The 144,179-nt window shown below is 42.4% G+C and overlaps 5 protein-coding genes across 11 annotated transcripts; 3 read left to right on the top strand and 2 right to left on the bottom strand.

The window, feature by feature from the left end:
- Nucleotides 1-11,692: 11,692 nt before the first annotated feature.
- Nucleotides 11,693-24,231, top strand: LOC133501219 (melanocortin receptor 5-like). Of its 4 annotated transcripts, none has more exons than XM_061820808.1 (7): nt 11,693-11,831; nt 14,075-14,197; nt 15,848-16,036; nt 16,655-16,761; nt 18,410-18,598; nt 21,367-21,929; nt 24,147-24,231. In XM_061820808.1, the coding sequence occupies exons 3-7, from the start codon at nt 15,899-15,901 to the stop codon at nt 24,185-24,187; spliced, it is 1,038 nt and encodes a 345-aa protein (XP_061676792.1). In that variant the 5' UTR covers nt 11,693-11,831; nt 14,075-14,197; nt 15,848-15,898; the 3' UTR covers nt 24,188-24,231. The 4 variants fall into 4 exon arrangements, with proteins under 4 accessions (XP_061676792.1, XP_061676793.1, XP_061676791.1 ...); XM_061820809.1 differs by having other exon boundaries at nt 14,071-14,197; XM_061820807.1 differs by lacking the exon at nt 14,075-14,197 and having other exon boundaries at nt 24,147-24,230.
- A 22,747-nt stretch (nt 24,232-46,978) lies between these two features.
- On the bottom strand, nt 46,979-54,768 carry mc2r (melanocortin 2 receptor). Its single transcript, XM_061820323.1, has 2 exons — nt 54,419-54,768; nt 46,979-47,516 (listed from the first exon to the last, which is right to left on the bottom strand). The coding sequence occupies exons 1-2, from the start codon at nt 54,766-54,768 to the stop codon at nt 46,979-46,981; spliced, it is 888 nt and encodes a 295-aa protein (XP_061676307.1).
- Nucleotides 54,769-76,683: 21,915 nt separating this feature from the next.
- LOC133501445 (palmitoyltransferase ZDHHC3-like) lies at nt 76,684-121,808 on the top strand. Of its 4 annotated transcripts, none has more exons than XM_061821217.1 (7): nt 76,684-76,958; nt 79,459-79,905; nt 93,353-93,477; nt 93,693-93,789; nt 93,965-94,046; nt 99,248-99,378; nt 116,905-121,808. In XM_061821217.1, exons 2-7 carry the CDS (start codon nt 79,570-79,572, stop codon nt 117,109-117,111), a joined length of 978 nt encoding a protein of 325 aa, XP_061677201.1. In that variant the 5' UTR covers nt 76,684-76,958; nt 79,459-79,569; the 3' UTR covers nt 117,112-121,808. The 4 variants fall into 4 exon arrangements, with proteins under 4 accessions (XP_061677201.1, XP_061677200.1, XP_061677204.1 ...); XM_061821216.1 differs by having other exon boundaries at nt 76,687-76,958; nt 79,497-79,905; nt 116,905-121,807; XM_061821220.1 differs by lacking the exon at nt 116,905-121,808 and adding an exon at nt 99,461-102,220 and having other exon boundaries at nt 76,687-76,958; nt 79,497-79,905.
- A 1-nt stretch (nt 121,809) lies between these two features.
- LOC133501446 (transmembrane protein 42-like) lies at nt 121,810-125,080 on the bottom strand. The gene is given in 3 exon segments (XM_061821221.1): nt 121,810-121,950; nt 122,031-122,177; nt 124,748-125,080. Coding segments are annotated over 3 exon segments (483 nt in total). The 5' UTR covers nt 124,943-125,080.
- A 123-nt stretch (nt 125,081-125,203) lies between these two features.
- On the top strand, nt 125,204-133,217 carry kiaa1143 (KIAA1143 ortholog). The gene is made up of 3 exons (XM_061821222.1): nt 125,204-125,443; nt 126,321-126,471; nt 129,998-133,217. Exons 1-3 carry the CDS (start codon nt 125,330-125,332, stop codon nt 130,207-130,209), a joined length of 477 nt encoding a protein of 158 aa, XP_061677206.1. The 5' UTR covers nt 125,204-125,329; the 3' UTR covers nt 130,210-133,217.
- The last annotated feature ends 10,962 nt before the right edge of the window (nt 133,218-144,179 follow it).

The raw sequence follows: 144,179 nt of genomic DNA, 5'->3' as shown, positions 1-144,179 counted from the left end.
ATCTCACCCGCCCAATATGTGGAGTCAGGTTCAGAGGCCCACATGAGAATCAACTGATGGATGGGAAAGCACACCCACCGAGGGATCCGAGGCAGTCCACTGGCCCCATTGAGGAGTCAAGAACGGTCTGCCACAGGGGCCTAATGCCGCCCAGCCAACCTTCCCCCACCGCCACACATTCTCCACCCCCAACACTGGAGAGTGAGGACCAACCTCTCCAAACCTGCATGGTCCGCCAATGGAGCCAGTCCCCCCATCACCCTGAGCCAGAGGGTGACACAGTGTCCCACACAAAAGGGATTGAAAATCGTACCTTCCTACAGAGATTTCTGTACTAAATACATGTCCTAACCTAACCTAACCTAACCTAACCTAACCTAACTCAAACAAAGATGAGATGAGTATGTGTAATGCATTAAAAAAAAAGGTGCTCGTGTACAGAAGGTCGAACATACGAAAAGATGGCATAGTTCCTTTTTTGTAGAAAAGTTCTGACGTATCAAGAGTGAAATGACCATGAAGATGTGAGGTGCTTCACAACAACTTCATGGCTAGCGTCTGCATGTTTGTGATTCGGCTCTTGGTCATTTGGTGACACATAAAGTTGATGTTGGGGAACTTATAAGAAATAAATCTGCACAACACAGACACATGAACAATAAGCACTGATGAACAATTATTGTGTGACAACATTTGATAAACAGTGTAAAAGAGATCAACCAGTTTATTGAACGAATCACAAATATTTGTGATGACATCTATTAATTCATCAAGGTGATATTTATGCTGCCTATTGCCCTCATAATCTCTTCTATTGACTGCAGCACATGCAATGAAAAAAATATTACATCGTTTGCACATAACTAAAATGTCTTCAAATAATTTTTTTTCGGAGATGAGAAATAAATTTGTCATGAACGGGGCTCGAGGGTGGACCCAAATGCACGACTCCAGAGACAAGCAGACAGTGCAGAGGAAACCTTTATTCGGTCTAAGGTCAGGGATCAGGCAGACAGTCCAAACAAGCAGAAGTAATAGTACGGCAGGCTTACGAGGGTGGTCATTGGACAGGCGTGGGTCGGTACATGGAGAGCAGAAGTCAGGCAAACGGAAGTGCGGGAACGAGGCATCAAGGACGACGATCTGGCAGAGGACAAGTTGTCACCCGGGTCCTATATATACAGGGAGGCATCAGCTGGGACAAGGTGCAGGTGTGCACTGACTAATTGGCTGGCCACGCCCAGCCTGGGCAGGAAGCCAGGAGCATGACAAAATTGTCATACAACACATTGTCATCACACACATCAAATTAAGAAACTCCAAAGGACTCTCTTTATCAGTGTGCACAGGTGAGGACACAGTCAGGCGGGCAGCAGCTGTTATTCAAGTGTAATCAAGTCGGAGATGCCAGGAACGGTGAAGGAATCCTCCACATCTGTGACACCAGAGACTGTGGATGATTCCCTAAAACATGGAGAGTGTGACTGCAACTGTGTGCCCTCTCCGGTGTATGAAAATAATAAATTGAACAATCAAACAGGTGTCAAAGCTCTTGATATTGTTTTTAGTATGCTGACATGCTTCTATTGGAATTCAAACGATGTTTAGTAATACCATATGTACAACCTTTACGCATCAATTTTTATCCCATAGGGCTAAGTGTACGGGACTGAATGAACACATTTGTTGTCTGTTACTAAAATGCATGGGATTTACCTGGGGGTTAATCAGAGTCAGCCCCATGTGCTCCCACCACCACAAAGAGAGCAGTGTCACCCGTAATTGCAGCGAATCTTTCCTTGAACGGGGTGAGGCACTCCAATCCGGTTCGTCCTCCTATTTTGGCCACACTTTGCCAGTGGGCAGCTGTCCCCTCCTTCACATCCACCTAAATGTCTGACCACTTGTTTTTTAGTTCAATGTGTGTAAACTGTGATAACCCCACAGCATGACAGGCGCGCACACAGTCTCATTCACTCTTCTTTTGCTTGTTGTTGATGCTGTGTACAGTTAACCCATTTGAGTCGACAGTTACTGCAATCATTGGTGACACTGTTCTCTCAGGGGTGGTTGGAGCACATGTGGCTGACTCTGATTACCCCCAAGGTAAATACAAATATTTTTATAACTCACAACAAATGTGTTTATACATTCATTTATATCATGTCAGATGAAATAAAAGCAATGTAATAGCGCCATGAATTCTGTGGTGAGTTCACAGTTTGTGTTGTTGTCAGGTTGACCAATTAGACATTCATTAAACTGGACAAAAAGGAAGCAAAGACACCAGTTCAAGTTTTGCGAGGAGAGAGGAGAGGAAATGTCTCATACAATTCACCACTGCATTCTCTAATTATCCTCTCCTCAGTACTTCTGTTTATTTAGTTTCAAAACACCCTTATTTACATGGATGTTACAAAAAGGAGACGGCAAGCAAAGCACAGTTAGAAAGAAAGTGTAGTTGTTTGTTCATGTGTGTGTGCATGTATGTGAAAGATTGATGAGTACGTGTTTGGTCATCGTTTCTTTAACAGGCAACAGGTGTTCAAACAGTTCTGATGATTCGATGTTTTTGTTGTTGCTATCTCCGGCTAGGCAGCTGCCACGTTATCTCGAGCAGAGCAAAGCATTTCTTTAGTGGAAGCAGATGTATGATAATTATATTCAAAATTATTCCTACATTTCCCCCATTTATCCTACATTTCCTACCGCGTTTTCTAGAGCAGAGCAAAGCATTCCTCATTGCAGGCAGAGCAAAGCATTCTTCATTGCAGGCAGGAACAGTTACTGAATAAGAGCAGAGCAAAGTATTTCTTCATTGCAGGAAGAAGCAGTTACTTAATTATATTTACAATTATTTCTACATTATCCCCCTGTTTATCCTACATTTGCTCAAATCCTCACATCATCTAATAGATCACCCTTTTGGCTTTATTCTACAGAGTCATATTTATGAAAACAAACAGTTACACTCAGAGGAAAATATAGCACTAATTACTTTTAATCTTCTGGATTAGAGAACAGGTCTGGAAGAGAAGTCATAACGTCATCATCGTGGTCAACAATATCACTGTCATTGCCCTGTTGTGCCAATAGTGGATATATTTCTGCCAATTTTGAATTTGTCGGGGCAGTAGCAGTGTTTATAAGTCAGTCAAGTGATGCCCTTATACAGGGAATACAACAACATCCATACATACAACAACAATGTTTAGAATAGCTGCAAACATAGCTATCGAAACTAGGACAGCGTTTGATGTTTTCCTCCTCAGTAAATATTGGAAAACGGACACTTTTGTTGATAGCGTCTCAGCTAGGCTAACTTGGGCCGGGCTGCTTCGACATGAATGATACGATTCCAATTTTGGTAGTAAGGGTGCACAGATGGTGGTTTTACACCATTGAAGTCGTCGACAGGAGCGTTGCACGTCAAATATTCACAACATTCGGTCGAAAATCTATAGGATTTATTGAATTACGATCGGGCTGGTCAGAGCCTTCTGTTTAAGCTGCTTCCAGTTTGAAGACCGGAAGCGAGTCCCTAAAGACTGGAAGCAAGTCAAGTGCATTTAATTTTTCTTCAGATAGTTTGTCAGATCAATAATTTTTTTTTGATGAAAAATTTAAAATAATCATGTTCTACTAATATCAGTTGAAATTGGAAATGATCATTCTCGACGGCGACAGGAGCTGGGGAGTTCAGATGGGCTACCCGGAACTGGAAAGGCTTCGGAATGGCTGTGATGGTGATGGTGGCGGTCATGGCGTTGGTCCTTCTCTCCGTTGTCCTCCTCACTCCTGATGTTTCCCAACCGCTTCATGACCTAGGCTTGGCAGTGACTGATCTCCGGCCGCCTCATGATGAAGCCTCGGTGGCGACCGGCCCTGGCCAACTCCCGACTATGCCTCGGCGGCGACCAATACCCGGTCGTTTCGCAACCGTGTCATGGGAGGACTTCGTCTGGAGCAATTGCATGCCTTTGTCTGGTTCCTGCTTTGCCGTTGGGTTCCTCCTCGAAGACGCCCACCCGAATCACCCCGTAGGGACACACCTGCGCCTCATCCTCGTTGATTTACCCCTGTATTTATAGGACCCAGGGGAGGACTGGTATTCGCCAGATCATCGCAACTCATGCCCAGTTCCTGCACTCCTGTATTGTTGATCGTGAACCCTGGTGTACCGACCTCCGCCTGTCCTCTGACCGACCCCATAAGCTTGACGTCTTTGATACTCCTGCCTTCTCTGATCAATCTCCCATGTACCAACCCCTGCCTGCCCACGCACCTGCTCTCTAAGCCCGACGTCCTAACTACCGCTGTTCCACTTGACTGTCTGCCTGATCCCCGACCTTGGAACGAATAAACACTTTTCCCAAACTGCCTCTGCGTCTCCGGAGTCCTGCATTTGGGTCCTCCTCTGTACCAATGGGTCGTGACACTGTGGTCAGATCAGTGTCATCCATCGAAGCTATATGGCTCATTCGGAGATTCAGATTACAGCATTTACATGCCCATCAGAATATTTTTAAGAACAATTTTGTGTTTTTGCATACTAACAATGAAAATGTCAACAACAACAACATAAAAAACTACATTGCTAACCAAACCAAGCCAACTATCCACTATACATTTGAAAGCTCGCTTCCAACTTTGCTTAATTTTTTTTAAATCCACAATATCTCCTCTTTGTTTTTTGGTGTAAAACTGAATTATTGCTTGTGCTTGCAGAATATCTTTAGCAATGCATGTTGAAAGCTGAATGATGCTCCCAAACAGTTTTAAGGTTAAAGTTATGTTGCCTCCTATATTTAAAATACAGAATTAGCTTTTTGTGTACTGTATTGCCTGTGCTTTCTTCCTCGATTTGGCTGTACTTAGGTGGAATTTTAACATTACATACCATCTATCTTGCACTTTCCAGTTTTACCACTTTTTCTTCTATTAATCACATACGCCGATATTCATGGTATCTTAAAGCAACAGCATTTCTTTTTTTACTTTGGCCATTATTATCAAGAGTAAACGTAAGCAGCATTTGTAACTCATCTTTGCTCTACGTTGCCCAGATTGTGTTGCTAACTGAAGCACTAGTGGTGGGCGCTGTCATTATAAACCACATTGATGGGCTGCATAAGTACTGTAACTTTTGTAATTATGAGTGTACCCCTTTAAGAGTGGAGGTGGAAGATGTAAGGTAAACAGTCAGGAAAGAATGTGGCCGACCAGCAGGTCGTTGTTAGAGAAAGTTGCATATGCTGGAAAAGGGAGCCGGGCAAAATAACCTTGTTTTTTTGTGTGCCTCTTTTATTGTAAGCGGTAATGTTATATAAATAAATCATGTAAATTTGTCGTTATTCATGCCTTTCCTGTTCGACTTCAAATGTTCATTCTGTACACTTTTTAATCAGACTAGTCAGTGCCCCCACAGAGCTGTGCCAGGTGCCCTTTGCACTCACACATTGTAAACAAATGACTCTATACGAGTCCACGTTAATAATGATCGAATTTTCAGAGGACACAGCTAGTCTTGGCTTTCAGCATAGAGACATTCACTCAGGTGCATATAACTCTGAAATAAAGGAATTTGTTCAGTGGTGTGACTTAAACTACCTTGTGTGACCATCAATGTGAAGAAAATAGAGGATATTGTCCACCTCTAAGCAGAAGACAATTAGGCCAGTGCTTATTCACCATGAACCCATTACTCAGTTCTGCACTATAAATGTTCGCAGTACACACTGATATTGCACTTACCTGTAGGGTCCATGTGAAGGGTCTCTGCTATAGATTACAATCGAGACTATACATCTTCTTAAGACCGAGGGTCTTTGGTGTTGAGCAGAAGTTTATGTGTTTGAGAGTCTAATTACGTATGGAATTTCAGTCTGGTATGGTATCTGAGCATGGTGGCGCAGCTGTAAAGCTTTGGTCTCACAGTTCTCAGGACCGGGGTTGAAATCCCTGTGTTAGGTTGATCACCTAACTTGCTGGAATAATTGCACAAATAACGGACAAGAAGTCGTCTTTCTTCTGATCAGGAGGACATGAGAGACAGGCCAGTTACATTCCCCAAACACGTTCTGAACCAGCCTCTCATGTACTTTTTTTTTTTTTTATTAGAAAACACAAGGTCAAAAGGAGGGGTGAGCAGATGAAATGAACAAAGGCACATTTTTTGGTGATGATGGAGTTGTCCTTGGCCACTTCTAGGAAGATACTATTGCATCTGTGTGTAGGAGCTCGTCCTGTGAACAAAACTCTTGTTTGTTTGCAAGGATGATAGTTTGGGTTTGTTGCAAGTCCATAATAAATATATTATGGATAATTCTAACTTCCCCTCCTGTTTATTATGTATTTGCACAAATTCTTACATTGTCGAGCAACTTCTTCTAACGAATAAATTTTTATGAAAACAAATACACGCACGCAGAGAATAGAAAATCATCATCGTCGTCACTATGATTCTTCATCATTAAAGGATACATCTCCGCCACCTATTCGTTCGTGGGTGACATAACAGTGTCAATAAGTTTCACAATGAGAGCACGGAGACAAGGAATTCAACAACATCCACAAAAGATCAAAATTGCTGGAAAAACAGCAATCAATACTAAATTTGAGGACAACAGGGCTGTGCATCTTCCAAAGGTATTTCATCCAGGTCTCTCATCAGGTGTCAATACCGGAATGAGCCGTTCAGGATTCGAAGCCCCTCGGTGGCATCACTCCAGAGCTGTGTGTTGGCTTCACTGCGCAGCATTGTTCTCTGAACATAGCACAGATTTCTCCTCTCTCAGCCAACCTGTCAACAGCAACTCCACTTCTGTTAATTCATAAACAGACATCGGATGAACAGACAAATGGTAATAATCAAGTTATTGAAGCACATTAACCTGTTACATTTTTTTTTTCAATTTATCAAAGACTGTTACCTCCGCATCACCATCAGATGTCTGTATGTGACAATGACTTAAATGAATTATTAATCACAAAAAATGGTTTTGCACATCAGGTGCGGTTCCAATAAATCATTAGAAAACAATGTTTTTTGTTTTTCAAAACAAGTTAGTGTATACATAGAATCCCATTTTTTCTTCATTATCAGGTTCCGTTCCTCTCATAAATTAAATTTTCTTCACCGCTTCTCCTCATAAGGGTCGCGGGAGTGCTGGAGCCTATCCCAGCTGTTATCGGGCAGGAGGCAGGGCACACCCTGAACTGTCCTCCAGCCAATCGCAGGGCACATCGAGACAGACGACAGTTGCACTCACAATTACACCTAGGGACACTCCAGAGTGTCCAATCAATGTTGCACGCTGCTGGGATGCGGGAGGGAACCGGAGCGCTTGAAGGAAAACTACACAGGCATTGGGGGAACATGCAATTCCACACAGGAGGAGCAGGGATTAAACCCGAGTCCTCAAAACTGTGAGGCTGCGTCACTGTCACACCTCTCCTCTGACATGAGAACTCAATTATTATTTTGAAACGCCTGTTGCAATTTGAAACCAATTTTCCTCATCCAATTTAGTGTTTAAATAAGCAGTCACTCCCTTTCAACCTCGAAACTCTCACAAAGGCAGGTTATGGTATTTTGGGACCTGCACAAATTAAGGAATTAAGGATTGTTTGGAAGACACATAAACCCTAGTTCAATTCGCAAGTACACATTTTGTAACACTTGCAACTCTCATGGCATGATTATTGTCACAAGAATGTGGTTTTACATTTACAGATCTACCATCTTATTTTAATTAAGTCAAATTCCTTTTTTCCTTTTTGGATGCAGTTATCTAATTTGTTTTCTGGGACCTTGGGTGATTCCCACAGGTACCACTTGAGCAGAAAAAATAAAATCCAACATCCAACAGCAAAATTGAACTGTTTAGTTGCCATTATAATAGCTGAGTCACTCCCCTAAATGCCTTGGTCGGGGTGTTTTCTTCACCGGATTGAGGCGGAAGGGTTCTAAATACCACTACCCCCTGTGTAAGCGGACTACAGCGACCTTGGCAGTGGGAATGAGAACAGCTATCTGACAAATAGCCAATAAAACACATTAGTATTAACAATGGTTTCAAAATCAATAACCTTCTTACTTCTTCTTCTTTTCCTTTCGGCTTGTCCCGTTAGGGGTCGCCACAGCGTGTCATCTTTTTCCATCTTAGCCTATCTTCTGCATCTTCCTCTCTAACTCCAACTGCCCTCATGTCATCCCTCACCACATCCATAAACCTTCTCTTTGGTCTTCCTCTCGCTCTTCCACCAATATACTCACTCTCTCGCCTCTGAACACGTCCAAACCATCGAAGTCTGCTCTCTCGAATCTTATCTCCAAAACATCCAACTTTGGCTGTTCCTCTAATGAGCTCATTTCTAATCGAGAACGAGAACCTCAACATCTTCATTTCTGCTACCTCCAGTTCTGCTTCCTGTTGTTTCTTCAGTGCCACCGTCTCTAATCCGAACATCATGGCCAGCCTCACCACTGTTTTATAAACTTTGCCCTTTGTCCTAGCAGAGACTCTTCTGTCACATAACACACCAGACACCTTCCGCCAACCTGCTTGGACCGTTTCTTCACTTCCTTAACACACTCACCATTGCTCTGGATTGTTGACCCTAAATATTTGAAGTCCTGCACCGTCGCTATCTCTTCTCCCTGTAGCCTCACTCTTCCCCCTCCACCTCTCTCATTCACGCACATATATTCTGTTTTACTTCGGCTAATCTACATTCCTCTCCTTTCCAGTGCATGTCTCCATCTTTCTAATTGTTCCTCTGCATGCTCCCTGCTTTCACTGCATATCACAATATCATCTGCGAACATCATGGTCCAACGGGATTCCAGTCTAACTTCATCTGTCAGCCTATCCATTACCACTGCAAACAGGAAAGGGCTCAGAGCTGATCCCTGATGCAGTGCCACCTCCACCTTAAATTCTTCTGTCACACCTAAGGCACACCTCACCATTGTTCTGCTGCCATCATACATGTCCTGTACTATTTTAACATACTTCTCTGCCACACCAGACTTCCGCATGCAGTACCACAGTTCCTCTCTTGGTACTCTGTCATAGGCTTTCTCTAGATCCACAAAGACACAATGTAGCTCCTTCTGACCTTCTCTGTACTTTCCACTAGCATCCTCAAGGCAAATAATGCATCTGTGGTACTCTTTCTAGGCATGAAACCATACTGTTGCTCGCAGATACTTACTTCTATCCTGAGTCTAGCCTCCACTACTCTTTCCCATAACTTCATCGTGTGGCTCAACTTTATTCCTCTATAATTCTCACAGCTCTGAACATCACCTTTGTTCTTGAAAATGGGAACTAGAACACTTTTCCTCCATTCTTCAGGCATCTTTTCGCCCGCTAGTATTCTGTTGAATAAATTAATCCAGTCGGATTCGTTTGTCACTGATTTAATTCATAACTTCTATGGACAGAATTTCTCTGTGCAGGAAAGACATAGGGGGTGGCCCAAGGATTCCATCTCTTCTTTTTGTAGATGATCTCATTCTGTTGGCTTTATCAGTCCGTGATGTTCAACTCTCAATCGAGCGGTTCGGAGCTGAGTGTGAAAGAGCTGGGATTATATTAGCATCTCGAAATCTGATCCCAACGACCTCAGTCGAAAAAGAGTGGAGTGCGTTCGCTAGGTTGGGGATGTCCCAAATGGAGGAATGGAGGAATTCAAGTATCCTAGGGTCATGTACAAACATGAGGGAAGAATGGAATCCGAGATCGACAATGACGCAGACTTTGTATCGGTCCGTTTTGGTAAAAAAAAGAGCTAAAATGGAACACAAAGCTCTCAATTACTGGTCAATCACCCATGGTCACAAGCTGTGTGTCCTGACCAAAACAAATGGCTGAAATCAATTTACCCCGCAGGATATCCACGCTCTCCCTTAGAGATGGGATGACAAGTATGTTCATCCGGGTAGAGCTCAGATCAGAGCTACTGCTCCTCACCATTGAGAGGAGCCAGATGAGGTGGCTGGAGCATCTGATTAATATGCCTCCAGGACACCTTCCTGGTGAGGTGTTCAGGCCACATCACACCAGAAGGAGAGTCCAAGGATGATCCAGAACATGTTGGAGGGACTATATCTCCCAGCTGGTCTTCAGAAAGCCTTAAGATCACCCTAGAAGAGCTGAATGAATTAGCTGGGCAGAGGAAAGTCTGGGCATCTCTTTCAAAACTACTACCTTCACACCCTGACATTGAATAAATTGAAAAAAATGGCTGGATGGATAAAAGGATGAATATAGTTTTGCATCCACACTGCAGGGGGTGGTGGCAAGTGGAGCAGAGTGACTCATTGAGTTGGGGGTGGGGGTTGGGGGGGTTGATGCCCATATATCCACCCTCGATAATGCCTAATCTGGCACCTTGAATGTGTCTGTGTGTGTGTGTGTGTGTGTGTGTGTGTGGTGTGTGTGTGTGTGTGTGTGTGTGTGTGAGGAGAAAGAGGGGGGGTGGATTAGCAGAGAGAGACTGGGAGGGACTAATAAACAGAGAGAGGAACAAGAGAGAGAGATGAAAGGGAGTGAGAGGGATGGATGGAGGGAGAAGGATAGGAAGAGGTAGAGTGTGTGTGAGAGAGAGATAGAGCACTAACATTTTCTGACAGTGTAAATGTAAATACATGTCTCTTTTGTCTGTTTTGGTGTAAGAGATGGATTAATTAGTAGTTCACAGAAAACAAATCTTTTAAAACATTTACTGAGTAGCAATATGTCCCCTCCTTTGCTGACACAAAATCTGTGGCTGGGCTTGGCAGAGGGACACAAAGGTGTTCTGAAACTGCTGAAGGATGTCCTAGTGCCATCCATCGTGAAATCATCCATGAGCATGTGATGGTACGAGAACGTCAATGGCAGACTGTGCACTGTAACAGAGTGGGCCTTTGAACCTGCAACTCTGAGCAGATGCTGTGTTATAAGACTTGAATATGGACGAAAAATAAATCAATTACCGAAATCTAACACATCATGCGAAAATGAAACAACCGGGCATTATGGCAATCACATCCCATAAAGTTTACCCATCCATCCATCCATCCATCCATCCATCCATCCATCCATCCATCAATTTTCTTTGCCACTTCTCCTCACAAGGGCCACTCCCAGCTGTCAACGGGCAGGAGGCAGGGTATACACTAAACTGGTTGCCAGCCAATCGCAGGGCACATAGAGACAAACAGCCACACTCACAATCACACCTAGGGGAAAATTAGAGTGTCCAATTAATGTTGCATGTTTTTGGGATGTGGGAGGAAACCGGAGTACCCAGAGAAAACCCATGCAGGCACGGGGAGAACATGCAAACTGCACACAGCGAAGCCCGGGATCAACCCGGGACCTCAAAACTGAGAGGCCAACGATTTCCAGCTGCTCCAGCATGCCGTCTTTACCCAACCCCCCCAATTGTCTCATAATTACCCCATTTTGTCCACTATGGCCGGTAAAGGCAACATCGTGTAAACCAAGCCTAACCTCTCATCAGAACAGTCTCCCTTGTGCTCCAAGTAAAATCTTAAAGCCCCTCACACACAACAGTATATAGTATACAATAAGTAAAATGTCTAAAGCTTGGTTTTACAACCTACTGTGAAGTCATGGGTTTCCTGACATCACAAAACACACAAGATCTCTCCGACATAATCAAGGGAGTGCTGGTGGTTGACGAACCCTCCCATCTCTTTCTCTCTAAAACCCTCACTGCCTAGCCTGCTTACTCTCATGGATTTGTGAATCCGCTATCCAGTCAGTCCACTAAACTACAAAAAGATAAAAGTGAAGTTACTGCTACTCCAAGAGGTGAGTCCTTCATCTTTGTTCATCTGCAGCATACTCAAAATGGTGATTCAGAATCCTGTATATCAGTTTGTCAAAACGGACCTGAACTGTATGCAGTCTGCAATTGACATTGGGGGATTACTTAAACCTAGAGTAAAGTACAAGGTGCAATGCGTTTTTGAATTCATTTTATTACTTACTGAATGTAAATTGGGAAGGTAGTGGGGAAATAAATTTAGATTAAATTCAGCATCATAAACAATTGTAATGTCTGTAAAACAACAACAAATGAAATTATATTGGAATCCAATGTTAAAATTTTCGGTGTCAAGCTGTCAGCAATTGTCTTTGATCAATGTTGAAATTGAGGTTCATCACACTTAAAAACATGCTTCAACCTTTTGAAGACCCTAATAATAATTGTATTTTTAGTTTCACAGTTTTCAGATGCAGTTTGAATGATTAAAATTGCACAAAGTAGCGAGGAGTTACGATAATTTGAAATCCACTTCTGCTGCAGTGTCCCTGTCGTTTTAAAAATTTTAAATGATAATGGAAAGTGAAACATAGTGCTGCGATTGGCTGGCAACCAGTTCAGGGTGTACCCCGCCTCCTGCCTGTTGACAGCTGGGGTAGGCTCAAGCACGCCCTGCAACCCTTGTGAGGATAACTGGCTAAGAACATGGATGGATGGATGAAACATAGTGCTGTTTAGCCAAAAATGAAATCAAATGTTTGTTTGCCTTTTTTTAGACCTTTTCTCAACTGCAGAATGTTTTGTTTTTGTTTGTAAACTGGCTAGTTAGTCCAGAACTCTATACACTTACTGAATACTATAAGTCCCAGAAAGCACTTCATCAGCTGTTATGCTATAAGCCACCTTTTGGTAATCCATCCATCCATTTTCTGAGTCAGAGTGCCTGGAGAAAACCCACACAGGCACGGGGAGAATATGCAAACTCCACACAGGTGAGGCTGGGATTTGAACCCCGGTCCTCAGAACTGTGACGCCAATGCTCACTTTTAAGTCCTAATTTTATAACACTGTGCACAATGCTGAATTGTACCATGTACTGGTATGTTTTTTTCGCCTCTAAATTGTGTGTGTAGAAAATAATCATTTTTAGTTATTTCCCTAAAACGGTCTTGATTGGAGGAACAGTGACGCAACTCGTTAGAACATTGGCCTCACAGTTCCGTGGACCCCGCTTGTGTGGGGTTTGCATGTTCTCCCCGTGCCTGTGTTTTTTTTTTTTTTTCGGGCACTCTGGTTTCCTTCCACATCCCAAAAACATGCATTAATTGGGGACTCTAAATTGCCCCTGGGTGTGAATGTGAGTGTGACTGTTGTCTGTCTACATGTGCCCTGTGACTGGCTGGCAACCACTTCAGGGTGTACCCCACCCCCTGCCTGATGATAGCTGAGATAGGCTCCAGCCTTCCTGTGACCCTTGAGAGGGTCAGTGGCACAGAAAATGAATGGATGGATGGATGTGCATTTCCTCCAGTAATTTTATCCCATCCTGATGTGCACCTTGACAAGTATTATGGCCTTTATTCATCAAAAACGCATTTGGGCGTAGTATTTAATTACTGTATAAATGATGTAGTCAGCTATGTGAGTTGTCAGTAATGAGAGCCGGATAATAGTCCCATTCTTTGTTGTATGTATTTATTCAGAATTCTTAAACACCATCCCAGGCTGATTCGCAAAGTGCTTTTTCGCTTCATTCTGAGAATGAATGTGTTTTGAAAGTTCCATTTTTTGTGTTCCACATTCCACTGAGGTTTTCAAGTAGCATGTTCCACTATTCCACTACTATCTATTGAACAAAATCATTTTGTTCACAATTTCTATTTGCAAAGTTGTTTCACTGTTAAGAATTATTCTTTCTCTAATGTTGTAATTACAATAGTTCCTGACTGATCTCTTCTTGCTGTTGGACGGAAAGAAAAAAATCTAAATCTAATTGTACATTATTGTATCATTCTGTGACTATTTCATATCAAAACATCTTTGGGTACTGTGATTGTGTAGGTAAAGCACTATACAGTATAGATGCAGTCCATTAAACATGCGCTGAAAATGAACTGTACATATTTGTGGCTGTCATGCTTGGCATTATCATTGCCATTAAACAACCAGGAATGGTCTCCTGTCAGTTACAGGACTCACATAGACAACCAACCATTTACACTCACATTCATACCCATGGAGTCTTTAATTAATTTAACATTCACGTTTCTTATTATGCATGAGGAAGCGGGAAGCTGGTGTGCCCAGAGAAGACCAACACACCCATTGGAAGAACAAGAAAACTCCACATTGTACAGTGAATCTGACATGCTAACCAGAGGACATGGAGTATATGTAATATATCTAATATGTAAGTAATAGTAATTATAGCGGCACGATGGTTCAGCTGGAAAGCGTTGGCCTCGTAGTTCTGAGGTCCCGGGTTCAATCCTTAACCTGCCTGTGTGGAGTTTGCATGGTCTCCACGTTCATCGCAAAAACATGCAACATTAATTGGACACTCTAAATTGTCCCTAGTTGTGATTGTGACTGTGGCTGTTTGTCTCTATGTGCCCTGTGATTGGCTGGCAACCAGTTCAGGGTGTACCCTGCCCCCTGGTGGTTGACAGCTGAGATAGGCTCCAGCGCTCCCGCGACCCTCGTGAGGATAAGCAGCTAAGAAAATAGATGGATGGATAGTAATTATGTGTGCTTTGGAAGCACATTTAGAAAATGTTTTTCTCTTGAATGTCACCAATTGTTTTGACTTTGTCCAAATACACTGTCAAGAGCAGAAAAGTATGTGCACCTTCATTGCTTCAATAACATTATGCAATGCTCTTTTTTTCATTTTTTTTTGTAAAACAAGGGGAAAAAAGAAAAGTTGATCCTTTTAAGTGGAAAATGTTACGATGCATAACAATTTGCGTCAGCTTCATAAAAAGGAAACCGTTATCTGATGCTGGTGCAGGGTCAACTTCACAAGTCATGAGTTCAGAAGGGGTGTTAATTTCCCTGCAAGGAAGATTCAAACGTGTCATTGCTAAGACACAGGATGTGGACACAAAGGTTTTCTTTTTTGCATGTGTGGAGTTTGCATGTTCTCCCCGTGCCTGCATGAGTTTTCTCCGGGTACTCTGGTTTCCTCCCCACATCCCAAAAACATGCAACATTAATTGGACACTCTAAATTGCCCCTAAGTGTGATTGTGAGTGCGGCTGTTTATCTCTATGTGCCCTGCGATTGCCTGGCAACCAGTTCAGGGTGTACCCTGCCTTCTGGCCGTTGACAGCTGGGATAGGCTCCAGCACTCCCCGTGACCCTCGTGAGGATAAGCGGCAAAGAAAATGTATGTATGTATGATATTGTCTTTATACACCACTTCAGTGAGTTTGAAAAAACAACCGAGATGACGTCAGTGTTCACTTTGCACACTTAACCTAATTAATGTTTAAGAATAACAACCATTTTACCTCCATTTTGAGGTGCTCACTATTGCTCTGTTGCAGGGGTGTCAAACCTTTCATCATAGGCTCATCGTAGTCGTCGTTGCCCTCAATTGGTGGTTACAATGGTGAAACCACATAATCACAAGGGGATAACGTGTAAGGCAAAATTTGTGGTTTGGTACCTTGGTTTCAAATTAATGTTTTCTGTAAGATGGAAGAGATTTAATACCATAAAAGGGCAATATCAACAGATGAGATGTTTTCATTTTAGGCAATTGCAATGTGACGTTTATAGATTCAATTTTTTTTTTTTTCAGAAATTGCAGACATGGGCAACAGTAACAGTGTGAACAATGTAAATTATTGTGCTATAAAAATATGTCTAACTGTAAACCACGGCTGTAAAGCACAGGGCAGGAGAATGTCCAAAGTCTTTGCAGGTTTTTGTCAGAAGATGATGTTCATCCATTTTGTTGCCTAGAGTGCATCGTGTTTCTAATTTCAATCTACAGCAGAGAAAATGGACAATTTCACATTGTACCTGAAATTTTGCATTTAATGTCTTCTGCCAGCCTGCAGTAAAATGCCATTGCGACTTGAACAACAGTGATTGGAATTGGAAGATGTCTCTTGGGTCGTCCTACAAAGACGAGATGTTCACTGGTAACTCCACTTTGCCATACCTCTCCAACTTCAGCCTGCCAGACAAGGCGGGGACAAGCAAACCTGAAGCATGTGAGCAACTCCACATCGCTGTGGAGGTAAGTCCCTCTATTTTCGTAGACACTCCATCTGTGACATGGTCCAAATGCTGGAGGATTGTAATTCCGGGGGCCGTTAATCTCTGTTTGACTGTTTGAATGATAGACTTAAAGTATATGTTTTTACACATGCTTTATGTGAGGTCATGTATCAATTCATGCAGAGACATCATACACGTAAAGCGTTCGCCTCACAGTTCTGAGGTTCCGGGTTCAATCCCAGACCCGCCTGTGTGGAGTTTGCATGTTCACCGCGTCCCTGCGTGGATTTTCTCCGGGGACTCAGGTTTCCTCCCATATTCCAAAAACATGCAACATTATTTGGACGCTCTTATGATTCACATGACTGTGAGTGCGACTGTTGTCAGTCTCCATGTGCCCTGTGATTGGCTGGCAACCAGTTCAGGGTGTACCATGCCTCCTGCCTGTTGACAGCTGGGATAGGCTCCTACACTCCCCGCAACCCTTGTGAGGATAAGCGGCAAAGAAAATAGATGGATGGACATAATCCTAAATCCACTATGGCAAAAACCTTTAAGAACAACATGCTCCAATTTCTCTCTCTCTCTCTCTCTCTCTCTCTCTCTCTCTCTCTCATGTTCTCGCTCTTGCTCTCAGGTCTTTCTGACTTTGGGGATCATCTCCTTGTTAGAGAACATCGTGGTTATCACAGCCATAGTAAAGAACAAAAACCTTCATTCACCCATGTACTTTTTCATCTGCAGGTAAGGGCCCTTTGCACAGTGATCCAAGGCAAAATGTATTAAGAAAAAAAATCTACTGCTCTGAATAATAGTCTCTTTTGATTGCCTTGGTAATCTATTCACTGGTTTAACTGTACTGATTTTTTTCGTTTTGTTTTAGCAAGGCAATTGAGAGCATTTACTCAATTGGCTCTCATTTGTGATTATTAAAATGGATGGAGTAGGAATGTATTTTGTGTATGCTCTGTGTATCGACGTGGTTTATAAAAAAAATGAAATCGTAAATATCACATGGCCATAAGTAATCACAACCTTAGTATTTCCCTCATTCTCCTCTAGACCCCAGAGTCTTATTGGAAATGATCCCACAAGTTTTTCCACATCAGGATGTTCTATGATCTCTCAATTCTCTCATTTTTTTGTCAAGTTGGATTGTGAATGTTAGTTGACAGCCATTTTCCCAGCTATTAATTTTAACAGCGTAGCTGAATGTTTTATCTTGGTCTCAGACCGGAAAATCTTATTTGTCATAACCCTAGGACCTCATGTGGGGGTTTTTTTGTTTTTGTTTTTGTCTTTTTCTATGTGGGCTATCATGTGTCTGGCACTAAAGAAAGGCTTCTTCCAGGTCACTACCATAAAACTGACTGGTGGAGGGCTGCAGTGATAGTTGATTTTGACTTTTTAGTACTTTCTCCTCTCCCCAGTGCACCTCTATAGGTCAGTCATGGTAAGACAGTATCTAAACTTTTCTTTAGAACTCTCACCGAGGCTTTTCTCCTTTATTGTTCATTTCGCTCGAGGAAAAGTCCTTGTCGTCCTAAATGTTTTCTATGTAAGGATTATGGAGGGTACTGTGCTGAAGAAGCCCAAGTGCAGAAAAAATTAATTCGTAACATGAGTCAGATCTGTGCCTTGCGACAATTCTGTCTCTGAGATCTTCTGGCAGTTTCTTCGATCTCATGATTCTCATTTGCTCTGACATGCGCTATAAGCTATAAGTTCTTACACCGGCGGCTGTGCGCCATTCAATCCAGTCCAGTCAACATCATTAAACACAGATAAACTTCAATAAACGTGTAGAACCATGCAGAAATGATCAGTAGAAATAGACAGCTCTTGACAAAAACGTACTTTACAATTACCACAGCAAAGTGTCCGAATACTTATGGGCATGTGATATTTCAGTTTTGTTTTTTGTTTTTGGAGTAAATCCGCAAAGAATATTCCACGTCTTTTTTTTTGTTTTGTTTTGTTTTTTTACTGTCAATACGTGGTCCGGTGAGGAAAATGATTTTAGCAAATTGATGGAAACGGTAATTCAAAGGAAATCTTAAAAGTCACTTGAAGCTTACATATCGATGGAAGGGGCAAAAAAAAGGAGGCACAGGCAAACCCTTTGTAATGTACCAAGCTAAGTAGGTAATTAGTCTGTCAATACAAAAAAACAATTCATCTCAGGGGTTTGTATTGAAATATGAGTCACCCAGGAAATGTTCAGTAATACCCTCTATTGTGAGGTTTCAGCTTTAAAGTGCTGTGATTCAGAAGTAGCAATATCTGTAAAAACTAAATATAAAACTAATGAAGTGTATTTTCTCGACTTAGAAAAGGTGGCGTGTGTCACTTTCTAAATCATTAAAGGTAATGAACGCTCTTGGTTTTGCAGTTTGGCGGTCGCTGACATGTTGGTGAGTTTGTCCAATGCCTGGGAAACTGTCGTCATTTACCTGCTCAACAACAGACAGCTGGTGGTGGAGGAGAACTTCATCCGCCACATGGACAACATTTTTGATTCCATGATTTGCATCTCTGTGGTTGCATCAATGTGGAGTCTGGTGGCCATCGCTGTGGACAGGTAATCACCACCTGAAACGTCTGCTTCAGTAAACAGAGGAAAATGCACATTAAAAAAGTGCTCCAATAGTCTCAAAACACACAAAAAGAGTCTCTTCCACTGCCAATCCGGGAACATGTCCTCCAAGGCAGAATTTTTGCGTGGTCGCATTTGATCTCACCAGAGAAAAAAACATATCTGGGTATGCATTGAAGGCTCAATTCCAGTCCACCTCACAACTCACTGCATGTTGACTCTCACACATGAACATTTTTGGTCATAAATATCAAATGTGTTCAATAGTCAAGATTGCTGTCCACAATCTTCTAATCTAAAATCAGGACAAATCCACTGTTAACGCACATTGAATTTAAAGATACAATTATAGGATAATCTTAATAAGATACTCTCGCATTTGATGCGCTTCGTTTGGAAGGGACAAAATTGAGAAAAAAAATGCCTAGTTATCTTCATGTGTGCAAGTAGTTGATCTCATGTGTATCAGCTAGAATTCCCTCAAAGACACGTTAGTCCGCCTTTAAAAGTCCACCTCCAATCCATGTATTATCCTGAATCAGATACACCTGCATGAGGTCGTTAGCTGCATAAAGATACCTGTCCACCCCATACAATCAGTAAGACTCAAACTTGTAACATGGCCAAGACCAAAGAGTTGTCCAAAGACACCAGAGAGAAAATTGTACAACTCCACATGGCTGGAAAGGGCTACGGAGAATTTGCCAAGCAGCAATGGCATGGTTTGAAATCATGCATTGCACAGGTTCCCCTGCTTTAACTGGCACATATCAAGGCCCGTCTTAAGTTTGCCAATGAACATTTGGATGATATAGAGGAGTCATGGGAGAAGGTTTTGTGGTCAGATGTGACTAAAATGGAACTTTCTAGTCATAATTCCACTAACCCTGTTTGGAGGAAGACGAATGATGAGTTCCATCTGAAGAACACCATCCCTACTGTGAAGCACGGGGGTGGTAGCATCATGCTTTGTGGTTTTTTTTTTTCTGCACATGGGACAGGACCACTGGACTGTATTAAGGAGAGGATGACCGCGGCCATGTATTGTGAGATTTTGGGGAACAACCTCTTTCCCTCAGTCAGAGCATTGAAGATGGGTTGTGGCTGGGTCTTTCAACATGACAATGACCCGAAACACACAACCCGGAAAACCAAGGAGTGGTTCCGTAAGAAGCATATTAAGGTTCTGGTGTAGCCTAGCCAGTCTCCAGAACCTAAATCCAATAGAAAATTTTGGAGGGAGTTGAAACTCCATGTTTCTCAGCATCAGTCCAGAAACCTGTCTGATCTAGAGAAGATCTGTGTGGAGGAGTGAGCCAAAATCCCTCCTCCATTGTGTGCAAACCTGATGAACAACTACAGGAAACGTTTGACCTCTGTAATTGCAAACAAAGGCGACTGTACCAAACATTAACATTGTTTTTCTCAGGTGTTCAAATACTTATTCGTGGCTATAGCACACAAATAATTTGTTAAAAAGTCATACAATGTGATTTCTGGATTTTTCTTTTTAGATTTTCTCTCTCACACTGGACATGCACCTACAATGAAAATATCAGACACCTCCATGATTTCTAAGTTGGAGAATTTGCAATATAGCAGGGTCTTCAAATACTTATTTTCTTCACTGTATGTTCTTGATGTCACTCAATAGACCACACCGCTTAAATGCAGTTGTGACTTTTGACTTGTCCCAACAAAAAAATTTCATTTCTTTACATTTGTTTTTATTTCGTTTTATTATAATGAAACTGGGTGGCACAGTGAAGCAACTCACAATTCTGAAGATTGGGGTTCAAATCCCGGCCACACCTGTGTGGTGTTTGTAAGTCCTCCCCGTGCCTGCGTGGGTTTTTTTCCGGACACACCGATTTCCTCCCACATCCCAAAATCATGCATTAATTGGGACTCTAAATTGCCCCTCGGTGTGAATGTGAGTGTTGACAGCAGGGATAGGCTCCAGCACTCCCAGTGACCCTCGTGAGGCTCAGCGGCTCAGAAAATGGATTAATGGATGTCTTGCTTGCATTTCTTCCAGTAATTTTATCCCATCCCGAAGTGCACCTTGACAAGTATTATGGCCTTTAATTATCTCTGGCTGATTCAGAAAATGCTTTTTCGCTTCATTCTGAGAATGAATGTGTTTTGAATGTTCAATTTTTTTGTGTGCCACATTCCACTGAGTTTTTCAAACAGCATGGGTTTTCTCCGGGCACTCCGATTTCCTTCCACATCCCAAAAACATGCATTAATTGGGGACTCTAAATTGCCCCTGGGTGTGATTGTGATTGTGACTGTTGTCTAACTGTCTCCATGTGCTTGCAATTGGCTGTCAACCACTTCAGGGTGTACCCTGCCCCATGCCCGATGACATCTGAGATAAGATCCAGTGCTTTTGTGACCCTCATGAGGATAAGCAGATGGATAATGGGACAGCTAGCGAAGCAAGCAGCACATATCACTATCCTGCATACTTCTTATATCATGTTTATGTATTTCTTCCTCCATATTTTGCCATTTCCCCCAAATTTGCATGCATCGTGTGTCGTATCCACTGTGGTGCAAATAAAGGAGTCATAGGCGGAGTATCACAGAACACTTTGTTGAGCATTCTGGTTAGTACACAGATCATGTTTTTGTCTTGAAAAAGCCGTAAATAAAAGTTATCCTTCTGAATGGTCTTGGTTCACAAATCATTAAAAATATAAACATGATGGTTTTTATTTAGTTCTTCATTCATGTGTTATCTGCAGGTATATTACTATTTTCTATGCACTGAGATACTACAACATCATGACAGTGAGGCGAGCCAGCTGCATTATTGGGGGAATCTGGACCTTCTGCACAGGCTGTGGGATTATCTTTATCATCTACTCCGACACCACTTCTGTCATCATCTGTCTGGTGGCCATGTTCTTCACCATGCTGCTCATAATGGCATCCCTTTACAGCCACATGTTCATGCTGGCCCGTTCGCATGTCAAGCGCATTGCTGCCCTGTCAGGTTGCAACCCCATCCATCAGCAGACCAGCATGAAGGGCGCCATCACACTGACAATTCTCCTAGGGATCTTCATCGTCTGCTGGGCTCCCTTCTTCCTCCATCTCATCCTTATGATATCCTGTCCACGGAACCTCTACTGTGGGTGCTTCATGTCCCACTTTAACATGTACCTAATCCTCATCATGTGCAATTCTGTCATTGACCCGTTAATCTATGCCTTTAGGAGTCAGGAAATGCGGAAAACCTTTAAGGAGATGTTTTTTTTTTTTTTTCACCAAAGGAATTGCTATCCTAGCGTCTGTGCTCTGACTGGTAAGTGCTGAACAGAAGAAAGTGAACAGTGAATTGAAACTTGACACTGGAACTTTATAAAAACCCGTTACGTAGAATTAGATTTACTCCATGACATGCTCTACAGTTACTAGACGTCACAGAAAACCTAATTGATGAATCAGAGGAACTAAAGCGGTATACTCAGGATATGTAAACGTGCTGTATGAAATAATAATGAATGATTATGCACCTAAATAAAAAGAATAGATTGTATACCAATCCTATTTTTGGATTGAGAAGGGGGTTTGGTCTGGGGTGTGAAAATATGTAAATATGTAACTGTGTTGTTTGAAAGATCCATTTATTGAGATTCCCTGCTTCATTTCTTCCAGACGGCAGGGAATCACAAATGATTGGGTCATGGTTTGTGAACACTTGATCACAAAAAATAGAAATACAAACAGTATATGTACAGTATCTCAATTTTAAAACAACTTGATTCTTGACAACATGGTAGCAACCACCAAGATCCACAAAGGTACAAATGGACATGATGCTGATGTAATTGCCACAAAAATATGGGAATGTTAACTATATTAGTTCTGAATGTTCACAGTGATTATGATAAATAAGCTACAGAGAATCGTGTGAACAAAGCATGGTATTGTCACAAGAACCACAGGATTTGGCGTTTTAGAAACTCAAGTTCCATCTGGAGTCACATGTATTGTGAAAGAAAGTGTGTAACCAGTTAAAAGAGTGTTTTTCAAAATCCTTATTAACTGTTATTTCCATACACTTAAATTCACTGACAACACTACAGATTCAATTCTAAATTAAAACATGAGAAAAAAGTAACTTCCTATGCAGAATGTGATAGGAATGAAACATTAGAAAAAAAAGCTAATAACTCATTCACTGAATTACCTGAGAAATATTGATACATTTTTCATTACTCTGAATATATTTTGTTGTATTTTTGGATCTGTGTTGCCATTAAGTCAACCGACTCTGGTACCTAGTATTCGGGCCAGGTATATTGGTCTATAGTTGAGTAGCTTGAGTAACTTCAGTAGCTTGAGTTGATTAAAAAAAGAAAAAACAACATTATCAACATTCCAAATATTCATTTGTCTTTACTTTTCAATAAATAATTAACTCATCCATAGATTTTAATTTAAATGGAAATTGGCATGTTTCCTATGCGTGTACTGTATGTATTTGGAAAAACAATTAATTAAAACACGAATGGTGCATTTGGTATCTCAGCGGGGAACAACGAGACATGCACACCTAGAGCTAATATGGTGATGAAGTGCATGCCCTTTAGCCCATGTTGAAAAAAAATGCACTCATTGCTGCAGCACGTTTATGCTCTTCAATCATGTAGTTAAAAAGAATAACCCCTCTCTGTCATCAATTCCACACAAAGTGTATGGATATTTGAGGGGATTTATTTTGAGTATGTGGAAGAACTGGACATATATCCCACCTCATTATATTTAGGTTTAAAACAGGGACACTTTAAATGGAGGTAGATGTGTGCTGATCCCCACTTAACATAAGTTAAAATGTGATTGCTTAATTTTAATACAGCAACATTCTCATTTATATGAGGGTTTGTGCGTTTGTGCCACCATGATATCTCAGTTGTTTACTTCTTTTTATTATTTGAGTTGTGTGCTGCCCACCACCACACACACACTTAATAAATGAGGATGGGGAATATGGAAAATGGATGGATGGAGTTGTGTGGGTTATAGGTTAATTAATAGTTGGAAAAAGGTTTTATTTATTCCATCTTGGTCACATTTTTCTATACAATAATATAAACCTGCCATTTGATGTATTTCTATCCACTCTAGGTTCCTCCTTTGTGTTTATTGCCTTATATTTTCTATTTTTATCAAAAGACTGTATAAAAACATGATTTATATGTTTTGGAGACGCATTTTAGCTACTTTAAATCCAACGCAGTTATCATTCAGTTCAATATCCAAATGCTAAAATATCTCTTACTTCAGCTTGACTTTGTGTTACCTAAAACAAAACTCATTTCTTGTTACATAATTCATGCACTCTATATGGATTTTTGAACCATAACTAGACAACCTTGGTCATATTCTGTTTAAATTAATAATGCTATTCATTTTTGGCTGTGTAAAAGCTGACTTTGAGTTCTGTTGGTATTGAGCTGACGTTGACTGCGGCCAAATGAATGTGGAACACATTATCTTGACTACATTTTTTGTCCAGGTCTTGTTTGCTGTCTGGTTTTGGTGTTCCCATTCAGCTGACTTGTTGTGAATGGGCACATCATCCTGTGCCCACCCGATTACAGCAACAATCAGACAGGTTTCTTCCTCATGATTCAAGTATCGAATAAAGTGTTACTTTCAAGGTTCAAGATTCAGTGTTGCCGCTTCCTTACAATTTCATTTGTTACAGACATCGCCATGCACTTGGAGGATTAATTGCCGTACTGTAATATAAAAGCTTAATACTAAACTGTTCTTAATCATATATTGCTATTAAATGGACACGTTAAATACTGTGCATACATTTATTACAAACATGAACTTTCAAACATAAAGACGAAAAATAAAATATCTGCTGCATTTTGGGACCTCACTCCATGTTTGAGTGAGAGAGATGCTGGTGATAAAAATTCGATCTTCACATCCTCTGTACACCTTAGATAGATACATACTGTATAAATACAAAGATTGATAGACACTTTATTCATCTTGCAAGGAAAACTACATTCTCATAACATCAATATTCACACAGGCAGTATTCACTTATATCAATGTAGGAAAAATTGTGATCATAATTATCATACATTTGCTTCTAATAAAGAAATGCTTTGCTCTGCCCTAGATAACGTGGCAGCCTCCTAGCAGGAGATAGCAAGAACAAAAACATCTAATCATCAGAACTGTTAGAACTGCTGCCTGTTAAAGAAATGATGACCACACATGTAAGTACAACAAATTTGGATGACAGCAAAGTACTTTCTCACAGCAGCAGGGAGTTCAAGGGTTAATATCGCGCACTTCTACTAGATAATTTTAAAAAAAGCAATTTTTCTGCCATTGGAAGAGCAAAATAAAGCAACAATGAACCATTTGAAGAATATAGAATTGGAATAAATGCATGTTTTAAAGCAAATAGTTGCATTCCTGAAGATGGCAATTAAAAAAATTCTCTTCATGTGAATTCAAATAATCCTATAAAACAATGTATTGAAAAACATTGGGTTGACAAACCGACTGGCAGCCTGTAACAATACGTTAACCAACCACTACACGCAGAAAGAGTGCTACAAAATAAGAAAAAGAAAATTGAAACCTTTCTGACAGAGAAAGGAGAAATTTATGGAGCTTTATGCGAAACATTTAATAATTGTGGCCGCAGATGAGGAAGTGAGCAGCCATCTCCCCATCAAAAATGTCACAACTAATGCTCCCAAAATGCAACTTTTTAATTTGTCCCATATGTTTTTTGGGAAGAGATGGCTTGCTGAAACTAGGACTGCGCTTAATTCCCTCTCTGACAGGAAAAATAGAAGTAAAAAGAAAAAAAGGAATTACTGGGAGGACAGTTAAATATCTTACAAAATAGGAATCCAGCGCTCTATTATTACACCTGACATATTCCAAACAAACCTCCCACAAGAACTGGAGATTTCTTGCTGCAAACAGCTCATGACGTGATTGAACAACCACAAAATGACATAGGAAGTGACTCATTGCATGTGACAATGTAGTATAAGATAAACTTATAACAGCCCACACCAGACAAAATCATGATTATCTGTACTCAGATGGTATATCAGTTGTGGTGACAGGAACAAGACTGACTGATGAACTAAATGTGCGACACAAGGAATGGACACCACCACACACGTCATTACAACAGGAGTGGAAGAGTTTGGGACAATTTGTTTTGGTAGCACGAAATGTTCTTGATTGGACAGAAAAAGAACCAGATTTGAATTGGGACGACTGAACTGTACAGACAATATCTTATTGGACAGTCTTAAACAATCTGAGACCAGATGCTGCTGTGTTCACGGTGGCATCACAATCTACGCAGACAATACTGGAAAAATAGAGGAATAGCGACAACTACAGGGAACACAGTGACATATGCAGAGCTACTACAAAATTTGCTCATAGCAGTTCAATTACCAAAAGAAATAGCCATATGTAAATGTGCAGTACACACATCAAATACAGACAAAGAATCATTAGGAAATGGATTTACAGATAAAATAGCAAAAGAAGCAGCAGCCAAAACCTTTATGGGATTAGCTGACCATGTAACAAATGAAGACATACTTTGAGATGATGTGTGAAACAAAATGCAACAACAAAGCTTACCAGCAGAACTAAAATGTGGGGGGAAAAAAAAAGGTACTACATTACAAAATGGGAATTATGTCAGCACAGATACAAAAAAATTCTACCAAAAACATTTTTTAAGTGGGCGGCAATCTTGAGCCATGGGAAGTCTCAGGTCTCAACAGGGGGAATGGTAGCCCTGGTACAAAGGCATTTCATGATCCATGGATTTAACTTGTATGCAAAAAAAAAAAAAAAAAAAACGTGCGACATAATCCATAAGGGAATGTGCATCCAAAACGTAGTCAGTTTCCTCAAGCTGCACATCCATTCATCCCTCCATCCATTTTCTTAGCCGCTTATCCTCACAAGGGTCGCGCAGAGGGCTGGAGCCTATCCCGGCTGTCATCGGGCAGGAGGCAAGGTACACCCTGTCCTGGTTGCCAGCCAATTGCAGGTCACATGGAGACAAACAGCCGCACTCACAATCACACGTAGGGGCAATTTGGACACATTGATAGATTTCGTCTAACTATACATACATTACAAGCACGTAAGGGTCTCATTCCATTCAAAACACTGTTTGGGAGACCATACAAATTACCAATAATTTTCACACAATGAGAGATAGACGAATGATGAAGGAAAAAAAAAAAAACACACAAGTGGGTCCCTTTCAGGAGTTATTAAGAACCCCAAACATCTTAAAAAATTGCAAAAAGTGTACTTGAATTCATTTGTTGATTGTAGGAAAGTTATTGCTTTTGAAACCATTGTTAACACAAACAAAACTAATTTGTTTTTATTGGCCACTTGTAAGATAGCTGTTCTCATTCCCACTGCCAAGGTCGCTGTAGTCCGGTTACAAATGGGAGTGAGACTGCTGTCATAATGGTGACTAAACAGTTAAATTTTGCTTTTGGGTGTTGAATGAAAACGCTATCCGTTATTTTCATTTTTCTGTTCGAGTGGTACCGGTGGGAACCACTCAAGGTCCCACCCCCAAAAAATAAATAAAATAAAATAAAAACAAAACAAATTGGATAACTACATACAAAAAACGTGTCCAAAAGATTGTAGTGTTTGCACAGATCCAGAGATAATACCAATGCTATTAATTGATAACGAATACGAAAAAAAAAAAAAGTTTGGGAATTCTGTGTATCCATTAACTTCTTTTGAAAAACTAAAAAAACATTGTTTTCCAATAGCGTGTCACTAGGAAATTTCACATGCATCAATTTGATAGGACTAGAAACAAATTGGGAATTTTATCAGCATTGATGTGTGAAGCCATTTTTGTGCCACTGTCATGGTGGTGCGGCAGTAACTGTCTTTTTGATTTTTTTTTTACGCCGGATGCCTTTCCTGATGCAACACTTCTGCATTTATTCGGAGAGAGAGCTGAAGCCAATCCCAGCTAACTTCGGGCAGCGGCAGACTACACGCCGAACTGGTCGCCAGCCAGTCGCAGTGCAGATGTCGACACCATCACTGAGCGGGAATCGATCCCACGCTGCCTTCATTCGAAATGTCCCTCTGAGGCAAACCCGAACTACAACGTGGCCCGCAAGAGAAATTAGTTTGACATCCCTGCACTACACCAAAAAAAAAAAAGTAACAAGTTACTGTGCTTTAATAACCTTCTTACTGCCATTTGTTTATTCATCCTATGTCTGTTTATGAATTAACATCTACTGTACATGCACTTTTATCCGAACACTGGCATAGACTGAGCAAGAGCTGAATGACATGACAAAATAGCAGAAAGAAACATGCGGATACACCTTACACACTGTAAAAGGTCATCTCAGCTGAGTCACCCAAGGGGAAAGGTGAGCAAAGACCAGCATACGGTGGGTGCAGATTTATAGTATCTGAAAATACCTGAAGCCTGGTGAAGATTTAAAAGACACTTGACTCATTTAGGGGTGACTTGGTCGACATGACTTCAAAATGGATAAATAATATGACAGCATGTTGGGCTGCAACATTGACAGCCGGAATGATATTTTTGTTCATATGCTACTTTTGGAGACCTGTAAAGCTGACAAAAATACATAACAACAGAACCAATAATTATACTCAGTCAACTATGCTTACCACACATAAAATAAAGAAGCGCAACCTCATTTCAAATAACATTGATAAACAACTATGCGGGAGTCACTGAGGCATGAGAGGAGGACTCCATGCGTGCCTCCCAGTGAATCAGTTGAGCACTTTTTCAATTCCTTGGCAGAGTCTAATTGCTGGGGATTCCATCTTTGAGCTTATGCTAAATGAAACCCCCACTTTCTTCTCACCATTTGCCAATTTAATGCTACCTTAAACCCGAATGGCATACAAAAGAGTACGTATACTATGGAGGAAGTATTTTAACCGAAAAAGCCTGAGGAACATTTTTTCATTATTATGATTATCTTTTTTTACAAATAGGAAACTGGTTGTTATTAATGTAGAATGCAGCTAACCAGGTAAACTATAGTTACATCACATGCATGGGCCCTAGGGCACTAATGCATGTCACTCCAACAGAAATCACAATGTACCCTGGAGGTAATGACTAAAACAACTAACACCACTTGTCAGAAATGGAAAAGTGTTTATCCAACAACTAAGGCAGTAAATGATAAACTGATATTTTCTACTAATGTTACATTGGCTAATTTCTCCTGTGTTAGCTTTACAGGGACAGATTTTAAGGTGGGAAGTCTCAACAAAACATGGTGTCATGATATCCATCTGCAAACTGCCCCACTGCTCCCACTGCTCCCATGCAGCGATTTGTTGTGGTGGTGTGTTGGTCAAAAGTTGTATGACACAGTGATAAATGCAGCAGGAACGTGTACACTGGTATCACTGCTCTTATCTGTGACTGTGTTTCCATCCAAAGCAGAGCATATACAATTGGCCGCATCCATCTTTGGACCTCCCATTGGGTTCTCCCGAAGGCAAAGGTCCTCTTGGAAAGATGGAGATCTGACATACATTGATGCAAATGGCATCCCAACTGCATACCAGATGAGTATAAGTTTGTCAACGAGATTGCTGCAGGATGGGAATCCATCTTGTTATGGATAACCCCGAATAAAAACGTTTACAGAATCAACTACATACATTACAATGTACAGAAACTGGGTAATTATACGGAAGCAGGCTTTATTGCCATAAGGGAACAACCAGCTGCAACCTCACTCATAACGTTCCAGAACCGCACAGCGGTCGACATGCTCCCAGCCGAGAAGGGTGGCGACTGCCCAATGTTCCGTGACCAGTGTTGTTTATTCCAAATATCACAGCACCTGATGGGTCACGCACAAGGGCCATTCAAGGCCTCCGCACCCTGAACCACAAGATGAAGGAGCACTCTGGTGTAAACACATCAGCCTGGTCTGAGTGGTGGGAGAAAAAAAAAAAAAAGTTTGGCAAATCTCAAAATTTGGTGTTCTCTGTCCAAGTTTGTATCGCTGTTTGCAGCTATTCTTGCATTGTGTGGATGTTGTATTCCCTGCATAAAGGCATAACTTAACCAACTTATAACCACTGCTATTGCCCCGACAAATTCAAAATTGACAGAAATATATCCACTATTGGCACAACAGGGTAATGACAGTGATATTGACCACGATGATGATGTTATGACTTCTTTTCCAGACCTGTTCTCTGATCCAGAAAATTACAAGTAATTAGTGCTATATTTTCCTCCAAGTGTAAGCCGAAAGGGTGATCAATTAGATGATTTAAGGATTTGAGCAAATGTAGGATAAACAGGAGGTTAATGTAGAAATAATTCTAAATAGTATTAACTGTTTCTGCCTGCAATGAAGAAATGCTTTGCTCTGCTCCAATTCAGTTACTGTTTCTGCCTGCAATGAAGAAATGCTTTGCTCTGCTCCAATTCAGTTACTGGCTCTGCCTGCAATGAAGAATGCTTTGCTCTGCTCTAGAAAACGTGGTAGCAAATGTAGGATAAACATGGGGGAAATGTAGGAATAATTGTGATCATAATTATCATACATTTGCTTCCAATAAAGAAATGCTTTGGTCTGCCCTAGATAACGTGGCAGCCTCCGAGCAGGAGATAGCAAGAACAAAAACATCTAATCATCAGAGCTGTTAGAACTGCTGCCTGTTAAAGAAATGATGACCACACATGTATTCAGCAATCTTCCACACATGCACACGCACATGAACAAACATGTACACCTTGTTTCAAACTGTTTTGCTTGTCGTCTCCTTTTTGTAACATCCATGTAAATAAGGGGCATCTCAAAATAAATAGAGGTGCTGAGGAGAGGATAATCAGAGAGTGCAGTGGTGAATTGTATGAAACAGTTCCTCTCCTCTCTCCTTGCGAGACTTGAACTGGTGTCTTTGCTTCCTTTTTTGTCCTGTTTAATGAATGGCTGATTGGTGAACCTGACAATCAATAATACAGAAACAAAGGAAAGTATTAAGACCAACGTTGATGGAGAATGAAAAGAATTTTCAATTTCATCTAAGCATGGGTGGGGAGTAATGAAGATTTAAATGTTGCATGTTTTTATGTGGTAAGAAATAAATGTGTAATTATCCATCCATCCATTTTCGTAGCCACTCATCCTCATAAGGGTCACAGGAGTGCTGGAGCCAATCCCAGCTGTTGCTGGGCAGGAGGCAGGGCACACCCTGAACTGGATGCCACCCGACTGGGTGGCGACCAGTTTGGGGTGTAGTCTGCCTTCACCCGAACTTAGTTGGGATAGGCTCCAGTTCTCTCCCCAGAAAAAAAATTGCAGAGGGCTTGCGTCAGGAAGGGCATCCGGTGTAAAAACTGTGCCAAATAAATGTGAGTTTTCATATGAGATGACACGCTGTGACGACCTCTAACGGGAAAGCTGAAAGAAATACCTACTTTCAGTTCTTTGTTTCTGGGGGTTTCTCACTTCAGGCTCATCTTTGGGAGATAAAATGCATGGTCTATTGGGTTGGGGAGTCTAAATTGCCCATCGGTGTGACTGCGGCTGTTGTCTGTTTCAATGTGCCCTGTGATTGGCTGGCTACCAGTTCAGGGTGTGTCCCACCTTCTGCCCGAAGACAGCTAGGATAGGTTCCAGCATTCCCACGACCCTTGTGAGGATAAGCAGCTCAGAAAATGGAGCGGATGGTGGTGGAGGGAAGGGTTGGTGGCAGGGTGGCATTGAGTCCCTGCAGCCACCATCTGGTGGCAACTTGTTGTGGCGTCTGGAGGGACCACCCTGGGTACCTTGGCGTGGGACATGTCCTGTCCACAGCGTTGCTCTTGGTTGGACCCCTGGTCCCGGTTTTGCCCTCGATTGATTGGGTGGAGTCTTTGGCCTCCGTGTTGTGGACATAACAATTATAGGGCAATTATATATTGGACATAAAGGATATCTTTTTGCATGCACAAAGGTGTGGATTCACTTGCACGTGTCCAAAGGCACACAGCCGTGGATTCTTTCACTGGGTGTAGGGCTACTCAGTTATCGCAAAAAAATAACTCATGTATACGCAATGTGCTTGCATATAAGCACACTTACATACTTGTTCTACCGACTTCTATAATTCACTCAGGCAGTGCCACGACATTTCAGTTGTATAACCAGGTTCAGCCAATTGCAGGGGACATTTACCTTAACAAACAACCAGTAACACTCAGATTCACACCTCTGAGCAACTTAAGAGTCCTAAATTAACTTACCATGCATGTTTTGGGGATGTGGGAGGAAACTGGAGTACCTGAAGAAAACTCACACAGGCACGAGGAGAACATGCAAACGCCACATAGGGATGCCCGAACCCAGGTACTCAGAATTGTGAGGTAGACCTGCTAACCAGTCATGCATCATGCTTCCTGCTAATATATTCAGTTTTTTTAATGTATTGGAAGTAAGTAGTTCAAGTCAAATGAATAGCTTGAAAATGTACAAACTAGCTTCCTCCAGGCACTCTGGTTTCCTCTCACATCCCAAAGACATGCATTCATTGGAGACTCTAAATTGTCCCTAGGTGTGACTGCGTCTGTTGTCTGTCTCTATGTGCCCTGCGATTGGCTGGCAATCAGTTCAGGGTGTACCCTGCCTCCTGCCCAATGATAGCTGGGATTGGCTCTAGCACTCCTAGAACCCTCATGAGGATAAGCAGTTAAGAAAATGGATGGATGGGTGGATACAAACTGAGATAAGTGGTGAACCTGAAAGATAAAAAAAAAAAAAAACAGCCAATGTTACCCAAAACTGAGAAACAATGTACAGTTCAGAATGATACAAAAAGTATCGTCTCTAGACCTTATCTTCTATCGAAAGAGTAAGAACAACACATCTTAGGTACAAGTGCCACACATGTATGTGAACATCTGCAACTGACTTGGGTAGAACTTTCTGAAGAAAATTTTATTTCCATTTTATAGATAATTCCGTAAGAATCTTCAGCTGTTATATCTCACTAGACTTCTTCTTCTTCTTTTCCTTTCGGCTTGTCCCGTTAGGGGTTGCCACAGCGTGTCATCTTTTGCTATCTTAGCCTATCTCCTGCATCTTGCTCTCTAACCCCAACTGCCCTCATGTCTTCCCTCACCATATCCATAAGCCTTCTCTTTGGTCTTTCTCTCGCTCTTTTGCCTGGCAGCTCCATCCTCAACACCCTTCGACAAATATACTCACTCTCTCGCCTCTGAACACGTCCAAACCATCGAAGTCTGCTCTCTCGAATCTTATCTCCGAAACATCCAACTTTGGCTGTCCCCCTCATGAGCTCATTTCTAATCCTACCCAACCTGCTCACTCCGAGCGAGAACCTCAACATCTTCATTTCTGCTCCCTCCAGTTCTGCTTCCTGTTGTTTCTTCAGTGCCACCGTCTCTAATCCGTACATCATGGCCAGGCTCACCACTGTTTTATAAACTTTGCCCTTCATCCTAGCAGAGACTCTTCTGTCACATAACACACCAGACACCTTCCGCCAGCTGTTCCAACCTGCTTGGACCCATTTCTTCACTTCTTTACCACACTCACCATTCTCAGGATTGTTGACCCTAAATATTTGAAGTCCTCCACCTCTACCTCTTCTCCCTGTAGCCTCACTCTTCCCCCTCCACCTTTCTCATTCACGCACATATATTCTGTTTTACTTCGGCCAATCTTCATTCCTCTCCTTTCCAGTACATGTCTCCATCTTTCTGATTGTTCCTCTGCATGCTCCCTGCTTTCACTGCATATCACAATATCATCTGCAAACATCATGGTCCAAGAGGATTCCAGTCTAACCTCATCTGTCAGTCTATCCATTACCACTGCAAACAGGAAGGGGCTCAGAGCTGATCCCTGATGCAGTGCCACCTCCACCTTAAATTCTTCTGTCACACCTATGGCACACCTCACCATTGTTCTGCTGCCATCATACATGTCCTGTACTATTTTAACATACTTCTCTGCCACACCAGACTTACGCATGCAGTACCACAGTTCCTCTCTTGGTACTCTGTCATTGGCTTGCTCTAGATCCACAAAGACACAATGTAGCTCCTTCTGACCTTCTCTCTACATTTCCACGAGCATCCTCAAGGCAAATAATGCATCTGTGGTACTCTTTCTAGGCATGAAACCATACTGCTGGTCGCAGATACTTACTTCTGTCCTGAGTCTAGCCTCCACTACTCTTTCCCATAACTTCATTGTGTGGCTCATCAACTTTATTTATCTCACTAGACTACTTAAATAAATCAAATCAAAGGTTTTGGGTATATTTTTGTTCATAACTTGATTGCATGGTTCCTTTTGTAACTTGAATATTTATTAATATAATATCCATCCATTTCCCTAGCTCTTTATCCTCACTAGGGTTGTGGGAGCGCTGGAACCATACCAGCTGTCATCCGGCAGGAGGCAGGGTACACCCTGAACTGGTTGGCAGTCAATTGCAGGGCACATATAGTCAGACATATAGTCACACTCACAATTTAGAGTGTCCAATTAATGTTGCATGTTTTGGGGTTGTGGGAGGAAACCGGAGTCAAGTGCCCTGAGAAAACTCATGCAGGCACAGGGAGAACATGCAAACTCCACACAGGCGGGTCCGGGATCGAAAGCGGGACCTCAGAACTGTGAGGCTCACGCTTTCCAGCTGATCCACTGTGCTGCCATATAAATATAATAATATTTTATTTATCTGTTATGTGTTTTAATCTCAGGGTTAACAGAGAAATTGAATTGCTCAAATTTGAATAAAAAAATCTATATTCTAAATTCTATAACCTTTGACTAGTAGTGTTGGTCAATGGAGTGCCACTGACAACAAAAAATACTATTTAAAAAGATATTGTTATCAAAAGTACAAATAATATTAATCACTTTGATGATAATACCAGTTGGAAAATGTGAAAAAGTTGGGCAGGTTTCTTAGAAGCACAAAGTTGCGTAAGTCTGACTCGACACAATGCTCATCCCAGTGGTGGCCATATTTGTCTGTGACGTCTTCTCTACTGACAACAGACTCCCCTACAGACACAGACGAGTGGAGAGACGAGGAGGATGAGGGACCTGATGTCATGTACCAGCGGCACGGGGGCGGACCAAAAATGCAGGACTTCCAGGCAAGGGCATAATGTTCATAGTGGTTTTATTCCAAAAACAGGTCAATACCAGGTGTAGCAGTCTGAGAAGGCAGAGGCACATAAAGGTTAGACCAGAGGCGAGGTACAAATGCATGAAACGAGGTCCAATGACTATGAGGCAAACAAAGAAATGTGACAAGCCATGGTTAAACTAAAAGGCCACAGACTCCCTTTGATAAGGATAGCTCTACACGAGACTTACACACAATAATGGCGAATCTAACATGCAATCAATGCAACGAGACAAACTGGAAAATGCCGATGACACAATTACCCCTTAAGTGCTTGGTCCATTAGTGTCCAAAATGCAACAGAGCTGTGAAAACTGTCAGAGGTGGCATCTCCCGGAGCAGTGGCCTGGCCACACCCCTCACAGGAAGTGCCACCCAAAGCAGTGGCCAGGCCATGGCCATGACACCCAATTAAATATTCTAAATGACTGGCCCCTAATTGTTCGATTTCCTAACACTTTTACAAGTCTGGTGCATGTAGTGAATTCAGGAGGACCCCTTGCCGAGTGAAATAAATATCGTGTTATCAAATTTAATCTAGAGGTATGTGTTACGTGTGTATTATTATCATAGTTATTCATTCTTTATTATTTTCTTTATTTTCCTGTCTTATGTACTTTATTACTTACGTCAGGGGTGCGCAGACACCAGTGGCCAGTGGGGGAAAGAGCTCCTTTCTCCTCTCCCACCACGTGGCAATGAAGGGAGAGGGTATCTGTTCTTTATCATAATGTCGTTCAGTCCTCTATAGTCAATGCAGGGCCAGGGTCTTATCTTTCTTTTCATTGAAAAAGAAACTTGCCCCAGCCAGTGACGACGAGGGCTGGATAAGTCCTGTTGTCAATGAATCCTCCACATATTCTGTCATGGCTTGATGTTCTGGACCTGAAACAGAGTATAGTCTCCCGCGCAGGGTTGATGATCCGGCAGCAACTCAATGGCACACTCATGTGGCCTGTGAGCAGGAAGCGACTTAGCCTTGCATAGGGAAAATCCTTCCTTCAGGTCATGGTAACAGGAGGGGACTGAAGACAAGTCTGGCTCCTCCCGTGAGGTTTGAGCGGCCCCTTCCCTCTCCACCATCTGGGACGAGAGGCACGTCAGTGCGCAGTTAGCTCCCCAAGACCTGATTTATCCAGTTGACCAGTCGATATAGGGATTATGTAATGTCAATGGACCCCCCCCCCCCCAAGATTATATGATGGTTCTTGGTGTCAAAAACATGGAAACTGATGTGTTCTGAATGAGAGTCCAGGAATGTCATTGTGAGAGTACAGTGGGTTATTTGTCCTAGATAACTGCCATCCACCATGTATCCGTTACGGGGGCGCTATACCTCAAAAGTCCTGAGACTCATGCTTTTCACCAGATGTGAATTTCAAAGATTGGCATCCAAACCAGAGTCTATGAAAGCAGTCACCCTGAGTGGCTGTCCTCCTGAACACAGGGTGACTAGAGGAAGTGGTTGGTCCAGGCAGTCCTGGATGAGGTTGAGACTCACTGTAGTCAGGTTTCGGGGTGATGTACCAGCTGGTTTGAACAACCAGTGGGTCACAGTGTCCCCGACTGCCTGCAGTAGAAGCAGAATCCCTCCCTCCGGCAATATTCCTTAGATGGCAGGCGGAGGCGACCCTGCTGCCTGGTCTTGTCCGCATCAACAGACGCACCTTGAGGAGTGCCGGTGTCTCTGATACAGGAAAACATATTCCTCCGCGTTGTCCTGTTCCCGATCCATGAGTCTCCTGTCAATTTTTAAAGTGAGAGCGATGAGTGAGTCAAGGTCTGTCAGGAAGTCCAGTGGGAAAACTGGTCCTTAACTGCAGGGGACAGCCCTTGAAAGAATTACCCTGTTTTTTCCACTGGCTTTCGGGCTGCAAGAATGCGGAAGTCAATGACGTAGTCAGAAACCCTGCGCTTGTCTTGCCGCAGCGTGATTAAAGAGTTCGCCACTTTGCGTTCCGGGGATGCATACTGGAACAATCTGGTCATGGATGTCACGAAGGACACCCATTATCGACACGTGTCTGCGTCTCGGCTCCACTAAGCCTGTCAGATGGGAAATGACGAAAGCGATCTTGGCTCTGTCAGAGGGAAAGCCTGAAGTGGAACTCTCACTACGCGATGAATGGCTTGATATTACCACAGTCCCCTGAGAAACGCTCTGGACGGCAGAGCGGAAAAGTCAAGTTCACCAAATAGACATTCATTAAACGGGAAAAAAAGGAAGGAAAGACACCAGTTCAAGTTTCGCGAGGAGAGAGCAGAGGAACTGTCTCATACAATTCACCACTGCACTCTCTGATTAGCACCTCTATTCATTTGGTTTTCAGACGCCCCATATTTACATGGATGTTACAAAAAGGAGACGGCAAGCAAAAAAGTTGGAAACAAAGTGTACATGTTTGTTCATGTGCATGTGGGGAAGATTGCTGAGTACATGTGTGGTCATCATTTCTTTAACAGCCAGCAGTTCTAACAGTTCTGATGATTAGCTGTTTTTGTTCTTGCTATCTCCTGCTAGGTGACTGCCACGTTATCTAGAGCAGACCAAAGCATTTCTTTATTGGAAGCAGATGTATGACAATTATGATCACAATTATTCCTACATTTCCTCCGTTTATCCTACATTTGCTACCATGTTTTGTAGAGCAGAGCAAAGAATTCTTCATTACAGGCAGAGCAAAGCATTCTTCATAGCAGGCAGGAATAGTAACTGAATTGGAGCAGATCAAAGCCTTTCTTCATTGCAGGCAGGAACCATTACTGAATTGCAGCAGAGCAAAGCATTTCTTCATTGCAGGCAGGAACAGTAACGGAATTGGAGCAGGGCAAAGCATTTCTTAATTGCAGGCACAAACAGTTAATTATATTTACCATTATTTCTACATTATCCTCCTGTTTATCCTACATGTGCTCAAATCCTCACATCATTTTCTAGATCACCCTTTCGGCTTTATTCTACAGAATCATATTTATGAAAACAAACATATTTACACTCGGAGGAAAATATAGCACTAATTACTTGTAATCTTCTGGATCAGAGAACAGGTCTGCCAATTTTGAATTTGTCGGTGCAATAGCAGTGGTTATAAGTCGGTTAAGTAATGCCCTTATGCAGGGAATACGACAACATCCACACAATATAAGAATATCTGCAAACAAAAGTATAGAATCTAGGACAGAGAACAAAAAGTTTTTATATTTGCCAAATATTTTTTCCCACCACTCAGACCAGGCTGATGTGCTCACGCCAGAGTGCTCCTTCATCTTGTGGTTCAGGGTGCGGAGGCCTTGAATAGCCCTTGTGAGTGACCCATCAGGTGCTGTGTTATTTGGAATATATGTACAACACTTTATTTGAGTATTCAGTTGGACTTGGCCAAGGAATTAAAATAGTGCTTCGCTGATTCATTAGGAGGCACATATGGAGTCCTGCCCTCATGCCTAGGTGACTGCCGCATAGTTGTTTATCAATGTTATTTGAAATGAGGTTGCGCCTCTTTATCTTATGTGTCATAGGCATAGTTGACGGAGTATAATTATCGGTTCTGTTATGTGTTTTTGTCAGCTGTACAGGTGCCAAAAGGTACTATATGAACAAACATATCATAATCGGTGTCGCCATTGCAGCCCAACATGCAATAATTTTATTTAGCCATCTTGAAGTTATGTCGACCAAGTCACCCATAAATGAGTCACGTGTGTTTTAAATCTTCGCCAGCCTTCGGGTATTTTCAGATACTCTAAATCCGCACCCACCTTTATGCTGGACTTCGTTCACCTTTCCATTCGGGTGACTCAGCTGAGATGACCTTTTTACAGCGTGTAAGATGTAACCACGGTTTTCTTTCTGCTATTTTCAATGCTGTCGGTGTAGTCAGCAATACTTGGAACCGGTCTTCCCACTTTGGATCGTGCCAGTGCTTCTTCTTTATGCTGCGTGTCAGCACCCATTCGCCTGGCACCACCAGTTGTTCATTCTGTTGGGAAGTAATATCACATTCTGGTAATTTAAGTTCACTTTTTTTTTCTAATGTTTTTCTCATGTAGTCTGCTAAATTTGCCTTGTCATCTATCTCCCATTGTGTGGAAAATATAGGGAATTTGTATGGTCTCCCAGTGTTTCAAATGGAGTGAGATCTGTTGTGCTTGTAATGTTGATGTATAGTTTGACTTGATCTATACATTGTGTCCATGGTCTGTGTGTTTCTTCCATGCATTTCTTCAGTCTATTCTGAATTGTGCCGTTCATTCTTTCTACCAATCCTGCACCTTGTGGATGATAAGAACAGTGGTGTTTCAAGTTAATGTGGAACATGTGTCCTATTTTGTCGACCACCTTGTTTACAAAATGTGCTTCATTATCACTATGTATGGTCTCTGGGATACCATATCATGGTATGATATCTTTGCATAATGCTTTGGCTACTGTTAGCGCATCAGGTTATTTAGCCGGGAATACTTCTACCTATTTTGAAAAAGCATCAATGATGACTAAACAGTATTGCTTTCCCTCACTTTTGTTTAGTTCAATGAAATCCATGTGTATTCTCTGAAATGGATATGTAGCCTGAGGAAACTGACCACGTTTTGGATGCAGATTCCCTTGTGGATTATGTCGAGCACAGGTCAAACAAGCCCTGCAAAAAAATGTTTGCATACAAGTTAAATCCAGAGATCATATAATGCCTTTGTACCAGGGCTACCATTCCCTCTGTTGCGACATGAGACTTCCCATGGCTCAATATTGCCGCCCACTTTAAAAGATTTTTTGGTAGAATGGGTTTTGTATCTGTTCTGACATAAATCCCATTTTGTAATGTGGCATCTTTATTTTTCCACATTTTTAGTTCTGCAGGTAAGCTTTGTTGTTGCATTTTGTTTAACACATCATTTGAAATTATGTCTTCGTTTGTTACATGGTCAGCTAATCCCATAAAGGTTTTGGCTGTTACTTCTTTTGCTGTTTTATCTGCAAGTACATTTCCTAATGATACTTTGTCTGTATTTGATCTGTGTGCTGCACATTTACATATGGCATTTCTTTTGGTAATTGAACTGCTATGAACAAATTTTGTAGTAACTGTGCATGTGTCACTGATTTCCCTGTAGATGTCACCATTCCTCTGTTTTTCCAGTACTTTGCAAATATATGACATGTAGCAAAATCATATTGGCTGTCTGTGTAGATTGTAACACATTTTTCTTTCATTAATTTACATGCCTCAGTTTGTGCCACTAATTCTGCAGCTTGTGATGAATAGTGTGATGGTACCGGTTCAGCTTTTAAGATATGTGTTTTTGTTACTACAGCATATCCCGTTTGTGTTTTTCCAAAATTATTATTTTTTGATTATCCATCTACAAAAAGGATTTCTCCTGTTTCTAATGGTTGGTCTTTTAAATCTGGTCTGCATTTCGTAGATTGTTCAGATAATTCTTGGCAGTCATGTTGTTCGCCCTCGTCAGGGAGTGGTAAAAGGGTAGCTGGGTTTAAAACAGTACATCTTTCCAGTGTGAAGTGTGACTGAGATAGCAATATGGCCATGCATGATAGATGTCTAGCTGGGGACAAAAAGGTCATATTGGTCTGTAGGAGTAAGGCTGCCACAGCATGTGGCACCCTTAGTGTTCGTGGGTGAAAAAGCACGATGGAGGAACTACTCTCAACAGCCATTGAGGCTGCAACCACAGCCCTGATGCAATGAGGAAGTGCACATGCTACACTATCCAATTTGGATGACAAATATGCCACTGGTCGCATTTTTCCTCCAAACGTTTGAGTCAATACTGATGTCATATATTCTCCTTTGCAATCTACCATTTGAACAAAAGGTTTTGAATAGTCAGGTAATGCTAAGGCTGTACTTGACACCAAAACTTGCTTTATCTCACACAACGCCCACTCTGCCCCTGCTGTCCATTTTATTTGGGATGTCATTTTTAAATTTTCCTCATACATTATTTTTGATAAAGGTGCCCTTATTTCAGCAAAATTCGGTATCCAAGCTCAGCAGTAATTTGTAAGGGATAAAAATTAGTTTGATTTGTTTTTTTTGTTTATGGTCTGGGAGCTTGTAGAATGGTTGTCTTCCTATCTTCCAAAATTGTTCGTCCCCCCCTTACTCAAACAGTGACAAAGATACTTTACTTGTTCCCTACACATTTCTTTTCACGTTTCTTCTTGCTTATTTTGTGACCTTCTTCTGCCAAATGCTTGAGTAATGCTATCATGTCTTGTCTACAGGTTTCCAAATCAGATGAAGCTAGAAGCACGTCATCTACGTAGACTATAATTTGACTGCCCCCTGGGGGTTGAAACCTGAACATGCTTGCTGTCATTGCTTGCAAATAGACTGTTGGACTTTCACAATACCCTTGGGGCAATCTTGTGAATGCACGTTTTTTCCCTCCAAACGTGAATGCAAACCAAAACTGGCTGACTTTGTCTACTGGGACTGAGAAAAATGCATTACTTATGTCTACCACAGTGAATACAGCAGCATCTGGTCTCAAATTGTTTAATAATGTGTGGGTCAGGGACACAAGGAGCTCTTTGTATTACTGCCAAATTTACTGCTTGAAAATCCTGGATCATCCTCCATCTCACCAAAGGACGGGCCTTTTTTTTACAGGAAATATGGGTGTGTTGCATGGTGAATCATTACATTCCACTATCACTCCTGCCTTCAGCAAGTCATCAAGTACTGGTTTTACTCCCTTAAGTGCATCTGGTTTCAATGGATATTGTCGCACAGAGGTCCTGTACTCAGTTTTGGGTCTGATTTGCATCGGTAATGCTCCTTTTATGAGTGCTAGATTTGATGGTCCTTGTGACCATAATTTATCAGGCACACGTTTTAACAATTGAAGAGTTTGTTTTCAAAACGAGACATAGGCATTTTTTTCAGATTTAGGAAACTCGCCCCAAAATTATCCAGCTCCGAATGGATAATTTTGATTCTTCGATTTTCCTGTGGGAAGTTTGATTGGAATGTCTAAGGTGTAATAATAGGGTGTTGAGTTTCTATTTTGTAAGACATTCAACTGTTCTCCCAGTAATTCCGTTTTTCTTTTTACTTCTATATTTCCTGTTGGAAAGGGCACTAAACCCAGTCCTAGTCTGAGCAAGCCATCTCTTCCCAACAAATTTACAGGGCAATCTGGGACCATGAGCATTGTCAATTTACACCACTCTCCCAGGGGGTCTAACACCCATACAGGATTCGTTTCAGCGACTACAGAGAACCTTCCCTGAGTTGTTCTGACAAACACTTCCCTTCCTGATATGGTGCATCCTGTAATGCTCTCTCTACATGCTGTTTTACATGCCCCTGTGTCATACAAAAATTTCATTGACTTCCCGTTCACGATCAGTTCCACCTCAGGTCTAGCCACATCTAGTGCAAGAATTTCCTGTAAATTAAATTCAATATCTGCTTCTTGGGCATCGGTGGTGACATTTTGATGAAGATGGCTGCTCTAGTCATGTGGTGGTGGGCATTTTGTTTTTAGGGTAGTCACGTGAAATGTGACCTTTTTCTCCGCAACACCAACAAATAATTTCTTTTTGATCAAATTCGCAGCTCCTCCCCATTACTCCTCCCCTGTGGCCACGATTATTAAATGTTCTGCGTAAAGCTCCATAAATTTCTCCTTCCTCTGTCAGAAATGTGTCAACTTTCTTTTTCTTATTTTGTAGCACTCTTTCTGCGTGTAGTGCTTGGTTAATATATTGTTCCAGGGTTCCAGTTGGTTTGTCAACCCAATGTTTTTCAATCCATTGTTTTATAGAATTATTTGAATTAGCATGGAGAGCATTTTTTAATTGCTCTTGATACACACTCCCTGGAGTGTGATCTTCAGGAATGCCGCTGTTTGCTTTAAAATATGCGGTCATTCTGATTCTATATTCTTCAAATGTCTCATCGTCTTTGTTTTGCTCTTCCAATGGCAGTATAATTTGCTCTTTGTCTAAATCTAGCAGAAGTGCGTTCTATTTACCTTTTAACGCGATGATTAAGTTCCCAGCTGTGGTGAGAAAGTACTTCATTCTTATCTTTTGGGTTCCAATCTCATCTGATACTGTCCCAATCTCCCTTCATTGCTGTCATCCAAATTTGTTGTACTTCCACACCATTTAAATGGTAAGACTTTCTTAAGTCTTCCATTCCCTGGACAAATTCTGTTACACCAACTTTATGAGATGTGATACCTTCAATGGCCTTTTTCACATCATCTTAAGTCCAGGTTCTATGTACAAAATGGTGGGTAGTTGATCATCTTGAATATTAGGATTTGCAACTTCTATCATCGGATATGTTTCTTCAATGCTTTCGTCGGACTGATCTATTATTCGGATGGGGGAGAAAGTCGTTCCCTATGTTTTTGACCATTCCATTTCTGGTCCTCCTGATCTAGTTAGTCTTTTATTTGTTCCTCCATAGTGTGGGGGAGGTGAAGGGGCTAAAGGCAGATACAGCACTGGATACCCCGGAGCAGTTGGTGTTATAACTGGGGTGGTGGTGTGTGGGTGTGTAACTCCCTGGTTCCATTCCTGTCTTACTCCTACTGGTCCTGTCTCATCATCTTCCTTTCTATGAAACATAATTGATTCCTCTTTCTTATCGTCTATCTTTGTCTGTTCCTGCTTTTCTATCCTTTTAAATGTCCACTCTTTTCTTTTTATGGCTATTAACATCCAAAACTCTGTATCGTCATAGCCATCGTTACTCATTTTTTTAAAATCATTTTAGTGTGTGGTTCTTGTTTTATCCTAAAGGTTAACTATTTTTTGCATATTGATCTGGTCAGCAAAGCCATATTTTGTTATCCACAAATTTAGATATTTTATTTTAGAAGGACATTGGCTTTCTACAAACTTCCAGTCCTTACATGGTCATTTTTGTCTCAGATCCTCTGTGTCAACTATTTTGCAGGATGATTTTCCCATGTTGAGGTCAGTGGTTCACCTAGCGTGACTAAACAGACTTCCCCTGAACAGGGTGACAATTACGTTCTGTTTGAGGTAATTTTCAAGCTTCTACCACAAGTGGCGGAGAATGCTTACCTCTGCATTCTCAAACAGCTGTCACTAAATTTCCTGTTTAAATGAGGTAGCGAACCACCAGTCACACTTTTACACATGCACACGTTTCACGGAGCTCACGTACAGGACACACGTTGGCCTTTTCTCAGTTTTATAGACTAATTAGTCTACTCGATAGGGACTGGTATTCTTGAGGTTTGGTTCTGCCGCAGTCAACCAGACGCTCATTCACTCATTCCTCATGAGTGTGGGAGTTTCCTACTCACCAGAGATGTCTTCACTTCCTTCGGCTTCTCGTCAACCCTCAGCCTCCAGGCGCAAAGTCAAGGCCCAGTCCCGGAAAGGGTCTCAAATGCCGTGGCCACGGTCTTTGCCTGGACATCGACTCGGACTCCCTGGAAACTTCCGGTATCTTCAGATCCGTTTCAAAGGACCAAGTAAATGTCAGGTTCACCAATTTGACATTCATTAAACAGGACAAAAAAGGAAGCAAAGACACCAGTTCAAGTCTCGCAAGGAGAAAGGAGAGGAACTGTCTCGTACAATTCGCCACTGCACTCTCTGATTATCCTCTCATCAGCACCTCTATTTATTTAGTTTTAAGACACCCCTTATTTACATGGATGTTACAAAAAGGAGAGGGCAAGCAAAACAGTTGGAAACAAAGTATACGTGTTTGTTTTTGTGCGTGTGCATGTGTGGAAGATTGCTGAGTACATGTGTGGTCATCGTTTCTTTTTGTTCTTACTATCTCCTGCTAGGTGGCTGCCACATTAACTTGAGCACTGCAAAGCATTTCTTTATTGGAAGCAGATGTATGATAATTATGATCACAATTATTTCTACAGGAAATCAGACGCCCGGATGTGCCCTGGCGTCCGGCAAGGGGACTGACTTGTGGAGACACTAGGATTCCGCGGCAGCTACTGGCGCCAAACTGACGTCATCCCTGCTGGGGAAGGATTTGGGCAGGGAACTAAGACGGGACATTACCTGCCATAACAGGGTGCCCTGCTGCTCTAGCTGGTGAGCAGCTATCAGGAAATGTTCGTCATGTTCAGCGAGGCGACGTCCTTGAAAATGGAGAGCGTGGCGCACCGGATCTGAGTCAGCTGGGTCCATGTCATGGCCAGATCGTTCTGTCATGACTAGAACACAAGGCTGTACACAAAATGCACGACTCACGAGACCAGGTACAGTTCGAGAAGTGTATTTATTCGGTCAAAGGTCGGTACACAGGCAGGCAGTCCAAACAAGCAGCAGTGTCAGAATGACGAGGCAGAGTCATCAATGAGGCAGGGTTCAGTACACAAAGCATCAAAGACAAGGACATGGAGTTGCGGGCAAATGACATAGAAGTACAACAATCTGGCAAGGACCAGACCGCACGCGCGGCAATATACACGGACCCGAATTAACGAGACGAGAAGCAGGTGAGCGCATCTGCTCATTGGAGCAGGTGCGCACCATGTCAAGGACAGACACACCCATGACAGAACATTTATCCAACTATGGTGATTATTCATCACTTGGCTAGTTAGCTCTTGTTACACGCTACTAAATTGTCTTTGTAATTATATTTTGTTATTGTTTTCTGTGGTATTGTATCGTGTGTGATTAAATTGTCATAAATGCAGTACAAGTGCTTTGTGTTTTTTGCCGATTTCACCAAGGGGATTTATTCTAAATTCACACGTAACATATGCTATAAACTGTGAGACAAATTAGTCCCCTCCGAGTATTTTTTTTTTAATAGCGCTATTCACACCTGTCATTTCGAACCCACAAAGCTCTTGTCCTTTGCACCTGTGCAATCAATTTTTGACGATGAATCGGGTCTTTTGTAAGCATGTGAAGAGTGTCTCCATCCTCCTGAGTATTCCATCAAAATCTGGCAACACGACAAGCTGGTATTTTGGCTAACACCCTGAACAAACCGCAAATTTCTCACCTGTGCAATAGATAAATACACTCGACTCCGCAACTGTGGATGTTTGCAAAATACGTCATTTCCGGTTTCTTCTTCAACCCAACACAGTCGACAGATTTATCATGGCGAAAGATGAAAAAAGTCAATATATGGCAACATTCTCACGTGCGGTGAACAAACGGATGATTCAATTCTGGGTGATTTTTTTTCGGTCATATCCTAAATTTGATTTTTTTCAGTGTCAATGGCACTTTCAACTTTCATTTGAAAAAAAATTCTTTTCATCTAAAGTTTTGTACAAATGTTTTTTAGTATTATCAATACACAATTGAATTTTGACATGGGTCTGCATCGTGTAAAAATGCGTGGCAATCCTTTAATATAATCCTACTAAGGATTCTGGACATAAATACTGCAGTAACATGATGCACACATTTTCTTAAGTTACTCCTCATCATTTCGAGTCCCGGTTGATGTTTGTGCTGATGCACCAAACAGCAGTACCCATCCTTTTTGGAGTCCTTTGAGCATGTGGGTCATTTCATTTCAGAGCTTTAGCAAATTGCTTGGCTTGCTTGCCCTGTTCCGCTGCCTCTGGTGGGATTTACAATGACCCTTATGGTTAGGGTCCACAAATATGTTAACTGATTGGCTAGCAACCAGTTCAGGACAGCTGGGATAGACTCCAGCACTCCCTTGACCCTTGTGAGGTTAAGCAGCAATAAAAAAGGAAGGAACGAATATATTAACTGTGGTGTGAAATATTGTCTTTATGTCAGTCATGTAATATATTACTTGTCAGTTCAGGATGATAAGGGATGGGTCTGTCTGGAGTATGTGCCATGTTGTCAGGGGCGTCGAACTGGGTTTGGGGTTTTGGGGATAGGAGACAACTCTTCCAGGTCTTTCTCCTCTGTCGACATGTAATTTTTGATATGACCCTTTGTTTCTCAACCTGCCTGTGGTTGACCATTCCATTATCTAGTCAGAGATGGATCTGAACAAGCTAAGCAGTAAGCCGTTGTTAGGCAGAGTGATTAAGCATTAACCATTAATTTATTTTGTTCTGGTCGTGAAAATGACAGAAATAATTGTGACTAAAGATGTCAGTCCAAGATGAAAAAAAAAGCTGTATCTCTTATGAACAAATGAGCATTTTTCTAAATGTGTGCCTGAGCTCTGCACTGCGGAAGGCGTAGATAGCAGGATCAATAATGGCGTGGCTCATAAGTAGCAGAACGTGGAGCTGGAAGAACGATCTGTAACACTCACAATATGGGTTAGTGGAACACACTGCTATGATAATGAGGTGGAGGAAAAAAGGTGCCCAACACACAACAAATGCTCCAAATAGAATAGTAAGTGTTAAGGCTCCTCTCATACTGCTACCCCACCACCTCAGGCGACATTTTTCACTGCCACCTGAATTCAGAGCATTTATCTTCCTGGCGTGAAGACGCGCCAACAGGAACATATAAACATACAGAAAGCAGATAACAGTGAAGCAGATAAGAAATAGGGCAGCAAAGCAGATCATGATGAACTTGGAGTCGAAGAACCTCACCATCAACATAGCTGACACCCCACATGCTGTCCAGATGATGACTAAGCAGGTCCCTGTGCGCCGCATTGTCATGATGTTGTGGTATCTAAGGGCATGGAATATTGACACGTACCTGCAACAACAGGTATAAATGATTTAATTCCTACTACTACTACTACTACTACTACTACTACTACTACAATACTTCTACATATTAATTATTGAATTAATACATGTTTTAATTACAGGAAACAAGGACTGAATCAGAAATCTAATAGAAATATAAGTGTATGAATTCAGGTCAGTCAATTGCCTTAAAGCCTATGTCATGCCTGAAAGTCTGACGAACTCAACCCACAAAAGATCGAAAATCAAAAGGAACGCGGGGCCCACTGCACTAGCATATTGTTGAAAATGGGTTTGAGGAGCTCACCTCTGAATCTAATAACTATCAGGGTACCTCTGAGTTTCACATCAAGGTCTTCTTGGCCCATAATGGCTATGTCTCCACAATCTATCATTGGCTCAGCACCAAACCGGTTAAACTGTAGGAGAAGGGTGCCCAGACTTCTTTACCCCAAGATCTACTTCTCAAGCATCCAGCCTCTCACGATCGACAGGGGGACGGGGGGGACATTTATTTTTTTATTTTTTAGAATGACCAATGATGAAACAGAATGACCGAGCCACAAAGATCTACCCCCTACAAAAAACATATTCATTTTAAAGTATGTTGAGGATTCTTATGTGTAAATGTATGTTTGTGTGCCTTGCATAACCGCATGAGCCAATTTTGCACAACATAACTTAGTGAACCATAAACATTTTTGTAACTATCTGAGTTCACGTTGATGATCACTAAACACCATACGAATGAAAATGCACACCTGGGCTGTGTCACTCACGTCAGTGGATTTGTGTCCAACTGCGGTGAGAAACACTCACAATCTCCGATGTCCTTCCACACACAGCGCCGACATTGGCCTGCTATGTTGTGTCAGGGGTGTGGGCCAGACCACTGCTCAGTTCGCAGATGCCTCTCTGAATAGCTCTTGCCTGCTTCTCATTGGCTCTAATTATGCCACATTTTTAATCCTCGTTGTATTTACTGCATTAGTCTGCGTAAGTAATAAAAGCTTGTTGTGTATTTACCTCATTGGCAGGTATTGATGATGTGCCACCACAGCCAATTCGAGTAAAGACTTGTTTTTGCCAAAAAGTTATGAAACCTCCTTTAAATGCAGCCTCATGGGGGCACAAGCAAGTGCAAACCGAGATAAATGCACGGGGTTGTGTCAGGAAGGGCATCCGTTTTAAAACTTTGCCAAACAAATATGATAAATACGTTCATCTAAAGAATCCCATGCTGGATCGGTCGTGGCCCAGGTTAACAACGTCCTCACCTGGCACCGTGACCTGCAGGGCGTCAGTGGAAATTCAGCTACTGTGAGTCGAAGACAAAGAAGAGGAGAAGAGTGGATTCTTTGACAAAAGAAGAAGGGTATTTGAGAGAGCCTAAAGCTAATTGTAGGGACATTGAATGTTGGGACAATGACTGGAAAAGCCAAGGAGTTGGTGAACATGATGATTAGAAAAAAGGTTGAAATATTGTGCATCCAAGAGAGGAGGTGGAAAGGAAATAAGGCTAGACATTTGGGACAGGGTTTGAATAATTTTATCATGGAATAAATGGGAAGAGAAATGGAGTCGGGATTATTTTAAAGGAAGAGCTAACTATGAATGTCTTGGAGGTGAAAACAGAAACCGAATGAATAGGCTGACACTTGAAATTTAGGGTGTTATGTCCACTGTGATTTTCCGGCTATGCCCAACAGGTATGAATTGACATAGAGTTGAAAGAGAAATTCTGAAAGGAACTAGTTGAAGTAGTTCTGAGCATCCCAGACAGAGAGAGAGTTGTGATTGGTGCAAATTGTAATGGACATGTTAGTGAAGGAAACAGGTGCGAAGAAGAAGTGATGGGTAAGTACGGCATACAGGAAGGGAACTTTGAGGGACAAATTTTGATGGATTTTGCAAAAAGGATGGAAATGGCAGTAGGGAACACTTTTTTCAAGAAGAGCGGAGATAGAAGCACAGAAGTAGATTACATTTTGCGCTGACAATGTCATCTGAAGGTGGTGTGTAGGACGACTCTGGTGGTGGAGAGGAAGATTAAGAAGACAAAGGTAGAGCAGAGAACCGTGTGGTGGAAGGTGAGGACGGAGGAATGTTGTGTAGGCTTTCGGAAAGAGGTGAGACGGGATCTCGGTGGACAGGAGGAGCTCCCAGAGGACTGGACTACTGCAGCCAAGGTGATCAGACAGACAGGCAGTAAAGTACCTAGTGTACCTTCTGATAGGAAATGGGAGAAAGAGACTTGGTGGTGGAACCCCAAAGTACAGGAAGACATACAAGGAAAGAGTTTAACAAAGAAGAACTGGGACACTGAGAGGACTGGGGAGAGGTGAAAGGATTACATATGCAACATAGGGCAAAGGTAGCCGTGGCAAAGGCTAAACAAGAGGCATATGATGACATGTACACCAGGTTTGACACGAAAGAAGAAGAAGAGGATCTGTACAGGTTGGCCAGGCAGTGATAGAGATGGGAGGGATGTGCAGAAGGTCCATCTAGCCGTACCCTTTGCCGCTTATCCTCACGAGGGTCACGGGGGGTGCTGGGGCCTATCCCACCTGTCAACGGGTAGGAGGCAGGGTACACCCTGAACTGGTTGCCAGCCAATCACAGCGCATATCGAGACAAACAGCCGCACTCACAATCACACCTTGGGGCAATTTTGAGTGTCCAAATAATGTTGCAGGTTTTTGGGGAGTGGGAGGAAACCGGAGTGCCCGGAGAAAACCCACGCAGGCACGGGGAGAACATGCAAACTCCACACAGGCGGGTCCAGGGTAGAACCAGGGACCTCAGAACTGTGAGGCCAACGCTGTACCAACTGATCCATCATGCCTGTGCAGAAGGTAATAGTGATTAAGGATCGAGATGGAACTGTGTTGACTGGTGCCACTTGTGTGCCAAACAGATGGAAAGAATACTTTGAGAAGCTGATGAATGAAGAAAATGAGAGAGAAGGAAGAGTAGAAGAGGCAAGTGTGAAGGACCAGGAAGTGGCATTGATTAGTAAGGGGGAAGTTAGAAAGGCACTAAAGAGGATGGCAAATGGAAAGGCAGTTTGTCCCGATGACATACCGGTAGAGGTATGGAAACAATTGGGAGAGGTGGCTATGGAATTTCTTTACCAATGTATTCAATAGAGTATTAGTGGGCGAGAAGATGCCTGAAGAATAAAGGAAGTGTGGTAGTTCCCATTTTTAAGAACAAAGGCAATTTACAGAACTGTGAGAATTACAGAGGAAAAAAAGTTGATGAATCACACAATGAAGTTATGTGAAAGAGTAGTGGAGTCTAGGCTCAGGACAGAAGTAAGTATCTGTGACCAACAGTATGGTTTCATGCCTAGAAATAGTAGCACAGATGCGTTATTTGCCTTGAAGATGCAAGTGGGAAAGTACAGAGAAGGTCAGAAGGAGCTCCATTGTATCTTTGTGGATCAAGAGAATGCCTACGACACAGTACCAAGAGAGGAACTGTGGTACTTTATGCATTTATGCAAGTCTGGTGTAGTGGAGAAATATGTTAGAATAGTACATGACATGTATGAAGACAGCAAAACCGTGGTGCGGTGTGCTGTAGGGGTAACAGAAGAATTTAAGGTGTAGGTGGGACTGCATCAGGGATCAGATTTGAGCCCTTTCCTGTTTGCTGCAGTAATGGGTAAGATGGCGGATGATGTGAGATTGCAAGCCCCTTGAACCATGATGTTCACAGATGACATTGTGATCTGCAGTGAAAGCAGGGAGCAGGTGGAGGAACAATTAGAAAGATGAAGGCCTTCACATTAAAGGAGAGGACTGGAGATTAGCTGAAGTAAAACACATTATATGTGTGTGAATGAGAGGTATGGAGGAGGAAGAGTGAGGCTCCAGGGAGAAGAGGTAGCAAGGGTGGACGACTTCAAATACTTGGGTCCAACAATCCAGAGCAATGGTGAGTGTGGTAAGGAAGTGAAGAAACGGGTCCAAGGAGGCCATGATCTGCGGATTAGAGATAGTGCCACTAAAGAGACAACTGGAAGCAGAGCTGGATGTGTTGGAAATGAAGATGTTAAGGTTCTCTTTAGGAGTGAGCAGGTTGGATAGGATTAGAAATGAGCTCATCACAGGGACGGCCAAAGTTTGATGATTTGGAGACAAGGTTTGAGAGAGTAGACTTTGATGGTTAGACCATGCCCAGAGGGTACAGGGTGACTATATTGGTAGGGTGCTGATGATGGAGCTACAGGCAAAAGAGCAAGAGGAACATCCAAAGATATGGTTGATGAATGTTGTGAGCGAAGATATGAAGGCAGTTGGTGTGAGAGAGGAAGATGCAGGAGATCGGCTTACATGGAAAAAGATGATGCGTTGTGATGACCCCTAACGGGACAAGCCAAAAGGATGAAGAGGAACTTATTTAACCTCCTTTACATGGTTTTGGACCCTGCCTTTTGCCATGTGTTTTTGTGCCTTTCCCTTTGTTGCAATTCCTTCCTGTGTATGACCTCTGGCAGGAATAAAACCACCCTTGAAATCATGTCACTGCCTTGGAGTCCTGCATTTGTGTCTCACCCCGTGTCATGACATAAACTGCCGAGAACAGGACCCACCAGAAAAAATGAGGCGTCGTCGGTCACACTGCTGGTCAGCCTCCCACCGCACTCAGCTTGCTGACTAAGCGTGCCCTCTATGAGTGTGATCTATCTTTTTGTCCTCTCATTCCTTTTCACCTCTGCCCCAGATGTATTATAATTGTTCTCCACTGTCATGGGCAAGACTTGGCCACAAGAGGGGTCCGGCCACGCCATTGCTCTGGGCAGTGACACCTGTCATCGCTCACAGCTGTTTCACATTGGGACTGTAATTAGACAGGCATTTAAGTTGGAGTTTTTGTCACTGGCATTTGCCAGTTCGTTGCACTCAGTTAGTGAGTTGTATTCACTGACAGAAGGAATCTCCACCACTGGGAGTGGTGTAGTGTTGAGTTATCCTCGTCACAGCATTCCTGTGCCACCACAGCTTAGTCCTGTCTTAGTTTATGTTTCATAGTCAAAGTCAAGTCCTAGATCATAGTTTGTCTCCTAGTCATCAGACCTCACTGCATGTCTTTTGAATCCTGTCAAGCTTAGTGTTTCTGTACCTCTTCCTTCTCGGATTGCTGACACAGTGTATGACCTCAACTTTGAATAAAACTACGCCTAACATCATGCCCTCGCCTGAGAGTCCTGCATTTGGGTCCAGTCCCGCACCGGAGGTTTGTGACAGAACGAACTGGCCAATGCCAGTGACAAAAACTCCAACTTAAATGCCCATCTAATTACAGTCCCCATGTGAAACAGCTGTGAGCAGTGACAGAGGAGTGGCATGGCCACGCCCCATTTGGCAGTGGCCAAGTCTTGCTCATGACAGAATCCCCCCCTTACGCTTGCCCGGAGGTCTGTTGTCACCGCGACATGAGTTAGGTTCGGAAACGGGTCGGCAGCTACCTTGGCGTGAGCATAATTTTTCAGGAAGTCCGTCACTACTGCGACATGGGCGTGGCGTGGCAGCAGGTCTGTCGCCACTGCAACTTGGGCTTGGTTCGGGAGCGGGTCCGTTTCAACTGCAGCGTGAGCATGATTTGTCAGGAAGTCCATCGCCACCGCGACATGGTAGAGGATCGGTGGATACTGCGGCGTGAACGTGGTTCACCAGAAAGTCTGTTGCAATGTGGATGTGGCATGGCAATGGATCAGTTGGCACTGTGACGTGAGTTTGGCTTGGTAGCAGATCAGTCGCTACCGCAACATGGCCACCACGAAGCGGACCCGCATAGATGGCAAAGCGGGTTCCCAAAAAAGGATTGAAGAACAAGGACTTGGACCTACCAGGCGAAGGCACTCGGGAGCTGGAAGCGCGGGGCGGCGACACAAACAGACTAGGATTGACCACAGGGAGAGGAAATTCACAGTCAATATCCGAATCACAGTCGGGCAGCTAATCATATAAATAAGTCTTCCTCAAAGTAAAAAAAAATTGAGTCCAAAAAAATATGCGGTGGTGAATGGGTCGTGGTCGGAACGTAATCATGACATGTGGGCGGTGCGTGTGACAAATGGGAAGGAGGGGACGACATCACGGAGGTTTGAGCGAGCAGCTTTGATGGTTTGGACATGTCCGGAGGGAAGAGGTTGAGTATATTGGTTGAAGGGTGCTGAAGATGGAGCTGCCAGGCAAAAGAGTGAGAGAAAGATCCAAAGAGAATGTTGGTTGATGGTTGTGATGGAAGACATGAGCCAGTTGGTGTTAGAGAGGAAGCTGCAGGAGATACAGTGTAGGCTTACATGGAAAAAGATGATGTGCTGTGGCAACCCCTAACAGGACAAGCTGAGAGGAAAAGAAGAACTTATTTGACCTCCTTTTCATGGTTTTGGACCTTGCCTTTTGCCACGTTTTTTTTTTTTTTTTTTTTTTTTTTGCCTTTGCCTCTGTTGGACTGCCTTCCTGTGTATGACCTTTGCCTGGAATAAAACCATCCTCGACATCATGTCACTGCCTCAGATTCTTGGATTTGAATCCTACCCCATGTCCCATGTTCATGACAGATGTGACCGATCCTGTGTGTTGCATAATAACCAGTAATGACATAATGCATAATATTTGGAAAAAAATGAATTTAATTGATGAGTGAACTCTATAGTCTGCTATATAAAAATCCCTAAACTTTGATTATAGAACACTGAGGTTTTTGAGCAGTATAAATATTTATATTCAGAAGAACTTTTAATTCAACATATGCGGAGATATAAACAACAAAGAGGCAACAGCTTTCACATTATTGGCCTATGATTCACACAAACTGTTAAGTTGAAATACCAAATGTAATTCTAAGCATTGTGACTGTGTGCATATCGTGACATCTAGAGTATATACATACCGGTCCACAGCAATGGCCAGGAAGCTGAAAATTGAACCCATAAAAGACATGCAGAGCAGTGAGTCTATCACATCATCGAGCTTTGTCTCAGAGAAACCTTCCTTCTCAAGTTGCCCCTTATCTGCGAAAACAAGCAGGACGTTCTCACACATTTTAGTGAGGCTTGCAACGGTGTTGAAGCCTGCAAGGCTGCACATGAAGCAGTACATAGGTGAGTGGAGATTTCTGTTGTATATGACAGCCACCACAACCAAGAGATTCTCCATCAGACTGAATACCCCAATGGTGAAGAAGACAGAGACAGGAAAACTCATCTCTGGGCAGTCTGACTCATTCATTGAGGAGTTCATGGTCAGGCAGGATAGTTGCTCTTTACAAGGTCCTGAAGATGAAAAGAAAAAAAAAAGGCTAATCTTGTCCTCCAATGTAATTATGATAACTAGATGAGGAATTAACAATATATTTGGGGTTTTCATTATTGCTGTATCATAATACAGGTTGATATCAGCAATGTGTTTTTGTTGCAAATCGTTTAACAGTTCAGGGTGGTTGCAGTCATTCACACTTGGAAAATGTACAGGTGTCGTCAGTCATGCCCGCAGATATAAAGTTACGGGTGTGGTCCACCTGTCATGCCTGCAGATATAAAGTTGTGGGTGTGTGTTGTTTGTAATTATGAGTGTACCCCTTTAAGAGTGCGGGGGGGGCGGTGTCAGGTAAACTAGGAAGTAGAAGAAGGGTGAGCAGCAGAGACCATGTGCTTCTGTGTTTAAAAAAAAAACCTCAGGCTGTGGTTCACTGCGTTGGATAAGTTTTCATGAGTGCTGAAAGTGTGCGACAAGTGCGCAATTGCGCAGTTTAGATGGAACATTGGTCAGGCCGACACAAAATAAGTGATGTCTTTCAATATATATGTATTACTAATCAGAACAAATTTTACGCGTGGGATTTTTCATGCTCGACTGTGCAGATTTGCAAGTGTGGTGGCGCGCGGACGCATATGCGCCTGTCAAATCACAGTGAGTTTCTTTGGGCTATTTGATAATGTCGTCAGGGAATGGCGACAACCGAAAGACAGTGTGAGATGTCGAAAAACCCTCGATGATACTCAAGGTAACTGTCTCTGTCCACTTTACACCTGTCACAAAATGTCACACTTAATCTTTTTCTCACAGTTGTGCGATTTTGACAGAGTTTGTATTCTTTGGCCAGATGGTTTCATCCCTAAGAATGTTTTAATGTCACTTTGAATATTTTAAAATGTGTCCTTTGCTGTCACCCACAGAAAGATGAGCAGTTTTCGAATAAACCATGACTTGCTATCTGACAAATGTCCATCCATCCTTGCATCCATCCACCTGCCCTCACGAGGGCTGTGTATTCTATTTTCATTTTTTTAAATGTTTTTATTATATGAAGGATGAAGTACCTGACTTTGCAAAATCTCACAAGATATTTAGGGTAGTCTCATCATTCAGAAAAAAACATCCTCTTACACGGCCGAATACAAAAGACAGCATTGTTTGAATGAAAGCTTTGAAGCCTATAGCATCTCTCTGACTTTGTCACTTACCGTAATTTCTCAAGTATAACGTGTCCTGGAGTATGATGAACACCCCCAAAGTTGACCTAAAAAAATTAGGAAAACCCTTCTACCAATGTACAATGCGCAACACCAATTTGCTGCTACCCATATGCTCAAAATACTAGGAATTATCTGTATTTCTATTTTGCTAAGTTTGTACTTTTATTGTTTGTACTTGTATTGGTTTTTCAAAAAAAAAAACATCTGTGCAACAATCATTAATAATAATCTATCTGCATATACTGATGCAGTGGTAATACAGTATATATCTTGGGACAGGCCACAGGACACGCTTCTCTTGGTCCCTGCAATGGTCAGAACAGAATCCCTCAACCAACTCAAATAAATGCTCAACGATGGCATGACATTTTATTAATACTGTTAACACATATTACAGTCTTAAATACAGTAAATAAACTATTTAACACTGTTTAACTTGAACCTTTTTTGCATAAAATATTTGTGCATAAAACATTTGTGCTTAGTGCAGTTTATCCACTATATCACACATCCTTGGCCAAGCCTTCAAAAGAAACATCTGACTCAACTCCAATATGAAAAATATCCATCGTAGCTACCTTTGGTGCATCACTGTCAAACTCATCATTTATGAATTGGTTCAGTTCTGGTGCCTCCTGCATTCATGAACAGTGATCCCATCTTCCTCCCCCAGCATGTCATCCTCTGTGCTATCCATGGCGTTTGTGAGGAAACATTTTTGGAATCCCAAGAATCTTGGTTCCCTTTATTTCTCATCATTTTCAGCGCTTTGATGGGAAGGTCCACCATGCTAAAAGCACAGCCTCTTGCCCCCATTTGGCTACAGTCTGTAGCAGCTCTCCATAGCGTCAGGTCACGATATAAAAGGAAGTTCAAACTACATAGAAATGAGCGTAATGGGCACTTTTATAAAAAAAAAAAGCGAGCATTTCAATTATGTGCGCCATGACCTTTTTTAAAATGATCGTATGATTGTACTACACACTTTCAGCTCATGTTGTTTTGCTTTCGGTTTGGCTGTCATCGGCCGGAGTGGTGAAACATTTCTTTTAAAAGTGGCTGCAGAACTAGCCCTTGTAGTCGACAATTTTTGTCTTCGTTTAAGTTAAAACAAACTCAGGGGCAGTCGTTTCTGATGTTTGGTGTAGTAGCAACAAATATGCTACGCTAACAATCATAAAATGCAAACCCCCAACCACCCAGGAGTTCATTGTTCAGACTTCTGGTTGGTGCCGCACATTACTGTAACATAAATAAATATGTAACATAAAACGTCGAATATCATTTCAAAATTTATATGTATACCTTTTTTTTACCACTCTATGTACCTGTATACAACTATACAATGTGATTGTATTTTTTATTTTTCATCCATACCTAAATATAATGCGCTCTATTAATGTTTTGGAACTATTTTTGGGAAAAACTGTGCATTATTTTGACAAATTATGATATATCAATAGATGCCACCAAGTGTAAATAACAAGAAAGTATGAGTGTCGCATAAGATGTTAGGAAATGGGCTGAAAAAGTGTAGCAGATGGGGGGTTTTTTTTTGTATTTTTTTTTCAACTTAAAATTACATTCCATTTCCGAGTTGCTTATCCTCACAAGGGTCATCGGAGTGCTGGAGCCTATCCCAGCTAACTCCGTTCAAAAGGCAGACTATACCAGCAACTGGTCACCAAATGAGAGCAGAAATTAACAGCAAAGTATCTAGTGTATGTGTATGTGCCCTGCAACTGACTGGCAACCACCTCAGCGTGAAGTCTGCTTTTCGCCCGAAGTCAGCTGGGATAAGGTCCAGTGCCCCATGAGCCTAAACAGGATAAGGGGTGTTGCAAATGGAAAAAAAAAAAACATTAGGCTTTGACATGTGTTTCTATTTGTGCTGTAATACTGTATTCACTAAGGTATAATATTTTGTTTATTTTGTTAATATTTATACAACTATATTCACCAAGATGTTTTTACCAAATTTTACATCTGTATTTTCTTATCTTTTATCAATACTGTACTATACTCAGTAGTGTTTTAAGTGTTAAATGATGGGCATTCTACAAAATAGAATTTTATGTGGTATCTGAGGGTATTTCCTCAATTATTCAGACCAATCAATACGTGTCAATAATATTGCTGATATTCAGCCTGAAGTTAGTAAAAACTGCTTTTTTTTTTTTAGAGGGAGTTTGAAATTTCACAGGGGATAAGTTTCCTGATAACAACACAATAGTCAGTAGTCAGGGAGTGAAAAACTTTACCATGTGGGGGATAAAAAAAAAAACATTCTACAAAATGTATTCATTGATCCAGACAACCCCCTAAAATTGGACCTCGCTATTAATGTTTTTTTTTCCAGCTCAGCTCTACACAAACTAATAAAGTGAGGTGACTTAAAACAGTACTGTCTTATCATCTTCGTCATCCAACATAATCATATTCTATATTTCTCTCGATATATATGAAGAGTTCAGACACAGATATATCCATTTTTTTGTTTCCATAGATTCTTTGATTTATATAATACATAAATCAATATAATAATATAAATATTATATAATCAGGTCAGTGGCGCAAATTATTGTATGATACAATGTATAAAACAATATAAACTTATATAATATATAAATCAAAGAATCTACAGAAACAACAAAAAAATCAATATATCTGCTTTTGCATCTGAACTGTTCATATATATATTTACTGTATATTGATTGATTCACAATTTAGTCAATTAAATTTGATCACAATTTTTGTAAAATTGTCTTTTTCAAACTCGCTACACAGTACATACAGTGTTTATTACATTAGCGTCCAGACTGAATCTTGAACTACAAAGTACAATCTAAGTGTAAAACCTTAACTTGTATGATGAAAATTGATGTTAAAACCTACCTTGATTGACAATTTGCCAATAGTCACTGAAAAAAACACTTCTTTGAAGGCCCAGTCGGCAAACACTGAGTATTTTAGCCAATGAATGAAAGCTGTGAGCTGCTGTGTAAAACAGTGTTTTCCCAGTGTGTTTTGAGAGATTGGGTTCGTTTTATGTGATGAACATATTCAACTGTTATTGGAGCCTTGAAGCCCTGTCTCACCAAGGCTGCATTGCAGGGAGGTTTGTTTGTTTTTTCTACGCGTTTATCTAAAAGTCTAATCCCAGATACAGTAAATGCCAAATAGAGCAATAAACACAATTTTTGCATAAGACTAGGAAAACAACCCTTTGTCTTTGTACCTTCATATTACTTCCCAATTTTGTTTCAGTTATGTTGGCTTCAATATATAAGTGATGGATGCCCTGGAATATCTGCTATTCTCATTCTCCATTAGCTTATTTTTTTCCTTTTTTTTTTTCCATCTGAAATGCGAACACGTCTTGCACATTCCCACCTTGCTGGTAACACTGGTATCCTCACTGGCTGCCTGGGTTGCGATTTTTATCTCATCGAAAAAATAGAGGAAAAACAAAAAAGAATAACATCCATCGATCCATTTTCTTCTGCTTATCTGAAGTCAAGTCATGCCATCTTATTCCCTCACCTCCATCCATCTCTTCTGGGGAGTTTGTTAAGGTTTTAACAGGCCACCAGGAGACATAGTCTCTCCAGCGTGTCTTGAATCTCCTTCCAGTGGGATAACCTCACCAGGGAGGCGTTCAGATGTTAAACAGATGCTCGAGCCACCTCATCTGGCTCTTCCCAATGTGGAGCAGCAGTGGCGCTACTTTAAGCCCTTTCCGAAGGACTGGACACACTTTGAAAGAAACTCATTTTGACCACTTGTATCCAGGATCTTGTTCTTTTGGTCAGAACCCACAGCCCATTACCATCATAGGTGACGGTAGGTATGTTGATCGACCAGTAAATTGAGAGCTTTGCCTTTTCGTCATAGCTTCTTCTCCACCACAAAAAAAAAAAAAGATACTCTCTACATCCTCCTCTATGTCTCGGCTGCACCGACAAATTCTGTCAATCAAAGATATGAGCAGAATCGCTGATAAAGGTAGCTTTGGCAGAGTCCAACCCTCAAGGGAAACAAATCTAACTTACTTCCAGCAATGAAGACAAAACTCTGACACTGGTAGGACAGGGATCAAACAGCCCGTATCGGAGGGCTTGGTACCTCATACTCCCAAGGCACGCCCGACAAGACTCCCCAAGAGGCATGGTCGAACGCCTTTTCCAACTCCACAAAACACATAGAATGGTTGGTTGAAGTCCTGAGCACTCTCAAGAACGTTGCCAAGGTTGTAGAGCTCCACTGAGGTCCACTCTTCCACAAACAGGACAAAAATCACACTGCCCCACCCTAATTTTGAGATTCAACTTCCCAACAGACTCTTTTCTCAATCATCCCTGAATGGAGTTTATCAGAGAGGATGAGTGGGATCCCTGTGTATGTAGCAAGAACACAACCTCCAGTCACCCTTCCTAAAAGGAGGACTGTCACCCCAGTCTGCTAATCCAGAGGCACTGTCCTCGATATCCATCCAATCTTGCAGAGGTGTGTCCACAAGGAAAGCCCCAAAACATCCAGAGCCTTTAGGAATGATTGTCAAATTTAATCCACCCCCGGGGCTTTGTCACTGAGAGGTTTTCTTTTCACCTCAGTGATTTAACCCCCAGGGCTCTCTGATAGGAGAGCCCATCTCAGAGTCCCTAGATGAGGCTTCTTTATGGGAGGGCATGTCGGTGGAATTGAAGAGGTCTTCAAAGTATTCTTAGTATTCAAAAAGTCAAAGACAGACGCGCTCAATTTCCTCAGTACACACCATTGAAGGTGCACTAGTTCCCCCTCCTTATGGTGGGCCAGAATTTCCTCAAAGCTCTCCATAAGTCTTGACAGGGTTCATACTCAGTCTGACCCAAAAAAATTTAAGGGCTTATTTGGGGCATTCTTAGGGGCTGACAAAAAAAATTTAGGGCTGACACAGAAAAAATTTAGGCCGACACGAAAAATTTAGGGCCATCGTGGGAAATCAAGAGTAAGGAAAAAAGACTCACCCAATGGTGCCATCAACTGTTCTTGGTTCATCAAATGTTCCATTATCTCAGTACCTGTGACAGTGATCACTTGTCGCCCCTTGTGGTAGTTCTCATTGATATGACCATTGTCAACGTCTTCACATAACAGTATACAGAAAAACAGATTCTAACTACAATTGCAACTATATACACAAATGTCTTCTACTGATGTCTGGTTCAGCACTCCTACTCTAGCTCCTTGAGCCTACCCAGTGCCTCCTCTTTGTTGCTGCAGAGGTGCCAAAGTGGCTCTCTTGTCCATTGCTCTGCCTCTGAGTGCATTGGCCTCGGTGATAAACCTCAGATTCCTCTTTTCTTCTGCCTTGCCCTGTCAGCCTTCTCAATAAGCGTAGATATCTCAGTCTCTATTCTGGCTTTTTTGGCTTTGAGGCAGTAGCGATGAAAAGTGGGCAGCGATGCCAAATGTAGCCAGGTACGAAGTCTTCCTTTCCCCTCAGTGGTAGTTTTTAGCAATGTCACTGTCTGGGAACATGAATGCAAACACTTTCAAATTATTTTCACAAGATTTGTAACTGTAATGGCTGCAGATCACTTTTAAAGTCCACATGATCTCTGCCTTTAACGAGTCCGTCTTCGTGTATTGAACTACGTTCATAAAGCCTGACTTCTGGCTGGACACCTGTAGGTGCGCATTAGGGATCGCAACTGGTTACAAATTACCGGGTATAACTGGTTTTCGTTTTTTTGAAACCGAAACCGTAATCAGACTTTCGAAATCGGTTAAAATTTCCAATCATTTCTTCCGGTTCCGGTACTCCACATTGCGCTATTTTTTCAACATCATTTCCACTTTTTTCAAGTTTCGCTGTTAGAGTAAAGTTGGACTCAAAAGAACATTCAGTTAAATTAAAGAAACATCAAACATGACATCGAGGAAACGCTCGGTATACTTTCATGCCCTTTCTGAAAGTCCGAAAGAAGAATGTTAACATTAAAACATTTTTACAAAAGAAAAAAAATGGCAAAAATTTAACTTATACGAGTGCGTTGTTGAAAGCCACATTCAACAAGCTTGTTTGTCAATATTGTATACAAACTACCCCATTACCGCGGAGCAAATTAATGATCGATGGTGTAGCGCCGGAGAAAAGGAGTCGGAGGCGGAGTGTCGGACACAGGAACAAAACTTGTTTTGTTGGCAGACATCAAAACAGTACTCGCAATAACGGGGGGAACTCTGTGAACTCGTCACTCCAGAAGAGCAACAACAAAAACAGTCCGTGCGCAACCCCGCACCCCAACTCAAGGTCCCGCAGGTGAATTATGTAAACACCACAATGGTACCGGTTTTAAAACCGGTTAATCGTTTTTTTGCTACAGCTGTTCGGTTAAAACCGGTTATGAATGTAAGCGTTTTTTTGCGATCCCTAGTGCGCATGCACTGCTACTACTACTGCCTGAAGTTGATGCTTAACTATCTTGATATTTTAAAAACAGATTCATACCAACGGAAGATGAGAGAGTCTCCTGTTTTTCCGGTGCGACTCCAACGCTTTGACGCCCATCTTTTTAAGGTGATAACTCTGCTTGCACAGATGGCAGTAAAACATGTGCCGATCTTTTGGATCTCGACGAACCCAGCTCCCAAACTCCTTACTTTCAACCCAAGCTGCTTGAAAAATGCACTTCCCCGTGATACTGGTTGGATCGATGAAAGAACTACGCTACGTCGTAACGAAGACGACGTGAAATGCCTACTCACGGGAACAAACAATGGAATATCGACAAGATGGCGACTAGTTGTCAACATGGTGACTTCCGTTGACAATTTCCGGCTGTTTTGGACGCCAGACGAATCGCTATTTTTTTTAAAATAAAAGATTAATTTATTTTTTAGGGCGAATTTTGGCGGTAGAGGTCCTCCCTTTGATTTTTTTTTTATTTAAGGCCTTTTTAGGGCTTGACCGGTTTTCACGGATTTTAAGGACTTTTAGGAGCCCCTAAATGCACCTTCGAAAATTTAGGGGTTTTTAGGGACTTTTAGGGCCGCGTGCGAACCCTGCTTGGCTAGCCGACTCCCATCACCTGCCTCAGGAGTCTGACAGACAAAAAAGACCCAGTAGGACTCCTTCAGCTTCACAACATCGCTCACTGCTGGTGTCCACATATGGGTTTGGGGATTTCCACCACAAAAGGCACTGACCACCTTACGGCCATAACTCCGGTTGGCTGTTTCAGAAATGGAGGTGCATAGCATGGTTCACTCAGACTAGATGACGCTCGCCTCCCCTGGGATGTAAGTGAGGTTCTGCTGGAGATGAGAGCTGTTGGAAGGAGGGCCTTTTGGGGTCCTTCCACGTGTTCGTCCAATTCCAGGTTTGGTCAATAAGTGGACTCCAGAGGCGTAAAATGTGACAATTACTTCGAAGTTTGATGAACAGAGCGCTCTGTGACACACAGTGTGACATGGGAAGGCTGTAGTCCGACACTGGGTGAGTGTGTGTGAAAGCACAACAAAGATTATATAGGCAATGTTGGAAAGTTGCCATTGGCGGACAAGTCTCAAAATAGGATCTAATTGATTTGACTCGACACTCAAGGCCGTTGAGTCTGCTGAGAACCACCTCTGTTGTGACAATACACTCAAGGCAGGTGCCTGCTAAAAAACAACTCAGTTTTGGCTAGTTACACAAGGCTGAAGCCTGCTGGAAAAACAACTCCATTTAAGGCAGTTCCTGGAACCGGGTATTAGCACAGGTTGCTGTCCTAACATAACCTTTCAGAGCTTAAAGTCCTTCTGACAGGGGGATTCTGAAAGATGTTCCGAGCAGACCCACATAATACAGTGCCGTCAAAAGTATTTATTTGATTGACAGACTCAGATCAAATAGTGGAGCACAGAGTCCAAAGCAAACATGGTGAAGCAGCATTTTGCAATTATACTGAACACAAATGAAAAAAGTTGCCCGCAGAATAGACATCAGTAATGCAACACTGTGGGAGAACAAGCCAGTGCAATCTGTAGGCCAGGCCCAAGCTCGGATAAATGCAGAGGGTTGTGTCAGGAAGACCACCTGGCTTAAACCTTTGCCAAACAAATATGAGCATTCTTCTAAAGAATCCCATGCCGGATCGGTCGTGGCCCGGTTCAACAACGCCCACCCACGGCACTGTTAACCTGCAGGACATCAGTGCAAATTCAGGTTCTGTGGGTCAGAGAAAAAGGAGGAGGAAAATGCATTCGTTAGCAGAAGAAGGAGGAGGTGAAAAGAGTATCAGATCGAGTGATGAGGCTGAAACTTAAAATTGAGGGTGTTATGTAATGTAATTTCTGGACTATAGAGCGCACTCGATTATAAGCCTCTCCCAGAACATTTTTAAAGGAAAAACCATTTTGTACATACGTAAACCGCACCTGTCTATAAGCCGCATGTGCCCGCATTGAAACAAGATATTAACAAAGAAAGACGGCACACAGAAGGAGTTTTCAAAGTTTTAATAATATACCTTAGCTTTTCTTTCCAAACAGTGCCTGTGATGCGGGAGTAACACAGCAGCAACACGGTAACAGAACTCACAGGGGTGGTTAAAAAAAAAACATCAGTAAAAGTAAGTAAGTAACTGAGAGCCATCTTCATCTTCCTCCTGTGCACTGAAACCATGGAAGTCTTCCTCTTCAATGTAGCATCAGATTGCTTTTAACTTTTCAATGTTAACAAATTCGCCATATAAAAAAATTCAACCTTTAAAATTCAAACGCAATATTTTGGCTACGATTCGCTGTCTGAAATTCAACCATAACCGTATTGGCTGGGTGTTGGGTTCTGACCATAAGTAACGCTGCCTTGTTAACACTGAATTTAGACAGTGAATTTGAGACAGCAAATTGTAGTCAGTTTAATTTCTTAGTCCCCCCACCACCACCACCACCACCACAAAAACATCCACTGTGTCCAGATGCACTGTTCCCTCTCAGGTGCGCAACTGCACAATTGTGCACTCATTGCACATATAGTACAGTGAACGCACTGCAAAATGAATTAGATATAATTTTTTATGTGTCATTTTGCTGTGTAATTCAGTGAGTGACAGGTGTCCAGCCAGTCATACGCTATGACGGAATTACGTTACACAGCCAGTCATGTCATTGACAGTACGTGCGCATGTGCTCAGCTCGTAAACACTCCAATGCGGCAGTAATGCTAATGCAAACAACCCCAAATCATAGTGAAACGAGCGGGCAGTCTATGTGATACGTCGACTCCCCAAACCAAAGTAAAAAAGAACTGTGTTTTTTTCAAGATGGAATGGTTGTCGGAGTTTGTGCAAAAAGACGGACAATGGGTGAAACTGGATGAGATATTTTCTTTTTCAAGTGAGAAGGGTCTGCTCTGCAAAACCTGCAGTGAGTATAAAGTTGTGAATGAGTTTTCCGATGGAAAAACATGGATGAAATGGAAGCTGGACAACCTCAAGCGACACATCCAGCAGAAAAATCATTTGAATGCTGTTGGAATTGTTGGAATAGGGAAACTCAAGATAGGAAAAGAGATTGGTACATTATTGCGGGAGAGCACAAACAACCGTGAAAAAAAAGAACGACCTGTCACACACACAAAAAAATCTGACCCTGAGCAAGTTAAATTTCTCATGGACAATATTTTGCTTGCCATTAAAATGAATGCCTCAATGCTGTCAGTTCAACAAATGCACGATCACATGGCAAAGTATGTGATTGTACCAGAAAGCTGGTGAATTCAGTCAATGAGATATTACACAATGAGACTATGTATAAGGTTTAATGTACCCTGGCATACCCTGATAGGAGATGACAGCACAGAAAAACAGTACACAAAATGCTAGTTATATATATAAAATTCTTCATCATCTTTTTCTTTCGGGTTGTCGCGTTAGGGGTCGCCACAGCGTGTCATCCTTTTCCATCTAAGCCAATCTCATGCATCCTCCTCTCTAACACCCACTGTCCTCCCTCCCAACATCCATCCACATTTTCTTTGGTCTTCCTCTCGCTCTTTTGACTGGCAGCTCCATCTTCAGCACCCTTCTACCAATACACTCACTCTCTCGCCTCTGAGCATGTCCAATCTGCTCTCTTTGGCTTTCCCTGCTGCTTCCTGTTGTTTCTTCAGTGCCACCATCTCTAATCCGTACATCATGACCGGCCTCACCACTGTTTTATAAACTTTGTCCTTCATCCTAGCGGAGACTCTTCTGTCACATAGAACACCAGACACCTTCCGCCAGCTGTTCCAACCTGCTTGGACCCATTTTTTCACTTCTTTACCACACTCACCATTCTCAGGATTGTTGACCCTAAATATTTGAAGTCCTCCACCTCTACCTCTTCTCCCTGTAGCGTCACTCTTCCCCCTCCACCTTTCTCATTCACGCACATATATTCTGTTTTACTTCGGCCAATCTTCATTCCTCTCCTTTCCAGTGCATGTCTCCATCTTTCTGATTGTTCCTCTGCATGCTCCCTGCTTTCACTGCATATCACAATATCATCTGCAAACATCATGGTCCAAGAGGATTCCAGTCTAACCTCATCTGTCAGCCTATCCATTACCACTGCAAACAGGAAGGGGCTCAGAGCTGATCCCTGATGCAGTGCCACCTCCACCTTAAATTCTTCTGTCACACCTAAGGCACAACTCACCATTGTTCTGCTGCCATTATACATGTTCTGTACTATTTTAACATAGTTCTCTGCCACACCAGACTTAGGCATGCAGTACCACAGTTCCTCTCTTCGTACTCTGTCATTGGCTTGCTCTAGATCCACAAAGACACAATGTAGCTCCTTCTGACCTTCTCTCTACATTTCCACGAGCATCCTCAAGGCAAATAAGCGGGCTAGGCTCGCTAGCTAGCTGCACATTCAAGGTTTGTGAACCTCGTGAAGAAACTATGAAAGAAGCCCGAAAGCCAACAGATGCCGGACTCACTGCTTTCTAGTTCGTTCCCCTTCTTGTAGGTGGCAGCATTCCCCATGGTGGAAGACTCACGGGCGCTCAATCCCAATTGAGTGAGAGTGAAAATGGCGGCTAGCTAGGGGCCCTCCCTGCAGCAGATGTTACACCACACACGACAACGCCTCAGGTGGTGCGTGGGAAACGTCATTATTGCCTTCACAGCAGGAAAACTCTGGGGAGAAAAAAACAACGGCTCGCTGGTCCTTACACGGTCACGTACAGCCCATGTTTCGGCGGGCTCTGACTTCTTCTCCTTCAGTCAACTACATCAGCATACAACCCAACGCCACCTGCTGGCAGGCGGAACATGCAAACCTATCCCACACAGAACATCGTCAACTTCATCTGTCGACCCAGCATCCTTGTTACCTCCTAACCCCGTGGAATCCACATCTACGGGGAATCAACATTGAAACAACAGTTTTTGACAACGTTAAAAAATATATTGTCATTTAACTGTGGAATTTACGTTGAATTTAGGTTGTTCAACGTTGCGACCTAAATGTTGAATCCACGTCTTGTGCCTGCTGGGCTCCGTGTCCCACTTCTTCTTCGCTCATCTCTTTCCTTGTATGACTTCCTGTATTTTGGGGTTCGCCACCAAGTCTCCTTCTCCCCTTTCCTACCAGAAAACACCCCACGTACTCTCCTTCCTGCCTCTCTGAATACTTTGGTATGAGTATTCTAGTCTTCTGGGAGTTCTTCCTGACCATCTTGAGCCTGTCTCACCTCTTTTTGAAAGGCCACACAACATTCTTCCTTTCTCAACCTCCACCACCTGATTCTCTGCTCTACCTTTGTCTTCTTAATCTTCCCACCCACCACCGGAGTCATCCTACACACCCCAATCCTATGTTGTCAAGCCACACTCTCCCCACCACTACTTTACAGTTGGTAACCTCCTTTAGATTACATCTGTAATGTAGATCACTCTATGTTCCTGTCTCTTCCTGAAATAAGTGTACACTGCCAATTCCATCCTTTTTGTGAAGTCCACCATCATCTTCCCCTCAAAGTACTTACCGATCACTTCTTCATCAACCCTGTTTCCTTTCCCAAAATGTCCATTGAAATCTGCGCCAATAACAACTCTTTGTCTGGGATGCTCAGGACTACTTCATCTAGTTCCTTCCAGAATTTCTCTTTCAACTCGTGGTCACATCCTACCTGTGGGGCATAGCTGCTAACCATATTATACATAACACCGTCAATTTCAAGTTTTATCATCATCACTCGATCTGATACTCTTTTCACCTCCAAGAGATTCATAGCTAGCTCTTCCTTTAAAATAACCCCTACTCCATTTCTCTTCCAATCTACTCCATGATAAAGTAATTTAATACCTGCACCTAAACTTCGAGCCTTACTCCCTTTCCACTTGGTCTCTTGGATGCACAATATATCGACCTTTCTCCTAATCATCATGTCAACTAACTCCTGAGCTTTTCTTGTCATAGTCCCAACATTCAAAGTCCCCACGCACAGCTGTATGGTCTGTGCATTTATCTTCTTCTTCTGCCGACTAAGCTACATTCCTTCTCTGTCATGTCTTCGATCTATATTATCTGAATTTCTAACATTAACATTTCCGGGTGCAGACATAGGAAGCCCGGTCCCCGACCTAACCGTTATGGAATTTGTATGATGAACGCTCACAAATTTTTGCCGCAATTTTATGCTGGATTCCCTTCCTGACGCAACCCTCTGCATTTATCCAGGCTTGGGACCGGCCGACAGGTAGCACAATATTGTGCAGCCCAACGGGCTGCAGTTAGTTAAAGGAATATAAGAGTTTGAGCTTAAAGTAGTTCATTAGATGTTGCTACATCCTGTGTATGAAAGTGTGAGACTGTAAAGTGCTGAGCGTGTGACTGGTGGAACGAAACGGGGTATGTGGTGCAAGAATGGAATGTTTTACAACAGACGGTGCTAACTGCAAGGAGGATGCGGAGACGACAGGACTCAGAGGCAGTTGGTGGAAAAACTACTGTCAGGAAACCACCACCAGGAGGAGCCAGCACGCGAGTCTGCAGGGGAGGAGTCGGGCCAACATCCGGCGGACCAAAGGAGACCAATGAGAGAGCGCCAAGGATACGTGGAGGAGACACAGAACCAATAGTGAATCAGTAGATTGTACTTTAAAATTGTTCTGGGAAACTCGGATAGAGAGTACGTCGGCTGAGGGAACAGAGACGTACAGGGTTGTAATGAGAAGGACCCGAGACCCAGGTGTTTGTTGAAGGAATAAATCCACTCGTGTGTGAAAATGCCGGCTTCCTGATACCTTTCTATTGCAGAACGAGCGCGCGTATTGTTGGATGAGTGGCAGTTGGGTAAGGTCACAAATTGGAGTCAGATTACTAACTTAAGTTTATGATGATTTAGAAATATAAAATTCCAACATAGTCAAAAAGAAGACGAAATCAAATAAACAAAGTTGGCACATAAGATACACAATTCACATAATACTTCATATATGTTAAAGTTAAGATCAAATGAAAGCAATCACATAAACACAGTCAGCACATAAGGTACACAAATCACATACTACCTGTGTGAAAATATTAAGGATATGGCGATTTAAAGGATATGTGGATGGAATGGATTCAAACCACAATGCCCCTCACTCGAGTAGTTCAAGGTTGAGTCCACGTTCGATGTTTGGTCCTTGTTGTATACTCTACGTAGGTAATGTTGTTCGCAAGCTAGGCTAACTGGGCTGAGCAGCTTCAATGTGAACGATACGGCACCAATTTGGGTACCAAGATGTACTAAGATAAGACTTGTTAAATCTCCTATAAGTCCTCACAGCCCTCGTCGTACAAGTTATGAAGTTACACATGTTCGATGTTTCTTCAACATCCACGAATTGATCACAAACACGCCTCGTTGTTAGTAAGCTAAGCTAAGGAATACTAGGCCAATAAGCAAGTTTAAGTTGACGTTTCCACTCGCCCAACTTCTTATGAGTACTCACTATCCTCGTTGTATACGATAGATGAGTTTTGCAGGACGTCTAGTTATTAGCGTTTGATGTTTTCCTCCTCTGTAAATATAAGAAAACACGTTTTTTTGTTAGCGGTCTAAGCTAGGCTAACTTGGGCCGAGCAGCTTTGACGTGAAAGATACGGCTCCAATTTGGGTACTAAGATTGCACATTTATATCAAATTCAGGGAGGAAAATGATGTCAGCTATAAAACTGTGTTTGGTGGCATAATCCACCTGACAGCATGCACTACTCATGATATTGTGCAGGCAATAACTAAGTTTTACTCCAAACATGGACTGCACATGCAAAGAATGGTATTGCTGACCTCAGCAATGCTAGGAAAACACAACGGAGTTGCAGCTTTGTTGAAGCGCCAAATACCACACCTAACTGAACAACATTATGTGGCTCAAAGAGAAGACTTGGGCATTGATGATGCCTGGAAAGATGTGCCTTTGATGAGAGATGTGGAAACTCTTCTTAGAACTGTGTCATGAGCAAGGCTTGGCCGCTGGCAAGAGGGGCATGGCCAGGCCATTCTTCTGGGCGGTGCCACCCCTGACACCTGTCACCTGTCAAAGCTGTTTCCCATTAGGCACTGTAATTAGACCAAGCATTTAGTTGGAGTTTTTGTCACTGGCATTTGCCAGTTCGGTGCTTTGTGTTGTTGAGTATGCTTCACCGCATCTTGGGTTACTCTGCTACTTTGCCTCATAGTCATCAAACCTTGTTTCTCATTTTTTTGGATCCTGCCCTCTTGGAGTTTGTAATTGTACTTTTCTTTAGTTGAGAATAAAACCCACTGAACATTATGCCTTTGCCTGGGAGTCCTGCAGTTGGGTCCGCCCCCGCACTGTTGAGATGTGAATGAACTGGCCAGAACAGAACCCAGCAGGGAAGATGCGGCGTCGCTGGGCACATCGATGGGCACACCGCCTGTCTTAGGACCATGCATCTCCTATTCGGGTAGGCTCTTTTATGTTGTGCTCTCCTACCTTGTCACCCACACCATCCGCGTGTCATAATTACTTCCCAACCATGACCCGGTCACCACCGTATATTATTTTGGACTCACATTTTTCGGATTATGAGGAAGACATAAATTTATATGACCGGCTGCCTGATTCTGACTCCGACAATTAATTTGAATTTTCCTTCCTGGTGATGAGTCTCGATGAGTTTGTTTCGTGCTCCCATGCTTCCAGGTCCCATGTGCTTCGCCCTGTGAGTCCAAGTCCTCTTCCTCTAACCCTTTTTTGGGAACCTGTTTGCCCATCTATCCGGGTCTTCCACGCGGCAGCCAGAGGAGACGCCCAAGCAGGGTTCTGCCTTGTGCCTCCCGCTGCGCGGCAACCAACACGCAGCCATCATCCATCCACGTGTTGCTGGGGATTGAGCTTCAGCCGACCTCTGCCAGCGCTTCGCCAACAACCAAGCCACAACGGTATCCTACTTCATCTCCAGCGACGGCCGAGCCTCCGGCAACTTCCGGCGACGCTTCATCTGCAACCGAGTCGCTGGGCTCCAAGTCGACGATCTTTGAAATTGCAGATCGTATGGACGGGATTGAGTGACAGGGATGGCCACAGCTGGTTCGAGCCCATGCGGTGGTGACGAACGACCCACTACCGAGCCAAGCCCATGTCGTAGTGGCGACTGACCCACTGTCGAGCCATGCCCACGTCGCGGTAGCCACCGACCCGCTACCGACCCAAACCCAGGTCCTAGTGCAGCTGACCCGCTGCCGAGCCATACCCACATCGCGGTGGCAGCAGACTTCCTGGCGAACCACGCTCCCGCCGCGGTAGCTGCTGACCCGCTACCATGCCAAACCCACGTCGTGGTGGTGACAGACTCGCTGCCAAGCCATGCTCACATCATGGTGGTGACAGAGCCGCTGCCGAGCCATGCCCACGTCATGGTAGCAACTGACCCGCTGCTGCGCCAAGCTCACATCGGTTTGGCAACCGAGCCGTCTGTTAGGTTTCAACCCAACCTCTGGATGAATTATGCAATTGAAGGGACAAGAGAGGGCTTCAATTTGGCTCTCAAGGAGAAACGGGTTTGACTGACCAGCTGCAACGCCGACACCCGTTCTGAGTCAGTCTCACCAGTGTCCCCCTTTTTATTAGTTTCTCAAAACAAAAGGGTCACAAGATTTTTAAAGCAAATGAAGGAACAGATGACATTACCAACACAAAGATAAATACTAAGATGAACATAACAATGGTGAATGCCAATACAGAGGTGAATACTAAGATAAACATAACAATAGTGAATGCCAATCCAGAGGTGAATACTAAAGAAACATAACAATGGAGTTGAGGAATATCTGCTCAGCAAGGGGTGCATCACTCCTCAAGGCCTTCGCTGGGTTACACTTCGGGTCACACAGCCACTCGGAAGGAGAATGATTTGGGCAAGGATGACACAAACAAATGCATGATAAAATAATAAATCTAACACCACTGTCGAGGCACGTCCACGCTTCATCGGCCGCCTGATGACCACATTCACGTCTCGTTGGCGACCAATCCTCAGCCGCCTGAGGACCATTTTCCATGCCTCGTCGGCGACTGACCCTCGGCCGCCCAATGATCACGTCTCGGCGGCAACCCGTCCACGGCTGCTACACGTTCCTGTCCCGGCAGCGACAACTCCACAAACGCCTCACATTCCTGTCTCAACGACGAACTGTCCACAGCTGCCTCAGGTTCCTGTCTTGACGGCGGCGACGACGACTCCACGGCCACCTCACATTCCTGTCTCGGCGGCGACAACGACTTCACGGCCGCCTCACGTTCCTGTGCCGGCGGCGACCGGTATACGGCCACCTCACATTACTCCATGGCCATCTCATGTTATGGTATGGACGGCGACCAGTCCACGACCGCCTCATTTTGTGGTATCAACGGCGACTGGTCCACGCCCACCTCATGTTACTGTATCGTCGGCAACCGGCGTCAGCTGTTTCACATTAGGCACTGTAATTAGACCAAGCATTTAGTTAGAGTTTTTGTCGCTACCAAGCTACGCTCACGTAACGGTGGCGACAGACCCGCTCCCGAGCCATGCCCACGTCACGCTAGCAACCGACCTGCTGCTGCACCAAGCTCACATCATGGTGGCAACCGAGCCGCCACCGAGGCAGGTCCACGTTTCTTCGGCAACTGATCCTCGGCCACCTGATGACCACGCTCACGCTTCGTTGGCGACCGATCCTCAGCTGCCCGATGACCATGTCCATGCCTTGTCCGCAACCAAGCTTCGGCCACCCGATGACCACATCACGGTGGCGACCCGTGCACGGCCACCTCACGTTCCTGTCTTGATGGCGACCAGTCCACGGCTACCTCATGTTCCTGTCTCGACGGCGACTGGTCCACAGCCGCCTCACATTCCTGTCTCGATGGCGCCAACGACGACTCCATGGCCGCTTCACGTTCCTGTCTCGACGGCGACGATGACTTCACGGCCGCCTGACGTTCCTGTGGCGGCAGCGACAGGTGTACAGCTGCCTCACGTTACTATAGCGACGGAGACCAGTTGACGGTTGCCTCACATTCCTGTGCCAATGTGGGCAACTACTTCGCGGCCCCCTCCTTTCCTGTGCTGGCGGCAACAGGTATAAGACCGCGTCACACCCCTGTCTCAACGGCAACCAGCCCACGGCTTCCTCACGCCTCTGTCTCGATGCCAACTGGCCCACGGTCTCTTCACGCCCCTGCCTCGACGGCGACCGATCCGGGGCCGCCTTCCGCTCCTGCTTCGAGGGTAGCCGATTTCCGTCAGTCTGATGACCACGCTTCGATGGCGGCTGATTTTGGACTGCCTTCCAGTCCCCGGCCGCTTCACAGCCAAGCCTCGGTGTTGACTGATCCCCAGCCGCCTCACGACCAATCCTCGTGGGCAACCGATCCTCGGCCACTTCACGACCACGTACTGGAAGGTCTTCATCCGGAGCCGTCACCTCCCCATGTCTGGTTCCTGCTTCGCCTTTGGGTTCCTCCTCAAGGACATCCACCTGAATTGGTTCGTGGGAACCCTGGTGCTTGGCGTCTTGGCCGTTCCCCTGACCTCCTTGGCCGGACGCCTCGCTTTGGGTGGCCCGGACGGCCACCAGACCGACTAATGTTGGGGGATTTGTGCCCTCCCCGAGACCCCTTCCGCCCTCCCCGGTCATGTTTTTTTTATTTTGACAGGTCTGTGATCCGTGCCTTGGGGGGGGGGGGGGCTCTGGCATGAGCAAGGCTTGGCCGCTGCCAAGAGGGGTTAGCCGCCTACTGGTCTAGGTGGTGCCATCTCTGACACCTGTCACACCTGTTTCGCATTAGGCACTGTAGTTAGACAAAGCATTTAGTTGGAGTTTTCCTCACTGGCATTTACCAGTTTGTTGCTTTGTGTTGGTGAGTATGCTTCACTGAACCTGGGTTACTCTGCTACTTTACCCCATAGTCACCAAACCTTGTTTCTCGTTTTTTTTTTTTTTTTTTTTGGATCCTGCAATATTGGACTGTGTAATTGTGCATCTCTTTAGTTGAGAATAAAACCCACTGAACACTATGCCTTTGCCTGGGAGTTCTGCATTTGGGTCCGCCCCTGCACCGTTGGGATGTGATAAACTGTATCTTCCACTTTCTCTCGGTCCACTGTGAGGAATGGCAAATTGGAGGCCTAAGCAAAGATTCTTGATAAAGATACAATGTCATTCAGGCCTCTGAATGAAGTGTGTTGGCTGTTGTGACATTACCATAACTACACTGTGCTTGAAGAAACCTGCAAAAGAGAATTGACTGATAACAGAGATCCAATGGCAAAGTGCTGCTATTAAAAACTGAGTGATCCAAAGTTCAAGGTTACTGTCACTGCTCTTGGAGATATTTTAGGTGAGCGAGCACAACTCTGCGTCACTTTACAAAGGTGCAACCTGACTGTCATGGAAGGACACTGCTTTGCTAGAGCAAACATTGAGAAGTTACCTTCCCAATACTTGAAGGAGAAGGATGTGCAATGGAGTGACCATGTCAAAGAGGCAATGGGGACCTCATCACCTGATGACAGAAATACTGATGAGATTTCCTTTTTTATTAATAAGGACTGTGACCACATGGATGCTCCTTTTCCAGATGATGAATTAAAGGAGTGGTCTGCCATATCTGCCATTAACAGTCAATATGCTGACTTCAACTACATAATGTAGCAAAAACAGGACAATCCGCACATTCTCAGATATGGTGGGTCCAGCACGTAAATGTGAGGAGCTAAAGAAGACCTCACAGCTTGTAGATATTTGTGCTACATTTCAAGCTTCCAGTGCAGATTGTGAAAGAGGATTTAGTTTGATGAATCATATCAAAACACCATCCAGAAATCGTCTCAAAGTGACACATTTTGACCAACTGATGCACATAAAGTCAAAGCAAGAAGCAGGCGGAGCCATCAACCTGGACAAAATGTACAACCATTGGAAAAGTGAGAAGGACAAACGTGAAAAACAAGGTAAATTTTAAGTCAGATTTGTGCATATTCTAGTGACATTTATAAAGATGTTTTATTTATGGATGTTAACCATTAAATTCTATTTTGACTAGATAATTTATGGCTTAGTCGGCAGAAGAAGAAGAGGCATGCACAGACCCAACAACTGTGTGTTGGGACTTTGAATGTTGGGACAATGACAGGAAAAGCTCAGGAGTTAGTTGACATAATGATTAGGAGAAAGGTTGATATATTGTGCATCCAAGAGAGCAAGTAGAAAGGGAGTAAGGCTAGAAGTTTAGGAGCAGGGTTTAAATTATTTTACCATGGAGTAGATGAGAAGAGAAATGGAGTTGGGGTTATTTTAAAGGAACACCTTGCTAAAAATGTCTTGGAGCTGAAAAGAGTAACTAATTATTTTAATTTGATTCTTTTAATAAGCCATGAAACTTTCTATGATTCCAGTGATACGTGTGTGTGGCCACAGTGAGCATTTCTGATGTTGCTCACAGTGGTCCTTGGTGTGCTCAGGGAGCTTGGCTGTGTGCTTAGAATTATGAAAAATTAGAGGGAACATTTTATAGAGGTACATGTAACCTTTTAGACTTCGTAAAGGGCTTTGGGAACTGTGATGAAGTCGATAAAGCGCGATAGAAGTGCAGTCCATTCACTAATCAACATATCATCAAGATTAATATATTATTCATATTTGATGTAGGCGGCACGGTGAATCAGCTGGTAAAGACTTGGCCTCACAGTTCTGAGGTCCTGGGTTCAATCCCGCCTCCATCTGTGTGGAGTTTGTATGTTCTCCCTGTGCCTGTGTGGGTTTTCTCAGAGCACTTAACTCCGGTTTCTTCCCAAATCCCAAGAACATGCATTAATTAGAGACTCTAAATAGCCCGTAGGTGTGATTGTGAGTGCGACTGTTGTTTGTCTTCATGTGCCCTGCGATTGAATGGCAACCAGTTCAGGGTGTACCCTGCCTCCTACCCAATGACAGCTGCGATTGGCACTCCCGTGACCCTCGTGAGGATAAGTGGCTCAGAAAATGGATGGATGGATAGTCACAGACAATGGATGGGTTTACAATTACGCCATGTTGTGTGTCATAGAGGTCAGAGAACACAGGTGATAGGTGAAGCGTGAAGTTTTTTTCCATTATTCATTTAAAAGATTGGTCTAAGGACTGTGGTGACGTCATTGGAAACCTATTCATTACTGTTTTACACTCTAGTAGCGATGGGGCGGTAGTATGCAGTTTCAATGTTTTGCCGAACTGCCATCAAACACCAAAGAAGAAGAAATCGCAACAAGGCAGCCGGTTAAGATACCAGTGTTAGCAACAAACTGGGAATGCGCAAGACGTGTTTGCACTTCAGATTAAGAAAAAAAAAGTAAAATTAAATAAACCAATGGAGTATGAGAATATTAGATATTCCAGGGCGCCTGTCACTTGTATATTGAAGCCAACATAACTGAAACAAAATTGCGAAATAATATGTAAGTACACTCGCTCGTTATCAGTTTAACAAAAACGTCAATCCATCCGAGCTAATATCGGAGTCGGTTATTTTGCTGCACAGGATTTGGTGTTTCTTTGTGTCTGTATCACTGCCTTCCCCAAGATATCTGTTATTAGCTGAGATGTAGCAACATTAGGCTGAACTCTTTGAAGGGGACTGGAAATCGCTCAACAACAAGCATTTGAAAGATATTTTTACAGTTCGTCTTGACATTATTTGTACGTATAAGTGGCACCTGGTATTACTTACGTTGCATATTAATATGGATTTTATGTTCATGTGTTAAAACTAAAGTGCGGTTTCACCTTGTCGTAACCTCATATGTTGTATAATTGCAGGTGAAGGGCAGTATCCAATTCGAAAATGCATGTTTTACCGAGTGTACTCGTGTGGTATGGCCAGAAAGAAACTTTAAGACTTTTTTTTTTTTTATAATCCACAGATCCATTCATCATTTTGAAGACTTCAGTTTACAAAAGACAGGCGGTTCTATTTTAAGTTAATTAAAAATAGTTACACTTATGTCACTGGTGGTGTAGTAGTACACTCATCTGACTTTGGTGCAGGCTGTGTGGGTTCAGTTCCCAGGCAGTGATTATGAGCCCTCCGACTGACTAACGACCAGTTCAGGATGAAGTCCGCTTTTAGTTAGTTGAGATAGGCTCCAGCACTCCTGCAACTCTGTGGCTCAGACAATTGATGGATAGATAATCTTATGATCCCTCAAGGGGAAATGCTATTTACCCTCAGTTATGAAGTTTGTTGCATTCCACACATAGAGGACCAAATCCCTCATATACAGGAATGCAAGTAGAGGTAAGAGTCCAACTGGTACGTAAATAGTGCTGGACCTTCTGAGCTGGTTGGTGGAGATTGTGCCTTTTTTAAGGGTATGTCAACAGTGACCAGCACCCAGACTATAATCCTTCCAACAGCTAGTTGCCATTTTGCCAGTTTGTAGGATTTACGGTAGACCAAGACTTTCTGGCGCCAAAGCTAAACCACTTTACAGAAGTGCCAAACCTGCCCCTTTGTAACAACTATTCCCATTTACCACTACCGCTGCATTAGAAAAACAAATAAACAAAAAAAGTGCATACAACTGTCATGTATGTGTTCCATGTATTACTTCCACTGGTAATTGAGTCTACACAGTAAAATCACAATTTATACTGATTATGAAACTTCATGAAGAACAAAACTAAAATGTACACAGAATCACATTACAGTCAAAACAGTACTTTCTTTATTTCAGAGAAGAAGAAAGAGCAGGTCTCCTTGGTTAATATTTTTAACATTTGCATGATTCATCCATCCATTTTGTACCACTTGCTTACCTGTGGTCGAAGTGCTGGGACAATAGCTAGCTCCCCGGCCACTTTATGCAGCTTGTCCGGAGGGATCCCAAGGCATTCTGAGGCCGGCTGGGAAATATAGTCTCTTCAGCATGTGCTGAGTCGTCCCCATGCTCTCCTCCTGGTGGGATGTGCCCAGTACACTATACTTCACTGATTAGGCATCCAGGAGGCATCCTAATCAGATTCCCGTGCCACCTTATCTTTCTCTTCTCATTGTAGAGGAGCTTATCTGAGCCCCTCCTAGGTGACTGAGCTTCTCACCCTTTCCCTAAGTGAGACCCTGGACAGCCTGCAGAGAAAACTAATTTTAGCAGCTTGTATCCAGGATTTTATTTTGTTCACAACTCACTCTCGTGACCATAGGTGATGGTCGGAAGGTAGATTGACTGATATATTCAGAGACTCACCTTTATGCTTAGTTCCTTTTTTACCACACTGTTGCTCCCAATCACACCCTTCCAGGTCTCACTGTCATTGTCCACATAAGCATTTAAGTCCCCCAGCAGAGCGATAGAGTCCCCAGTGGATACGCTGTCCAGCACCCCCTCGAAAGATTCCAAAAAGGGTGGGTACTCTGAACTGTGGTTTGGTGCATAGGCACAAACAGTCAAGAGCCATCTCCCTATCCGAAGGCTGAGGGAGGCCACCCTCTCTTCCACAGGGGTGAACGGCAATGTCGGTGCCGAGCTGGGGACCTATAAGTATAGCCACATCTGCTTGGCATCTCTCACCATGGGCAATTAAAGAGTGGAAGAAAGTCCAACTCCTCTCAAGTGGACTGGTACCAGAGCCAAAGCCATGTGCGGTGGCATAGTCGGGACTTGTCGACCTCACACACCAGCTCGGGTTCCTTCCTTTTCTTTCAGAGAGTCGGCCAACACATTCACAAGTGTGGAAGTTAAAAACTAGTGTAACAAACTGTTGAAACAATTTTTTAATAAAGAGGTGTACTACAACCTCAGTATCCTCACTCATCGTTTGACGTCAACCAAATGGGCATACTTTGAGGAAAAAAAATGCTCTAGAATATCTCCAACTATTGATCACATTGGTCAGAGAATGTTCAAAACCCCCACACACCAATCAAAGAAATAAGTGCCTCTCTCTCGCTCTCTACAGCAAATGACTCAAGCTGTGACCCTCTTGCTCCTTCCCAGAATGCGTTGAAAAGGACTGGCGCCAAAAGGGACAGTGGAACCAGCAGCAGGCGATTTCTAGAATTGATGAAGCATGAAGAGCCCAGTGCACAGATGCAGGGACGTGGAGCATGGCCGTGGGCAAGCTTGGGCAGGAAGCAGTTTCTTACAGCCAGAACAACACATCCCTATTTCCAAAGACGTCATCACGTCCTCGTCGGCCTCTGCCATGTGGTTCATCAAGGATGCCTGTGGCATCATTTGTGCCATCATCACCTGGCTGCTGGTTTTGTATGCAGAGTTTGTGGTGGTGTTTGTAATGCTGCTGCCCTCTAAGAATCGGACGTACAGCATTGTCAATGGATCACTGTTCAATGTTCTGGCCTTTCTAGCCCTTGCCTCACACCTCAGAGCCATGTGTACTGATCCTGTAAGTGACCTACCTATTCTGATGCTTGAATTGCATTGTTTCAAAATGCTGTCATTTCCTCAAATACTGTCGAGACCCCAGTTGCAGATAGTTATAAATGATGTGCCCAAGTAAATTGCTAGCTGGTACTACTGTTTGTCATGTCCAGTACTGTTCAAAATAATAGCGTTCCAGTGTGACTAAACGGATTAATCCATGTTTTCAGTTTTACTAATCCCTCATTTTTCATGGTTAATGGGGACCAGAACCCTCCGTGAAATGTGAAAGTCTATGTGTATCTGGGTACCAGAGTGATGAGTATTTATACTTTACATATTTGAGACCCCGTAGCTCAGTGGTTAGAGCACTGGTTTGGTAAACCAGGGGTTGTGGGTTCGTATCCCACTGGGGCCTCCACTTCCCGAGAAGGGTTGCGTCAGGAAGGGCATCCGGCGTAAAAATTGTGCCAAACATATATATGCGTTCATCTGAGATGATACGCTGTGGCGACCCCGAAAGGGACAAGCAGAAAGGACAACAACAACAACATATTTGAGACTAAGATTACAACAGTACACACATTTACTTAGATCTGAATCTTTTTTTTTTTTTAATTAAAAACTCACGACGCACTGAAGCTGCAAGAAGTCAAGCGAGAAGTAGCGAGGGAACCCTGTATTTTTATTGCTACATGTTAACCAAGTTACGAGTATTTGCAGTAGATTCTCAAAAAAAAGAAAGACCCAGCATTCATGATATACACATTGTGAACGCTGTGCAATTTGTTGAAAGGGTTGTTTTTAAAAATTGTCTGTCATTGACTTTACAAACTCAAAACCAGTTTGTACAAACTTTTTTGTTTCTAGGATTTACCAATCCTTTGAATCACTATACTAATATTTAGTTGTATGACGACAGGTTTTTTTTTTTTTATAATTTCTTCACATCTTTTTGCCATGGAGTCAACCAACTTGTGGCACCTTTCAGCTGTTATTCCACTCCAAGATTTCTTACAACATTCCACAATTCATTTACACTTCTTGGTTTTCATTCAGAAACGGCACTGTTGATGTGATCCCACAAGTTCTCGATTTGATTAAGGTCCGGGGATTGGGCTGGCCACTCCATGGTATTAACTTTGTTGATTTGGAACCAAGACTTTCCATATTTACGAGTGTGTCTCGTGTCATTGTCTTGTTGAAAGACCCATTTGAAGGGCATGCCCAGCATAAGGAAACATGACCTCAAGTATTTTGACATGCGAACCGATTAATGATCCCTTGTGTGCAATAAATAGGCCCAACGCCATAATAGGAGAAACATGCCCAGATCATGACACTTGTACCACCATGCTTCACTGTCTTCACTGTGTACTCTGGCTTGAATTCAGAGTTTGGGGGTCGTCTCACACACCGTCTGTGGCCCCTGGACCCAAAAAGAACAATTTTACTCTCATCAGTCCAAAAAATATTCCTCCATTTCCCTTTAGGCCAGTTAATGTTATTTGGTAAATTGTAGCCTCTTCTGCAAGTCTATTTTTCCAACATAGGGACTTTGCAGGGGATTCTTGTAAATAGATTAGCTTCACACAGACATCTTCTCACTGTCACAGTACTTATAGGTAATTCCAGACTGTCTTTGGTCATCCTAGAGCTGATCATTGGCTGAGCCTTTGTCATTCTGGTTATTCTGTGATCCATTTTGATGGTTGTCTCTGATTTTAATCTATATTTTAAAGCATTAGAGATCATTTTAGGTGAACAGCTTTTATTTTTTGCACCTCTTTATAAGGTTTCCCCTCTCCAAAGTTTTTTAATCAAAGTAAGCTGTTATTCTGAACAATGTTGAACGACCCATTTTCACTGATTGAATGCCACACTGCTATTTTTTGAAGACACCCCTTTCAACAAATTGCCCAATTGCACAGCTTTAAAAGTGCGTATATCATGAATGTTGGGTTTTGTTGGTTTTCTGAAAATCTACTGCAACTACTGGTAATTTGGTTGACATGGAGCAATAAAAAATATACTGAAAACGTGGATTAATCTGGTTATTCACATTTGGCTGATATTATTTTAAATGCCACTAGATATAAAGTTGGTGTTTAGGGTAGCGGGAATTAGCTAATAAAATTAGATGGAAGAAGTCACTCATTGTAACAATCAGAATCTTCTTTATTGGCCAAGTATGTAGACTGCCGTTAAAAAGTATTCAGCCCCTTCGTGATTTATTTAATTTTTTTGCATGTCTTATCACACACAAGTTTCAAATCAAATCAATTTTAATATCACTCAGAAACATCCATGCATCCATAAGTCCATTCATCTTCTACTGCTTTTCCTGGTCAAATCAGGCAGTTGCTCAAGCAGGGATACCCAGACTTCCCTTTCCAAAGCCACTCATCCAGCTCTTCTGGGGGCATCCTGAGGCATTCCCAGGCCAGCCAAGAGACGTTGTCTCTCCAGTGTGTCCTGGGTCGTCCCCAGTGTCTCCTTCAGGTGGGATGTGCCCAGAACACCTCAGCAGGGAGGCGTCCGGGATGCATTCAAATAAGGTGTCCCTGCCACCTCATTTGGCTCCTCTCAATGCGGAGGAGCAGCGGCTCGCCATTGCGCCCCTCCAACATGACCGAGCTTCTCACCCTATCTCTAAGGGAGAATCCGGACACCCTGCAGTGGAAACTCATTTTGGCAGCTTGTATCTGGGATCTTGTTCTTTCGGTCACAACCCACAGCTCGTGACTGTAGGTGAGGGTATGAATGTAGATCGACTGGTAAATTGAGACCTTCACCTTTCGACTTAGCTCTGTCTTTACCACAACTGATCGATACAAATTCCGCATCACTGCAGACGTTGCACTGATCTGCCTGTTGATCTCGTGCTCCATTCTTCCCTCAGTCGTGAATAAGATAGACTGGACTTGAACTACTACTGAACTACTTGAAGCAGGATTTCATACCTGACTTGGAGAGGGCACGCCACCCTTTTCCAACATAGGACCATGGTCTTAGATTTGGATTTTCCAATCACACCCTTCCAGGTCTTAGTGTCATTCCCCACGTGAGCATTGAAATCCTCCAAGCAGAACGATGGAGTCCCCAGAAGGAGCGCTCTCCAGCGCTTCTTCTAAGGACTCCAATAAGGGTGGGTACACTCAAATGTTGTTTGGTGCATCGACACAAACAACAGTCACTCACCTTCGACCCCTAACTCCAGGCCTGTCTCCAAATGGGGCCCTGGTGTCCATTACTCAGGCAAGGAAACCTAAATCCATTGTTTCTGATCATCATAGGGGGTTAAGGAGCCGTGCTTTGTGTGGTCCCCAATTTCTTTGCATTAAATATTTGTGCATAAAACGTTTGTGCGTGGTGCAGTTTATACTCTAAATTACACATACTTGGCCAAGAAATATCTAACTCATCTCCAATCTGAAAAATATCCATCATCGCTACCTTTGGTGCATCACTGTTAAACTCATCATTTATGACTTGGTCCACTTCTGGTGCCTCCTGCATTGCATCATGAACATCCCCCAGCTCCCATAGCATGTCATCCTCTGTGCCATGGTGTTTGTGAGGAAATGTGTTTTGAATCCCAAGAGTTTTAGTTCAGCAGCGCACCCTCTCGCCCTCCATTCAGCGACAATCTGTAGCAGCTTTCCTACGACGTTTAGTGGCTATCAAAACAACGTGAGCTCAAACTACATAGAAACGAGCGTAATGGGCACATTAAAAAAAAGAAGCGAGCATTTCAATTGTGTGCGCTTTCCCGTTTTTTTTTTTTTTTTTTTTTTTTTAAACTCACTATGCCTTTACTACGTAGTTTGAGGTCATGTTGTTATGATAACAACCTGAAGCAATTGAGCTCTCGTTGTGTTAGATTGCCGCGCTGCTTCCGGGTTCCTCGTGTCAGCGATGACACATTTCTTTTAAAAGTGGCTGCACAACTAGTGATTGTAGTCGACATTTTTTGTCTTAGTTTAAGTTAAAACAAACTCACGGGCAGTCGTTTCTGATCTTTGGTGCAGTAGCAAGAAGCATACTACGTTAATAATCGTAAAATCCGAAACTCCCCGCAGAACGTAAGAGAGCTCAGGTTGGGGGCGCACATTACCGTGATATATATAAATGTGTAACATAAGACATCGAATATCATATCGAAATGTATACATTTTTTACCACTCTATGTACCTGTATATATCAATACAATGTGATTGTATTTTTTATTTTTCATCCATACCTAAATATAATGCGCTCTATTAACTTTTTGAAAATATTTTTGGAAAAAAGTTTGCATTGTTTTTGAGAAATTATGGTATAAGTTAGCTGTTCAAGAATTGATAATTTACAGTGAAGAAAATAAGTATTTGAGCACCCTGCTATATTACAAGTTCTCTCACATAGAAATCATCAAGGGCTCTGAAATTTTCATCGTAGGTGCATGTCCACTGTGAGAGAGATAATCTAAAAACAAAACTCTAGAAATCACAATGTATGATTTTTTTCAATGATTTATTTGTGTGGTACAGCTGCAAATAAGTATTTGAACATCTGTCTATCAGCTAGAATTCCCTCAAAGACACGTTAGTCCGCCTTTAAAAGTCCACCTCCACTCCATGTATTATCCTGAATCAGATGCATCTGTGTGAGGTCGTTAGCTGCATAAAGACACCTGTCCACTCCATACAATCAGTAAGACTCAAACTTGTAACATGGCCAAGACCAAAGAACTGTCCAAAGACACCAGAGACAAAATTGTGCAACTCCACACGGCTGGAAAGGGCTACGGAGAAATTGCCAAGCAGCTTGGTGAAAAAAGGTCCACTGTTGGACCAATCATTAGTAAATGGAAGAAGCTAAACATGATGGTCAATCACAATCAGAGTGGAGCCCCATGCAAGATATCCCCTAGTGGGGTCTCAATGATCCTTAGAAAGGTGAGGGATTAGTCCAGGACTACAAAACAGGACTTGGTCAATGACCTGAAAAGAGCTGGGACCACCATTTCCAATGTGACTGTTGGTAATACACTAAGATGTCATGGTTTGAAATTATGCATGGCACGGAGGGTGTCCAGGCCCGTCCTAAGTTTGCCAATGACCACTTGGATGATACAGAGGAGTTATGGGAAAAGGTTTTGTGGCCTGATGAGACCAAAATGGAACTTTTCGGTCATAATTCCACTAACCGTGTTTGGAGGAAGACGAATCATGAAATCCATCCCTCGAACGCCATCCCTACTGTGAAGCATGGGGGTGGTAGCATCATGCTTTGGGGTGTTTTTCTGCACATGGGACAGGACGACTGCAGTGTATTAAGGAGAGGCCATATATTGTGAGATTTTGGGGAACAACCTCTCTCCCTCAGTCAGAGGATTGAAGATGGGTCGTGGCTGGGTGTTTCAACATGACAATGACCCGAAGTACACAGCCAGGAAAATCAAGGAGTGTCTCCGTAAGAAGGATATCAAGGTTTTGGCGTGGCCTAGCCATTGTCCAGACCCAATAGAAAATGTTTGGAGGGAGCTAAAACTTCGTGTTTCTCAGCAACAGCCCAGAAACCTATTTGATCTAGAGAAGATCCCTGTGGAGGAGTGGGCCAAAATCCCTCCTGCAGTGTGTGCAAACCTGGTGAACAACTACAGGAAACGTTTGACCTCTGTAGTTGTAAACAAAGGCTACTGTACCAAGTATTATTAACATTGGTTTTCTCAGGTGTTCAAATACTTATTTGCAGCTGTATCACACAAATAAATCGTTAAAAAAATCATACATTGTGATTTCTGGATTTTTCTTTTCTGATTATCTCTCTCATTGTGGACATGCACCTACGTTGAAAATTTCAGACCCTTTCATGATTTCTAAGTGGGAAAACTTACAATATAGCAGGGTGTTCAAATACTTATTTTCTTCACTGTAATTGCAAGAAGGAACAAGCTGTTGGAATGCCTGATGGTTTTGATTTGTCTTGACTGGTAGCGCCTACCTGATGGAAAGAGCTGGAAGAGCTGGTGGTCAGGATGTGGAGCATAGATTCCTGCCTGCTCCTGTCCTAGTTTGGGTAGCATGCAAGTCCTCAAGTTTGGGTAGTGTGGTGCCAACAATCCGTGTAGCGGTTTTGATTGTCTGTTGCAGTTGGAGTTTGTCCTTTTTTGTGGTCGTGCCAAACCAGACTGTGATGAAGGTACCCTGTACTGATTCGATGACCACTGTGTAAAACTCTCAGCAGCTCTTGTGGCAGGCTGTGGTTCCCCAGAAGCCGTAAGAAGTACATCCTTTGCTGGGCTTTTTGAGGATAGAGTGGATTTTTTTCCCTCAATTTAGGTCTTGTGAGACTAATTTCCAAGAACTTGAATGTCTCAACAGTTGCCACAAAACAGACAGTTGGACAGCGTGAGGGGCAGTTGTTTTGAAGGATGCCTCCTGAAGCCCACAGTCTTTAGGGTGTTCATCTCCAAGTTGTGTTGGCCATAACAAAACTCCAACCTCTCCACTTCCTGTCGATACGCAGACTCATCGCTGTCTTTGATGAGCCTGATGGGTGTGGTTTCATCTGTGAACTACAGGAGTTTGACAGCCAGGTGGCTGGAGGTGCAGTCATTGGTGTAGAGCAAGAAGAGCCGCGGGGATAGGATACAACCGTGGGGTTCCCCAGTGCTGATAGTGCGCGTGGATGAGGTGGTGTCCCCCAGCCTCACCTCCTGTGTCCTGTTCATCAGGAAGTTGTAGATCCACTGGGAGATGGCAGATGAGACGCTGAGCTGCAGAAGCTTGGAAAAGAGGACTTCAGCGATGATGCTGTTGATAGCAGAGCTGACGTCCACTAACAGGATCCTCGCATAGGTTCCCTTGCTGTCTAGTAAGTCAAGTATGAAGTGCAGACCCATGTTGACAGACGTGTTAGCTCGGTATGCAAACAGCAGTGGGTCCAGCTGGGTACCTGCAATGCTCTTGAAGTAGTCCGAGGGGGTTCAGAAGCCCCAAAATAGTTATTGGCAATATCGAGGATGAATGCTTTGGCATACTCCCCATCTGTGAATTTAAGCACACAGCATATCCCTCTTTCTCCACAAAGGCTGTCCATTCTTGTTGAAAACTTCCGTGGTATTCATATTCTTTTCTTTGAGCGACCTTTGTCAAAAGCGTTTCCGTAATTACGTAGTTGTTCCAACACGATCGGCATTCGACCCAAAGCCTGTGGACTACGGCAACCCTACTAGGACACGCTGTCTCTGCGTCATTTGCGATGCCTGCCGCCCCAAACTAGGGGAACCCGACTAAGACAAACCTCTGCGTCATTTGCGTTGCCCCCACGACAGAAATCACATGTACAGTATGTCATTATGAGTGCTCCGCGAGCCATATGCAACCACCAAAAGAGGCAGGTATGGCTTGCGAGCTATCGGTTCCCAATTCTTGCTGTGGGAGGAGTGGATGACTGATGGAGAGCACAGCTTCCGGGTGAATCCGCCATGCAACTTTCCGGGAAAGCCATTGAATAGCTCGACAAAGTATGGGCTTCTGTGACAAGCAAAACCATCCTGTCAGAATTCAGAAAGGCTGGAATAGGCTAGTGGTAACTGCAACTGACGATGAGTCTGACTTAAGCAACGTAGAAAAAGAAGCGCCGCATCTTCTACCTCCGGAGTTAGTGGAGTTTATGAAAAGTGACACCAAGGATAAAGATTTGATTGGATTTTAGTTACCGGGTATTTGGAGTGACACAGATGGTTTTTATTTATGCTATAGTTATCGGAATAACTTAATGTTACGTTAACATACCAGGCACGTTCTCAGTTGTGTCATGTAACGTAAGCATACCGTTCAGCCTGTGGTTGCCTCTATTTTTATTTTAAATTGTTTGTCATTTGAATTTTAAATGATGTCTGTTCTTGGTGTTGGATTTTATAAAATCAACTTCACCCAAAAATGTGACTTATACTCAAGTGCGACCTATATATGTTTTTTTTCTTCTTTTTCATGTATTTTATGGCAAGTGTGACTTGTACCCCAGAGCGATGTATAGTCCGGAACATACAGTCATCAGAATCACAATTAACTTTATTGGCCAAGTGTATAAAAACACACAAGGATTTTTTTCTATGGCCCATCCACGGCTGCCTGTCTCGGTGATGACCCCTCCACGCTTGCTCATCCCTTGTCGGTGACCGACCCCAACCTGCCTCTTGCTCATACCTCGGTGGCGACCCATCCACTGCCGCCTCTTGCTCTTGTCTGGGCAGGGACCCATCCACGCCGCCTCTTGCCCACGTCTCCGCGGCACCCCATCCATGGCCGCCTCTCGGTGTGGTGTCATCTGCAAACTTCAGGAGTTTGACAGTCTGATGCCTCGAAGTGCAGTCGTTTGTGTTAAACGAGAATAGCAGAGGGGGTAGGACACAACTTAGGGGTGCCCCAGTGCTGATAGTGCGTGTAGATGAGGTGGTGTCCCCCAGCCTGACTTGCTATGTCCTCCCCCTCAGGAAGTTGTAGATACACTGGGAGATGGCAGGCGAGATGTTGAGCAGGAGAAGTTTGGAGGAGAGGAGTTCTGGGATGATGGTGTTAAACGCAGAGCTGAAGTCCACGATCAGGATCCTTGCATAGGGACCCTCGCTGTCAAGATGTTCAAGGATGAAGTGCAGACCCATGTTGATGGCATCATTGGCAGACTTGTTAGCTCGATAGGCAAACTGCAGTGTGGGTCCAGCTGGGGACCTGTCTCGCTCTTGAGGTGGTCCAGCACAAGGCATTCAAATGACTTCATGATTTACAGATGTCAAGGCAACAGGCTTGTAGTCATTAAGACCTAAGACTGCTGCTTTTTTGGGGACTGGTATAATGGTGTAGCGTTTGAAGCAGGTTGGTCCGTCACACATTTCTAGAGACCTTTTGAAGATCTTTGTGACGACAGGAGCAGGTTGGTCTGTGCAGACTTTGAGGCTGGATGGGGACACATTCTCTGGGCCCGGTGTTTTGTTGATCTTTTGTTGTTTGAAGATCTGTCTAACGTCCCTTTCATGGATGTTAAATGGTGGAGTGGAAGCGGCTTGGTGGGTGCGTGGAGTAGAAGTGTCTTTTTTGAATCTGCAGTAAAAGCCCAGTCTTGTTTTCTACTTGGGGGGAACGTCGCCTGCAATTAGCGAACAATTGTAATCTGTGCCAAACTGATTTGGAGTCATTAGCACCGAGATGTTTTTCCAGTTTAACTGCATAGTCCCACTTTGCAATGATAATTTCTTTAGTCAGCTGGTTTCTCGTGCGAGAGGCTGAAAACCACGTCTTGTTGTTATTGAACGTGTGAAAAGTTTTTGTTGGTACACACACTTCTCACAGAAACTGACATATGCGGTAACAAAAGCCGTGACTTCATCGAGGCTGCGCGCTGTATTTTCAAAGCCAAATCACATGGCAAAGTACCTGAGTATACCAGAAAGCTCATTTAGTAAAAGTTATGCCTTTTAATTAAATCTGTCAATGTAATAGATCAATTCATCAGTCAATTAGTAATGTTGACGTTCCAGTTTCATCATGGCTGAAAGCACAGAATACAGTGGAGAAAAAAGCTAGTTCTATATTTTAAATACAAGGAGCAAAATAACAAACTGGGAGCATCATTCAGCTATCAGCATGCACTAGAAAAGAATATTGTGCAAGCAATAATAAAATTTTAAAGCAAGAAAAACAGACGGGGATTCTGATTGTGAATTAAAAAAAAAAAGAAATTTGGAAGCAGGCTTTCAAATTTATAATTTATCGTTGCCTTGGTTTGATTAGCAGTGAACTTTTTGTGGAGTTAAAGGAACAAAAGTTTGTTGACATTTTCATTGTAAGATTGCAAAAACAAATCAAATTGTTCTTAAAAGTGTTTTGATGGGAATGTTAATGCTGTAATCTGATTCTTTTTATAAGCCATATAGTTTCAATGGATGACATGTCTGATGTTGCTCGTAGTAGTTAAATGGACCGCTGAGGGGCTTAGTGTGATTGCTCAGCCTTAAAAAATTAGAGGGAACGTAGGTCACAACTGTCACGAACCTCCGGTGCGGGGCTGGACCCAAATGCAGGACTCAGAGACGAGGGAATGATGTTCGGCGTAGTTTTAGTCAAAGCTGAGGTCATACACGGTGTAAGCAGTCAGAGAAGGCAGAGGTACAGAAACGCTAGGCTAGGCAGGATCTAAAAGACATGCAGCGAAGTCTGATGACCAGGAGACAAACTATGAACTAGGACTTGACTATGACTATGAAACGTAAACTAAGGCAGGACTTAACTGTGGTGGCACAGAAACGCTGTGACAAGGATAACTCAACACTACACTATTCCCAGTGGTGGAGATTCCTACTGTCAGTGAATACAACTCACTAACTCAGGGCAACAACGAACTGGCAAATGCCAGTGACAAAAACTCCAACTTAAAGTGGGACTGTCATGAAATGGAGGATTTTTGGTATATTATTAATGAAAAACCCACAGCCAATACGGTCCCATGTGTTTTTTCACCACAAAACATGATTTTGACGTATACAGCTTTTTGTAACTCCCGCCATGAAAATCCTCTTAAGGGATTTGTTTTCGAGAAGAAGCAGGAAGTGACGTAAAGGACAGCGGCGCCCCCTAGTGGACTCGTTTGTTTCCATTAGTTTTACCTCTGGGAAGGTAGCTCGTTGTTCCTTCGTGTTAGCCAAAATGCTGGCTCATTGCATTGCTGGACATTGCTTGAACACTCGGGAGAATGAAATTACCATTCAAAATTTTGAAAGAGACACTGTTCGTTGTGAAAAATGGATTGCACGGGTGCAGAGGACGAGAGGTTCGTGGGTTCCAAATAACAGGAAGGTGTGTATACAGCTACTAAAAAAAAATAATAGTTTGGGGCGGACCACATAATCGGTCTCTCTCATAACGTAACAAAATATGAAATGTGTTGATGTGCGCGTCGCCCAGCCAACAATGTCTCACTCAGCCTCGTCTCGATAGTGTTCATCGCATACTGCGGTGGCTGTGAATAACCCTCGAAAAGCAGCACGCCTCGGCTCCATTATATGCCACCACGGCGCCGAAAATCAGCCATAGCAGCTGAGGCGCCACATTCGGTGGTCACAGTTTCTGCGAAGGCTGCGTGTCGGGCTTTGCGATGGGGGCGGCTCTGAAGAACCCAGCCGAGAATGCATTACTCAGTCGCGTGCGTGCATAAAGCGCCCCGGCTCGACTGTGTTGCTCAGTGCTGCGGCGTCTGTGAACACCCCACTAAAGCAGCACCGCTTGGCTCTGTCATAAGCCATACCGGCCGGCTGCGATGAGCCACGATGGCTCATCTCCGCCGCGGAAGTGGATCGGACGGGGATGGGGTTTGGCCGTGATCGCATATCATCTGAATATGGGTTGAAACAATAGTGTAATATTGCCCTGAGGGCTCGAAACTATCATATAATATTGCCCCTGTAACTTCACTCTGTTGTGTGGTGAGAGCTTCGGTGTCAGAAGGGGCGCCGGAAAAATCCCAATATCTCTGTTGTTCGGCTTCCATAGTACCAATTACTGCACATTTTCAACGGCGGAAGTGACGATGACGTCAAGGACCGAGGACGTGACCAATATGGCGACCACTTGGATGTGGAGGGACACTCAATTGCGCAACTTTGCACATGAATGACGCACAATCCGCTCACATTTATTTTTTCTTATAGACATTGAAGTGAATACTGTTTTATGTATTTTTCATTACAATATCTATTTTAGAATGTTTATAGGGATGACAGTCCCATTTTAAATACCTGTCTAGTTACAGTCCCAATGCAGTCACTTACAGTTGACGAGCACGACCATGCTCGCGCGCCTCTGTCCTCGGTGGGATACTGGCAGAAACTGGGGGGCATGAATACATTGTTCTTGGGAACACAATAGAGCGACGGGAATGATAAAGTGGAGGAAAGTAGTTTGTCTCATCTTTAGCTGAATCCTCTCCATCCTCTGTACTTAAGCCCTCTGCAGATCGATTCTGAGTTTTATCTTTTTGCAAAACAAACACTGGAGGCCCTATGGCAGGCTTGTCTTCGTTCGCTAAGTCTGCTATTTTACTTTGACGCTTGCCCGGAAGTCCGTTGCCACCGCGACATGGGTGTGACACGGCAGGAGGTATGTTGTCACTCGCGACGTGAGGTAGGTTTGGAAACGGTTCGGAATCTACCGTGGCGTGAGCGTGATTTGTCAGGAAGTCCGTCCCTGCTGCAACGTAGGCGTGGCGTGGCAGTGGGTCTGTTGCTACAGTCGTGGGCTTGGCTCGGTAGCAGGTGCGTTGCTACTGCGGCATAAGCGTGATTTGCCCGGAAGTCCGTTGCCACCGCGACGTGGTCGTGGCGCGGCAGCGGGTCTGTGGCAACCGTGACGTGGACTTGGCTCGGTAGCGGATTGGTGGTTACTGTGCCGTGAACGTGGTTCGCCAGGAAGTCTGTCGCCACTGCAACGTGGATGTAGCGTGGCAGTGAGTCAGTTGCCACCACAATGTGAGCGTGGGTCAGCAGCGAGTCATTTCAACCACGACGTGGGCGTAGCTCGGCCGATTATCCAATTCCCACCGAACCTGGTCTGTGAGGACCTTAAGTTTGGCACTCTGCCACTCTATTTCTGCCCGCATTTCGCAATAGAAGACCTCGTGATCCTCCCGTCGCTCCACCTCGGGAGTTGCGGACCCCACCTCCCTCTGGGCTGGAAGTCTCACCATCAGATATGGTTCTGCTGGTTGTTTGGTCGTTGCCGGTGAGGCATGGATGGACGATGGCGGTGTCTTGGATCTCCGCGCAGCGGGAGGCACAAAGAGGCACCATGCTTGGGGGTATCCTCTGGCCACCACGCGGAGGACCCGGGTAGATGGCCAAGCGGGTTCCAAAAAAAAGATTGAAATACGAGGACTTGGACCTACTGGACAAAGGCAATCGGGAGCTGGAGGTGCGGGGCAGCAACACAAACAGACTGGGATTGATCAGAGAGGAACTTCACATTCAATATCCTAATCACAGTCAGGGTCGGTCATATAAATTTAAGTCTTCCTCAGTCCTAAAATTGCGAGTCCAAAAAAATATGCGGTGTGAGCGGGTCGTTGTCGGGATGTGATCATTACATGCGGGCGGTGCGTGTGATAAGGAAGGAAGGGACAACACCACGGCGCTCACCCGGATAGAATATGCTTGGTCCTCAAGCAGGCGGTGTGCCTGGCGCCGTTCCCAGCTACGGTGCGTCTTTCCTGCTGGGTCCTGTAATGGCCAGTTCGTTCTGTCACGAACCTCCAGTGCAGGGCTGGACCCAAATGCAGGACTCTGAGACGAGGGCATAATGTTAGGCGGTGACAGGTGTCAGCACCCAGAGCTGTGGCATGACCACGCCCCTCTTGGCAGTGGCCAAGTCTTGCTCATGACAACGACGCTCCATTTGAGATAAAAACTGATCTTGAAGGTATCACTTTTCTTACAGGGGGCAGTGCCGAAAGGCAATGCAACAAAGGAATACATAGAAAGCCTTCAGCTGAAACCAGGACAGGTGGTCTACAAATGTCCCAAGTGCTGTAGCATCAAGCCTGACCGAGCACATCACTGTAGGTAAAGAACAATGTTTTCACGCGTTCATGTCCACATGGACCTGGAAAATGCAACTGATGTTTAGCCAGTTAACTTTGGGCTCATACAAGTATCCAACTTGATGGTGGCTGAGGGTTTACAAGTCTGTCTGTTTTCTTAAAAACATGTTGCTCTTGAGTGTTGAGTGAACACCGTTTATGCATTTTCTCACATACATTTTTGACTGTCTCTGTCAGTGTTTGTAAACGCTGCATACGAAAGATGGACCACCACTGCCCATGGGTCAACAACTGCGTTGGGGAGAACAATCAAAAGTACTTTGTGTTGTTCACAGTAAGTTGACTCTGATAACAATAACATTCATAGTGTTTTGTAGTTGCCGCTTTCACTCTGCAAGAATTCCATATTCTACAGTAGATATAATTAATTTTACGATTTTTTTCGAGTGAGTGTAGTTCCTTAAACCCTCCTTTTTCCCTTTTTTTTTTATTTTTTTTTTTTTACTCAGATGTACATAGCGCTTGTCTCTCTCCATGCTCTATTCATGGTGGTTTTCCATTTTCTCTACTGCTTTGAAGATGATTGGACAAGTAAGTATGCTTTTTGTCAACTGTATAATTACAGTATTTTTTTATATTTTTGTTCTGTATGACAACCTGATCCTGAAAAGTTCAATGGAAAACAGAAAAACTTTTGAAATGTAAAAATAACAACCCAAAAATTGAGCTCATACTGTACATAGAATACAGTGATACTTTAACTACACAAGTCACCAAACTAATGGGTTTTTCAAGTTACAAGTCATTGTTTGGTCTGGATTTCATTTATTTTTTTTGCTGTTTTGTGTTGAGCCAAAGTTGTAGTTACCGGCGAGTTTCAGATACCCAGTTAATCGAGTGAAGTTGATGATGATCTTTCAGTCATTTATTGAACGGTACAGTCAAACTGATCCATCCATGAGCCATCTAATTACTAATACCTGCATAGTGCTGTTTTACCTTACTTAAAAACGGTTTTAAAAAATGAGGCTTTGGTGTGAGGCTCGAACAGATTGATGGCATTATTATTTATATCAGTGGGGGAAATTAATTCACAAGTAAAATTAGTCACAAACATAGTTGCGGAAGGCATTGAACTTGTAAGGCAAAGTACTACTGTACACACTTTTATCGTATTTTCACCAGGAGACCTTTTGTAGTTTTGCCAAAAAGTAAAGAATTCGTTTCCATTTTTATTTGTAAGCTTTCAAAATTTTCAAAATTGCCTTAACTGAGATGTTCTGAAGGTTTTGAAAGTGCTTCTGGACAAATACTTAAAACACACTTATCTGAATAGGTAGCTTTTAAGATCAAAATAAATATGTGTGTATATATATATATATATATACACGCAGACACAGTCCTTGTGAAAGTATTCGGCCTCCTTGAAGTTTCCAACCTTTCGCCACATTTTAGGCTTCAAACAAAGATATATATATATATATATACATATATATATATATATATATATTTTTTTTTTTTTAAAAAGACAAAAAACTGAAAAGTGGGCGTGCAGTCTTATTGGGCCTCTTTGCTCAGTGCAGGAAACTCACTCCAGAAGTTCAGTGAGGATGTCTGAATCATCCAATGTTGACTGATGATGATAAATAGAATCCACCTGTATAAAAACCTGTATACATCTGCTCTGTGATAGTTTCATGGTTCTGTTTAAAGTGGAGAGAGCATCATGAAGACCAAGGAACACAAGAAGTTTAAAGCCGGATTTGGATACAAAAAGATTTCCCAAGCTTTAAACATCTCAAGGAGCACTGTGCAAGCAATCATATTGAAATGGAAAGAGTATCAGACCAATGCAAATCTACCAAGACCCTGCTGTCCCTCTAAACTTTCACTTGAAACGAGGTGAAGACTGATTAGAGATGCAGCCAAGAGGCCCATGATCACTCTGGATGAACTGCAGAGATCGACAGCTGACGGGAAAGAGTCTGTCCATAGGACAACAATCAGTCATACACTGCACAAAGCTGGCCTTTATGGAAGAGTGGCAAGAAGAAAGCCATTTCTCAAAGTCCATAAAAATTCTCGTTTAAAGTTTGCCACAAGCCACCTGGGAGACACATCAAACGTAGAAAAGGTGCTCTGGTCAGATAAAAACCAAAATCGAACTTTTTGGCCACAATGCAAAACGATGTGTTTGGCATGAAAGCAATACAGCTCATCACCCTGAACACACCATCCCCACTGTCAAACATGGTGGTGGCAGCCTCATGGTTTGGGCCTGCTTTTCTTCAGCAGGGACAGGGAAGATGGTTAAAATAGATGGGAAGATGAATGGAGCCAAATACAGGACTATTCTGGAAAAAAAAACCTGTTCGAGTCTGCAAAAGACCTGAGACTGGGACGGACATTTATCTTCCAACAGGACAATGATCCAAAACATAAAGCCAAATCTACAACAGTTCACAAATAAACGTTTCCAGGTGTTAGAGTGGCCAAGTCAAGTCCAGACCTGAATCCAATCGAGAATCTGTGGGCAGAGCTGAAGAATGCTTTTCACAAACATTCTCCATTGATACATTGAAAAGTTCAAGGGGCCGAATACTTTCACAAGGCTGTGTGTGTGCACGTGTGCGTGTGTGTGTGTGTGTGTGTGTGTGTGTGTGTGTGTGTGTGTGTGTGTGTATATATACATATGTCTAAATAAAGTACGATTTAGAATTTTGTTTATAGAATGACTTTTTATCCCGATACAAGTAAAATGCAAATTATGAAGTCATCTTGGGCAGTTTTCGCCTCTTGGGTGAGCTTGAAAATTGTTCTTCGGTGCTTGAAAGTGAATTTGGCCTTGATAAGATAAGGAATGTCTATCAACATCTCCACATTTAATTCAATTTTTTTCTTTAAAAATGTCTTTAATTGGGTTAAAACCAAAGTGAAATCATTCACTGCAGAAAAAGTCATCCATTCCATCCATCCATTTTCTCAGCCACTTATCCTCACAAGGGTCACAGGAGTGCTGGAGCCTATCCCAGCTGTCATCGGGGCAGGAGGCAGGGTACAACCTGAACTGATTGCCAGCCAATCGCAGGACACATGGAGAAGGACAACTGTCACATTCACACCTAGGGTCAATTTTAGAGTGTTTCAGAAAAAAATAATTGGTAACATATTCAAAGAAAGACAAAATTTACATGGTTTGTATATACAGTTGAAGCCAGAAGTTTATATACACTGTGCAAAAACACGTTTCATTTTTTTGCCTCATTGTCTAAAATCAGACTTAACCTCTCCTGTCAAGTCTAAGTCAGAAACACCAAAAACAATTTTTTTGTTCAATACCACAATAATGAAAGAGAGTTTCTTAGAGATTCTTCGAGGTCAAACGTTTTCATACAAAAAAAGTAGTATGTTTTTAAAGAACATGGTGAAGCCCAGATGATGAGGTCAGGGCTTTGAAAGTTCCTGACAGGTTAACTGACAATATGAGTTAATTGACAGAACACTTTGCGTTTAGGGCAGGGGCGCGGCACCCCCCCCTACCCCTTCCGGTTTTAAATTGTCATTGGTAGCACCAATGTTCCCTCTAATTTTTGAGCAAACACACTAAGCCCCTTTGACTACTGCAAGCTACATTAGACGTGTGGGCTGTGCTTATATAACTGTCATCTATTTAAATTACATGGATTATAAAAATAATCAGAATCAGCTTTGTTGCCCAAGTGTGTAAAAACACAGGGAATTTTTATCCGGCAGGCGGACATTCAAAACAAAGAACAACAAACAACAACAACAAAGAACAAGACATTTCTGTTTATAGGAACTACTCCTTATAGAAGTCGCCCAAGATGTAAAATCTTCTTTATTCAGAATAGATAAGAGGAAAGTGTGTTAACGTCTCACATTGTGTTAACCTTGCACAGCTTTTACCCGTTTGCGGTTTCCGTTGTAGACCAGTGCAATGTCAATTGTGCAAAGGGAGCAGTTTAAAGTGACGAATCGTGCGGTCTACAAAATATAAAAAATAAATGTAAAAATACATGTATAATATCAATATTACTAATACTAATACTGATTGGATCAGCAGGATTTGAGTGAGTGAGTGTCCAAACTATGGCACAAGGCATAAAAATATTAGGTTCGCTGATTAAGAATTTAATGACTTAATTGAATAAAGTAAAAATACTGTTCGAAAGCCTGCTACTTTTTACTTTCATTGATCTATAGCGCTTTCCCGACGGAAGGAGCTGGAAGAGCTGGCGGCCAGGATGTGGAGGATCCAAAAGGATCCTGTCTGCTCCGGACCTAATTCGTGTTGCATGCAATTCCTCAATAGTTGGTAGTGTGGTGCCAACAATCCATTCAGCGGTTTTGTCCGTTGCCGTTCGAGTTTGTCCTTTTTTGTGGCGGCCCCAAACCAGACTGTGATGGAGGTACTCAGTACTGATTGGATAACCGCTGTGTAGAACTGTATGCTGTGCTCCCTCAGAAGCCGCAAGAAGTATATCCTTTGCTGGGCTTTTTTGAGGATGGAGTTGATGTTTGGCTTCCACTTCAAGTCCTCTGAGACTGTAATTCCCTAGAACTTCAAGGTTTCGACAGTTGACACAAGACAGTTGCACAGCGTCAGGGGCAGCTGTGGTGAAGGATGCCTCCTGAAGTCCACAATCATCTCCACAGTCTTTAGAGCATTTAACGCCAGGTTGTGTTGACCACACCAAAGCTCAAGTCTCATCACTTTCTGTCAATACGCAGACTCGTCGCCGTCTTTGATGAGGCCAGTGATCCTGGTGTCATTTGCGTACTTCAGGAGTTTGACAGTTGGGTGCTACGAGGTGCAGTCATTCGTGTAGCGCAAGAAGAGTAGAGGGGAGAGGACACAACAATGGGGTGCCCTTTTGTTCTTTTAACTACACAAAAAAATACACTGCTAATCCAACCACGACAACTATAAGTTATAAATTTGAAACACTGCTTCCAAATTTCTTTCCTTTTTTGTGTTGATTCACAATCATATCGCCGTCTGTTTAAAAACTGAATCATTGTTTGCCCAATATCTTTAGCAGTATATGCTGACAGCTGAATGATCCTCCCAAACAATATTATGGTGAATGTTATTTAGTTCCCTGTTTTTAAAATACAGAACTGGCTTTTTGTGCATTGTATTGTCTGTGCTTTCATCCATGAGAAGGGTGTGCCAAGGTGGAATTTTAACATTACACACTGTCTCATCCTGCACTATTTTATTGATTGTATTCAAATATTCAAAAGGATAACTTTTACTATGTCAGTTTTCTGGTAGACTCAGATACTTTGCCATGTGATTGTGATTTTGTTGAACTAAGAGCAGAGATGCTTTCCTGTTGATGGTTAAGAGATAATTGTCGACGAGAATTTTAACTTACAATTGGTTTGATTTGTTTCCCAGTGTTAGCTCATTCCTTTTCTCTCTGTCTTTGGCGTGCTTCCCCAACAAGGTACCAATTCCGCTTCCCATCTTACTTCTGCCTACAAAGCTTTCCCGTTTGAATGTAGTTTTAACAGCAGAGACAAATCAGATTCAATCTTTTATCATGTTACCTTTGTATGTACACTTAAATTAAACCACAAAGTCTCCTTTTGTAGTTTAGTACATCCCATCTCCTCAAGCAAACTTAGCAAGTTTTGGATGTTCATTAGAATATGCAGGTCTGTAGACAATTACATAATAGACAGATTATCATAGTGTTGTAGAACCTGCTATGACCCTTATCTTTGCCTTCGTCCTTTACTTCCTTCATATCCTCATTTCCCAGAGTGCAGTTCCTTCTCTCCACCAGCAACAGTCATCCTCCTCATACTCCTGTGCTTTGAGGGCCTCCTTTTCCTCATCTTCACCTCTGTGATGTTTGGTACCCAAGTCCACTCCATCTGTACTGATGAAACTGTAAGTAATCCATTTAGTTATTAGTAATCCTCCTAATTTACTGTTCCCTATTTTCTCTTCTGCATCTCTCCTTATTGGGCAGCTGAATGTCATTCCTCGCTGCAGTTTGAAATGTGACCAATGAATTACTAATCCAATCCTCCGAGAAACTAAATACTATATAATTCTTGGTTATTGACATACAATAAATGTCATTTTAATGAAATCCGGAAATTACACAATTGGGTGGCATGTTGGGTGAGCTGTAAAATGTTGGCATCACAGTTCTGAGGGTGAGGGTTCAGTCCCGGGCCCCACCTGTGTAGAGTTTGCATGTTCTCCCAGTGCCTGCGTGGGTTTTCTCGGGGCATGCTGGTTTCCTCCCACATCCCAAAAACATGCAGCATTAATTGGACACTCTAAATTGCCCCTAGGTGTGACTATGAGTGTGCTGTTTGTCTCTATGTGCCCTGCGATTGGCTGGGAACCAGTTCACGGTGTAACCCACCTCCCGCCTGTTGACAGCTGGGATAGTCTCCAGCACCCCCATGACCCCTGTGTGAATAAACGGCTAAGAAAATGGATGGATGGATATTTTTTTGAACGGAACTACTTTTGTACATTCAAGAAACCGCTGTAACTGAAAGTCTCCCTTGTTTTTCGTACTTTGTGTCTGAAACCCTGTTTAAAAAGTCCACATTCTGTGATTATATTTCTCAACAACTTGAAGAAATAAAAGGTTCACTTCAAAGGAAACCCTCAATTTTTCCTCTCAGGAAACAAAATCTCATCAAATTAGTCATGAATGATGTAGCGCTTATCAAATTGATTGCATTTAAACACGATAAGTACATTTTTTCCATTGACTATTGAGTAAAAAGTAATTTAATAATCTCGTTAGTCCATGAGGAAAAACTAACAAAAATGGTGTGCTACTACTAATTTGCTATAATGAAAATGGTAAATATGAGTGTAAAGACCAACCACAAGACATTCAGTACAGTAGTCTGTTTAGTCAACTTTGTACATTTAATCTTGTACATTATTCATATAATGGCAATCATTTCAGGAGGACAATTATTGTAAAAATTGGTACAAGTACTACAGGAATAGTTTTGCCTTTGAGCACCACCATAGGCAGAAGAGGTTAAGGTAGATCTTTGTGGAAAAACAAACAAAATGTTGGTGTGATTAGGGATGGAATCTCAAGACCTTAAAATAATTTACTAGATTAATGTAACTGTAAATTAAAAATAAAATAAACCGATACATAACTAAAATAGAAAACAAAAATTTCAAACTCAGAAATGATCATTTCCAATTTCACCAGATATGAGTAGAACATGATATAAAACGGTATTTAAAATTTTTTATCAATAAAAATTCTTGATCTGGCAAACTTAATCTGAAAAAAAATTAAATGCACTGGCCTGTCAAGGAATAAGCACGAACGGTCAATACCCACAATGTTTTGAAAATGCTGAAAGTTTAGTTCAACATAATCGCGTTAGTGGCAACAAACAAGCGATACATTGTAACAAACATTCCTGTCGGCAATCATGATGTATTGTTACAATCTAGCGTAATTTACAGCGGTATCTATTGTCAATCCATTGATGAAAGCTAGCAGTAGATGATCTCTATCTTTCTAAAGCATGTAGAGGGGAAAAGTTTTCAACTTCAAGATAACACGGTACCACGGGGGAAAATGACCATTCACATTTAGATATATGGACAGACTAGTCTAACGTTAGAATTTAGATCAAGTCAAAGTAAATCACAATCTCATACAGTTACCTATGTTATATCCCAGAAATGTTTTCAGTGTAACAGAATTTCCTTTGAAATGCCTCATGATGTAAATGATTTTCGACGTAAATGCACTCAGAGTGCGTGAAGAAACTCGGAACGTGTGCTTTTGGCATAACTTCCGAACATGCTCAGTAGGGTTAACTTGCATTTCCTGTTTCCGGGTGAATACTTATTGTTTAGGATCAGCCTTGTTTTGTTAAATTGTTTATGAAATAAACATGTAAATTAATGTGAAGACTACACAAAATAAACGACTTCTTTCAATATCTATGTATTTCTACTCATAACAAATTTTATGCGCGTGATTTTTTTTTTTGTGCTGGACTGTGCAGATTTGTGAGTGTGATGGCGCGCGGGCGCATACGTGCCCATCAAATCACATTGACTGTAGTTGAATCTCCATAACATTGAATTACTTTTTTTTTAGGCCATATGATCCCATATTACTGTACAGGACAAGATTTTGTGTGGCCAAAAACGATGAGTACAATCAGTACCCGAGTCACAACGAAGGCGAGTTATGATCACCCGTACTTACGACTACATCCAGCAGATGCCTATAAGGCAGGGGTTGGGAACCATTGGCTCGCGAGCCATATCTGGCTTTTTTGATGTTGCATATGGCTCGCAGAGCCCTCATCACTTCATAATGTATAATGTCATTTCTGTTACGTGGCGTATAAAAATACACAAGGAATTTTTCTCCAGCAGTCGGTGCTGCCATGGTACGACATTCTGAACAAAGAACAAGCAACAACATAGCAACAACAACAAAGAACAAGAGACATGCTATTGTTCCATCCTCCTGTTCTCATCCCTGTTTATTAGTTGCACGATTTAACGGTGTCATGATGGTTTATTATGTGACATTTCATTGTGCAAATGGCTCAGGCAGTGGCATTTTTTTGGGGTGGGGGGGCTTCCAAGGGAAAAAGAATGTGACCAATCAATAGGGAAAGTCAATCGACGAAGAAACGTGATAAGTTATGGGTGCGTAGCAAGAATTCCAAGCTCTGCTGTTCACTTTGAACTGGCATGTTATGAGAAAGCTTGAGCAGAAAGCATCAGATACAGAGACAGAGGCTAAAACCAGCTGCAGTACCTACTATTTTTCCTACAGCTATCGTGACCTCAACCGCCAGCAAGAGAACTAAATCTCGCAGCCACCATGGGGCTGCAGTCAAGCAGTGCCAACAAGAGGTGAGGATTTCCTTGTAATAAACCTCTTTTTCTTTAATGGTTACTATGCACTGAGTAGTAGGAAAAAAAGACCCACGCAGAAGTTTTCAGTATTTTTGCCTATATGACGAGCCAACAGACACACAGCAAAGACTCTCTGTGTTGTGTTAAAATGCAAACTCGAGAAAGGGGCACACAACACATAGGAATAGTGCATACTGTGTAAAAGCTTTTGCCGTGTCACTGAAACACGTGATTGTACATTGTAATGCTAAAAAAGTTATGGCACCATGAGGTACCGTAAGGGTTGTGTTAAAAAATAAACATAATTGCAAAACATGTTCAACCTATATTTAATTGAATACACTACAAACACAAGATATTTAATGTTCAAACTGATCAACTTTGTTTTTAGCAAATAATTATGAACTTACAATTTTAGGGCTTCAACACGTTTCCAAAAAAGCCGGGACAGGTGGCAAAAAAAGACTGAGAAAGTTCAGGAATGCTCCTCAAACACCTGTTTGAAACATCCCACAGATGAACAGGCTTTGTGGAAACAGTTGGGTGCCATGATTTGTTGTAAAAGGAGTTTCCCTCAATTGCTTTGTCATTCACAAGCCAAGATGCGGCGAGGTCCACCTCTTTGTGAACAAGTGTGTGAGAAAATAGTTGAAGAGTTTAAGGACGATGTTTTTCAATGTACAATTAGTGGTAATTTAGGTATTTCACCATTTACGGTCCACATCATCAAAGGATTCAGAGAATCTAGAGAAATCAGAGCATGTACAGGGCGTGAAAAAGTATTTGTACCCCCTTATTTTCAGTTTTTGTTTTGCATATCAGGCACAAAGGTTTGAAATCATCAATTCTCATTTTAATCTCAGAGACACTGTGACTAGCCATAAACTTGGGAAAGGTGAGTTCTATTTCACAAGCCACGCCCAAAGCTGATTACGAACATATGTGTGAATCAAAAAATCACATAATTAGAACCTGACAGATAAAGTGAAGTAGGCTACAAGATCAAGAACCAACGCATCATGCCATGATCCAAAGAAATTCAGGAACAAATGAGAAAAAAGTGGAAAAGGTTACAAAGCTACTTCCAAGGCTTTGGAGTTCCAGCGAGTTACTATCAGAGCCACTATTCACAAATGGAGATAACTGGGAACATTGGAAAACATTCCCTGGAGTGGACACCCATCTAAAATTACTCCCAAGAGTGCCATGACGACTCATCCAGGAGGTCACAGAAGAACTTCAAACAGCATCTAAAGACCTACAGGCCTCCCTGGCCTCAGTTAAGGTCAGTGTTCATGACTCAACCAGACACTGACAAAGACACTGGCCAAAAATGGCATCCATGGGAGAGTTCCCGGTAAAAACCCCAGCTGTCAGCAATGAATACAAGGCCTCGTCTCACATTTTCCAAAAAACATTTTGATGAGCCTCAAGAATTTTGGAGAAACATTCTGTGGACTGATGAGTCGAAAATTTAACATGGAAGGTTCCGGCCCATTACATCTGGCATAAAAATGGCACAGCATTTCATAAAAAGAACATTATGCCATCAATGAAGCATTGTGTTGGCAATGTGATGGTCTGGAGCTGCTTTTCTGCCTCAGGACCACAACAACTTGCTGTGATGGACAATGAATTCTGGTGTGTACCAGAAAATTCTCAAGGAGAAATTCCAGCCATCAGTTTGTGCCCTCAAGGCCCCGTAGCTCAGTGGTTAGAGCACTGGTTTGGTAAACCAGGGGTTGTGGGTTCGTATCCCACTGGGGCCTCCACTTCCCGAGAAGGGTTGCGTCAGGAAGGGCATCCGGCGTAAAAATTGTGCCAAACATATATATGCGTTCATCTGAGATGATACGCTGTGGCGACCTCGAAAGGGACAAGCCGAAAGGAAAACAACAACAGTTTGTGCCCTCAAACTCAAGTGTTCTTTGATTATGCAGAAGGACAACAATCCGAAACACACTAGCAAGTTCACCTCTGAACGGCTCAAAAAATATATATAAATGAATAAAAGGTTTTGGAGTGGCCATGTCAATGTCTGGATTTAAATCCAATTGAGATGCGGTGGTGTGACCTATCCCTCAGGCGGTACTGCATCAAAAACTCACAATGTATAAAGGATATCACCAAATGGGCTCAGGAATACTTCAGAAAACCAATGTCAGTAAAAACAGTTAAGCACTACATCTGTAAGTGCAACTTAAATTTGACTTTGCAAAACAAAATCCACTAACAACACCGAGGGCCTGAGCTCATCTAATATGGACTGATGCAAAGTGGAAAAGTGTGGTCTGATGAGTCAACATTTCAAATTGTTTGTGGAAATTGTGGACGTCATGGCCTCCGGGCCAAACTATCCCGACTGTTCTGGACGCAAAGTTAAAAAAAACATTATCTGTGACGGTATGGAGTTGTGTTAGTGTTAATGGCATGGCTAACTTACACATCTTTGAAGGCCCATTTATGCTGAAAGGTACATACAAGTTTTTGAGAAACATACAGTGAAGAAAATAAGAATTTGAACACCCTGCTATATTGTAAGTTCTCCCACTTAGAAATCATGGCGGGGTCAGAAATTTTCATCGTAGGTGCATGTTCACTGTGAGAGATAATCTAAAAAGAAAAATCCAGAAATCACAATGTATTTTTTTTTAACGATTTATTTGTGTGATACAGCACCTACACCCGAGAAAAACAATGTTAATATTTGGCACAGTAGCCTTTGTTTGCAAAAACAGAGGTCAAACGTTTCCTCTAGCTGAGAAACACGGAGTTTCAGCTCCCTCCAAATATTTTCTATTGGGTTTAGGGTTGGAGACTGGCTAGGCCACGCCAGAACCTTGATATGCTTCTTACTTGCAGCTGTATCACAAATAAATCGTTAAAAAAATCATACATTGTGATTTCTGGATTTTTCTTTTTAGATTATCTCTCTCACAGTGGACATGCACCTACGAGGAAAATTTCAGGCCCCTCCATGATTTCTAAGTGGGAGAACTTGCAATATAGCAGGGTGTTCAAATACTTACTTTCTTCACTGTATGCTGCCATCCAAGCAGTCTTTTTCATGGACACCCCTCCTCATTTCAGCAAGACAATGCCAAACCACATTCTGCACGTTACAACAGTTTGGCTTCATAGTAAAAGAGTGTGGGGACTAGGCCGGCCTGTCTACAGTCTAGCCCTGTCTCCCATTGAAAATGTGTGGTGCAATTTTCAAGCGTAACATACGACACCGGAGGCCCCAGACTGTTGAACCGCTGAAGCTGTACATCAAGCAAGAATGGGCAAGAAATCTACCTACAAAACTTCCAGAATTATTGTCCTCAGTCCTCAAACATTTATTGAATGTTGTCAAAAGAAAGGCTAATGTAAAACAGTGGTAAACATAACCCTGTTACCTCTTTTTTGGGTTAGGGTTAGTCTCAGCCATAATATTCTAAATTAAAGAGTATTTCCTAAAATCAAAGTTTATCAGTTTGAACATTGACAATCTTGTCTTTGTAGTGTATTCAAATAAATATAGGTTGATGATGATTTGCAAATCATTCTGTTTTTTACGGAACAACGTCTCCAATTCATTGGAAATGAATTTGTACTAATACATATATTACATAACCCTGTGGGAGCCCACTCGCTCCTGTGTTGGCTAAAGGGACATAACACAGCTCCCCCTCCAGGCTCTGTGAGTATTGTCAGTGTTAGATCCAGTAGATTTCCTGTTGTTAGGTTAACGCGTCATTCTATGTACACTCGAGTAAGTGTTACAAGCAGATGATTGAAAGCATGGGACCACTCAGTACAGGTGCGTACCACACGAAAGCTCAGCCAGGAATAAATACAGGCTCCACTCATCGTTGGAGAGCACTCTGGAAATCGGGGAGTTTGAAAAGAATAAAAATCCACCCAAATGCAAAAGGAAACACTTCCTATCCAGGTGGTACAAAAACGTCCTCCTTTTGAGTGTTGTGGCTCTGTACACAATGAAACACAGCACTGGCCGGAAACTGAGTGGATGGACGTGTATTGTTTACAGTGGTAGATGTTAATTGCAGTTAAAATACAAGAATACTGCACACTAAAACCTTACACAGACTAACATGAGTAACATGAGTTTCTTATTAATATTTTGTCTGATGCAACTAATTTTTTTTTTGAGGGGGACCAATGTAATGATAATGAAAGCTGCTTGTAAGAGTTTTATATGAGATATCACGTTCCAACAAATTGTTTTTCTTGATAATAACCAAAATCACATTTAATACAGTAAAGCTTACAGTTATATATTCTTTAAATAAAATGTATTCAGTGGTTCCAGTTATTAAAATGAACAGGAAATTGGAGAAATAAGTAGTGTAACATTTTTATTTAATGACTGTATATATACTGTTATCAATGCAGCACTATGTGGGGGGGGGGGGGGGCATAAGCCACTGCAAACTGTAGGCCAGTCCCAAGCATGGATAAATGCAGAGGGTTGCATCAGGAACCACATCTGGCTTAAAACTTGGTATACAAATAGGAACGTTCATCAAAAGAATTCCATACAGGATCGGTCATGGCCTGCGTTAACAACATCCGCCCCGACACTATTAATGTGTAGGGACCCGGTGGAAATTCAGGTACTGTCGGTCAAAGATAGAGAGGTGGAAAGCGGGTTCACATGGAAAAATGGAAGGAGAAAGCACAGAGCGTAAAACTGAATGTGGGAACTTTGAATGTTGGGACTATGACATAAAAAGCAAGAGTTGGTTGGAATAATGATAAGGAGAAAGGTTGACAGATTGGGTGTCTCGGAGAGGTATTGGAAAGGCAGTCAGGCTAAAAGTGTAGAGGCAGGGTTTAAATTATTTTACTATGGTGTAGATGGAAAGAGAAATGGAATAGGTGTTATTTCAAAGGAAGAGTTAGCTAAGAATGTCTTGGAGGTGAAAAGAGTATCAGATCAAGTGATAAGGCTGAAACTTTAAAATGAGTGCGTTATGTTTAATGTAATTAGTGACTGTGCCTTCCCGGTAGGATGGGACCTTGAGGTGAAGGGGAAATTCTGGAAGAGCTAGACAAAGTAGTTCTGAGTATCCTAGAAAGAGAGTCATTCTCGGTACAGATCATGTTGGTGAAAGAAACAGGGGTAATGACATTATGGTTAAGCGTGTTTAACGATAGAGATTAAAATCTGTTGACTGATTCCAATAGTGTGCTGAACAGATGGAAAGAATATTTTGAGGAGTTGATGAATAAAGAAAATAAGAGAGAAAGAATAATAGAAGAGGCATGTGTGGTGGACCAGGAAATAGCAATAATTACAGTGAAGGAAATAAGTATTTGATCACCCTGCTATATTGCAAGTTCTCCCACTTAGAAATCATGGAGGGGTCTGAAATTTTCATCATAAGTGCATGTTCACTGTGAGAGAGATAATCGAAAAAGAAAAATCCAGAAATCACAATGTATGATTTTTTTTCACCGATTTGTGTGATACAGCTGCAAGAAAGTATTTGAACACCTGTCAATCAGCTAGAATTCTGACCCTCAAAGAACTGTTAGTCTGCCTTTAAAAGTCCACCTCCACTCACACAGTGTATTATCCTGAATCAGATGCACCTGTGAGAAATCGTTAGCTGCATAAAGACACCTGTCCACCCCATACAAGTTACGAGTTTAAGGTGGAGATGGGACTGCATCAGGGATCAGCTCAGAGCCACTTACTGTTTGCTGTGGTGATGAATCGACTAACAGATTAGGTTAGACTGGAATTCCCTTGGACCATTGTGTTCGCAGATGACGTTGTAGGTGTATTTTGCTTTTATGAGAGAGGTGGGGGGAGAAGAGTGAGGCTACGGGGAAAAGAGATTGTGAGGGTGGATGATCTTAAATATTTGGGGTCAACAGTCCAGAGCAAAGGTAAGTGAGGAATGGGTCCAATCAGGTTGCATTTGGTGGAAGGCGGATAGTCTCAGCTAGAATGAAGGGCAAAGTTTATTAGACAGTTGTGAGGAACTATTATCTAAATTATCTTGGAGGTGAAGAGTATCAGATCAAGCAATGGAGGCTGAAACTTAAAATGGAGGGTGTTGTGTATGTTATGATATTGGTGGTGGGGAGGAAACTCAAGAAGACAGGTAGAGCGGACAACCATGTGGTGGAAGCTGAGAAAGGAAGAGTGTTGTGCAGCTTTTCAGAAAGAGGTGAGACAAGCTCTCGGTGGACAGGAGGAGCTCCCGGAAGACTAGACTACTACAGCCAAGGTGATCAGAAAGACAGGCAGGAGAGTACTAGGTGTATCTTCTGAGCAGAAAGGGGTGGAGACTTGGTGGTGGAACCTCAAAGTACAGGAAGACATACAATCAAAGTGCGACACAGAGGATTGAGGAAAAAGGAATACATTGAGATGCAATGATTGACAAAAGGTAGAGGTGGCCAAGGCGAAACAAGAGGCATACGTTTGCTAGGTTTGAGATGATAGAAGGAGAAAAAGGATCCATACAGGTTGGCCAGAAAGAGAGATAGCGATGGGAAGGATGTGCAGCAGGTTAGTTAATTAAGGATAGCGATGCAAATGCCAGTACTGTGCCGGACAGATGGAAAGAATACTTGGAGGGGCTGATGAATGAGAAAAATGAGAGAGAAAGAAGCGTAGAAGAGGAATTTCTGGTGGACCAGGAAGTAACCTTGATGAGTAAGGGCGGTGTTGGAAAGGTATCAAAAATGATGGAAAACGGAAAGGTAGTTGGTCCTGATGACATCCCTATGCAGGAATGGAAGCATCTAGGAGAATTGGCTGTAGAGTTTTGACCACCTTGTTCAACAAAATCCTAACTGGTAATAGATGCCTGGTGGCCTCGTGCACATTTTTGAGAATAAGGGTGATGTGCAGGGTTATGGGAACTATAGGTGAATATATTTGATAAATCCTACAATTAAGTCATGGGAAAGAGTAGTGGAGGCTGGACCCAGGACAGAGGTGAGTACTTGCAAGAAACAGTATGACTTCATGTTAAGAATGAGTACCGCAGATGCATTATTTGTCTTGATGGAAAAGTACAGAAAAATATACTCTGTTTATTTGTAGATATAGAGAAATCTGATGACAGATTACCTGGAGAGAGGTACTCTGGTACTGTAAGTGGAAGCCTGGAGTGGTAAAGAAGTACATTAGAGTAATATAGGACATGTACGAGGATGGGAGAACAATAGTTGAGGGGTCCCCATTGTTGTGACAGAGGAATTTAAGGTGGAGGTGGGACTGCATCAGGGTTCAACCCTGAGCCCCATCCTGTTTGCAGTGGCGATGGATAGGCTGAAAGAGAGGTTAGACTGGAATCCCCTTGGACCATGATGTTCGCAAATATTGTGATATGCAGTGAAAGCAGGTAGCAGGTGGAGGAACAATTAGAAAGATGGAGGCATGCGCTGGAAAGGAGAGTAATGAAGATTAGCCGAAGAGAACAGACTAAATGTACGTGAAAGAGAGGGGTGGAGGGCAAAGAGTGAGGCTACAGGGAGAAGAGATTGCAAAGGTCGAGGACTTGAAATACTTCGTCAACTGTCCATAGCAATGTTGACTGTGGTAAGGAAGTGAAGAAGCGGGTCCAAAGCAGCTTGGAACAGCAGGTGGAAAGTGATGTGTATTATGTAACAAAAGAGTGCCTGCTTGGGTGAAGGGCAACATTTATAAGACAGTGGTGAGGACACCCATGTTGTATGGATTTGAGACAGTGGCACTGAAGAGACCGGAAGCAGACCTGGAGGTAACGGAAATGAAGATGATGAGGTTCTCTGTAGGAGTGAGCAGCAGGTTGTCCCAGTTCATATAATGTATTGTTGCTCTATTATACAATTTTGTAAACAATTGTACACTTTTTAAACCTTTAGAGCTACAGTAAACTGGTCATATGGAACGAGACGTCTTGGAGAGAGTTGGATAGATATGACATGGACAGGGGCCTGTAACGTGAACATGACCTGACTCCTCGTAAGAGTTGTAAAATCACAGATTTGGGATCCAGTCTGAGCGTATACTCCGCCACCACCCCTCCTTTTTTTTCCTGACATCGGTCCAATCTATGATCTCAAAGTTCAGATTGGCAGTTGCTGCAATAATGGACATCAAGAGACTACAGTGACTTTTACAGCATTGTGTAAAAAGTTCAGCCAGGCCCATACGTCCTCAAGATTCAGCTGCACGGAAATGGAAGATTTCACCATCAATCATTTTTACTGTTTGTCCAAGAAAATCTTTTCTTGAAATCTGAATTTCAGCTTTTTAGGCTTCATTCTACACTGACGAGACGTTGATTCATGATCACTTTGTTACTCCGCATGCAAATACACTTTTCAGTTCTACCACAAACACGAGGAAAATAAATGGTGTTTTGAATCTAAATACCCCAATTCCCCCCACTCCCCGATCAAATGTCGCAAACAAGATACTGCCACTGATCAGATAGCCGAGGTCAAATATAAAACCTTGTTAGTACTCCAACAGCCACGGTTTAAGCTAGTTTTTTTTTTAACATGCTTTGTCTTGTCAGAAACCCCTCCGCAGTTTTAAAGGATACCAGTAAATCAACCAGGATGTCAGTGATAATGCAGGTGAACTCACTGAATAAATGCTCAATGTTCTTGTCAGATTTATTCTTTTCAGCATTTTTCCAGCATGTTCAAATCTCTCAGGTATCATTTCTTTTTGGGCATTGCAAGACCATTCCTTGTAATAATTAAACCACACTTATGCAATGTTTTCCATCCACACTTTCAATCCAATTGCAATGGTTGACATGCCTCACCTAATTAGGCATCGGTCAGTGAGGTTTTCAATGTTTTATTGTAACAAATTACATGGGCATTATCTGCAGTTGTAAAGAAAGCACATTTTCAAACGGCTTACACTTTGTGTATTCCGACCGGACCATAGAACATACCAACTGAAGTTTGGTTATCTTTTGTTTTTAGGGCATAGAGCAGTTGAAAAAGGAAGAGAGAAGATGGGCTAAAAAAACTAAATGGATGAACTTGAGGGCGGTGTTTGGACACCCTTTCTCCTTACTCTGGTTTAGCCCTTTCTCCACTCCTGACCATGGAAAGGCTGAGACATACCAGTATGTGGTGTGAAAGGGAAGAATGAGTCTTCATAGGATGAGGCCAATCTGAGCCTGACACAGCGGCTCTGACAGTCTGTAGTGACTATGGACACCTTCATATTTGCTGTTTTCTTAATCCATGCTTAACACTTGTTTACGTGTTGCCTTCTGTGAAATGGGCGGGGGGAAGGAGTGTTCATTGTTGAATATTATTTGCAAAAAGAATCAGTTTTTTCTATAGGTTGCTTCTTTTAACTCATTCACTGATAGTCCTCCATGTTAACATCAATATTTGAATTCGATAGCTATTAATGTCAGTACAGGCGACTTGATTATAAAACCTGAATTGACAGCCACCCGCCTCGTACGTTGAAACCATGTAAGTTAGGACCAGGGACTTCTAGGTGTTTTACAGACGAGTGAATTTGTCAACTAGTTGACTTGTAGACTTTACTACTCTACGACGACATTGAGGGTTTGATGTCGACTAGTCATTTATCACATTTTTGCTCTGCATGACCCACTTGCACAACAGATGTGTGCACAGAGTGATATGAAATATCACCCTTTAATGGATAAAATTGTATCTTATTACTGGATGCACAGCTTTGGGAAGTGAGGGAGAACCAGGAAAGGGGGTAAAATGCCAGGCTCTAGCAGGACCATTACCATTTTAGGTTAAAAGCAAACTACCATTCAGATCACTTTTACATCATCTGATATGTACATTATGTATATAATATCTGACCTCCGAACTTTTCTGACACTTCGGTCACGTACATGCCCAAACAATGGTGCGATGTCAGAACTAACAACCTATTCAGTGAGTTACCTCCAATTTTTCTCTTTGTTTTCTCCTAAACTAGAGAAAGGGTATAAAAATGAGTGGGAGAGTTGGACCAATTAAGAAGAGAAAAACCTATCACTGTCATATAAAATGCGAGGAGTATTATTTTTACCGTTCCACCCTAACTGATGAACATTTGGAAGTGTGCTTGAGGCTGGCTGTCAGCAGCTACTGTCTGGACTATGCATCGCTGGCAGATTCAATTCAATGCAAGTCACTTGAGTAAATTCAGGTAATGACAAAAAAAAAAAAAAAGATGGTTAATTATGTTGTGTTTTGCGAGATTGGCTCACGGGGTGCTGCAAGATACATCAACACATTAGTGCTGAGCTGTCTGTGGCCCTAAATTTTAGCTCACTCATAGGTTTCTCCGCTCTCAAACCAGAGACATTGTCACCATCCCTACCCACACCAAAAGAGAGATCACGGGAGGTTGCCTCCCTGAATAGTAGATCATGTAGCAAAAAGGTTTTGGCAGCCCTTATATCGATGCTCTTTGTCGCTTTTGGGAACGTTTTTCACTGGTCAAACATTCTGTCGATCTACAATTATTGTCCACGAGGTAAACATGGACAGTGGCCAAATGGTTCTGGGTGGTGCAAATGTTATTATTTCTATGGCCCCAAGGTGTACATTTTTGCATCGACCATTTTTTGTGGTCCACTCAGCATAGATTATTTTTTTTCATAACCCTACTAGCAGACCCCCTTAGCGGGCAGCTTTCAACCACTTTGTTGTTGTTTTGTAACTGTTATCTTCTCCATAAATTCGGTCTTTAAGTGGAGGGGTTAAAATATAGCATTTTACTAAAAAATAAAATAATCAACTACTTTCATCACATTAGTGTCTATTTCTACCTACGAGCTTCTGTGACTTTATACAAAGGAAAACAAACTTCAATTACTGTATAATTAAGAACCAAAAACATTGGTGGTAAAATGTTTTTTGATTTATGATGTTGATCACAGTTGCGTAAGCATGAAACAGTGATTATTGTGTGACATTTGTTCAACAAAGCATGCCGTTGGTGGGTTACAGAAGGATTCTATTTATCTACCATATTCCTGGAACTGAATTTGCTAGCGCGTTCAACTGTGACCATTCTGATTTATTTACTCTTGCTATGCTCAAAGGAGCTAGCGTGAGATAGATTCCGGTGGCCAGACTCGTGAAGATTAAGGTTTATCTAAAAAACAATACATGTACTTGTCAAGTTCTCCACCAAACTAGTGTATGTGCTGCATGCTACTGGTACAACACCTTGCTCTTGTTTTGAGAGGCCTTTATCACCTCAACCATACAGACGTTGAATGTGTTAACAGTTGTAGTTTGGTACTCTGGTCTGCACTTGGTGTCCTTTGAATAACACGTTTTGTTTACTTATATTTTTCCATACTAGTTTTTAATTATCAAAAATAAAGGTTGCCCATTAATAAGCATGTATGTAAAGGTACAACATTCCTGTTAAAAAAAAGTCACACTACTGAAGTCTTATTGTACCATTAATTCCATCTGACATATCCAGAAGGGCTCTAAAATTTTTGACACCACCACGAGCAGAGGATGTTGGGATTCTTGCTTGCGTTTGTTTGTTACTCAGTTCTCAGTTAAGTAGTGACGACATTAAATTTCATGTGAAGCTTCAGAATGACCAAATGATGAATTGATTAATGTTGGATAATGATGGTAATCCAAATCATGAATTCATTTGAACACGGGAAACACAAGACACATGTATCTCCATGACAAATTAGGTAGGTCGCCATGATATGGAGCCCATGATTCATGGTTTTTTACTTTTTCCATGCCCAACTCAACAGGAAATCATTTTTTTAGGGCTCTAATAATCATTTCGGTCTACCGAACTTAATTTTAAAATGTGTGGTTTATTATTTCTGTTCATTTATTTTCGATTGTATGTTTCTGATATCGTATAAAGATATGATATTCAGGAAGGCTACAAGACCATTGACTGAAACAGAGCTTATATAATTTTGAAGTGTTGTTGAAAATGTTTGTTTTGGGGTCATTTCATTGTGAAACATCCTGAAGTAATTTCAACACATGCAGGGAATAAACTACTCTGTTGCGAAGCAAAAGTTATTTCCAGTCTTATTGGGGAGATGTACAGTACTTGTTTCTTATTTATGTGTCTACCATTTATTTCTGTCCACTTGTTTGATGTTCCAAATAGTTTGTCTGTCACATTTTTTGCCAAATTTGTCCTTGTCTTTCATTCTGTTCCCATGTTTTGTTTTGTTTTTGGGGGGGGTTACGTGCACTGCCTTCCCTCCAATGTTTTTTTCCACACATATTTGCTTTGACACATAAGTGAAGCTCTGAAGCAGACATCTCTTTATGGTGACAGGTAAGCTGCGACAAAGTTCACTGTCGCTGTCTCACCATGTGTACAATAAGTCCTAAGCATGCAGGTCAAAGATTAAAAGACTGATTCTCCTTGTGTAATAAGAATGCACAGTACAGTACAATATGCTTGTTATGGATGACTAAGCACCTGACTTTTTTGTTCTACTGTATGCATGATGATAATTTCAGTCAATCTTGGATGTCTGGAATCTTGCATGTTTCCAAGGAAGTAAAGACATCTTATTCAGTCCATCAATTCTCAATACAATACTCATCCACTATAGTAGATATGGTCTATGAAACGTGTAGAAACCTCCTGATGCTGAAATGATGACGCATCATCCTCTTTTTCTTTGGTGCCATTATGAGGCTCAGAATTGTACTGGCCTGTTAAGGCAACAATTCAAGTGGCATCTCAACTGCCATCTGTACATTTTTTTATATCACTTCATTTGTATTCGGAGGTGAGGTGTGACCGATCCCTTCTGACTGTGGGAGAGAAGCGTCGCTGGATTGGTCACCACCTAATCAGAGGACCACAAATAAACTAACCATTCACACCCGTGTATAATTCAGTTTTGACATAACATGCAATTTTTTGGAATGCAGGACAAAGCTGGAGTCCCTAAGCAAAACCCACGGAAGCACAGGGAGAACATGCAAACTCCACTCATAAGGTTCACATCTGAGATAAAAATACTCAACTAATACTTTAGAGTCATGGAATTTACTTACAAAATGTTTTTAATAAAATGAATCTAAACAAAATGAAATGAGTATTGTATTAAGAGTCACCATTCTGTAAATCTGCTTTTTGTCTCCATAACCCCGAAGAGCAAACCACTTTCAAGTCACACATACAGTGCCGTGAAAAAGTATTTCCCCCCTTCCTGATTTCTTTTTTTTTTTTTTTTTTGCATACCTATCACACACAAAGGTTTCAAGTCATCACACTAATTGTAATATGGCTCAGAGTAAAGGAAATACAAAATGCAGTTTTCAAATGACTTCAATTTACTATGGCACAAAAAAAAAATGCAAAACTTTCTGACCCTCTGGCAACTAACTGAAATCAAGCATTTGCAATAATTGGTTCATGAGTCTTTCACATTGCTCTTCAGGAATTTTGTCCGTTTTTTTTTTTTTCCGAGCCATTCAGCGGTGGACTTTCTTGTGTGTTTTGGATGATTGTCCTGCTGCATGATCCAAGAGCGCTTGAGTTTGAGGGTATGAAATGATGGTCGGACGTTCTCCTTCAGGATTTTCTGGTACACACCAGAATTAATTTTTCTGTAGATCACAGCTAGTTGTCTTGGTCCTGAGGTAGCAAAGCACCCTGCAGGTCTTTAGCTGTTCAAGGTTCTTTTGTGACCTCCTGGATGAGTCTTTGTTGCACTCTTGGAGTAATTTAAATTTGATGTCCACTCCTGGGAAGATTTGTCACTGTTCCCAGTTATCTCCATTTGTGGATAATGGCTCTGACAGTGGTTTGCTGGAGCCCCAAAGACCTGGAAATGGCTCTGTAACCTTTTCCAGATTGTTGGATTTCAATCACTTTTTTTTCCTCATTTCTTCTTGAATTTCTTTGGCTCGTGCCATGATGCATTGGTTGTTTATCTTGTAGCCTACTCCGCATTCTCTGACAGATTCTAATTAAGTAATTTCTTGATTCAACAAGTATGTTGGTAATCAGGTTTGGGTGTGGCTTGTGAAATTGACCTCACATTTCCCACATTTGTGGTTAGTCGCAGTGACTTTGTGATTTAACATTAAACATTACTTTTTCACAGAGGGTTGTCATTTAAAAACTACATTTTGTCTTTCCTTGGGTTGTATCTGAATGATATTAAAATTGGATTGATGATTTGAAACCTTTGTGTGTGTGCTAGATATGCAAAAAAGAGAAATCGGAAGAGCCGGAAAATACTTTTTCAGGGCCCATTCATAGAACGACTCACAATAATCTTCATAGTAAGTTTCTTTCGGCTTATCCCTTTCGGGGTCGCCACAGCGTGTCATCTCAGATGAACGCACATATATTTGGCACAATTTTCACGCCGGATGCCCTTCCTGACTTAACCCTTCTCAGGGAGTGGAGGCCCCAGTGAGATACGAACCCACAACCCCTGGTTTACCAAACCAGTGCTCTAACCACTGAGCTACGGGGCCTCCTCACAGTAATCTTGGATGACGATGACAAATTTCAGCTCAGAGCTTTCATTCTGTCCTCTGCAGGGAATCGAACGCTTGAAGAGAGAGACAGGGAAGTGGGAGAAGGCACCATGCTGGGAAGCCATGAAGATGGCGTTTGGTGGGCCGTTCTCTGTGACTTGGTGTAGTCCCTTCTCTGGCATGAGCTGCAAGAAGAGTCCCATAGAGCTTGCCACCATTCCATTGGGGGAGATCATCGAGGAGGATGTCATCGAGATCCCACTCAACTAGGACTGTGTACGGACAGTTATCTACCGGGAACCTTATATTTATATTTTGTACCTTTATCTAATATCTACAGTGCCAGGATAAAGGGTATTTGCACCCTTCATTTTTAGATTTAGGGGGTATATGTATCATATCACACTGTTTTTGGATTTACAGTGTTCCCTCGTTTAACGCAGGGGTCACTCCATGGATTTGCTCCGCTTTATCCAAGATAAGCATTGTCATATAAAAAGAAAAATTTTTGTTTTTAACAAATACATTTTATTTTAATGATCAGTCTATAAGGTTGGACAAAAGATTATTAATGGTGACTGACCATTCCTTTTCCTCCTGGCGCAGTTCTGCTTTAGCTTTTTTTTTTTTTTTCACTGAAGCACCTTGTTGCAAGTGTGTTTTGTGAGTGAAAAACATCTAAGGGGTGTCGTTGGTGCTCTTTTTGGGGCGAGAATATTCTCATAAACCGACAGCGTTGATTATTTTTGAGAACTGAAGCCATGACGAAACGCTGCCGGTCAAATGGTTCCGTAATTGCAAGATGATGTGAAACTTCACGTTTTTTTTTCCTAACTGAAGAAATTGGGTGGGATGATTGTGTTTAAAATGGACTTCATCACATTGAGCTTTTACGACAACATGTCTTTGTTGAGACTTCATAGAAATTAGGCCTATCTTATTGGCGTGAGCAGGATGGCTGCATTCATTAGGCGTCAATCCAAAATGTTCCTATATCATTGTGGTGCCATTCATTGCATTAGGGTTACTAAATTTTCTGTGACTGCTCACCAGCTCACTTAGCTTTGTTGAGTTGAACGACTGTATTTCAAAACACCGCACAAGCACATACGCACAAGCTTTGTTTTTTTCCCCTTTTTTTTTCTGATGACTGAGCACCTGTTGCCGCAATCACCCGCCCTGAGTACCGGGATCGGGCCGCGACACAATTCGGGGTACGGGGTGCAGGGGTTGGGTGCTTAGGGTGGTTGACAGTGGTTTGCAATACTTTAGCCAATTGACCCCTCCGTAGAAATTGCGTGGGCCGCGTCGCTGACCAATCAAAGGCCAGATATGTGCCTAAACCACGCCCCTTGTTGTCGTCCGCCATAACCTCAGACAAAGTCGCATGGTTCAGTAGAGCTTTTGTTTGCGTTTTATCACGTCTTAGGGATCCTTAACAATAGATATGGTTAAGAGGTGTAGTCACGGCTTTTGTAATAGTGACGACAGGTATTCTGATAGGCTAGTTGGTGGAGTTCAATTTGTACCCTTTCCAAAACCGAAGACCGAGTACAAAAAATGTCTTTGATGGATCAAACTTTGTGGAAGACCGCATGATCAACTGAATCCATCTAAAATCAACCGGAACAGATATGTTTGCACGAAGGTAAGCCCTATTTTTGATTTTCAATACATGTCTCATATAAATGAATTAGCAGTTCTTCGCTTGCATAACATAGCTACGTGTGAATGATTGATACACTTGATCTGTGTTGAGCGATACTTTGCGAGGACCTGACTGCACAAACGTGTCTCTTTGTTGGCGGCTAGCGAGCTAAGCTAAACCGGACTAGCGAGTCCTAAAAGTCTTCGACGTGCACCAAGACACCAAGACTGAATGAAGGATGTTTGAGGACACTAAAGTAGTGATTGTCGTACTCGGTCGGGACTTACGTCGGTTCGGCACTAATTCAAGAATAATTATTGAGGGGAGCGCGTGACGTTACACAAAGAAAACGAGAGAAACCCTACAATTAAGTCATGGGCTGCAGCACATGATGCAGGTTTCCCTTAGGAATCAGGATATAGAGCACAATGTGCATTCATACACTGTAAAAAAAAAAAAAAAATAGCTGTCAATAAATTAGACTGAACACAAAAAAATCTGTAATAGCAGAGGCCTCGTAAAGTGAACCACGTTGTAGAGAGGGAACACTGTAATCCCACAAAGACAACAAATATATACAGATACATTTAGGTTTTCTTTGTTCTATATAAAAATAGGTTTTATGATCTGAAACCAGGGAAAGAGAAAAAATTATGTCATTTCACTAGAAAAATGCCTCTCCTTGAATACTTGTGTCCAAGGATGCCGTCAGGGATTTTGAGGCCCACCACAAGGCCCTTGGACTTTGCATCATTTATGGTTCCCCAATCTGTCTAAGTGCCAGATTATTTTTTTGACCAAATTTTAAACCAATACGAACATTTATGTTGAAAAATTGCATCTTTAAAATCATTCCAAAAATCCTCTGTCTTGTAAAATTCAGAATGCACTCATTGCTGAAGATACCTTAGAACACCTTCTTTGTGCCTGGGATCTGCTCTGAAATTACTGGTCGATGAGTCATCGGACGATTATATTTCGTCATGTTCGGCTTATTCTTGATGCTAACATTCATTTCAAAGTTCAATTCCATTCTGTGTACAATATGCAATCATGGGGAATGTTTTTGGCAGTTGAGTGAATGCACAATATCTGACAGTAATTCAAGCCCCCTGCCCCCATAAAAAAAAATGTAAATGCTCTAGATGCCACAAGAGTTTGGAAAATCACTGCTTTTGTCTAGATCAAGCTCTTCAAACCACTTGAACCTGCAGTAATTCCTTGGTACCGAGATGGTGGCACATGAATACTTTTTTGACTTTTCTGCAATTAAAGGATTAATTTTCAAAACAACTGCAAAATTGTGGGAGTCTACCTTAAAAAAAATGTATTCCACTAACTTGGTGCTTCAGTTTTCATGTTTGTGAATTACATTGATTCTACACTGTTTTAATGAGCAATTATGGCCACATATACATATTTTTTTGGTTTCGTTCCATTTTTGGATGGAGAAATAAAGTGATTTCCATTTACATGAATATGCAAAATTACCAAGGATTTTGTCATCAATGTACACTGATTGGACAAGTGTTAACTAGGGAATTGTCTCGTTTACGTGGAAAGATGGCGCCATCATGAGACCAATTTTATTTTTGCATTTTTCTTGAAATTCACAATGTCATGGAAACAAAGTGTCAACACTGTTTAATTTGAAGTCTTTCAACATAGAGAAATGCAAAATGTTCTTAAAAAATGTTGCAGTAGCAAACTTGGTAACAAATTTGGAGTCATTCCAAACATCCCTGCCACTGTGAAGACCTTTATAGGGCCTACTTTGCAAATGAGTGATTTTAATGTTCTGGCTATTCCAAAAAATAAATAATTTCCTGAATAGAATTGAAAGGAGTGGTTTTTTTGTCCACTATTACGAGTTGGCTTTATGGAAGTGGCATGTGAGTGAAGATCTTAGATGAACAACAACAGTACCACTAATACGCTGAAACACATTCTATCCGCATTTGTCTTTACCACATTGTGCCTTATCTTTCCAGTCGGATACAAAACATTTTGTCATGTTTTTTTTTATCCTTAACTGTCTCATGTTTGCCTCTGTGTGGTCCTGTTGTGTGTTGAGGTCACAGGATGAGGTCTTTGAACTAAATAAACGGGTGCTGGAAATCAGTTTGATGTGATTGTTGTGGGTTTCATTTTTCCCTCCATCAATGATTTGACCTGATTATCGTCACAAGGGTTACAGGAATGCTGGAGCTTATCTCAGCTAAGTTCAGGCAGGGGGCAATTGGAAAACTCATTTTCCAATTTAACCACTACTCAAGTGAGTAGTGGTTAAAAACATTTGGGCTCATACATTTATTTTGGATATTAAATTATTTAATACAGTAAAAGTATAAAAAAACATATACAACCTAATTATACGTGTCAAAGTTTCATGTTTCCTATAGGTTATAAAAAAAATACACCCAGCGAGAAGTCGCTAAATACTTCATTTTTTTACACCATAAAACCAATGTTTAAAAAAAAAAAGTATCATAAAATCACAGGTTCATGACAACAATGTTCCTAATCCTGACACATTTCACAATAATCACTAAAAAAAAAAATACATCTGTCAATCCAAATATAATAATTTGAACACCAAAATATTTTCGGCAGCACGGTGGATCAGTAAGTTTCTTTCGGCTTGTCCATTTAGGGGTCGCCACACCGTGTCATCTCAGATGAACGCACATCTCTGTTTAGCACAATTTTTACACCGGATGCCCTTCCTGACACAACCCTTCTCAGGGAGTGGAGGCCCCAGTGGGATATGAACCCACAACCCCTGGTTAACCAAACCAGTGCTCTAACCACTGAGCTACAGGGCCTCCTTACTTACTTTTTTACGGTGGATCAGCTGTTAAAGCGTCGACCTCACATTTCTGAGGACCCAGGTTCTATATTGGCCCCGCCTGTGAGGATTTTGTATGTTCTCCCCATGCCTGCGTGGGTTTTCTCCAGGCACTCCAGTTTTTCCTCCCACATCCCAAAAACATGCAACATTAATTGGACACTCAAAATTGCTCGTAGGTTTGATTGAGTGTGAATGGTTGTGCATGTGTATATGCCCTGCAATTGGCTGGCAACCAGTTCAGGGTGTACCCTGGCTCCTGCCCATTGACAGCTGGGATAGGCTCCAGCACTCCCCGCGACCCTTGTGAAGATAAGCGGCAAAGAAAACAGATGGATGGAAAATATTTTCAAGATCAAACGACCTCAGGTCGGAATAATGACAGATTTTTGAACATCAAATCTTTGGTTGCAAATTCCTATTTACCTACTCATGATGCGTAACAAAAATATTTCTAATGAAAAAAAAAAAACTAGTCCATTTTGCCTTCTTCATGTGACAGCACCTGAGGCGTGGATCCATGAAGCAACAATAGCCCGCACAGCATCACAGTGATGCCCACCCACCACAGAACTGCTTGACTCTCTCCAAAAATGAGGTTCCCCAGTATGGCCTGAATGCACAAATAATAACATCAGTATTTGGTTTCATTCACTGTATTTTTGCACCTAAACAGCATTCGGGATGGCTTACCGACGCAATAAAGTTGCCCACACTAGTGGTGGCAGTGGCTCGTGCTGAGGAGGAGCTATGCCGAAGAGCTTTGGAGAAAAAGGTCCACATGACAGCATTGCAGAGAAACATCAGGCCAAGGCACAGCAGTCACAGGGGGATGTGGAGCTGCAAACATTGTTATTAGATATGGGGACCTTTGCGGTATAATGCAGCCCAATGGGGCCACAAGCCAGTGAAATCTGTAGGTCGGTCCCAAGTCCGCATAAATGCTAAAGACTGTGTCAGGAATTGCATCCGGCTTAAAATTTTGCCAAACAAATATGAGCGTTCATCTAAAGAATCCCATATCGGATCGGTCGTGGATCGGGTTACCGACGTCCGCCCCCGGCACCATGAACCTGAAGGGCGCTGATGGAAATTCAGATGCTGTGGGTTGAAGACAAAGAAGAGGAGGAAACCGGATATGTCGTCAGAAGAAAAAGAGGAATGCACAAGTGGATTTGTTGGCAGAAGAAGAGGAGGAATGGACAGAGCCTAAAACTGAGTGTAGGGACTTTGAATGTTGGGACGATGACAGGAAAAGCTCAGGAGTTGGTTGACATGATGATTTGGAGAAAGGTTGATAGATATATTGTGCATCCAAGAGAGCTGTTGGAAAGGTAGTAAGGCTAGAAGTTTAGGAGCAGGGTTTAAATTATTTTACCATGGACTAGATGGGACGAGAAATGGAGCAGGTGTTATTTTAAAGGAAGAGCTGGCGAAGAATGTCTTGGAGGTGAAAAGAATATCTGAGAAATGAGGCTGAAATTTGAAATTGAGGGTGTTATGTATCATGTGATTAGCGGCTATGCCCCACAGGTAGGATGCGACTTTGAGTTGAAAGAGAAATTTTGGAAGGAACTAGATGAAGTAGTTCTGAGCATCCCAAACACAAAGAGTTGTGATTGGTGCAGATTGTAATGGACATGTTGGTGAAGGAAACGGGGGACGATGAAGAAGTGATGGGAAGGTACACCATCCAAGAAAGGAACTTTGATGAACAGATGGTGGTAGAGTTTGCAAAAAGAATGGAAATGGCAGTAGCGAAAACTTTTTTTCATAAGAGGCGGGATCATAGGGTGACCTACAAGAGCAGAGGGAGAACTACACAGGTGGATTACATTTTGTGCAGATTATGTTATGCGACCGAAGTTACTGACTGTGTAGCTAAACAGCATAGGATGGTGTTGTGTAGGATGACTCTGGTGGTGGGTAGGAAGATTAAGAGGACAAAGATAGAACAGAGAACCATGTGGTGGTAGCTGAGAAAGGAAGAATGTTGTGCGGCCTTTCAGAAAGCGGTGAGACAGGCTCTCGATGGACAGGAGGATCTCCCAGAAGACTGGACTACTAGAGCAAAGATGATCAGAGAGACAGCCAGGAGAGTACTTGGTGTATCTTCTGATAGGAAATGAGAGAAGGAGATTTGATGGTGGAACCTCAAAGTACAGGAAGACATATGATGCAACAAATTTGTCACACCTGGATTAGGGGATCCTCTGCCATTCCTCCTTCAGAGGCTCTCTAGTTCTGTCAGGTTGGATGGTGAACCCTAGTGGACAGCCATTTTCATGCTTCTGTCAGGCAACTCCAAAATCCCAACTGATGGAGGGCTTCATTAATGGATGACTTTCTAGAACTTTCTCCCGTCTCCCTACTGCATCTCTGGAGCTCATCCAAAGTGATCTTTGGGTTCTTCTTTACCTCTCTAACCAAGGCTCTTCTTCCGTAACTGCTCTCTTTGGCCAGACAGCCACCTCTAGGAAGAGTTGTGGTTGTTCAAAATGTCTTCCATTTAAGGATTATGGAGGCCACTGTGCTCTTAAGAACCTAAAGTGCAAGAGTTTTTTTGGAACCTTGGCCAGATATGTACCTTGCCACAATTCTGTCTCAGATCTTAAGGCAGTTCCTCTGACCTCATGATTCTCATTTGCTCTGACACACTGTGAGCCGTAAGGTTGGTAACGTCTTCATTTAATAGGTGTGTAGCTTTCCTAATCAAGTCCAATGAGAATAATCAAAAACAGCTGGACTCAAATAAAGGTGTGGAACCATCTTAATGATCTTGATCAGAAGAAATGGACAGCACCTGGGTTAAATATAAATGTCACAGCAGAGGCTCTGAATACTCGTGGCTGTGTGGTATTTCAGTTTTTCTTTTTTAATTAACCTGAAAAAAATAATTCCCTTTTTCCTGCCAATATGGGCTGAAATTATTTGAGCAAACAGGATGTAACAAAAAGTACCAAATTTAAGGGGGTCTGAACACTTTCCATACGCACTGTATAGTGTTATTTTGTGAATCATGAAATTCTACGAGTAACCGATGCCCCCCACCCAAGAAGCTTTTGAATTACCGATAGGTGCCACAAACTGATGTCGCCATATACGTGACTTTGGCCCAACCCAAATTGTAAATTAGTGACTTTTTCAACCAATACTGGAGAGGTTCGCACTTAAAACAAACAAAAAACTGTGGCCCGTGGGAAAACACAAAAATAATAAACGCACAAAATATATATACTAGAGGCAAGACTACAACGAAAGTGAAACTTGATTTCTCATCGACGAGTATCAGACCATCAAGCATTTTCTAACTCGGTACCCAAAACAGTTTTGCTCTCATTGCACTCTCTAACTTTCTCCATTTCAGACAACAAAAGATATTCGAGTCTGTTGCTCAAATTTTGTCTCACCCAGTGACACACAGTAGTTCCATCATGGTGCGCTTCGAACGCGTTGCTAAGCCCAATTTCACAAATTTGCTCCAGGTAGTCTGAACCAAGAGTAACCTTAGCCGATAAAGAGGCAGCAGCACCCAGACAACCCGCTAAAAATGCGTAAATACAACTCGAAATCATCATGCCTCGAGATGGTGGAGTCCGTTTCATTTACCGCTCTGTATTCCATTGACATTGCTACAGAACATACCCAGTCAAAACTAGATACTGAAAAAGGGCAGTTTGCTCATTTTCAAAGTTAAAGCACTTTATACGTAAATGTAATACAACAGGGAATAAAGCATTTTATATTAAACGAAAATCAATAAAATAAGTATGTAAAAAATAACAATGTTTTCCACATCTATTTAGAATAAATGTTGACATATTGTTATATTATTTTGCAAAGAAAAATACGTGATCCGGGAGCTGTGTTAACTTTGTCCTTCACATGCTGGGCGCATTGTAATGACGTATTATTTTTGCGACTGATGCAGACTGCGGTGAAACGACCGTTACCCTGATTTTCCAGGTTTAACGGTGTGTTGTTGCACCGTGATGAATAAAAGCAAAGTTAATGGTGTATCTTGGGTGAAAACAGCGGAACCTTCCTTTTTGAAGAAGTTTAAAAATGACGTTGGCTACAAACAAGGGCCGACTGTTGACACAAAGGTACGTGGTATATAGTTGCTAAGCATATACAGTAACTCCAATTCTGAAGTCCTTGCACTGGCTTCCAGTCAGTTTTAGAATAGAATTTAAAGTTCTGCTACTGGTCTATATATCACTAAATGATTTAGGTCCTGAATACATCAAAGAAATGCTTACGGAATACAAACCCAGTAAAGCTCTGAGATCGACTGACTCAGGCCAAATAGTGGAGCGCAGAGCAAACATGGTGAAGCAGCATTTAGCTCTTATGCTGCAAAAAAAATAATAAGTTGGCAACTGAGGTGACGTCAGCCTCAAGTGTGAATGTTTTTAAATACAGGTTGAAAACTCTTCTTTTTTTCCCTCATGCTTTTTAGAGTATTTCCAATTTTAATATTTCATGCACTGTATCCTGTTTTTAATTGTAGTTTATTATTTTTTTTTCTTTTTAAATGTTTTCTCTCTTTGCACTCCTTTAATCATGTAAAGCACATTGAATTACCTCGTCTATGAAATGCACTATACAAATAAATTTGCTTTGGTTTGCTTTGCTCATGTGAATCATTGAAAATAGCGATCAGCATACAGTTAGTTTGAAACGTTTTGAAAATCACGTGGACTGCAATTGCAATATACCGCTTCTTAAATAATTAAATGTAATCAGTAAAGTCCTTACTTCACACTTGATCACAAGGAGGCGGCTATTGAATATACTTAAAATAAGCAACACTCACTGGCCATTTCTGTAGGTACGCGTATATATAAATATATATATATATATATATATATATATATATATATATATGTACAATGTAGTGCACCTTGACAGACTATTTGAACTTCTTAAGTAAAAGTGTACGTATGAGCATATGTGCCTTATTTTATATGACCTGTGCAGCGTCAGAAGATGCCGGCACTGGATGATGATAATGGGAGTGATCGAGAAGATGAATTACCTCAAGTTGTTGTTCTTAAAGATGGAGACCTGACCTCGGAGGAAGTTAAACATCTCAAGGAAGGAATATACCCGAAGGGAGGTTCAGAGAAATGTAAGCATTTGAAAATTTAATTATTATTGGTATTATTATTAGAATCGTCGGCTGAAATAAGTAGTTATCTCGTTTAACATATATTCATTACGTTCCAAACTGTACCCATGTTAAGTGAAATCCGAATAGTAGAAATAAAAAAATGTCATCCTTTTTTTCATTCATTATATATTTTTTTTCATTTACAGGATGTTTTTTTTTTCATTCACGGGATTTTTTTTCATTTACAGTACGTGTATTTTTGTTTCAATTTTTTTTTTCCATTTACAGTACGTACTGTATTTTTGTTTTCATTTATAGTATGTTTTTTTTCATTTATTATTTACCATATTTTTCAGACTATAAATAGCATTTTTTTCCTAGTTTGGCCAACGGTGCAACTTATACTCTGGAGCGATTTTTGTGTGAAATTACCAACACATTATTACCGGTATATCATTTCACGTTATTTTCGCACCAAACCGCAAGATGGCGCTGTAGGCATGTGTAGCTATACCTGATACTTCTGTACCTCTGAAAAATGATCATTTCAACATTGGTGATAACTTATAGAAACAACTGAGATGGGCTCATCCAAAATGGCAGTGAAAAGAAAATCATATTTTGCAGATTACAAGCTCTATGTAGTGGAATATGCAGCCGAGAACTGTAATCGAGCAGCAGAAAGAAAGTTTGGACTTGGCGAGAAACTTGTAAGGGACTGCTGAAAGCAGTCTTTCTGTCTTACTGAAATGAAGAAAACCAAACAGCTAATCGCAGGCTAAAAGCTAGGTGGCCACAGCTTGGCGAACAAGTTCCCACGTGGGTGCATCAACAACGTGCTCCCAGGAGAGGCTTGTCAACAGTGCAGTTGCGTCTCCACGGCCACGTAGTTGCCAAGGAGATGAATACAAATGACTTTGCAGGAGGACCTTCCTGGTGTTACCGCTTCATGCAACTTAATCGCCTCTCTATCAGTGCATGGACAACAATGTCCCAAAACCTGCCAGCAGACTTCCAATCCAACGTCGACAGTTTCTATGAGTTCATTGAAAAGTATGTAAGTGAGCACAACGTGACACCGGATCATATTATTAACGTGGACGAGGTCCCCCTCACTTTTGACATTCCCATGGGCTGAAGTGTCGCAGAGAAAGGGCAAAAGAGTGACAGCTGGTCATGAGAAATCACACTTCAGAGTGCTGCTGGCATGTTGTGGAGATGGATCAAAATTGCCACTGATGGTCATTTTCAAATGAAAAACCATGCCAAAAATCCAAGCCCCCTCAGTTGCAGTCGCCATGAATGAGAAAAGGTGGCTGGATCAACAAATGCTGAACTTATTGCTTACAAAGTGCTACACTAAGCATCCGGATTGCTTCTTTAGAGCACGCAAATCTTTCCTTGTGATGGATAGCATGAGAGCGCACATCACGCCAAAGTTCAGAAATAAAAGTTTTCAACTCCGTACCTGCCATCATCCCTGGAGGCTTAACCAAAATACTCCAGCCAATTGATATCTCCGTGAATAGGAGCTTTAAGGCAGTCTTATGTAACCTGTGAGAGCAGTAGACGATGGATAGAGAGCACAGCTTCACGGCAACTGGGGAAATGTGCCATGCGACTTTCTTGGAAGTCATTGGATAGATCAACAAACCATGGGCTTCATTGACAACCAAAACCATCCTGTCAGGATTTAGAAAGGCTGGAATAATTGGAACTACAACTGATGATGAGTCCTAACAAAAGTGTCGTGGAAGAGGAAGCAGCGCGTTGTCTACCTCTGGAGTTGGGGGAGTTGTTTAGAAGTGACACTGAGGAAGAAGATTTCATTGAATTTATTGATTTGGATTCACACTGATCGTTTGCTAAACTTGTTAGCATGTTCTTTTTGCTATAGTTTTCTGAATAACTCTTAATGTGTTATGTTAATATACTAGGCACGTTCTCAGTTCGTTGTTGATGGGTCATGTAATGTTAGTAAACCGTACACTTATTCAGCCTGTTGTTCTCTCTTCTATTTTTATTTTAAATAGCCTTTCAAGATGACATATGTTTTTGGTGTTTACATTATCAAATAAATTTCCCCCAAATTGCGACATATACTCCAGTGCGACGTAGATATGTTTTTTCCTTCTTTATTATGCATTTTTTAGTTGGTGCAATTTATACTCTGAAGCAATTTATAATCTGAAAAATACGCTGTTTAAAGCTGTGTAACCCCTAACCACACACTTTATAAACTTTTCTCAAACAGGCATTAACATTTTCTCAAATTTCTCATGTTTAAACACTCTCAAAGTTCAAACCTTAATTGTGTCAAAAAAGAGGACACTACTGTATTCTAGAATGAAACCAAAGATCAAAACCTGTTTGAGGCCAAAATATTTATTTGAGAAATAAATTTCTATGTCACTTCATCCATTTTCCTCTGTGTTATCCAGGATAAGTGTGGAGATTATAGTTTTTAGAAATAAAATGTATTTTAATGATCAATCTATGAGGTTGGATGTGTGTCCAATACCATGCACTTGACAAACTGCTTGGTTTAGAGACCATAATGTGTTTCATCCGCTTTTACCATTGCAAAGGTTTTTTCAAATGAGTGAATTTTTTTTTTTTTTTTTGTGACAGCCCGTCTTAAGTACCAGGATCACGTGGCACAACATGGGGTATGCCTAAACTCCGTGTTGCTGGAATCCCACCCACAACCCCGTGTACTTAGGTACTGAGGGTGGTCGACAATGGTCTACTGTCCTTTAGCCAATCAGGATGCAGCACGCATACGGTTTTCCCTTTGCAAATCAGGATTCAATATATTCCTACACTGTAAAAAAAACAAAAAAAAACAGCCTGCTAGACTACCATAAGATTACACATGAACATGAAAAAAAAAGTCCTTATAATAGTGAGGCCACGTAAAGTGAAAGCCATGCAGGCACGGGAAGAAAATGCAAACGCCACACAGCCGGGTCTGGGATTTGAAGCCCAGTCCTCAGAACTGTGAGGCCAACTCTCTAACCAAGTTACTACGCTGCTGGCCCTATTAGTTATTTATTTATTTTATTTTTAAATTGGATTTGCTGATACAGTCTACAATCTGTTCTGAGATACTGATGCGTGGAATTAAAACAAATATCCCCACAGTAATTACAGGATGAAACTGTTACCATTATTAACTATACAAGCAATGTTGTCAATGTTTTTTTTTAAAAAGATTTTTAGCTTTTATACCAATGGAAAAAAATCCAGGTATTATCAGACTAAATAAATACCCAATAAAGTACAATTACCCAGAATTTGGTGGTGGTTGACATAAGTGGCACAAGCACAGAAAGCAGACTTTCTGAAGGTAGCTGGCTACATGCGTTCTGCTTTTTAACATATTGAGAATAGGATGAAATGTTTACTTTCGGAAAGGTCTCCTAATTTAGAAGTGTTTTACTTTTGAGTTTCCACTGTATATATATATTTTTTTATTTCATTTTGTAATTGCTTGACAATGAAAGATCTGTTCTAATGAACCACGCACTCATATGGCTCACAGGTGATGAACCCTCCCCAGATGGTAAAATCCTGTTCAAGAAACCAGCTAAGCGCTCCTCCGTTGACAAATTTCAAGGAATAACTGCCAGCTCCAGCAAAAAAAAGAGGGATGCAGTAAAGAAAGAAGAGAAGAAGGATGTGAATTCTGCGAAAAAAGTGAAAAACAGCAGCCTTTTGTCCTTTGGTGGAGATGAGGAGGAGGTGGAAGACTAGTCTGATACTGCTCATCTAAGCAATTAAATTCATGTAGGAAGGAAGGAAAAAATACATGGTGTGACAGAACTTGTGTTTTTTGTGTTGTTTAGCCCAACTATAAATTCTCCAATCCTCCTCCTCCCCCATTCATTCATTTTCCATATCACATATCCTAACTAGGGTTGCGGGCGTACTGGAGCTAGTTGGGGGGCCTATACCCTGAACTGAGCGCCAGCCATTTATAGGGCACTTACAAACAACCGTTCGCACTAATCTTCACATTCATACTGTCATGAACGGGGCTCGAGGGCGGACCCAAATGCACAACTCCAGAGACAAGCAAGCAGTACAGAGGAAACCTTTATTCGGTCCAAGGTCGGGGATCAGGCAGACAGTCCAAACAAGCAGAGGTAATAGTAACGGCAGGCTTACGAGGATGGTCAGGGGACAGGTGTGGGTCGGTACACGGAAGGTAGACGTCAGGCAAACGGGAGTGCGGGAACGAGGCATCAAAGGCAACAATCTGGCGGAGGACTAGTCGTCCCCCGGGTCCTATATATATACTGAGTGTCATCAACGTTCATGAGGCGCAGGTGTGTGTCTACTGATTGGCTGGCCACGCCCAGCCTGGACTGGAAGCCAGGAGCATGACACATACAGTCACTGTGTGGGAAATGAACCCAAGCTGCCCACACCAAAGGCAGGCAAATGTACCCTAACCCCATCTAACACCCATGAGTGTAGTGTTTCCATTTAGTCTCAATTTCTTAACATCATGAAAGTCATTTTCTGCTCTAATTCAGAATTCTAAGACAGTGCTACAGGGGGACTTTTTGTCACTTTTTAATAAACCAGTAAAGGCCAAAGCAAATTACTTTAGTCATTGTCTATAGTGTCAATTTCAGAAATAATAGTTTACAGTTAATAAGATTACATTTACTGATTTCCATCTAAGGCAACATGGTGGCAGACTAGTTAGCATATCCACCTCACAGTTCTGAGGCGCCTGTGCACGTTTTCTCTTGGTACTCTGGTTAGGTTATGGCCCCATCACACATGACGTTCTGGTCAGCGTTCTATAGTGTTTGAGGAAACGTTGGTAGTTGCCCATGGTCACCGGGATAGCTCCAGAAGAGCGTTGTTTGAACGTTAGTGAACGTCAATGATCGCTGGGAATCGGCGAAGAACGCCGGTCCGGAAAAAAAGTTTTGAACATGCACAAAAGTTCTCACCGAGACCAGCGTTCATCAACGTTTAATTTTAAACGCTGCAGAACGTTCAAGAACATCCGTGGAACGTTTTACTGAGGTTCGCCGAGCGTTGCACGCGTTTGCCTATCGTTAGTCAGTCGTAACTCTAGCTTTACTTGGTTGTTACTTAATCGTTTGCTTTGCAGTGAACGACTCACTGGCAACCTGTCAACGCCCACTGAATAATCCCGTAGCTCACACAGCGTGTAACCAAATTGAAACGAACGTCGTTTGGTGTCCATTGAGCGTCATTCGAGCGTTTCCCGAACTTCCATGCATATGGGTATATAAACCGATGCTTTGTAAAAGCAAGGTCCATTTAATATTAAGCTATAGTAGAGAGCACCTACTATGGAAGATCCAGAAAGCAGCAGTTCGTTTTCGCGGAAAAACTCCACCAGACTATCCTCAACAGCCCGGTCCAGGATCCTGCAATCCTGTCTCTGCTTCTTTTGTCTCTTTGTCGGACCGTCCTCACTGGGGTTTGCAAGGTGTTTAGGGTCCCCAGGGGGTGTCACATGGTGCGTGACTTCGCGGACGTGCTCTTCCTCCTGCTGTTGTTTTTCCTCCAAACACATTGCTCGTGATGAAAGAGGCTTAGCTTTCTTACTAGCATCGCTAGTTGCTGATGTCCTTCCCCTAACTTTTTTCTTCCCGGCGGAATGTTCTAACTGTTCTAACTCACGACAACGACTGAAGTGACTACGAACTTTCCAACGTTTTAGTCCCGGTTCCACTGTAAAAATTACATGCCAGCAAAACGCTTTTCTGTCATTATTCACCCATTGGTCACACGCTCAACACACTCGCCTTACATTGACAAATCGCTCGTCGCGCCTCAATGACACGTTTGCACACGCTAATTGTTTTTAGGGGTATCTTATTTGGTCGCTGTTACACGTTTTTCGTGCGTTAGACACACGTTAAGTCATACGTTAGACACACGTTAATCACACACCAGATGTGTCATCCGCGTTTGGGAACGCTGAAAAATAGAATGATTGAAACGTTCAGAGGACATTGACCAGAACGTCATGGTGTGACGGAGCCTTTAATTGAAGACTAAACTGGCCATAGGTGTGAATGTAAGGGAGAACAGTTTATATCTCTCTGTGTATCTTCACTCCCTCCTGCAGTTAGCTGGGAAGGGTGCCAGCACGCCAGTGGCCCTAGTGAGGAAAACCAGTATGCAACAATGGATCAATTTGTATTTATAAAGTTATAAGCACCTTAAGCCCAACATTGATATGGGTTGTAATCACACCCGAATAATACATTTCAAATACCAGCATTATCTGTACTCTGTTGTCTAATTTTAAATCATTGTTTAGCTCTTTACTTAGTTTGATGTCTAAGGTTTATCAAGAAACCCATGTATTACCTGTATTATTATTAAGTTCTTGGTTCCAGGTCCAGTTATCAAAAAAAAAAAAAAAAAATCATACTCCTGGCTCAGTAGTCCCAATTGGGATGTAGCCATGGTACCAATGTAGCTTCTCCACTGGTAAATATTTAAATTTCATGTAGAAGTATGTCTATTAGGACTGTTCAGTAACTCGGCTCCTGCATGTACATAGTAGGTCTGAATTTGTTGTATAATTGTTGCGTAAATTCCCATGTTAGAATCGTAATACATTCAATTATGCATTGAATGTATATTTTCTAGCTTCAAAGGGAAGCTGTCAATGTGTCAGTGCATTAGTTTTAATGCTGTTGTAGATCTTGATGTATCATTTCATTTTTAAGCGTCATCTGAATATTAAATATTTCAGTCAAGTTCGTTGTGTGCTGTTGTTTTTTATCTGTTCCGTTCAACACCTGTAAAGCAATACTAGTGATTTGTATGTTTCACTGTCCATGAGTTAATTTACTCTGCAACAGGTGAGTCTAGAATATTATTCCTGTTGTCTCTTTAATCGGCAAATTATTTTGATTAAGAAATTTAACACTAATATTTTTACATTTCATTGCAAATGAATATTAGATGCAAATAATGGGTTTTATGAGGCCATTTTAACTGCTTAGAATCAGTAGCAACCTTGAAAATAATACGCCTTTTCACATTGCTCATACAGTAGCACAGTGTAGTCAGCGTTGACTAACCCATTCATTGTGTATTTGCTGCCACAGCCTGGCAGCACGAAAGTTGGGGCTACAATGAAAATTGGTTTTAAGTGGAGATTTTGATTCAAACTATGGAGCATAGCCTCATGCAGGTAGGGACGGTTAGTCCGCTTTCCCGAGAGGAAAGCTGGAGGCTGATAACCCAATGAACAGTGAAAAAGAGACTTATCTACTTGGGTGTTTGTTGTGAACATACTCAGTCCAGTACAATGTCTCTTCTGCTCTCTGTCAGCCTCCCGCCTCCAGCTGTTTTGGGCCTTCCACTCATCCACTCTCCTTTGGGGCTCCACATCGGGCCTGGCATTTGATGTTATCTGCTTGTTAACAAAAAGTGTGGCCAGTTATTCCCCACTTCTGCTTCCAGATCTGACTCCAGGCTCCATCTTTGGCACAGTTCCTTATTGTTGATTTTGTCCAGCTGCCTCATTCTAAGGATGGATCTCAGATTGATGGTAATGTTTGGATTTTCTCCATTTTCTCTTTTGTCATTTTCCATGTCTCTCAACCATAAAGGACACATTAAACGGAGTTGAAGGTGTGGGTCTTAATTGGTGAAGCGATTTGCCTGGAGGTCCAGTTGTTTTTCAGGATAACTGGGTTTGCCTACCCAGGCAGTGAGGATTTCACGACGAATGTGCTTATCAGCAGCAAATACACACCGCCCCTGGGCGGTCAAAGACTCGTCAACCCTTTCCGGCGCAGTTACGGTCCGTTCGTCGTCGACAATTGTGCGGCCATCATTCTTTGGCCGGTGGAGCGGCCTAGCCCAGCTGGCCTACTCCGGATCCTGCTAATTATGTCAGGCAACGTCCATCCCAACCTGGGACCTTCAGACAACTGTTCAGTCTGCCTCCGGTATGTAAACTACAACTCCGTCTTGTGTTCATCGTGGCAAAACTGGTTCCACCTCCGCTGTTCCGACCTACCAAACCTTCGATTCTACTTTTACGACTACGTCAGTCCCTGCTGCAATGCTGCGCCACCCACGCCGCCGCCTCTGCCCAGCTCACAACCTTAGTTGTTAAACATCTGCCAGATAAACATCAACAGCCTCAAGGTCAAGAAAACCCAACCCTCGGCCTTCCTGGCGGCCAAGGACATTCATGTCTGTGCCGTTCAAGAGATGAAGCTCACCGCCAAAGACAAGCTAATGGGAATGGTCGACTACACCGTCATCCACTGCGACCGCCGACAAGGCGGCGGCCTGGCGTTCCTGGTTCGAAACGACATCAGCCACCACCACGTCTCGACGCCTCGACCGACACACCCCGACGACCACCTCGAAGCGCAATTGATCGCCGTCACCTCGGGGACATTGTCAATCACAATCCACAACATCTACGAGCCTCCTCAGTCAAGCTGCACTGCAGGCTACACTGCGTCGCTCAGCCACCTGCTGACCACCGACAACACGGTTGTTGTCGGCGACGTCAACGCATACTCGCCCCTGTGCCAGAGTGACCTGCAGGAAGCATAGCTCAGGTTCGACCGTCTTTCCTGACCGCTGGAGCGCGTCTCACTGACGAACGCAACCGTCGACGTCAAATCGACCCGTCCGACCCAGAAATTCCCTGGCTTGAGGCCAAGGTTTGTCGAGCTGTCGACGAGCACCGCTCTCAACGCTGGTGGGAACACATCGAACAGTGTGACCTTCGGCAAGGCGTACGTAAACTTTGGTCAACACTGCGTTCGCTTACAAAGCCCCAGCCGCCGAGAGACAATGTCACTCTTCTATTCAACGGTAAAATTGCCAGCACTCCCCAGTGCCCAGCATTTCAACACATAATTCCATGTACACCCAGCCGGCAAACCATCGGTACATTCGAAGGTTGCCGGAAACGCCCTGCGTTCGTTGCACCAACATTCGTCCCGGCCGACATCGCCACGGCCATCCGCAGGGTAAAGGCCAGCAAAGCCCTGGGGGCCGACGGCGTGTGTGCTGTCATGCTCAAACACACAGGACCGGCCAGTCACAGCTACTTGGCCGAACTGTTCAGCCTCTCGCTTCGGTCATTCATCGTTCCTTACATCTGGAAAGTCGGCAAGGTAATCCCTCTGCCGAAACCTGGCAAGCCACCAGGTGAGAGCAAATCATTTCGACCCATCACCTTGATCTCCACAGTGGCCAAACTGCTTGAAAGCCTCTTGCTCTTGACAGTTGTTCATCCCCCATTAGCGCCTTCGCAACATGGCTTCAAAAAGCAGCACAGCACAACCACCGTGCTCCAAACCATCTCCGCCCAAATCGCAGACGGATTGAACATGCCGAAACCTCATCACCATACCGTGGCTGTGGCCCTGGACTTGTCCTCGGCTTTTGAACGCTCCGCTACGTGAAACTTGTCAACGACATCCCACACTCGACGCTCCCAAACTACGCAAAACGCTGGCTTGCCGGCGATTTGCTTGGTCATCAGGCCTTCATCAAGTTTCGCGGCGCCACCAGCTGCCACCGTCGCGTCAAACAAAATGTATCGCAGGGCGGCGTGCTGTCACCCATTCTGTTCAACTCGTACATCAGCAGCTATAACGCTTTCGCACGATTGTCTACGTTGATGCAGCGACACTGTCATGCTGGCTATCTCAACAACAACACAGACAGTGACATTGTTGTCTATACCATCCTACCTGTCAACAGTGCTGCCAAGGTAGGCACATGAGTCGACTTCTTTGATTGGTCTGTCATCTATCTTAACAGACGGCTGGTGGTCAGAGTGCTAAACCTCATCAGATTTTTCTTCATTTTGTTATTCCTGAGGCAGACTCTTTGGGCGGTTCTTGATAGCTGGGTGGTCTTGTCCCATTATTGGTGGCTGTGTGAAAGAAGTGTCAGATCATCAGCAAACTCAGGATCATCTAGTTGTCAGAGGTACGCTGTTCTTCCTTTCTGTTGTGGTGGTGGTCCAGTTTAATAGGAGAACCACAGAGGGTGGCAGTAGACATCCCTCCTGAACTCTAGTCCTGACCTCAAAAATATATGACATCTGGGCTGCATGTACGACCCTCCATGACATTCCCCTGTAGATGTTCTGGACTAGGAAGATAATCTCGGGAGACACCCTCATGCCTCATTACTTTCCACAGGATTTGTCCACACTATCAAATGGCTTTTCAAAAATAAGTCGATTTTGTAGTCAATGAAATTGACTGTACAGGATAGAATTCCATACGACTGGTTTCTTTATATGATAGGTCAGTAAGGGATCTACAGTATTAATCCAGAAGCCTGCTTGCTGAAGAATTATGTTCAGGAATATACTTGGTGCTGAGGTGTACATGATTCCATTGGGGTTGTTCCTTCAAGGTAAGTCTGATTTATATATATATATATATATATATATATATATATATATATATATATATATATATATTTGACAATGACTACTTCCATCCAGCTCTTTAATGCTTTCTGTTCCTCCCAGACTTTGTCAAAGAGGTTGTGTAGCATGTCTGCAATGGTTGTTGGGTCAGCTTTATCCATCCATCCATCCATTTTCTCAGCCGCTTATCCTCACGGGGGTCACGGGAGTGATGGAGACAGTCCCAGCTGTCATTGGGCAGGAGATGGGGTACACCCTGAACTGGTTGCCAGCCAATCACAGGGCACATAGAGATAGACAACAGTCGCACTCACATCACACCTACAGGGGCAATTTAGAGTGTCCAATTAACGGATGTTTTTGGGATGTGGGAGGAAATTGTAGTGCCCGGAGAAAACCCGGGCAGGGACGAGGATTTGTTCATGCTCTGTGTTTGTAAAGTCCTGAAACTCTTTAAAATCCTCCATTCCTTTTGAGCTGTTCTTGAGAAAATAAAAGATATCTAAGTCATCCACATTGACTGGCAGTGTCTTCAGTTTTTTTTTTTTTACGCAGAGATTGCCAATGTGGCAAATGCATCCAATCCTAAACACAGCCCCATTATTTTCTATGATTCTTGAGAGAACAGTGTTTTTCTTTCCAACCATAGTGTTACAATTGTCACTAGCAAATCCCATGACATTTGTACACGGAATGTCTTTGTCTTTGAACAGTTCATCAATAACAGCAAAGATTGTTGACGCTGTACCTGATGCCAACTCCGGTAAATCAATGAGTCGCGTTTTCGTGTTTTCCCCATCAAAAAAGTGAGCCAATATAACCAGTCTCTTTTTGGTGCTACTCTCATTGCTTTCGTCAATCATGAGGGTAAAGGGCTAAGTTCTCCAGTGTTCAATGCCATGGTGTGTGTCGTCGTGTGCTAGGCTCTCCTTTATGATCATCGTTGCTTTCGTTCTCCGACAAGTAAACTCCTGAAAAAATACAGACCATACTGTTATGATAATAATAATAAGTTTAACCACATTATAAATACTGGCATAGTCATATCTATCTATAAAATTTCAATCTCTCTCTCTCTCTCTCTCTCTCTCTCTCTCTCTCACTCTCTCTCTCTCTCTCTCTCTCTCTCTCTCTCTCTCTCTCTCTATATATATATATATATATATATATATATATATCACCACAGTTAACAATTCTATTCCCCCCCTCCCTTTTTTGCTATTAAACAGACAGCAATGTCCAGGACTTCATTCAAAATTAATAAAAAATATTTTTTATTTATTACTAGGAGCAAATATTTACATCAAATGAAAACAAAATAATTTTAATAAAATAAAATTATGAGAAAAAATTGAGTTGAATAATAAAATAATTCAAATACTTTTTTTATGGCAATTGCAATCAGACCATTGTTGACTTTGAATATCAGTAAGAAATTAGGATACATGTGAAAATCTTTACCTTAGCTGTCTGTGAATCCGGGAACATACATTTCACGAAGTCAGAAAAGTTTTCCGCAGCCATAGACGGGATATTGTGCTTCGCAAGAAAATGGCAGAAGATAATTTCTGCACTTGCAACTTTGTGGGATGCCACTGGATCAGCAGTGGAGACAAAGTACTTGGTCAATAAAACAGCTTTTCGCTACATTTTCCACATGTCCGGCAGTTTTAAAATGTCTCTTCAGATCATAAAATCCAATAGCAGCAACTTCCATATCCTTTTACACTGAACCCAGAAGGAGAACTGAGGACCGTTTGTTGTCGATTTAATCCATCATATTCACCTTGGAGAGACTCCCATTCTTTTTGGTGTCAACCCGGTCCCTGAGTTCTTCTCCTACTTGGCGGTCTTTCCATGGTTATTTTCATGATTATAACTGGTTGATTCTTCGATTATAACACAAATGCCTGACTTAAAAATATATGGAAATGGAAATAACGTGACGCGCGTGCGCATATCACGCTTTATCGACAAGGCCGTAAAAAGCGCAAAAAATAAATGCATATTCGAGGATAACTTTTGCTAGTGTACCGCAACAATATTAGCAATCGACGATGATGTTGTCTGCTATCAGTGACCGAGACGATCCGGATTAGAGCCGAAATGGGTAAAATGAGATCGGTCTTACAAAAACATACTGGGTTTTTTTTCGTACAAAAGTTGTTACACGTCGTACACAATTTGAAATGATCAAAAAATACATAAAATACGGGAAAAATGTACAAGTTGACAGGTATGTGATTTGTTTTATTTTCTTGATTTTTACAATTTGATTCTGTGGAGCTGATACAGTAATATTGTTTTTGTCAACTTTGTTTAGGTTACATTGAGTATTTGTTTTATGCCATGTGGTATCAAACGGTTACCACATCTGCCTCACAGTTCTGAGGACACGGGTTCAAATCCCAGCCTCGCCTTTGTGGTGCTTGTGTGTCCTTGTTGTGCCTGCGTGGGTTTTCTCGGGGGACTCTGGTTTCCTACCACATCTGTCACGACCCATCGAGACGGAGGTAGGACCCAAATGCAGGAGTAGACGGGAGACACAGAGGTAATTCGTGAAAAACGTTTATTGTTCCACGGTCGGGATGAGGCAGGGAGTCAGGTGCAGCAGCGGTAGTTAGGATGTCGGGCATAGAGAGCATGTCAGCGGGCAGGCAGGAGTCGGTACACAGAGATCGATCAAAGCAAGCTGGATTATCAAAGGGGTCAGGCTTACGGGGTTGGTCGGAGGACAGGCGGAGGCCGGTACACACGGGAAAACGATCAGAGATACGGGAGTGCTGGAACGGGGCATGAACCGCAACGATCTGGCGCCGGACCAGTCGTCCCCATGGTCCTATATACACTGGGGCCAATCAGCCAGGATGAGGCGCAGGTGTCAATCAGCGCGACCGCGCGGGCACCCGCACAGCCCGGGCTGAACCGGGAGGATCATGACAACATCCCCAAAACATGCCTAGTAGGTTAACTGGAAACTCTAAATGGCCAGTGGGTGTGAATGTGACTGAGAATAGTTGCTAGTTTAAATGTGCCTTGTGATTGGCTGGTGACCAGTTCAGGGTGTACCCTGCCTCTTGCCCATTTGTAGCTAGCATAGGTTCAAGTATGCCAGTGATCCTTATGAGGGCAAGCAGTAACAAAAATAAATGGTTTGTCCCTTGTCAATGTTGCTGTGTTGTCTGATTCGTTACGTTTTCATTACCAGCTGTTACATCCATTCATCCATTTTGTCGACCAATCGGCTCCCTCCAGCCACTCACGTCTTTTCCAGATATTCCTCGTCTGTTTCCATGTATTTAGTTTCTCAGGTTTCTTTCAGCCTTTGTTGGTTCATTGTGGTTTTTCATCTGTAGTTAAGTCACGTCGTCTTTGTCCTGTTATGTATTAGTCGTGTTGAATTCTTTGCTCCCTAGTATTTTTCTAAAACTTGGTGTTAGATTTTGTGATTTTGTTATTTAGCTTGTGCCTCCTTGGTCCTTGTTTGTTTTGCTTGTTTTGGAAATTAAAAATATATATTTTTTAATTCTTAATGCGCGATTCATTTACAGCTATTAATATCATTAAAAGGAGTTAAAGCATTATTAAAATAGTTTTGAGCTAATGAGAAAGTGTGTGTGGCATTTTCCTAACATGATCTCTGTAAATACAATATATCAATCAATTTTCTGAGCCGCTTACCCTCACAAGGGTCGCGGGAGTACTGGAGCTTTTCCCAGCTGTCAAGGGGCAGAAGGCAGGCTACACCTTGAACTCGTTGCCAGCCAAACACAGGGCACACAGAGACAGACAGCAGTCACTCTTACAATCACAGCTAGGGGCAATTTATAGTCTCCAAATAATGTTGGGTGTTTTTGGGATGTTTGAGGAAACCGGAGTGCCCAGAGAAAACCCACGCAGGCACAGGGAGAACATGCAAACTCCACTGAACTGATCCGTGAGGCCAACACTGTTACCAGTTGCTCCACTGTGCCGCATTTATGATAATAAACAACAATAATACGACAGTATGCACAAGGGTTTTCCAACCTTCCATTGTCTATACTGCTTATACTCCTCAGGGTCACTGGTGAGCTTGAATGTATCCTCGCTGACTTTGAGCAAGAGGTCAGGCACACTCCAGAGTGGTCCCAAGCCAATCACAGGGCAAATATAGACAAACAACGATTCTTACACATATTCACCTACACACAATTTAAAACCTTCATTGAGCCTAACATGTATGTTTTGAGAACATATGAGGAGGGTAAGACCATGCAAACTCCACACAGGAATCCCAGATCAAAGATTCCAACCTCGAACCTCAGAACTGTAGTTCAGATGTGCTCACCACTTTTTCACAGTGTTGCCATTGTGTTTTAAAATGGGCAATATGGCACCCAGTTATGGACACCATCCATTGTTTCAGGAGAAACACTGGATACAAAACAAGATTCACAACATCCAAAACAAACACAGCATATTTTACAATTTTTAGCACAAAAAACCCCCCAAAAAACAAACTCAACGATGTGTGTAAAATTTTTATAGTTGATTTTTACATGTATCTCACCATTTCCATGTGTCATTTTTCAGTCATGGAAATAAATATCATTTGTTTGGCTGTTGTTACAGTATTGGCAGGTATTATATGCAACCAGTAAAAATCAACATGTTAATAATTATGGTGTAATAACGCTCATGTGCCTCTCCAGTATGTCATGGGTGTTCAACAGGAAAGGTTTTCATCACAACATTTCTTCCCAACAACCAGAAATCTGCCTCCTGGTATAGAATATTTTTTTGGAAATGACCATAAACTCCAAGTGGTGCTGACAACACGGGGCTTTGCCGCCAATGTCCACATTCAGGTTAGAAATACGGCGGTGTATATTTCTGTAGACATAGTACATGTTAATTTATTTATTTTTTAATCTGTTGGTCAAGTAAAATATTTTTCTTCTTGAGTCTAGATGTGTAGGTGTAATTTGACACTCAGGGGTCCTAGTTTTAAGCCTTAATCTTCCACAAATGAAGTGTAACTTGTCAACCTGCAGGTGGCTTCTGTGGACTTCTCCATGAAGCTGACCCTCTCTGCAGGTGAAAGCTTTTGGGTTTGGCTCTCCAGCACTGTGGTCATTTTGTCTGAGAGGGAGGGCTCGTCCAGTGTTAAAGTGTGTCTGAAGCCTGGCATCGGAGGGCGGAAAACCAGCACACATCTTAGCTTTAGTAATGGAAAACGATGATGTCACCTGTGAGACAGGTTGTGGAGGTGTAGCTTGTACTGACCCAAATGGACAAAAGACTCCAGAAGCTGAACAGGCTTGTAACATCATCAGAGATCAGCGTGGGCTGTTTGCAGGATTCCACGCCGTGGTCTCTCCACTGCCTAACTTTCATGCTTGTGTCAGGTTGGAATCTGATTTGCTATTTCATTCTAACTCTATTAACAATATATAACTAATAGCCGTGCTAAAATGAGAAGTGTATTTGCATGATGCACTTAAACGCATTACTTCCAACAGAGCCCTTCTTTTTCCTGTGTAGGGAAAAAAAAGTGGTATATGCATTCATTACCTTTACAATCGATGAGTTTGGTTTATTACAGAGACCCTGATTTACTTATTAACTTACATTATATGATTTTTTTTAACAATTTATTTGTGTGATACAGCTGCAAATAAGGATTTGAATACCTGAGAAAACCAATGTTAATATTTGGTACAGTAGCCTTCGTTTGCAATTACAGAGGTCAAATGTTTCCTGTAGTTGTTCACCAGGTTTGCACACACTGCAGGAGGGATTTTGGCCCACTCCTCCACACAGATGATCTCTAGGTCAGAGTTTCAGCTCCCTCCAAAGATTTTGTAATGGGTTTAGGTCTGGATACTGGCGAGGCCATGCCAGAACCTTGATATGGTTCTTATGGAGCCACTCCTTGGTTTTCCTGGCTGTGTGCTTCGGGTCATTGTTATATTGAAAGACCCAGCCACAACCCATCTTCAATGCTCTGACTGACAGAAAGAGGTTGTTCCCCAAAATCTCACGATACATAGCCACGGTCATCCTCTCCTTAATACAGTCCAGTGGTCCTGTCCCATGTGCAGAAAAACACCCCCAAAGCATGATGCTACCACCCCCATGCTTCACATTAGGGATGGTGTTCTTGGGATGGAACTCATCATTCGTCTTCCTCCAAACACAGTTAGTGGAATTATGACCACAAAGTTCCAGTTTGGTCTCATCTGACCCCAAAGCCTTCTCCCATGACTCCTCTGTATCATCCAAATGGTCATTGGCTAACTTAAGACGGGCCTTGATATGTCCTGGTTTAAGCAGGGCAACCTTCCGTGCCATGCATGTTTTCACACCATGATGTCTTCGTTTATTACCAACAGTCACCTTGGAAACGGTGGTCCCAGCTCTTTTCAGGTCATTGACCAAGTCCTGTCTTGTAGTCCTGGTCTGATTCCTCACCTTTCAAAGGATCATTGAGATCCCGCGAGGTGATATCTTACATGGGGCTCCACTCCGATTGAGATTGACCGTCATGTTTAGCTTCTTCCATTTTCTAATGATTGCTCCAACAGTGGACCTTTTTTTGACAAGCTGCTTGGCAATTTCTCCATAGCCCTTTCCAGCCATGTGGAGTTGTACAATTTTGTCTCTGGTGTCTTTGGACAGCTCTTTGGTCTTAGCCATGTTACAAGTTTGAGTCTTACTGATTGTATGGGGTTGACAGGTGTCTTTATGCAGCTAACGACCTCACAATGATTCAGGATAATACATGGAGTGGAGGTGGACTTTTAAAGGCGGACTAACTGGTCTTTGAGGGTCAGAATTCTAGCTGATAGACATGATTTCAAATATTTATTTGCAGCTGTATGACACAATTAAATTGAATCATACATTGTAATTTCTGGATTTTCTTTTTAGATGATCTCTCTCACAGTGAACATTCACCTACGATGAAAATTTCAGACCACTCCATGATTTCTAAGTGGGAGAACTTGCAATATAGCAGGGTCTTCAAATACTTATTTCCTTCACTGTAACATTTTTAGCGTGTGTCAATCAGGATACAAGTACTGTAGCCTGGTGTCTGTCATAGCAACAGGACAGCATGTAACGTTCCTGAGAATTAAACAATACTATAAAGTGTAAATACTGTATCTGTCTCTCGACCTGTGGCACCCATGTCAGTGCCTACCTTTCCCTATGGAAGCGTTCAACATCCCATGGGTTACAAGTTCTTAAAAAGGCTGTTAGCGTTTATCTGATCTATTTACTCTGTGTATTTTACATTCATACATTT

The sequence above is a fragment of the Syngnathoides biaculeatus genome, chromosome 5 (genome assembly GCF_019802595.1).
Source record: "Syngnathoides biaculeatus isolate LvHL_M chromosome 5, ASM1980259v1, whole genome shotgun sequence".
NCBI classification, from domain to species: domain Eukaryota; kingdom Metazoa; phylum Chordata; class Actinopteri; order Syngnathiformes; family Syngnathidae; genus Syngnathoides; species Syngnathoides biaculeatus.
This window is presented reverse-complemented; position numbering and strand designations above follow the sequence as displayed.

Coding starts and splice junctions, on each gene's coding strand:
- LOC133501219 (XM_061820808.1), top strand. CDS start 15,899: ATGTCTCTTGGGTCGTCCTACAAAGACGAGATGTTCACTGGTAACTCC. Junction 16,037..16,654: donor AACTCCACATCGCTGTGGAG/GTAAGTCCCTCT, acceptor TCTTGCTCTCAG/GTCTTTCTGACTTTGGGGAT. Junction 21,930..24,146: donor TAGCGTCTGTGCTCTGACTG/GTAAGTGCTGAA, acceptor TTTTTTGTCCAG/GTCTTGTTTGCTGTCTGGTT.
- mc2r (XM_061820323.1), bottom strand. CDS start 54,768: ATGAACTCCTCAATGAATGAGTCAGACTGCCCAGAGATGAGTTTTCCT. Junction 47,517..54,418: donor CTGGCCATTGCTGTGGACCG/GTATGTATATAC, acceptor CTGTTGTTGCAG/GTACGTGTCAATATTCCATG.
- LOC133501445 (XM_061821217.1), top strand. CDS start 79,570: ATGAAGAGCCCAGTGCACAGATGCAGGGACGTGGAGCATGGCCGTGGG. Junction 94,047..99,247: donor CTTTGAAGATGATTGGACAA/GTAAGTATGCTT, acceptor CTCATTTCCCAG/AGTGCAGTTCCTTCTCTCCA. Junction 99,379..116,904: donor CCATCTGTACTGATGAAACT/GTAAGTAATCCA, acceptor TGTCCTCTGCAG/GGAATCGAACGCTTGAAGAG.
- kiaa1143 (XM_061821222.1), top strand. CDS start 125,330: ATGAATAAAAGCAAAGTTAATGGTGTATCTTGGGTGAAAACAGCGGAA. Junction 125,444..126,320: donor GGCCGACTGTTGACACAAAG/GTACGTGGTATA, acceptor TGACCTGTGCAG/CGTCAGAAGATGCCGGCACT. Junction 126,472..129,997: donor GAAGGGAGGTTCAGAGAAAT/GTAAGCATTTGA, acceptor TATGGCTCACAG/GTGATGAACCCTCCCCAGAT.